General features: G+C 41.9%; 2 protein-coding genes across 7 annotated transcripts; both read left to right on the top strand.

Moving 5' to 3' along the window:
- Window positions 1-59,010: 59,010 nt before the first annotated feature.
- Window positions 59,011-61,615, top strand: klf17 (Kruppel like factor 17). Its single transcript, XM_070974474.1, has 3 exons — window positions 59,011-59,217; window positions 59,329-60,412; window positions 60,524-61,615. The coding sequence occupies exons 1-3, from the start codon at window positions 59,137-59,139 to the stop codon at window positions 60,697-60,699; spliced, it is 1,341 nt and encodes a 446-aa protein (XP_070830575.1). The 5' UTR covers window positions 59,011-59,136; the 3' UTR covers window positions 60,700-61,615.
- A 10,474-nt stretch (window positions 61,616-72,089) lies between these two features.
- slc6a9 (solute carrier family 6 member 9) lies at window positions 72,090-140,069 on the top strand. Of its 6 annotated transcripts, none has more exons than XM_070973583.1 (14): window positions 72,090-72,142; window positions 82,704-82,976; window positions 120,511-120,667; window positions 124,030-124,161; window positions 124,633-124,909; window positions 127,797-127,929; window positions 128,227-128,361; window positions 128,454-128,557; window positions 131,283-131,520; window positions 132,171-132,305; window positions 132,402-132,501; window positions 134,182-134,282; window positions 135,087-135,257; window positions 136,229-140,069. In XM_070973583.1, exons 2-14 carry the CDS (start codon window positions 82,947-82,949, stop codon window positions 136,475-136,477), a joined length of 1,962 nt encoding a protein of 653 aa, XP_070829684.1. In that variant the 5' UTR covers window positions 72,090-72,142; window positions 82,704-82,946; the 3' UTR covers window positions 136,478-140,069. The 6 variants fall into 6 exon arrangements, with proteins under 6 accessions (XP_070829684.1, XP_070829685.1, XP_070829683.1 ...); XM_070973584.1 differs by lacking the exon at window positions 72,090-72,142 and adding an exon at window positions 72,766-73,019; XM_070973582.1 differs by lacking the exon at window positions 72,090-72,142 and adding an exon at window positions 80,619-80,756.
- Window positions 140,070-144,179: the final 4,110 nt, after the last annotated feature.

The following is a 144,179-nucleotide window of genomic DNA, read 5'->3' as shown; positions in this document are numbered from 1 at the left end:
ACAGCCCCACAGGAAAGAAAGGCAGGGCATGGTGTTGTGAAACAATGCAAGGTAATCCAAGAAGTTTAGCAATAGATTTATGAGTCTGAAGGTTTATCAAATGCCCAAACAATTGTTATGAGCAGCAATTACTTTACATTTTGTCCCAACGATCATGTGATACCCCATTCATGTTTGACAGTATCTACCATGAAGTGCATTCTTGCAGGTGTTTGCACAACACCTGCAAGTTGAGCCAAGCTCAGCGTATTTGCAAAGTGACCCTTGGACTTATTTCAGGTATTCTTATGTCCAGCCAGCGTTTATGACAATTTAATTTTCTGCCTGAAACTGAACTGAAAAACAAACAAACACAGACAGTTAATTATTTCCAGGAATCTGTCGTATTAGAACTGCCCTCATACATTTCCTCTGTGTGTCTGCTGCTCCGTCTGTCGCCTCCTGTGACCTCCAGCAGAGACAGACCTGTTGGCTTTGATCACACACTTGTTCTTCTACAGTGTGTACCACACACACACACACGGACACACACACACACACACACACACACACACACACACACACACACACACACACACACACACACACACACAAGGGGCCTCCATAATGCTTGTCCTTCTTCAAGATAAGCTCCATCAGGTTGTGTTCGTAACAAAAGCCATGTGTGTGTGTGTGTGTGTGTGTGTGTGTGTGTGTGTGTGTGTGTGTGTGTGTCCGTGTGTGTGTGTGTGTGTGTGTGTGTGTGTAATTGGATCCTCTTATAGAGGATAGATGAGAGTGAAATGTTATGATCAAACCTGCTGATACTGAAAACCAAGAGGGGTTTGACATATGAGAGAGGGGAGAGAGAGAGAGAGGGAGAACCAGTGTGTGTGCATGCTTTGAGAGAGAGTCTATGAAATGAAGCAGATCTTATCAGAGGAGAGATTTAGAAGAATTTGCTTTTGTCTTTAAGGGAGACAACTTTCAGCATTCTGTTTAATTGTTGTTAAGCTAACACTCCATTAGCAGCCATATCACTGAACAGCCTTCTGTGCATTAATCATTGAAAAACAGTTACTTCTTAGCTGCTTCTACCTTCATCAGCATGACTTTGACTATGCTAACTGACAGAACCAAGTTACAGCACAGAGAGTTTCTTGGACTTGGATGGTTTTTATTTTTGGCAGAACAGAGAAAAAGCTAACAGGATAGCAGGGCTTGAATCACATTACAATGTTAAACTAAAAGAAGGGGCCAAAAAACAAACAAACAAAAAACACCAGGGCAAAAAAGACGTAGCTGAATTAAGCTAACCATGCTAACAAGGAGATCAAGTGAGTTTCATTGAACTGATTTTCTGTTTTGAGAGAACAGAACTTCAACCTGTCGTGACGCAGGCAAAGAAAACCAAGCAACAGAAATGATAGAAATGGATTGTTGAGGTTTTAAATAAACATGTTTTTAAAGCCATGGCAGAAATATAACAGCGGGCTGAAAAGTTGCTAATGGTGCTACAGCTTAGCAGCTAATGGTTGTCAGTTAGCAGAGCTAGCATGGTCATTGTTTAGCCTTCCAGTCACACATGGTTGGTGTGTATTGTAACAACTCATAGCAAAACATTAGCATGTGGTTGGCCACAACTGTTATTCGCTGTGTGTGGTTAGACTGAAACATTTGCAATAACTTTTGTGGTGATGGTTGAAAGACCTCAAGCTTTACACAATAAAACAGCATTCATGTTTGTAAAATCATCAATGTTACTCTCAGATCTGAGAGCCAGAAATCAGACTTTCCACCATGCAGTCTGAAACGTTCAAGCTGCTAGCAGGATATTCCTGATAGTGTGTGGAGAGGCTCAGTCAAGCATGCAGTGGTGTAGCATAGCTGAATTACATAAGACGGGCCTGAACTGAAGCCACGTATCGGCTCTGTCACATGAAAACCTGATGTTTTCAAATTTCAAACAGTCAGCCAGTGTGATTTCAAGATTATCAGTAGATTCATGTGCTTCTGGGTTGTGAAACTTGTTCACTGTTTCTGAGCTGTGCAAACCTTAGCTCAAGATGAAAACAGCGTTATGATTTAATTGAAGTTCATATAGGAGCAAAATAAGTTACACAGAACCCCAGAATCTGCTGAAGAGCATACGTAATCTGATCCGTCATCATATGTAAGAGTTCTTTCCTGGAGATTTAAACGAGCACCAACAGTGTGTCTGATTTGACTTTTCTTTCCAAGATATATGCATAACAACAGATGACAAATGAGATTATAGTGCAAAATAGGCTGCATGAAAATGTCAAAAACAAATCAAATTTTTCTTCTATATTATAAAAAACAAACAAACAAACATGACCCTGAACCCAAGAGATGAATGACATTGTTGAGACATTTGGGAACAGTAGACGGAAGTTCAGCTCTTGGTCAGTTGAGTTCATGAACTATTCAAATAACTTCTGATTTCCTCCCTGGATTATCTTGCACCATCTGTATATGATCTAATCTCTGTATTGTGCAATTCTACTGCCATTTTTTCCCTGCTATCTCATGTGTTGTTCTGAAATGTCAGTGTAACCATGGATGGACTCTAAGGCATTCTGTGTCCTCCATCTGAATGAGACCTGTGCGGGCCACAACAGTCAACTACCATCTTTATCATGCACTTAACAAAACAGACGTCCCCAACATTTCTTTGTGTTGGTATGCACAGTCTTGCACAACTTCAACACGGCAGTTGTGAAATAGAGACAGTAATTAAAAGGTCTGGTTTTACTACCCATTGACTCCCATTTATGAGGCCGATCTTATCAAACTGGCACAAATGCAGGTCAAACATCAGGATGTGTGCTCTCATGTTTTTATGGCACAGTGTTTTTATGACTGGTATGCCATTGTGTTGCTCTGGCTTTAAATATGCCCTCAGGTAACGCACAGTGAATTTTATCAAATGTTTAGATGTGTTTTGTGTAAAGGTTTTATTTTCTCAACTGTGTTTTGGTTGATTTTCTCATTCACCTTCCACATCAAGTGATGACAAGATAGACACCAAAATCACCTGCGCTTAGCAGGCAATTCACTGCAGTGCTCCATTCAAACACTTAAACATCCTGTGTTGACTGATATAAGGCGAAGACCACTTTTCCTTGTCTATGGCATCGGTTACTCCGTATTTTTCTTCATGTCCATAAACATTTGCTTCATTTGATTACCTCATTCCATTTCACTTTCAAACTCATCCACCATGCCAGCAGTGAAAACACTCAGTTAACAATTTGCCATTCAAAGCTGGGGACTGTTGCACAGATGGAAGTCACTTGCTCCCAAACAAGTCTTTCATCATGAATTAATCACTAGGTGCAGATAGCAATCTAAACCGGCTTGATAGAGGCAACTGCATGCAGCATTAGCATGATGTAATGTTTGGATACTTGACTACCTTCCATAGGCACTATGTGTGTGTACATATTTCTAACTATTGCACAACTGCACCTGAAAACAGGCCTATGTGCACCTGCAGCTGACGGGGGTATTCACGTTACCTTTGATTTGGAAATTGCTGTTTACTCTGTTAAATGACTTTAGCTGCTTTGATACTGCATCAATGACAGTAAAACACATTTGTAATGTGAATTATTCATAAGCACATTGGATGATGATTTGCAAAGGGAACAATGGGCTCCTCCTGCAAAGGAACGATTCCAGGCATTCCTGGTGTTAACCACCTGAGGGCAGTATATTTCAGTGTCAATTGGGTGAATGTGATCCCTGTCACTGTGCACTGGAGAAAGGCTAACAGGCAGGTCTGCAAGGAAGAGATTTACCAAAGGCAACACATGGACAGATGACAATAAAATAAACATCTGTAAATGTTTTCTGTGAGTGATGGTAGTGTCATTGCGGTCTGGGAGGTTGGGAATAGGGAGACCAATGACTTCAGAGGTATTGTGTAAGATTTTGAGCAGTTGGTGACAGTGACCATGGTGACGTAGAGCAGGAGAGGAGGAGGCGGAGGAGGATGCACCTGTGCAGGAGCAGCAGAAGGTGGGGTGTGACTGAGAGTGTCCTGAGTTTCTGGATGGCAGTGAGCCTCTGTTGGCAGCGTTTGTGGATGTCGGTAGTGTGGTGATCAGAGCTGAGTTTATTGCCAAGGGTGATTCCAAAGTACTTGAGGCTCTCCACCCTCTCAACTGGCCTGTGGGTGACTCTGGGTTTATTGCAGTTTTCTTCTCTCCATTTACATCCTCCTTTGTTTCCTTGTTTACTGTACTCTTTTTTAAATATCTCCTATACACACATTTGTGTATGTGTACACACACAATTACCAGGATGTACAGGTATGTTACTAATGTGTTTGCATGCGAGTGTGCCTGTGCACGTTCTCCTCTCTGTCCGGACACTTATCTGAGTCTTTGTTTGTATATGGCATGACATGTGATAACCTATCACAATCCTCCAAGAGAGACTGGTCAGATGTCTGAGTAAGTCTACAGTCTTGTCTGTGTGTCTGTGTGTGTGTGGGATAAACTGAGGTTAATTCATCACGTCTCCTCTCCCTTATCAGTCAATTATGTTTATGAGTTGTCTGTATGGACATAATGACTGTGTGGAACCAGTACACACACACACACACACACACACACACACACACACACACACACACACACACACGCACGCACACACACACACACACACACACACACACACACACACACACACACACACACACACACACACACACACATACATTCTGTGCAAAGCAGTACAACAGCCATGAAGGGAAGTTTATGAGGTATATGCTGTTTTATAGAAGCATATAAAGTTTTTAAGTTATCAACGAGTAATTTTATGTCAGTTGATTTGTCTTACTTTCGAAACATAGTGAACATAAAAGATGAAACCGAGGAACACAGAGGGAGGGAGGGCAAAAATTGACAGGACATGAATCACTGGGACACTTGAAAGCTTTGACTAAAACAACACATGACATGGAGATACACATCACAGTGTAAGACAAACAAATTAAGTGCTGAACTTATCATCAGTGTTTATGCTGTTTGATGTGGAGAGCTATGCCAAGCATACATGGACTGTATTTATTTCTCACTCAAGCTTAAGACTTGGAAAAAAAAAAAAAAAAAAGTGGAAAATTTAACGAGGAACCAAACTGGAGGAGACAGGATGGAGAGAATGAGGTCAAATGGGGAGGTTAAAATGAAAGGGGGGGGGGGGATCTACAACAGAATTCCAAATGTGGGGTTTCCTAGATATGTGATAGTGCTGCTGTGGTGCCACTGCTGCATAGCATCTAAATAGAAAATCTCCCAGAGCAAATGAGCGTCCCATCTGAGGCTTTTGAAGTTCCTCGGCAGCAAGACCTGATGCTTCCTCTTTGCATTACAGAGCCAGTTTGTGGTTGGTTTCTCAGGGGAGTTAACAATACGTGCCTTGATCCATGCGTGCCTATGTGTGTGTGTGCATGTGTGTGTGTTTATCAGAATCCTGTGAGCCTGACGACAGCCGGCGAATGCCACACGGTTCCAAGCTGGAAAGTTATTGCACATCTCCTCTTGCGTCCTTATTTCACAATTACACATAGACACTGTACACACACATATTGCACATATGCACTTGGACACATACACATAAGGTATATACAGACACAAACTTGATATGAAGATACACATAATGACTTTGATGCTAATTTGCTCTTGTGTGTGTAATGTGGCTTAACATCAGTGAAAAACCTGATAAACTGAACTGAGCACCACACTGATAGGATTTCATTTGCATTCTTGTTAAATTAAGTTGGTGATATCTACTATTTGGATTGCTCATTTTGCCTCAGACCTAACTGCGTGCGCTGTGCAGCATTCATGCCTAATTTTTAAGTGAATGAGGTAGTGGGTTGCAGATTTTGACTGAAATTATCTCTAAAAAAAAGTCACTTCTAGCAAATGTTGCTCAGACATGAATAAATAGTCCATCTGTGTCAGACAGTGGATTAAAACACATTTTGAGTATTTATGGCAGCTGGACAGTGTATGTGGCTTTGACTCAAAATAAACTACAGCAGCTGTGTTCACACTTCCAACGGAACATGTCAGTGGGGTCACTGATGTGTTTTTAAGAATTTTTGGATAACAATGGAGAGACAGAGGAATAATCAGGCTTGTCCTACACAGACAATACTTGTTAGTAGGATGATTTTTTTTGCTGGTTTTGGTCTTTTCTTGGCATTTGTTGCCACAATTGAGTAGGAAAATTCGAGAATATTAACTGCCAAGAAAAAACATTACAAGAAAAACAAAGTTATCAGTGCTTTTTTCAGCCTTGAGTGGTGCCTGCATGTGTTTATGGTTGCATACGGGCCAGCAAACCTTCACCAGTAAGACTAGGCAGCCTGTGGTGTAGACCGAGAGAAAAAACCAGAGCAAATAATCTGAAAAGGACTCGCCACCAACTTGCTGCTGCTCGTTCGGTTTATAGTTCTGAGTGCTATGATAGTAACAGCTGAAGCTGACTCAACTTTTCTATCAACTCAGATCCTCCTTTGTTTGGATTTTGGCAGCTGGACAACAAGAGGAGAACTGCTCCGAGAGGTTTTGAATAAATATCAATCTGAAATTATGACAGTGAGGTGGACAAAATGATGATCTAGAAAAATAAGGGGGACATGTCGCCTCCAGGGGAAATGATGGCCTGCTCTACAGCGTTCAGGTGACTTGCTGTCTTAAGAGTTTCATCAGGGACAGACACGTCGTTCATAATTAACCAAAATACAATGTGTATATGTCTAATTCTTGCCATATTGAGTAGGCACCATGTATTTGCATTAGTGTAAATACAGCTGTTTTGTGTACACTCTACACAAAAGCAGTAAAGCAGTATCAGTACAGAACTTAACATCAGTCTGACATGCATGTTCAATGCATGCTGACAATGTGCAGTCATCCACATGCAGCTCTGTGTCTGCTCAGAAACAGGACTTAATGTCCTTTGTTTGCTCTGCTCTCCACACTCTGCAGGTGTACCAGCAAACACTATCAAGCTGCCTGTAACTGGCTGGGAGCCCAAACTCATATCTACTTTATGATGTTATTATTTACCTGATAGCATTCAAACTTCATCCAACACCTGTTAGAAATGACACACCGTGTGTTTGGATTTTGGACCATAACAGTGCAGGAGATATTGTGTTATAAAAGGGTTTGGCAATTCAGCCAACATTTCTTTCGTGTACTGTACTGTATATACAAAGGATTATTAGTTCAAGTACCCATTAATAGGAGATGATGTTATCACTCTGGGTAAAAAGTTAATGCAGCACTTGGAGGCTTTAATATCAATAATGGAACATCTGGTGGAAAACAGAAATGATTGTGTAATAATGTCCAAAATTCCTCTTCTTTGTCATTATTCCTCTCACGTGGACTTGTCAATCACTGAAGATGATATAGCAGTTTTTATGTTAGTCACAGGTTTGCAGCTGTTGCTCATTTGGATGACTGGCAGTGATTCATTGTCCTGAATTGTCCTGAAGGGTCAGAGTTGATCCTCAGCTTGCATGCGATCAGGCTGCTATAAATACTATATGCAGTATATTTAATTTGATACACACACTCAGAAAACACACACACAAAACCTTTTCTTTTCCTGAACCTTGAAAACAGGCAGAATGACTTTAGTTTTAAATGAGAAACATGCCATCTATAGATGGTTACTCACAAAGACAAATATTGATCTAGTCTGACAGACCGGTGCATGCAAATGTGAAGTCACACAAAATGTTTCCAGTACTTCTGTGTGCAGGGTGGATTTCTATAAGGATGGGAAGACCTTGAAAAGTCCACCAACATAACACAACAACAAAACCTTCGTCAATAAGTAAAAAATCAAGTAAATTTTAGATTGCGTCCTGATCAATTATCAACTGCATAACATGGAAAAGACATAGTGTCACTGCTACTGTTAAAAAGAACAAAAAAAAAAGAATGAAGTATAAATGCAGATTTCCTTGACAATACACATGCATATACAACACACACAAGCACACACAGCTGTGTTACTGACTGATTTGATGCAACCAAACCACCCAGATAGCCACACCTTGGTATGATAAAACCTTGTGACTCATAAGAACTCCTATTCAGTGGAACTGAGTTTAGCAAAAGCCATGTGTCCAAATCTGATTTTATCGCTGCCAAAGCCAAATGAAATAAATGCAGACAAGTAAAAAGAGTAGAATGTGGGTCCGCCTTTTGTTCTCACCACAATATTTTGGAATAACATCCTTGTCAATCATTACCAGGTTTACCAGCCAACAGCTTTGAGCTAAATGGTAACATCCACATGCTAACATGCACACAATGACAATGCTAACATGCTGTTGTTTAGTACAGCTAAAGTTGATGGTAATGTCATTAATTACACTAAAGTCAAGAAATCATTAAAGTTTCAATTCATCCTCTGTGGCCCATGAATGCGTGTGCCAAATCACAGGGCTATTCATGAAATGCTTGCTTCACCACAAGTCCTAAAGTGTTAACCTTGTGGTGTCTCTGCAGGAAAAGTCCGGGGATTACCAAAGCGCATTCCCTGGAAAACATCAAACATGCTAATCCATCTAGTCGACGTTGACGTAGTTCGCTGAATAAGTCAGAGCTAACTACAAAACCACAAATGTCATCCGCAGTGTTGTGCTTGAGGAGAAGTCCGGGAATCACCACACCACACCTCCGTCATCTCAAGGCAATCAACCCAATAGTTCTCATGGTCTGTGTCTGTTGGTCAAAGTGTCCCCAACAACAAACCACGCCACCACCCAGTTTTACCCACAGCAGTGGGAAGTTAGGAAGACAGAGCAGCTCAGTTTCCATCGTTCAGTGCTAATGGTGCTACTGGGTAATAGCCTCAAGAGGGGTAGCATTTCCTCTACAGACGGAAGTACAGAGCCACAGCAGTTCCGGTAGCCCACTCAGGGATCCAGTCTCCTTCCCTCACTTTGGCTTGTCTCCATCAGTTAGCCCCAGATTATTAAGAAGGGCCAGTGGGGGCTTGTTAGTGGTCTAGCCTGGCCATTTCTGGTCTCAACCAGCATGTTCATACATTGTAGAAAAAAATGGGAAGAGGTCATGGGAACAAACAGATTTTTCTTTGTTTCAGTCTCAGGTAGATTATATCACAGTTTCTAGAAAGACTTGCTTGTTACTTGCTTCGATGTGTATTTTATTTTTGGGAGGTGTCAAAACTCATCTGAATGTTGCTTGACGCCAGGATTCAAAAATGTCTGGTGAGGCTGAGAGCAAAATGGTTGAGGACCTCTTGAGCCTGCTGGGGTTCACAGGCCACACAGAAAGTGGGGATTCCAAGGGGCTTTCCCTCCACTTCCTACCTCCACGGTTGAGGTGAACAGTGGAGACAGGACTGTGAGGGAAATATTTATCTCACTCTGAGTGACAGAGCAACTTATGGGTGATATGCAAGAGAACTCACAGACTGGAGGCCATATCTTTAACTTGATCAGATAGATAGAATAAATGATTTAGTTCCTGTGCAGTCTGCAGATTGTTGTATTATTTCCTTGATTTGTGCACAGGTTGCAGAGTCTCTGTGGACTTGCAGATATAGGAAAATAAGATACTCTGGATCAGAGGGGGTCAGGGGATTCACACCATGAAGCAAATAATCTGTGTGTTCTCAGCTACTTACAGTTTTTAAACTGTCTTTTGTGAATTACTCACAACGTCATACAGTTGTGAAAATGATAATGAAACTGACCTGAATGGATGAAGTGCAGTAAACAATATGATGAGTTTGTGACTGGAAGTCTCACCATGATTCTCAGTGAGATGATTTGAGCCATTGAAGCCCATCTGGCTTCACCTTCAGACACCGCAGACAGTAAGTGATAAGACGGAGACACAGAGGGGATATAACAATGACAATGTCAAAGTCATGCTGACATGAAGCTGAACAGATGAAGTATAAAATGATAAAGTTCCTGCTTACCTGGCAGCAATAGGGCAAACTGATTTAAGATTAAGATTTTAAGATTTTTCTGCTGGGTTCTTTGGAACTCAGGCATAAATAAACACACTGACATGCAACCACCTGACAACTGTCTTTGAATTTAGGAAATATAGACAGAGTTTAATTTAATGGATGTAATCAAATCTATTTGATTTTCAGGGACAGTCATGGATTGATTTCAGGTCAAAGGATGGACAAATTGCTCAGATTATTGCTCGATTAATATACTACACATGTGGATTGGGAGCAATAAAAAAATGAAAGTAGTTCTAATTTATGTTCATCCCTATCGGTGGTGACTGCTGTTTGACTTCTGCACAGGGAGTTCATTCAATAGAGATTTTAACTGAGGTGCATCTCTCATATTCCTGCTTCTTCCTCAGTAAGACAGTAACTCATATTGCCTAAATGGCGATACCCTACTGAGCTCACTGTTAAATTTGAGTGTGTGGTGTCAAATGTGAGATTGGGAATGGTTCATAAAAGTGGCTGTTTCTGCTTCCCCCCTAAAATTTGTGCTCTCAGTAATATTGGTACCAATGCAATATATACAATGCATATTGATTGATGTACATATTGATGTACATCATGGAAAATCAATTAAGAAACTGCATATGTATTGAATAACCAGCATTTTTGGATAATCCTGTAAAGGAAACACCATACAAATCAAATTAGATTTATATTGTAATATTGCCCAACCCTAACACAGGGCAACTTTGGCTTAAAAAGAAGACTCTCGTCATGGGCTCTCATCATGGCCATTTAAGAAACTACCTGCAACTTTTAAAGGGAATGAGAAGAGCTAAAAGGACTAACTGATGTCTGCACCAGCTCCACCTAAAGATAAGGCATTCCTACTTCATTGTACTAATAATGTATTCTTCCTGCTTTAGTGTTTGGTGGGGTGCACATAACTGGTATGCAGGTATGCATATGCCACAGAAATTATAACTGCGTCACGTCCAGTTGTTTCAAAACTTTGCATACCTGGCAGCAACTGAATTGGGTATGGGTTACAGAATGGGTAATGGTGTGAATGGGGTCACTTTGGATGGTCACTGTAAATACTTCCACTGTGAAGCTGTAATGCAAAACTTATAGACGCGAACCACCATAAAACTCAACAAAAGAATACAGCAGCAATTGTCATCAATACACTAGCTAATGTGGGGAGATGAGTGCACCAAAATGTGGTGCAAGATATGTTGTGTGCATCCACATCGAGCAGACAAAACAGGTCTGCTTGCATAGGTTCCAAGAATTTCAATCATCCATTATATGATGAACACATAGAGTAAGAAGCACACGAAAGAACAGTCAAACTCGAATAGTCAGAGCTTGATCTATCCTAAGCTTCAGTCTCTAGTATGGGACAAGCTTTCCAACACCGGCTCCTATATTTCCCATAATTTAACTGGTTAGCATTTCCAAGTCAGACCCCTCCTACCTCCACAATGCACACTTCTGTCAAACTCCGAACCTCCAGGCTGTAAAGTAGGTGTTCTGTTAAAGACTTTAAGTATCAAGCCAATGTCAATAGCATTAACAAGGTTATTTTTTAAAACTTTGGAAATCTGCCTCCAGAACCAAAGAAGACACTGTACAACTGTTTTGTACGACTGGCTTTCTCCTCTTTATGAGTATACTCACCTTCAAGTCTAAAATGGAGTGAAGTGCTCCTTTAACATGATCCAGGTCTTTGCAAACTCAGAGTCATATCACTCAGTTCCGCAGAGGCAATCATTTACAATTTCCATCTTCCTCCAAAGGCTGGCACTGGCCCTGATTCAACACACTGGATGTTCATTACATTACAAATATTGATTCATACAGGTTTGTGACATGCTGATTGCTTCTTATTTTTGTTATGGACCATATTGGAACAAAGTGTGTCACATTTTTCTTATAATTCATTGTTGTTTTCTTTCTTTTTTTTTTTTTTTCCAACCACATTATTATTTGGCCACATGCACGTCAATCTGTGCAGTCATTTTCTTCTGGAGTTAGATAAATGAAAGCTGATACCAGTGAAGTTATGATATAAGCGTCCCTGGCACGATGCCAGAAACTCTGTTTGCGTCAGTTGACAGTTTATCAGCTCCACTCTTGTGACAGCAGGTTTTAATTATGATTAATGGATGTCAATTAAGAGGAGGTTCGTTAAGATTTATTTCCCCTTGCTAGAGGAAAAACGTTCAAATATCACAGAATGATTCTCTTCTCTTGTCTCAAATCTGTGCTTTCTCTCCTGAGCTCATTAAATGCTCCTTTCCGTGTCAGAGTGACAGTCAATTTCCCCTCTGGGTGAATTCCTGAGAGGTGTTACCTAAGATGAAGCAATGCTGACTCACTTGAACTAAACACTGTCATTACCGTCATCCTAGGACATGATCAAGGAGCTTGGGTTGGACTGGGAATGCACTCACGTGTGTGCATATGTGTGTACTAATGTGCGAGTAATGTATGAGAGGTAGGAATTCCAATGGTCACAGCAGGGGATGGGTGTTGGCTGGATTCAAGCCAATCTGGTGATACCTGGATGAAGAGACACACAGGCGCGAGTCCCCATTTGTCCACATTCAGATTCTGCTTTGTAAAAACTGTGTTTCCAGGATGATGAGACTGACCATGATTCTTTGTGTTCAGAACAAGATGGTAATGATATATTATAATATCTATTTCTTCAAGATGTGTTAATGGATGTAGTTTGAACAGATATTCAAATCGGCTTTGACATTAATCCATGTACTAATACAATTTCAACTGATTCATATGAGAATTAGTGCTTGGAGGAGCAGGAATTTTAATTGAGCAGGACCATTTGAGAGAAAGAGGTAATTAAAGTGAAATAGCAGAGTAATTATAGCTTAGAGTAAAGGGTGTTCACTCACCTGGTACCTGCTTAAAGGCTCTTCTTTGGCATCCTTAGTGACGCTGAGTGTGAAAACTTGAATTCCTCAATGGGGAATTTAAAACTAAAACAAATTGAAGGAATCACCTTAAACTGAAAAATAATGAAGCTCTACCAGCATCTTTAACCTGGTAAGTTGCAGTTAAATCTTGGTAGAATGAGTGGATAAAGAGAAAAATGCAGCCTGGCCAGAGATGCACTTTGATGACAACAAAGACTTTGATTGAGCCATGAATCACTTCGTGGGAATAAACTTCCAATTCCAGAAAAGTAAAAAGTACATGAAACAGAATGCAATAAACAAACTGTGTTTACAGACAAAGTGTTCCCGGACCCATGTAGTAATATCCTTTATTCAGTCATGTGTTCACAAAGTGGTGAACCTCTCTCCATCCCTGCTTGTGAATGACTGAGCCTTTCCAGGACGCCCCTTTCATACCCAATCATGATACTATCACCTGTTACCAATCAACCTGTTTACCTGAGGAATGTTCCAAACAGGTGTTTTTGGAGCATTCCACATCTTTCCCATTCTTTAGTTGCTCCTGTCCCAACATGTTGCTGCATCAAATTCAGAATTGGCAAATACTTACAAAAATCATTGAAGCTGATGAGTCAAACATTAAATATATTGTCTTTGTACTGTTTTCAATTGAGTATAAGTAAAAAAAGGATTAAATTATCACATTCTGTTTTGTTTATGTTCCCATTTTTTTGGCATCAGGCTTATAAACACAAAACTGCTTTTTTGGAAACCCAAAGTATTCCACCTGATTTAATAATTGTTAATAAATGTGCTCAGGGTGGGACACGCTAGTTGTATAATTTAGCAGAAGAAGGAAACAGAGCCGGTGGCGGGCTAACACCTGGTTTGGTTCCTATCAGTGATGAGACCCTCACTGCATGACACCTACAGGGTTCTCCTTCCTATAATGTCTTTATGCGTTCAGTGTTTTTGTCTTTTCCTGTATTGTCTCGGTATGAGACAGGGAGAAAGAAAAGGTTAATTTTAAGAATATTAGCTTTTCATATGAAATATATGAAACAGGCCTCACTCAATGAGTGTTTCTTTTTTTTTTTTTTACTGGGTTTATTCCTGTGCACGTGCACAGTTTTGTCTTAGAGAGCAACACTTTTACTCATAGAATCTGGAGTTACAATGTGTAACTAATGTTCTCTTTTGTATAGACTTCGTCCTCTAAGAGCTACCACTGTAAATTGCAGAAGCACTGTGTTGTTGCGATTCCCTATGTCATTTTTTTTCTGACTGGCTCTGAACCTGACATTTTTTTCAATCCCTAATCATCTAACTAACCACCCTACTGTGACCTTAATGAAGTAGTGAGCACTCGTGAATCAGAGGTACATTGGGTGGCTGTTTTTGGACATTATTTCAGACTCTGTGGGGAAAAAGTGCAGCTACAGCTGCTAAGGGGACTACCCAGCTATTTTCCCAATATCTGCATAATTCCCATATTTGTATCTAACATAGACTGTTTCCAAGGCACATTTTTTTTGCCATTTTGGTGACTTTGCTGCTGCCCGTTTGACAATTGACATTTTTGTTCATGGTGCAAATAAACGCGTTGTGCCCTTTGTCAGCTTTCCTCAAGTAAATGGCAGCGACTAGGTATAGTACGCTCAAAGTGATAGCAAAAGTGACCAAAAGCAGGAAGGGTGAAGGCATTAATGTCATGCGGTGGGAGAGAAGAACATCAGTGACGTGTATGATCTTTCAGGTTTAGCCAAGAGCCACAAAAGGAAGGAAATTAAAACAACCACACCAAGGTCCAAGTTCAGATTTTACAGCAGCTCTGAGACACCTTTCTCCAAACTGTATTCATTTAGAAAATATGTCTGCTTCAATCCTTTGTCATAAGCAGCTGATTTGAATGTGTCATGATGACAAGTATTTGACATTTGAGGTAACAGTGATGTGAAGTCACAAATGAATTGACATATTTGACACTGACATAGTTTGCATGTCTTTTTATTCCTTCACTTTCTTTCTTTCTTTCTTTCTTTCTTTCTTTCTTTCTTTCTTTCTTTCTTTCTTTCTTTCTTTCTTTCTTTCCACTGGAAGTTAACTAAAAATCAAATGATATGAAAGGACAACACAAGCTTTGTCATCCTGAGAGCAGGATGGTCTGTCTGTCTGTCTGTCTGTCTGTCTGTCTGTCTGTCTGTCTGTCTGTCTGTCTGTCTGTCTGTCTGTCTGTTCACCACTTTGGTCTAGAGAGCTATACCACAACAACTATTGGACGGATGGCCACAACCTTTTGTACAAATATTCATGGTCTTCTTACTGACTCTTTTGATCCCCTGACTTTTCTTTTAGTGTAACCAGGTTAACATTTTAGATGCATTGCCATGAAAATGTATGTGTTTTCAGGACAATGTGTAATAACTTGATGATGGTAACACCTGACATTTCATTGAGTGCCAGCATTTGGCCAAATGTCTTCATCTGACAATTCACTCTTTGCTCTGATGTGTCAGAGGGCTGGCTCAACAGGGATTAAAACATTGGCCTGTTAGGTTTTCCACCAATTTCATCCAGAATATAAAAATATCTCAATAATATTGGGTTGGTGTTTTCTACAGAAATCCATGCTCCTTAATCATGTCAAAACCATGGGGGGATTCTGTTTTCTTGTCAGCACAAAGGTCAAAGAACTTGACCCAGAGTCTTGTGATTGGGCAGGGTCAGCATTTTGTCCCAATGTTTTGGCCTCTCACTAAACCCAAACTCCATGTTCGTGACAATACAGATAACTGAAGCAGTGATTTTCATCGGACTGTAAGCACTAACTCAACATGACCTGTAGGACACCTTGGCTGAACTTTGTTCTGTCATGCTGCAGCTTCCAGCAGGATTAACATCCATCTACACCTAGACACACACTCACACACAGGCATGAACTTTAAGGACACAGAAATGTCCTGTACATGCACATCCAAACACACACACACACACACACACACACACACACACACACACACACACACACACACAGACATATATACATATCTTTGTGTGTTAAGTGTGTGCACACGCACCCATACACTCACACAGAAGCTGGAAAAACACACAGATCCACTCAAATACTACTACACACAGAGTCGAACACTGCACACTCAAATGAATACACACACAGATGCATACATATAAAATTAAGATAAATATGGATGCACAAACCTGCATGTCCATACATTGTCAAAGCTTTGCTAAGTACACCACGCTTTGCTAAGTACACACAGAGAGGGCTCTGCCCTCTCATACTGAAGTGTATTGTTTCTCTTGTCTTCTGAGTTACTTTAAGTCTTCTTTACACACCTTGATCCCCACATGAGAGATTAGTGCCAGCCTTTGCTGTTGACTTTGTGCTGTCTTTCTTAGTAATGACATGTTGGCTTACACATCATGACTTGTAGCTTCTTTGTTATCAGTGGGTGTGTAAATACGTCAGGTCACAGTCCTCCTGTGTGTGTGTGTGTGTGTGTGTGTGTGTGTGTGTCTGTGTGTGAAGAAGAAGAAGAACTGTACTTTATTTATCACACATAGTTGCACACACTACATGCACACGCCATGCTTCCGTGAAATTTTTTTTTCCGCATTTGACCCATCCTCGGTCTGTTGATCCTCCGCGGCAGACCAGGAGCGGTGGGCTGCCAGCTGGCAGCCCGCCGGTGCCCGCGCCCGGGGATCCATCCCTTTTCGTCACCATTGGTCAGGTGATGTTTTTAGTGGGGGTTATTACGGAGGAAACCCCGGGTCAACACGGGGAGAACATGTAAACTCCACACAGAAAGGCCCCTTTTTCCTCGAGCAGAGGACACGCCACCAACGCCCAGAGCGGGATTCGAACCGGGGACCTTCTAGCTGTGAGGCGACAGTGTTACCACTTGTGCCACTGTGTGTGTGTGTGTGTGTGTGTGTGTGTGTGTGTGTGTGTGTGTGTGTGTGTTGGATATGATGCCTTGAATGCCTCACTCTCATCTCCCTGAGGTCAATTAACACACAGTTCACTAGCTTGACATTTTAGGAAATGTTAATTTTCTTTCTTCCTGCAAGTTAAACATACCACTCTGATATTTATAAGCTAAATATGAAACTACAGCCAACAGCTGGTTAGCTTAGTTTAGCTTAGCATGAAGGCTTGAGGTGGGGAAACAGAAAGTCAGTTAAATATCAAGTGTTCATTAGTGAGCTTTAGAGGTGTAGGAAGGTGAACTTTGTTATCCTTGCAAGGAGCCAAATCAGCTGTTTCCACAATCCCCATCTTTACGCTATGCTAAGTTAACTGGCTTGAATATAGCTCAACAAGAAAGCAAATACATACAGCATACTTCACAAAATGTAGTTAAAGCAGATTGACGTGAAAAATAGGAAAACTGGAAGAGATTTTTTTTAATGAATTTATAATTGACAGAAATATTCTGAACAATTGCTCTTGGTGAATGAAACTGAACATATTGTGATATTTATTTCAGGAACATACACTGCATGCATACATGCTTCGCCATTTAAGAATGTGAGTTGAATTTGCATTTCTTTTAAAGCAAAATGCAAATTATTGAATTTTCTGTAACAGAAATCTTGATTTACACTTGCTTTGAATTTTTATGCTTCACAAAAGGGAGTTCTTATCCCCCCGACGCCTGTTTTTTTTTTTTGTTTGTTTGTTGGCCGCTTTACAGAACACAAGGCATTATTCACCACAATAAACAAGTCCTGACAGACACACTGAGTGTGTGTGAGAATGTGTTCTGCTGGTGTGTGTGTGTGTGTGTGTGTGTGTGTGTGTGTGTGTGTGTGTGTGTGTTCCCTCTCCTGCAGTGTTATTTGCTGTTATCCAGGACTCCGGGGGTGTTTGATATCAACCCCTGCGGTGCCCTCTTTAGACCCTCTTTAGCTCCTGGTGGGGAGACCCAAAGGCTAGGGCAAGCCTGTGATTGTAGCCCCCTGCGGTGCTGGGAATGAGGGACCTGCCTCCCTCCAATTACACCCAGCCCAGCCCCATGAAACGCAGGGCTTTACGGCTCTTATCCAATATGAACCCCAGGCAATAGAGGGCAGGGAGAATAGTGCAGCAGCAGGTAGTAATAGAGCTTAAATGGCAACAGGCATTCCACAGTGTGAGGCCTCTCCCACTACAGGAGACAGGTAGGGCGACAGGTGAGGGATGGATGGTACAGCCTTTGAGAGAGTTCACACACAGGCATACCAAAGACGATCGCACCAAAACATGTCTATGCAAGCACTACCACACGCATACACCTCCTTGGACCAGTCGCTTTTTTTTTTTTTTTTTTGGAATGACTTCCAAATGTATTCTTGCAAATCATTAATTAATATATTTAAGAAAATCATACAAAGGCCTTTAAGTGCACATTTTAGAAAAATGAAAAAATGCATTATGAATTCCAGTATCTTGAATGGATAATAACTCACAATATAATTATTATTTTTTATCGCCATCTTTCAAAGCACTCAAAAGCCCAAAAGGAACTGAGATGCCTTGGTATGGCACCAACAGCCCAGGGCGGAGGCTTGGTCAGGCACTATAACTCCTGGTGTGAAACACAACTTGGCAGGTCGGGCAGACTGGTGCCATCACATACCAGTCAACTCCTTCCCATTGTTCCTGGAGAATTTTACAGTTAAACCTACCATCAGATAGTAAATTGAGCTGTAGGCCATCAATAAATAATGATGGTGATTTTATGGTGGGAATGACCCGAGGAAAGGGGTTGGTCATGTATTGTAGCCCCTGCTGTGAGGCCCACTGGGCAACCCCACGAGGCACAGTCATGGCAGCAGAACCCAGGGAAACTGTGACTCAGTTTTTTGCTGCTGTTCATGATCATATGAAATCAGCTCAATTTAAAGAAGCTGTTTTATTTCAGACAGGAAGAAAACTTGTTACAGACTTAAAAACCAAGAGGTAATGAATCATTCAATGAGCAAACTACACACTTTTCACCTTGTAACCTTCGAATGGTCAATTCCTGTTCATTAGATTACCTGTCAGAGAAATATGAAAACTTGACTAAACCATGATGTACACACACAGAGGTACACAGACTGGTAAAGTGGGTGTTTTTCCCATAACAATCTTGCATAGTGAACATTTAATAAGACAAAACAGTCCCCCAGGCACCATTAAAGGCTGCAAATATGCTGGAGGTTTTTTATTCTTTTTAAACATCCATGAGTCCATCCTTGTGAATGCACCTAAGGTAAACAGGAAAGAAGAAGATGGAAAAGACCAAGGGGAAAGGTGTTGGCCTGTTGCTTTCCCACTGTGTAACCCCATGTGGTAAACTTATCGTATCCCATCCCAGCTCTCTCTACAGTACGTCTGAGGCGTGGGTTTAATTAAACACATTGTTCACAGTTTGCTAGATATATTTAAAGGACATTCCTGTCCTAAATACCTGATGGTAACTTGAGCTGCGTGCCTTCCATGAATAACGATTTGATTTTATGGTAGGTGGGAACCCAGGGAGAGAGGCTGGCCAGGTATTGTAGCCCCTGCTGTGAAGCTCACTGGGCAGCCCCATGAGGCAAATGGTGACTGTCGCTTATAAATCAAAGCTGCGGTTCAGATTTCATGCATGAGTGACACACTGCCACTGGGATTTTTTTTTTTAATCTAAAATGCGAAAATGTGGAAAAAGATTTGCATTTACAGTGATTTATTCTAAAGCATCTATGAGCTGCCAATAAAATCAGGAAGAGCGGTTAGCAGTGATTACAACATACTATTTGGGGAAAAACAAATCTCATATCTTTTCAAATATTCTTTTTCTTAGTGAGCAGAGCAGAATAGTGCATTGAATAAAAATGTGCCGCCTTGTATTGGCCAGGAATTCAGATATGTTTTCTTGATCAATAAAACTAATTCAAAGAAACTTAAATACAATTTTAATGACTATACATGAGTCAAAATGAACAGCTTTAACACCAGCCTCTCTGTCCGGTGAGTCAACATTAATCTGACTCATGGACACTGTCCACACCCAGAGAGAGACAGTGGTAGCCTGCAGTTTGAACTCGTAGTACCACTGTGCGTGACAACACAGTGTCCCAGCTTAAACCAGCTCAAACTGCTCTTTCACTTGGAATAATTTGGTCACTCATCAGATTTCAGGTTGATGAATAATTAAAAGGATAAATGCAGGAGGCTTTAATATATTTATAGAGATGCAATAAAAATAGTTTTAAAAAGAAATAGGTTGTAACCAGTTTAACGGTCACATAAATACTTTCTAGAGCCTGCTGGATATCTGCACACACTTGAAGGTGCAGTTGCTGCCATTCCCTGTTGTACTATATTGTGACAACCCAGGTAGCAAAATACAGTGATTCAACGTTGAATTTTGGTGAAATTGGTTATTTTTGGTTGAAGTTGAAAAATCTATGTTTATTCAATATTTAATTAGAGCTACCATTTCAACATTTGAAAAAATGTTTTTGAATCAGCATTGTATAGATGCTGGGTTTTCAATGTTGAAATGTCAACATTAAATAGACATGGTTTCAATGTATGGCATGCTGTGGCTGTGCACCTGTGCCCCCGCCCACGAGACTTGCTCTCTCCTGAGACCAAACCAGTTCAAACCAGTCAAGGGTTGGCAGCTTTTAGCGGCTTTTATTATCTTCGAGTGACAAAAGAAGACAAACTGGTAAGTCCTAATGAGAACACAATGTATTTTCACCAGCATGTCAACTTTGTGAATTATTACCGTGAGGTTGTAGCTTATTAGCGTCGTTAGCATTAGCTAGCGCTAGCATTCTAGATAAGGCTAGCTAACGCTAGTGTGTCCGTGTGCAGAGGCTACGCTGAGGGTTCAGGGTTTCCCCCAGTGTATTATAAGCCTGGCGGGCCACCAGGCTTTACTTGCCCCCTGCCAGGCTAACGCTACGTTCCCACCAAATGCGATGAAAATTATTTAATCGCGCTCCAAATGAAATCGCGTCGTGCCAGACGCTCCAGTTTTGACGCTGGTACAAAAACCCCTTGCGGCATCATCGCGTCGCGCGACAAGCCCGCCCAACAACAACATTTCTTCCGCCATTTCATTCTCTCGTCGACCACGTCCGTACATCAGCACGTCAATGACGATCTCAACGCTGATAGGCTGTCGCGGCACGTCTTCACGCGAGTCCGCCGCAAAGTTCAATTATTTCAACTCGAGCGATGAAGCGATAACGCGATGGGGCGACGCGATGAGAGTGATTTTCGCGGCCAACGCGTCCATCGCGTCCATCGCGTCGCCCGGCAAAATGACGCTTCAAATCGCGTATGCTCCATGCAATTTGCCTTGCATGAAGCATATTTAAAACCTACAGATGAAGGCTGAAAAGTGCTGTAATGGTCCTTTAATTAATAACATTGTTGCAATGTAGAATCAGTGTAATTTCAATGCATTTATAAATTAATCAATATTGATTCTATGTTCAGATTAATTGACAATTCTACATTGTTTCAATGTTGAAAATGATGTAGTTGAATAAATATTGAATCAATGTTTAGACTGATTGAAAATTCAACATTATTTCAATGTTGATCATAACGAGCGCTTTCAATGTTACTTTCAATGTCTGACATCAATGTTGATTCAATTTTAAGCCATGACCATATCTCAATGTTGATTCAATGGATTTTTGCTTTCTGGGAATGAATACAGAAGAACGATCCATCATAGTAGAGCATTTTGCTTTATGTCCATCACTTGACATTCACAGAACAAAAACAGCTAATGTTTCCAAAGCTATGCAGACCTAAGCAAAGCTGTGACACATTCTGCATATTAAACATACTCTAAACCAGCTGATCCATTCAATGTTTGGCCGCTTCACTGCTGACAAATGCCACCATGTAAAGTGTGGCATCTAAGGGAAACTCGGAGGATTGTTTTTCTTTGGCAGCAGAGCCGCTGTTGTTTTTGGCCTGGGATCATCTGCCTGTGATCCTGCTTTTTTTTTTTTTTTTTCAAATGTCATCTGACCCCTGGCATCTGATCCACTGTTATGGAAGCACTTCCTCTCTACCAGGAATTCAGCGAAGCAATTAACAAAAACTCTCTCTGATGTCTTATCAGGGGCACAAACCTCTCAGTGTGTGTGTGTGTGTGTGTGTGTGTGTGTGTGTGTGTACAGAGTCAGATGTGGAAATAAAACAGAGGTATAAAAAAAGGTTACGGTGTGGCAGAAACACTAACAGTTACTTTGCCAGTCAAGGGGGACTGGCAGGTCTGTGTTTATGGAGCTATGGACCAATTGTGCTAATAAACCAAAATGTACTGAGACAACATCAGTTTGTTGATGGAAGAGATATAATTCTGGGATGTATAAACCCAACCTTATCTCAGAATATGTTAGGGTACATGGAAACTTTACAAAGCATATTTTTACCACGATCAAACATGACAAAAATAAGCTGAGCTATATTTACATATTTCTACATAGAGTCTAAAAACCATATGTTTTTGTTATTTTAATTTAAACTACTACTTTTATTTACTACTACTACATGTTTCCGTATGGGTTGAGGAAACCCTGCTTGATACACACAACAATACGATGCCTTCAGGCTAAACACAATTCTTCTTTCATATATCAGACAGACAAGGTTTGTAACTGATGGTATACACTCCAAACCAATCCTGTTTTTACTGCAAGCTGACCACATTTAAATATGAATAACCCTTGCAGTCATGGTGTATAAACTCCCTTGTAAACTGCCTATTTATGATTGGTGTTACATCACAGTGAAACAACCCTGGTTGTAAACCATAGATTCTCCTGTCATTTGAGGGGCTGAGGCTGAGTTGAACCACAGCACTGCCTGTTGTCTTTAATGGCCAGTATCAGGCTGCTTTCATTCAACCTGACACTCAAGACTACAGCATATTTTTAAAAAAGCATTTTCTCTTTACTCCTATTGATGTCAAGCCACGAAAAGTTGGACATGTCTCTGAGATTTCTGTCCCTATCCCACCACAGTGGAGGTGGAGAGAATTTACTATGATGTAACAGTTAAAATGTTGGCAAATACATACAGTATAGTGACAAATATAGTGATACATTATATAGTGACAGTAACAGTGATATAGTAACAGAAAATAGGAACACTGTGATTCATGATACCGCAGCATGTCATAGCCCTGTATAGGCCTGTCCATGTCCCCCCTCTTTCAACAACTCCACATCACTTCAACATGTTAAGGTTCCACCAAGAAAGATGAAGCTGGATTCCTATCAAACATTACTTTTTCTTCATTTAAACTCCTGCTGAGTCACTGGCATCATCATCAGTGTTGTGTTCGTGTCACAGAACACAACGTTACAGCAAGAAGGAGGTCTAGCTGGCTTTTTGAGATATCCTGCTACCAAACAAACAAACAAACAAACAAACAAACAAAACAAGACCAAAATTATAACCTCCTTGGCAGACAACGAAAAACACAGTTTTGGAAATGACATATATCTGTATGGACTTTATGTGAGCACACATTTGAAACTGAAGGGACAGGAAGCAATGAGTGTGGAATTGGACCTCTAGGCATAGAAAGAGTAAAGCTGTGAATTAGCATCCCACTGTTTTCGGTGGAGTCGACTTCCCTCTACTTACCAGGTTAGATGAGGTGTGGTGCGGGCTCCCTTGCTGAGCTCAGGTGTGTCCAGGATGGGTGGACGGCATCCCACGGAGCTTGTAGTCCAGCGTGTCTTTTCCCACCACCCTCACCCTCTGTGTCTCTCTTTCTCGCACTGGGTTTCTCGTGCTGAGTTAAAGAATTCCACAGATTGAACAAGGAGGTACACTACATGGAAACATACATCACGATCAGATTGACAACTATTGAACCTCGGCCCTTCACTTTCATAAGCAGATGCTAACCCATCATCACCACAGCCAAGGCCATAATAGAACAATATGAGTATATGCTCATTTTTGGGATGTTTTAGTAAAAAGAAAAAATGTATTGCTAGTATGAATTCCAGTATCTTGAATGGTTAATAACTCACAGTACAATTATTATGTTTTATCTCCAACTTTCACAACACTCAAAGCAACTGAGAACAGCCCAGGGCGGAGGCTTGGTCTGGCACACCTGGTGTGAAACACACCTTAGCAGGTGGGACAGACTGGTACCATCATGTACCTGTTTACTGGTCTATCTACTTCATTTTAATTTCTTTTAGCCAAAGAAATGTGATCTTCTTTTGTCTTGAGATCACCAAAATAGTAACGTCAGTTGAAGTAGAAATGTATTTCCAGTTCAGTTGGCACCATGGCAGCATGGCACGGCATCTGGAGTGCCAGGAGTGCTTTGCCTTGTTGCAAGTCAGGCCCTGATGCACAGGAATCCTCAGAGGCACAAAGTAAAGATATCCCACACTGAAGGATCCATGTTTGCTCTGACTCATATATCCTCTGATCAGATAGCTCTGCACAGGCACACACTCAAACTGTAGAGTAAACACTGTAAATTCTCAAAGAACAGTTTGTATTAAAGTGGCAGAGTCAGAATAATAGCAGGGGGCACGGCCAACATGTAGAGGACTGGCTGAACGACACTGAGGAGGGGTGGAAAGAGCCGGACTCTACTAGCTCACAAGGTGACTTGAGCATCCATCGTGTCATACACATCTGCAATGCAGATTCAATCCCGTAATTATTCCAATCACTTTTACTCTGCCAGTCCTGAATGTTGTTTGGTTACCATCAATGAAGCTCAAGGCACGAAAGAAAAAAATTGGTGCACCTGTCTAAAACAGATCTTTTCATGTCACTTTCGCGTGTGTGTGCGAGTGTGCACGCATGCACGTATGTAACCCACTCCTCTCCTGCTAGCTTGCTACATTCCTCACTCACATTTCTGTTTCAAGCCTTCGGCAACATTCCCAGTCTGCAAGAACTGTTTAGTTACGGTAACAGCCGTCTGAAATCTTTACATTTAATTTGAACTCTTCAAAACGTTATCGTAAAATAGGCCTGTGGCATGACAAACCCTGTTGCTCATCTAAGAAGAACGCATGTACCCTGAAGGTAAAGTTACTGAGAGGAACGGTCAGCACGTAAATTAGCAGCTAATGTTACTTGGAACTGTCCCCATCTCCCTGTATCTGATCGCAAAACACAATACATGCACTGTTATACTTATAAGGACATAAGTTATGCATTGCAGTGTGTCGTGTATGGGATCATGGAGTGTGCATTTGATGCATGTCGATTTATCTGAAAGGGAAAAATGCGCAAATTAAGGTCTGGTTGTCTCTGTGGTCATGAGACATACATGAGAACCTTCTTTCCATATCTCCTAGGATTTAAGTGGGCCATTCGAAATGTGAACATTTCAAAAGAAGCAAGAAGCATTATTCATCTTTTTTATGATGATGTGTCGGCACTGGCTGCACTGGGTTAATGTTAGAGAGAGATCATGGTCCATTTTAATAGAAAGAAAATCAGCAGTGATCTCCCTCTAACCTCAACCGAAGTGCTTCTAAAAGCACTTGCCTAAACCTGACCACAGTCTGAATGCGAACTTTGCATTCTGGTGTCCCAGTTCTGCACTTTGCGTGTCCACCATATTCATCGACCACCTCCCTGAGACTCCAGCGCTGTGCGTAAAATGTCATGTTCCATTCACTCAAACAAACATTAAAACGATTACCATCATTACCACATTAAAATGATTATGAATGCAAATCAGTTAGACACAAATGCAATCTCTAAGAGACAGGGTTAAGGGATACACATGACTGACACATGACTGACACAAACACACACACACATGCATGCATGCGCAAACAAAGCCTGTGTATACATGAGGGCCAAGTCACACAGATCCGTCATGAGTTCTTTACACATTCACTGTTGTGTGAAGACTGTTTATATGCAAATTGGTTTCTTCTGAATTCATGGTACGAGAGATGGTAGATCATGATAGACAATAATCCAGTGGTTTACAGTAACACAGAGGAAAACAGTGTGATGAACAAGCCAACAATGTGGTTCACCTATATGCTCAGCATCAAACAGAACAATTGATTGTGCGTTATACCTCCGTATGCGTCATGCATGTCGTACACCTCTCCACCCTGCAGAGTGAATGATGACTAATGGAAATGTTTGTGTATATTCGCTACCTATTGTTTCATCTATTCTGGGCTTCACAGAGCGAGTGCAGCCTGGCCTTTGAACCCCGCTGCAGGTGTAATGGCCATGTCTGAGCGTTTGTTTATGTCATCAGAGAGAGCGGCAAGGTGACACTGTGCTGTGACCTCGAGACCTGCTGTAAACTCTGCCAGCTTCCTCTTTCCAGTGAGAGTTTCAGGTCCGGCTTGACAGAGCGTGAACTCTTCATTGCTTAGCTTTTCCATGGAAGAGAGCATGCTGGAACACGCATGCACACATGCGCGCGCACACACACACACACACACACACACACACTGGATAAAGTCAGCATTTTTACTGTACCAAACTACATTCCACAACACCAGAGATCGTGTCTGAACTGACCATGTGAAACCAACATGCATTCCACACTTGTGTTATGAATTCATTTTCATTTGATATTAACATTAGATATTAACACTAAGGCAGAGGTAAGACCAGATGCTAAAAAAACATTAAAGCTTCTGCACTTTCCATGTGAACAGTTTTCATTCAAGTGAATAGGCACCATTTTTCTAGTTCAGTGTCCGCTTCTTACAATACTGTGCGTCCATGAAACAGCCCAACAACAATATCTGAGTCACATTTTGATTCATATGTTGCTAAGTCCTGATTGGTGCATGGAAGTAGGCGACATCATCATTTCATAACTGAGCCCCACCCACCTCAAAACTGGCCCCATTGCTCAGTAAGACGCTGATTACAGCAGTTTTCAGGTACTACAGCTTAGTTCAATATTGAGGTTCCAGTACTTGAAGTTGTCTTGACTGCTTTTTATGCTATTTTATACTACTTACTTTACAAAGATTTTACACACAAATCATAAGATCATTTCAGAAAATGATGAGGGTACTCATCAGCTTTTAGCTCATTGCTGCTTTAACATCAATTTTCATACTCCACTCATTTGATATGTAACACACTGAAAGACACCATTGTGCATGATGAATACTTTTCGACATATTTTATGTCTACGTTTTGCTTATGTTACAGCTGTGTGTGTTCCCTGTGCTCTTTGTCCCTTTTCTTCTCCTGTCCTCTCCAGCTCTGCCCAGGCGTGCTGACAGCTGAATGAGGTGCACCTGACCTGTGCAGCAGAGGCGCTTCTGGTGTGCAGACTGCCAGACTGCCTTGGGTTTTGTGTTGGGTTTTGACTTTGTGTCTTTTGTTAGCTTTTGATTTGGTTTCTTTGTTGTTAGTATGTCAATGAATGGCATAGATTTGATGGTTTTAAAGTTGTTTTTTTGTGGTTCAGCTGGGTCGGTGGTGGAGCGGAGTGTTTTTCGCTCCATGTTTTTATATTGTAGTCACTGCTGTCAGGGGAATCATATCATGATAATATAATTTAAACATTTTAAAAACCAAGTTGCATTTTCAAAATCGTTTTGGAAAATGTTTGCTTCCATGTGATGTAGAAAATTAGAGATTAGACTTGGATTTATGTGTGCTTTTTCCCTCTGGTCAAAAGACTGTTGTTCAGTCTACCGTTAGTACTGCACTTGAGTGTTGTGAAATTCCGCCTTTGAACTTTATGTCAGCTGATTCATTCCTCACTCACCAGTGTTTTAACCTTATCCATATCGCATCTCAAACTGCACTTGGAAAAACTGGTTTTGAATACTTCACTCCTCAATTAGATTAGAAGTTTTGCAGTTAAAATTTCTCATTTCTTTTGAAGAACATTATACACAAATATTTTGATCGCTGCTTGTTATTGTTTTTCTTATTGTTTTTCAGTGTTCTACGTATGTGAATTGTTGTAAAAGTGCATTGGTTTTCTTACGCATAGGTCTCTTTTGGAATCACAATGAGACTATGAAGTTCAAGGTAAAAAACAGTGGAGCCCAGTGTCTTGCTTTAAACATTATTTTGATTGTGCAATGGGTTTTTGCACACATTTACCATAATGTGATATATATATAACGGTCAGAAAATATCCTTATTAATGTTGTGATTGCTACTTCAGTACACAGCTCTGTTACCTTCCATATATTCACTCAGCAGTCCTTTGTTCAGATGACAGAAAAACATGTTAGAAAAAAAGAAAACAGGAATAATGTGTGTTGGCTCTGCCTTTGTTGCTTCTTTTCATTTCATTTTTTTAAATAGACAAATGTTGCTGCATTTACATCTGCTTGGCTGCATTTACATCTGCCTGCATCTGTCATTACCAATATGAACTGTCACTGTCAAGGTAAAATAATGAAACAGTCAATAATGATTTAACCTAATCACCATTACTCCAGCCCAGAGGTCATGCTTTGTCTGTGTGTGTGTGTGTGTGTGTGTGTGTGTGTGTGTGTGTGTGTGTGCGTACATGCCGATAATAATGCACACACAAACACTCACATATAATGACTCTATTATTCTGTCCTTCACATGATACTATTCATGTGTATCACCATGTGTTTTGTTAGCATGCAGTGGCCCCATTCATGATGGACTGTTTCCGTCCATCATGTTATTTGCCGGAGAGTGAAGCACTTGTACAAAAGGTACATGGGTACAAAACTCTCAGGAACACGAGTGTGAAATCTCAATGGATTTTGTTCAGATTGTTTTCATCCCGAGTGCGGCTGGATGTGAGAATGCAAAGCATACGTTTTGTTTGGAAAATTGCCCTGTGAAGGACAAGAGGACCAATTATCTAGGTGACAGATGTTTGGCTGTCTCGTAACAACAAGAGATTTTGTGTGAGAATCCTTGTGATTATTCTTGCATGGTGCTTTTTAACATATTGTTCAGGTACAAGCTGGAGGCTTTTTTAAACGAGAAGTACTGAACAGAACAGTGTGATAAGTTGTTAAACAGTTGCCCAAGACAAGCAAGTTGCACCTGGAAGGATTTCAACTTGTTAGATTGCAAATTTCAGAAATAGGTCCATTTGTGACATAAGAACTTAAATTAATTTAATTTAATTTAAATTAAATTAATTTAAATTAAATGTGTGTGTGTGTGTGTGTGTGTGTGTGTGTGTGTGTGTGTGTATATATATATATACATATATATATATATATTAGTGCTGTCAAAAATATTGCGTTATTAAGGCGTTAACGCAAATCAATTTTAACGGCTTCATTTTTTTATCGCGCGATTAACGTTCTTTGTGACCTAGTGAACTTGTAGTTTTTTATAAACTGTGGTCACTGCTAGTAATGTTACAAAAACTACACGATCCGGTTGTAAACCAGAAACAAAACAATAGACACGCCCCACGCGTGTTTTGGTCTCGCCTGCTCGCTAGCTGTGAAAGTGTAGGCGGATGTCAAGCGCGAAATGCCGAAATGGATGCGAACAACAGTCTGAATAGAAAGTTTAGTTTCAAAAAGTTGCCAGATGGATCGACTGACAAGACCAAAGTTTGGACAGAGGCATGTGGATACCGCAACTAAAAACAAGCTTATAGCCAAGTAAAGTTCATTCTTTCTGGAGAGAAATAAGAGGCTGCGTTGATGAGCCTCTGGTGAATAAACAGAAGAGCATCACAGTCTGACTGCTTGTATGTTCAGAGGAAACTTAAGAAAGTTTAAGCCATGGTTTAACTGCACTATAGCCTGAGTCCTAGTTTACAATGATGTGCACTTTGTAACTTTATCTTGTATCACCCTGTTTTGATCCCTTAGAAAGGGTTGTTGAAGGGGCTTTTTTGTAACCAAGCATTTATTTTTTTTGTCATCTGTTAATTGACAGTGTTAAATTGTGTGGTAGATTTGATTCATTCAAATGTGAATGACTGCTTAAAGTGAGAATGTTAGTTTGAATATAACACTACACGTTGTTTTCAATAAAAACATTTGTACAAAGCAAGCCTATCCACTTTTCCATGTTGATAACAGTATTAAAATGATAGTTAATGGGACATTTAGAATAGATAAAAATGTGTGATTAATTTGCGATTAATCACGAGTGAACTATGACATTTATGCGATTAATCGCAATTAAATTTTTTAATCGATTGACAGCACTAATTAACTAAATTAGGAGCCTTTTTAAATATTAACAAATGTACCAGCAAGGGAATGGCTATTTCTGATGATCCAACATGAAGCCGAGCCTGGTTCTTTCTTAAATTAAATAAAGGCCCTTATTTGATAACAGCACTATTTGAGTCATTTTGCTTTTTTTTATCCTAAAATTTCAATTACTTTGCAGTTCAAATTGCTTTCTCCCCCTATTTTTAAGTAAGGTTTTGTTGTTTAAAATTGCTTGAGACGAAAAGTGAAAAATACATTACATTCATTTATTTTCCCAGTTTTAGAGGAACACCTAGTTATTTTAGCCTCCATTTAAATTCATATCCTTTTCAAAACAGTCAATTTTTTTATGTGTTTATTTGCCAAAATGCTTGCAAGCCTTGTTTCCATCCCATCCCATCACATGTCGTGTTTTGGCTCTGAGCCATTCTGAAACAAACACCAACCTGAAACACTGCCAGGGCTTTCCCAAATCCTGCTTCTACATCCTGATCCAAAATATCTAATACTATAATATCTAACTCTAATACTAGCTCCCATCCAATATATTTTACTCCACTAAATACAGATAATACTCTTCGCCCCCAGCATGAACAAAATCCTGAAGCTTTTCACAGTTTTTTAGCCACATTTTATGGAGGTGTGGTCATCAGGCTTTATGTAGCTATCAGTGGTCAGTTTAAAAGTCTTAATTGGTTCGCTCAGGCAGATGACTCAGATTCTGCAGGTCTGTCGGGAATGCTATACTTCATGTGGGAGAATTTCAACAGAAGTGCTTTGTGTATTTGCTTATCACACATCCGGCAGTGTGTTTGCAGTGACTCAAAGCATATCTGGCTGCACATCCTCATGCATGTTAGCCAATAAATACGTGTTCAAGCACTTTTCTGTGATGACAATGTGAACACCAACAGGAGCTTATTTGATTGACAGTGACATTACAGTAATCACAAGCTGTTGAGTTCCCTAGAAAGGTTTGAACGATTGCATAGGACAGGTTTGTTGGTAAATGCTATGATAATGAGTCAGACAACCTTGCGAAGTCAGTCATTCTTCCAAATTATAATCTGTGATTTTCCAGAGCAGCACATGTTCAAAGTACAAACTGCATCGCTGTTTAAGACACCAACTCTGTGAGAAAATAAAAAAAAAAGAGAAAGAGTCTGCAGCCATCCTAGCAGCTCTGTGAGGCTGCACTTAGCCACAGTGATGCTTTCAACTAATGCTATGCTAATGTCAGCCTGCAAACATGCTCACATTCACTTACATGCACTTTAGTCATGAGGTTACAGTCAGCTTACAGTTCATCCAGTAGTTGTTGAGGCATTTCCCTTAAAACAATAAACCTCATGGTGGTGCTAGGATCAGTGGGATTCATCATCTGGGCAACATGAATGTACAAAACTACACCAGCAGCTTTTGAGATATTTCAGGGGATAAGTGAAAAGTTTGACGCACTGGTGGCGCTAGAAGAAAAGTCTTCAGTCATTGGAGCTGTTTTCTACGAGCTATGACAAACTACAAACTACATGCAGAGAATCAGGTCTGAAGCTGTTGCCCTTTCACATGTGGCAACATTTGTCCTTGTCAAACATATTCTCACTCAGAGTAGAGCGTGCAGGAGGAGGACTCATCCATAATGATGCCTGTCTTTGTGTTGATATTAGTGCTGTCAAAAATATCACGTTATTAACGCGTTAACGCAAATCAATTTTAATGGCGTCTTTTTTTTTAATCGCAAGATTAACGTTCTTTGTGACCTAGTGAACTTGTAGTTTTTTATAAGCTGTGGCCACTGCTAGTAACGCTAGAAAAACTACAGGATCTGATTGTACACCGGAAACAAAACAATAGGTACGTCCCACACACGTGTTTGGTCTTGCCTGCTCGCTATCTGTAAAAGTGTGGCTACCGGTTTGTGCGGATGTCAAGCGCGAAACGCCGAAATGGATGCGAACAAGATTCTGAATGGAAAGTTCAGTTTCAAAAAGTTGCCAGATGGATCGACTGACAAGACCAAAGTTATCTGTGTGTATTGTCGGTGTGAACTGAGTTATCACCGTAGTACATCCAGTCTGAAATACCACTTGATGGCCAAACACACGGCGAATGCGAATTCTCCACTGCCTCCTTGTCAAAACCAGGTGACAATGGATGGCTTTCGGCAGAGGCATATGGACACCACAACTAAGAACAAGCTTGCTGCAGCCATAGCCAAATAATATTCATTCTTTCTGGAGAGAAATAAGAGGCTGCGTTGATAAGCCTCTGGTGAATATATAGAAGAGTAGTATAGTCTGACTGCTTGTATGTTCAAAGGAAACTTAAGAAAGGAAAGTTTAAGCTATGGTTTAACTGCACTATAGACTGAGTCCTAGTGTACAATGATGTGCACTTTGTAACTTTATCTTGTATCACCCTGTTTTGATCCCCTAGAAAGGGTTGTTGAAGGGTCTTTTTTTGTAACCAAGTATTTATTTTTTTGTCATCTGTTTATTGACAGTGTTAAATTGTGTGAGATTTTGCTCCAAATGTGAATGACTGCTCAAAGTGAGAATGTTAGTTTGAATTATAAAACGGAAAGGTTAAATCCGGCAATCTGATTGGCTGTTAACTGTGATATAATGTGTGTATACCACAGCTACTATTCTAAAAAGCCTTATCATACCATATCACTCCGCTTCAGGGAAGCAACAATGTTTCCATGACAACAACCAACTGTTGTAGTACAACTTGTTAGATGTTGTAGGTTTTGATGTTTATTTTTTTAAGGCGTTAACAACATTCAAACATGTTCATGGTGTTTTGACAACATTAGCAAATAGACTAAATTAGTTGAATTCACATGTTTAAGGTTAACTTTCACCTCCAGATAGGGTTAACAATGGTAGAGTTGATTGAGCAGTGACTTTCCCCTGAAAAAAGGCAAGGAATAGAAGACATGCAGAGCTAACGTACGGAAAGGTGGGACTATTTTTTTCACATTTTATTAGATTATATGTATTTCTGTTTAATAAAAAACTACATGAAAATTATTGTGTATTCCTCTTTCATATTGCCATTATTGGTAACCGTTTTGTAAAAGCAATACATCACTCCAGTCCATGATATATGCTCATTATACCACACTAAGGGGGTTTTCGAAGAACGCCCCTTAGCTGTGGCATAATGAGTGTATATCACGGCCTGTTGTGATGTATTGCTTAAATATAACACTACACATTGTTGTTTTCAATAAAAACATTTGCACAAAGCAAGCCTATCCACTTTTCCATGTTGATAAGAGTATTAAAATGATAATTAATGGGACATTTAGAATAGATAAAAATGTGCGATTAATTTGCAATTAATCGCAAGTTAACTATGACATTCATGAGATCAATCGTGATTAAATATTTTAATCGATTGACAGAACTAGTTGATATCAATGCTACATGTCTTTGGACACAACATCACCAACACGGCTGCTTGCTCACTGTGAATTCTCTGGACAATGGCCAATGTCTGCTTCTGCTGTTTTGGACATTTGCGTTCACACATACTGTTCACCTGGGTAAAGTCAGGAAAAGTTCAGGGTTGCAATGTTACATGTGTATATTGGTAATCCATCAATAACTCCAAATGCCAGCCTGACATCTTAGGGCAGGGGTGGGCAAATTCATTCCACAAAGGGACGCGTGGCTGCAGGTTTTTTTTCCAACCAAGCAGCAGCACACCAGACTTGACCTTGATCATTTGATCAACTGATCTCAGTCTTCAGACAGCTCATTGGTCAAACTGTGTGCTCTTGGTTGGTTGGAACAAAAACCTGCAGCCACATGGCCCTTTGTGGAATGAATTTGCCCACCCCTGGCTTAGGGGATTATCAAAATCACTTGAGTTAATCATCTAAAGACCACAAATGTCATGACAATCCATGCCATAGTTGTTGTCTTTGACCATCCACAGAGCTGCACTGCTAGTGTGACTAAGAATGTTAGATGTGCTGTATCTTTAGCAGTCGTGTCTTGAGGGTTTGAGCTTTGAAATGGATGTTTCTGTATAGGAGTCCTCTGTGTAAACAGCAAGAACCACTAACTGAGCAGATCCATGCATGAAATGGGCTTGTGTGCGCATGTGAAAATGCATGCTTTCCATCACTTCAAGGAAGTGACCAGACCACTTTAGAGCTTTAGGATTCCTCCATTTCCGATTTGTTTGACATCCAAAAGCATTTTCTGTGATCCTGGAGCTAACCCTGAGAATACAGCATACCAGACCATGACACTGAGCGAGAGAGAGAGAGAGAGAGAGAGAGAGAGAGAGAGAGAGAGAGAGAGAGAGAGAGAGAGAGAGAGCTGTGTGCTGGAGAATAAGAGGGAGAGGAGGGAAAAATAAAAGGAAGTGCAGTACGAAAGACAGCAGGATCACAGTGGTGAAAGAGAAAAATGAAGAAGAGAGGGAGGAGGAGGAGATTAAGGAAGTGAGGGGTTACTCTGAAGGGCTTTGGTTACGTAGGTGGAGAATACAATGTGTCAAGAAAAAAGAGGATGGAGAGGTCACGCCATCCAAAGAGCTGTGTTTCACTGTCACAGAGTGACAGGTGAGAGGACCTGGGAGTTAAGAAGGGGTGTGACACAGATAAAGGATAACATGTCACTGAGGGGTTGTGCTCTAAAAAATGTCAGTACCTCAAAGAAACACTTCCTCAATAACAAAATGGAAAGTCGGCTTTCATCTTGCAAGATTTTTGCTTTTTCTACATCTATATATGGATAATATCTATCCATATATAGATATTTGGAGCGTGACATGCAGGCTAAACAAACAACATTTCTTAAACTCAGGATATTATAGTTGGTACATGTTTTCAGAGGGTTCATCTGATTAACCATGATTGGGTTTTTTATATCTCACACATTTGAATCAGCTTGTCAGTAGACTGGAGGTTAACCATTTTAACGCAGATCCTATGTTACCCTGCTTTTCCTTAACTCACTGATCTCAGTGCATTCTGAATTGAGGCATGACACCATCAATTCAACAAGTTCATGCTGCTCATCCGAGCAAGTACATGTAAATTTCATTGCATTGCTCAACAAAGAGTGGTCGAGCCTGTAGAACCCATTGAAGGATTAAAGTTTTAAATGAAAAGAGATTGACATTTAACAATGCAACAGACTGTTATTATTTGTTGTGTTCTTAGAATTAAGTATTTTTGCTCCAGCAGTAGTTTTACAAGAGTCCAAAATGAAAAAGAACATACAACAAGTAGTAGATGACACCTTGAATTTGAATGAGGAAATGAGGAGTGTAAAAGACAAGCTGAAGTATGTCCCCAGACTAAATGCTCGTGTCCTCAGGGCCTACAAGGTGTTGGCGGGGTAAAGGTCAAGGCTATCTTTCAGGCCTGGGTGAAACTCATGCAGTAAGCCTTACTCTGAAACTGTTCAGTGACTCACACAGAATCCCTGGTTGGCATTTTACTGCATTTTTGCTTTCTGTGAACTTTGATAGGGTGCATTATTCTTTCAACATACTCTTCTTATTGGAGTCACATTGTTAATGCAGTACATGTTGAACTACACAGCTCAACTCTTCTAGTTTCAGTATAACCAAAAACATTCTCAGAAGCTTTAAGCTGATGACAGAGCAGAGCATTTCAAGCAATTATGAAGGAACAATGAGTAATTGTTATACGTTATGAAGACATTCTTGATCTGGCTTGACTTGACGTACTTGTGTGAACTCAAAGTCAAGGGTGAAGTCACTTTGTAACTCTGTCATTTGAACAGTTCCAAAACTGATGGTTAACACTGAATACATGAAAGGGGAAACAGAGACAAAAGATACTGACGAGCATGGGATCCTCTGAGGTTAGCTACATCAGGATGAACAACCTGTAAGCATAGTAGGATTCCATCAGCCACCAAGCGCGCGCGAGCGCACACACACACACACACACACACACACACACACACACACACACACACACACACACACACACACACACACACACACACACACACACACACACACACATACACACACACACACACACACACACACACACACACACAAGCATAAACGTTGTTTTTCTCACGGTCCTGAAAACCAACTTTACCTGGTTATCCAGTCCTAACACTTGGCCTGCAGTTACTGTATTGCTATCTCATCTACTCACACACACACACACACACACACACACACACACACACACACACACACACACACACACACACACACACACACACACACACACACACACACACACACACACACACACACAATGTCTCTTGGAAATAAGCCAAAATCATCTCATCTTACGAGCTGACAAACTTACAAAACAACAGCAGTGAAAGGTAACAGGCTTCTGTTGCAGTTTGTGTGACTGTGTGTGTGTTTGTGTGTGTGTGTGCAGGTGTGTGTGTATGTTGCCTGTTCGTGATAGCCTGTCTGTTGGGGGGTATATGGTTTCCAGTGTGGACGAGCTCCCGTAGGAAACCAATGACTCCCATCTGTCTGGGGAAGGCCTGAGGCGTTACACCAGAGAAAGGTTCCAGCCACAACAGTTAGCTGTTAGGCCTCTGGGGAGGATTAATGATGTTGCACCAGCCCAAGGCACATATCACATCTGTGGTATCAGATGTAACTAATGTGTAATTTTCAGTCGTTACATTTACCTCATGTAAATTTACCTGTCTCTCTCAGTCTGGTTGTGGTGTCTCTGGTTGAACTCAACATCTCAGTTAGTAAGTCTTAAGTTTGAGACTTGTAGGGACTTTTCCTGTTTTTCATTCTTAGTCCAAAGTATAGTCGCTGTTGTAGCTTGAGCCTTTGATTGTTTCTTTTTCAAAACAGTATGAAGTCATTGTTATTTTTTATTTTTATTTTTATTTTTTTGAGGCAGCAGAACAACATGCAAACCCAGCATGGACATCTAAACACTGAATGGAGCTGCATAAAGTCAGGTATGTTAGAAAACAACTGCTGTAAGCTGAAACAGAGCACCGCTGCAGTTGTTTTTTTGACCACTCAACAAATGTAAGCACAGTAGTCACTCTGTTTTAACTCTGGTTTGTTCTCCTCCATAGGAAAAAAAACATCAAGCTCTTTAGCTGCTAAAAGCTCACCAGTTAGCCACTAAGTTGCTGCTGGTAGCACACAGTGGGTTTCTACACGCTACGTTTTTTTTTGTCTTAAACGATTGTGTCAGATTTAACCATCACAGTGCCAGAAACATCTTGCTGTGTCTTAGTTAGGTGACTGGCCAGACTACACACATGACCCCAATCGATCATGGCATGGTAGATGAAGCAGCTGTCAATCAAACTGATTTTTGTTTTGGTCATTTTATTTCCAGTTATTTATTCTACTAGGTGCAGTCTCAGCTACTCAGGCTGATGAAGAGCGTCCACTATTTCTCACCACATTTAGTCCTTTTTGACTCTTCCTCCCTCAAGGAAATATTAAACATGCAGGGGTACTGTTGCCACAGCTTGATGAACTTTTCTTCTCTTTGATGAGCACAGTGAGAGTGAACCAAAACATTAAAGCTTTTGTCTGTAAAACCAAAACAATGAGCTGAAAGATCCTAAAATGCTTCAAAGAGCTGAGAGACCTGCAGAGTTGAGTGATAATTCTTGGTGAATTTGTCACTATGAGTGGCACCTTTCAAATTGCATATAGTTCTTTTATCCAGTGTTAATATAAAAGTTGATCGCTTCTATTCTAGACAATGTGTGCAGCTCCACTGGTGTGGCTCTCCACTCTGCTCTTTGAAAAATAAGCGCCTTGTAGCCAGACAGGAAGTCAGACATGGTGTAAAGAATGTTGCCATACTTTCAAAATAAAACACCCTGTGGGGATCCGAAGTTTGCCCTCCTCTTTCCCTTTCGTGTCTTGTGTGTCACCTCTCCTGTCCTGTCTCCTGTCTGTCTCTTCCGTGTCTGTCGAGTGTGAGTGTCCCTGTAGGGCGTGGCTGACGGGCTGGGCTCTGCCTCCTTCTCCCCTGAGTGCAGCTGCACTCAATCATTCAATCAAGGCTGACCTGCCCCGCCCCCCACAGTATATAAGTTCCAGCTCTCCACTCAGTACTCATCAAATTGTCTGTTATGCCACATGGTATTGACTGATACTCCTGCAAATACACCTTAGTATATTTTTTGCTCCTTTTATCTCACCAGCTTGCCTGCCTTTGTTTTTGTATGTGCTTTGCTCTCACCTGTCTGTCTGTGAAAAGACTGGTTCTGCTCTCGGCCTACTCCTTGTCAAGCCTTCCCCCGAACATCACTGACTGACTATCAGTAGCTTCTGTCGTCAGTCACAAAGACTTTCCTCATTTCCTGTATGCATAAGTGTGGCATTTGGGTCCTGTAAACCGTGAAACCTAACACACGCTGTGTTTTTGGCTGCAATTTAAACAGCCAAAAAAAAAAGAAAGAAAGGAAGCCTACTTTCTCCTACACTTGACCCCATCCCTTACATGCTGCACACTCCACCGTATTGGCAGACAGGTACATTGATTTTTTGACAATTCTGAAAACCCAGATTTACTTTAAATTACAGTGATTTTATATTCTTGTCTTCTTTCTATGATTTCTTTGAGTGGCATCCATGTTATGGCTACTACTATTTGGTTATACTAGACATGAAGAAGAAGAAGAAAGAAGAAATCCTTTATTAGTCACAGTTTGACACACAACATGCAAAGTTAGGGAGGGGAAACTGCACACGCCATGCATATGTGAAATTAATTCTCCGCCTTTAACCCATCCTTGGTCCGTCCTTCCTCCACGGCAGACCAGGAGCGGTGGGCTGCCAGCTGACCGGCACCTGGGGACCAGTTCCTTGTTGTCACCATTGGTCAGGTGGTGAGCTTCTTGCATGTTTTCAGTGGGGGTATTTTTTTTATGGAGGATACCCCAGGTGAGCATGGGGATAACATGCAAGCTCCACACAGAAAGGCCCCCTTTTTTCCTCGAGCAGCAGGCACCGAAGGCATGGTGGAGAACACACCACCAGCGCCCACAGCGGGAATTGAACCAGGACCTCGCTGTGAGGCGACAATGTTACCACCTGTTCCACCGTGCCACAGATATGTGAATTATGCAATTATGACAGTTATAACAATATGACAATCAGTGCAACTCAGTTATACTTTTACAGTAAAGCCTATTCATCTACTTTCTCTACGTACTGCATGTTCGTGATAGAGCCTATCCCAGCATGCATTGAGTGGCAGGGAAACACGCTGGACTGGTCACCAGTCACAAGTTAACACATCAACAAACACTGTCACACTCACATTTACGCCTACAGGCATTTTAGAGTTGCGCAAACCTACAGGTCTGCAGAAGGAGGCTGAGAGAACTCATGCATGGAGAACCTGCAGGACCATCCCTCTGCGAGGCAACATTATAAACCAATGAGTCATTCTGCTGCCCTGACTGTAAAACTGTTTGTACTTTCCAAGACAACGGATCTGGATTTACTGTCAATTTCATGACTTTATTTTCTTTTTCATAACATTCGGAAACTTCCCCTTCAAACAGCCGTTACAGTCAGGCTCTGGTTTGCCAGTAATATGGTGGTAAACTAAACAAAAGCAGGTGAAAACAAAAATGAAACCAGGACCTGAAACATTTCATCGTGGCACCCACTCATCTATAATATGATATACACATGAACATACAGCGAGAACTTAATTCCCTTTCAGACATGCATCCTTCTACGTTAATCTGATGGGCTTTAACATGTTGGTCTTGTGGCTGAATAAGCACCCTTGTCACTCTCACATGGAAGTTACAACAGCAGTTTACTAGGGAGGACTTTCTGTATCACTTTTAATGTAGCACAAGTCTGAAGTGAATGTTGTCAGATTAACAAAAGACTGCAGCAGCAGCACAAGGTGCAGAGACAGAGATAAAATATCAACTTGGACCGTCAAAGCACAAAGAAAAGAAAATCAATATTTTGAATTTCATTCATGTCAATGAAATTCATGGGTGAATAAATGCATATCATGCTTTCCATAAAGCATGAGAGCTGCCAATTACACTCACTCAAACACTGTGTAAAGTGTCAATGAAAAGCATGCATTTGGGGCCTGTGTAGACAGTTGTACTGGTTAAAATAGAAGCGTATCTGTTTTGTCAGATGCATTAAAAAAAAGACTGAAAAATGTGGCTGAGGCGCTTCCTTGTGAACAAGCTGGTGGATTGTTTAGCTATGTGAAGTTAAAAAGCTTAGTGTGAATCCACCCAACAAGCATACATGCATGTAACTGGTGCTCTCCCTGCATCCTGACAATGTCCAAAAGTCATTATTCTACACTTAAAATAACAAGTGTCGATGGGGCCTAAGATGTGATGAAGCCTTGATTGACTAAGACTGGATTGGATGCTGCCTAAGACAATGGGACATGAGTGCATTATGTAGGCTGCACAAAATAAAAAGCAGTCATTACAACGGACCCGTGTTGTTTCTTTCCATGATCATGATTTTGATGGGTACGCTGTTTTTCCGGTATGCTATGTTAGTCAGTCGATTCCAGAAACATATGGGCAGATTTCACAGACAGATGAATTCACACAACAACGTTTTCTCCTTCTTTTTTAGATGTTCATCATTGACAGAAGAGACGGGATAGACAATGCAGGAAACTGCTGTCGTTTTTATAAAGTTTAGATAGATCGAGTTCATTTTAAAGAGTACAGCATTTCAGCAGTGAAGGGACAAAGGGATGGGCTTATCCAAATGACTGTCCTGTGAAACATGCTCAGCTCAATGCTCAGCATGCCAAGGTGAATCACCTTTAATAGCAGAGCTTCTTGTCTTTTGTCTATCGTCCAGTTTCCTCTGACACCTAGCTGCACCACCCGAGAGATGGACCAGCGTATTGTCTTCGGTGTAGCTGCTACACATTCTACACTGTGCTGTCATAACTGACACCAGCAAATTGTGTTTTATTGATTCAAGTGTTGCAACATATTTCCATTGTGTGTGTGTGTGTGTGTGTGTGTGTGTGTGTGTGTGTGTGTGTGTCTGTGCGTGCCAGCCTGCCACGGCACAGCAAGCTTAATATGATTACCCAGTGGTTATAAACACTGTCATCTGCCCTGCTCCAGCAGCACTAATGGCGTAATTGACTGTTGGATTTTCTCTTCATGTGGTTGCAGCAAGTGATGCTATCACCAAACCACAGGCGCCATTTCTGGATCCAACCAATAGAATGAAAGAAAATGCATTGAAAAAAACCTCTACAACAACTGCCAATCTGCTCTCTGGCTAAATGTGTGGTCTGTTAATGGAGCAACTGTGACGTACTGCAGTGTACTGGACATCATGACCATGAGTCACTTTTCATGAGAATCTGCAACATTCTTTAGTTCAAGCTTCCTGGATGTCTGAGTTTCGCATGATTGTACATTGAATATGTTTGGGGTTAGGAATGTTGGTCAGACAAATTTACAACATTTGAAGATATTTCACAGACAAACCAATTAATTGAGAAAATAACACAACAATAATAAAAAACTGTAATAATAGTTGCAAGCCTGCTTGATGCAAAGAAAACAGGTTTATTTTGGTTCCTCCAATAACATCTTTTATTTGAACCTAGAATTTCAGTTACTTTCAGCAGCTCTTGCAGTCATATGACTGTGGAGTTCATTTCCAGTTCAGTTTTAAAAACATAAAGTTTTGAATTTGTATAAATAAAATGAATCAGATGAAACTTGTTGACATTAAAACTTTTTTATTTGCTGTTCAGTAATACAGCTAAATCCAGCCTTCAGCAGTAAATCATTGGTCAGTTAACTGATCCATTCTGGGTGATGCAAAGTGAATGGCCCTGTTTCAAGAGAAGTATGAGAAAATGAAAACGTCATGCAAACATTTTTCAGAGGCAGGTCTGCCCTGAAGCTAGACACTCTCATTGGTTGTTTTAGACCTCAATAGGCGGAGCCTAAAAATAACTGATGCTTTGTCCGAAATCACCCCCTATCAGTGTACCATACACACTGTTTGCCATTCTATTTGACTAAATGTGTTATCTTATTTTATATGAATTTGATGCATAAATGATGCATAACTCTTGTATTAGTTCTGTAATCAGTCTTACTTTAGCTTCAGTGTCATGCTGTTACTGGTGCATGTTCATTTTGTTGTGGATGTTGTTACAGTAGATGATGGGGTTGCATCAAGACGCATTTACAACAAATCACATAAGGCCTTAAAGGATTCAAGCGCCCCAACAGACCGGTTATATAACATTGTTTCATCCAGGACATCACATGCAAATACCCCTATGAACACACAACAATGCCCCATCTTTAGGCATGGACAACATGCCAAACTGTCAATCAAATCGTAGTAATTTTAAACAATTAGACCAGTCACAGCAGATGCTATATTGCGTAATTACACACCATTTCCATTGAAGTGACAGGTACATTTTCAAAACAGCTCAAGTATGAAACACCATTTAATGGGGCGTAATATCTTGGCAACGCAAACATTTGGCAAAGCCCCGTTCAAACAAAACACATTGCACTCTATCCTGACTGTGAGAATCATATGTAGAATTGTGCACAGTCCATTTTAGACATAGCATCTTGAGCTTTACTGATTGTAAAATTCCCTTATCAAAAACACACTTTATCTAAAGAAGAAGAGATTAATCTGCAGTTTTCTAATAATCACTGTCACATATTGAACAATGACACCACTGACGGCAGTCATTTCACTAACTAGGCACAATTATTTATCATTTAAATTTGTCTATAAATAGTAGCTGCCAATGTCCAACAAGGGTGCTTCTTCAAAAATGTTCAGATTCTTTGGATGCCGTGTGCATTTATTAAAGGAATATGTTAAATACATTTTTTCTAAATATCCCACTTTATTTCAGTTTGGGCCAGGGGTGGCCTAAAGGTTAGACAAGAAGACTTGGGATCAAAAGGTGATCAGTTTGTTTCCTGCACCAAAAAGCAGTGCTTCAGCTGAGCAGCAGCAGCGTCAGTCCTCTGGCTGTGTCTTTTCATGGTGCGTTCAGGCTCATAACTGAGTGTGGGTCACCTGTGTGCTGGCAGGGATCAGAGCCCAGCTTCTAAAGAACAGCATTGTGTGCACCTTTGCTCATATTAATGAAGTCTTTATACATTTTAATACATGTATAAATTATTTTCCTCCAGTTAATGAGCTCTCATGCTAAAATAAATACTACAGAAGAATCTATTAAGTATGGAAGAAAATGAAAGTCCTATGGACGTCAGAGAAAGTAACGCTCATAACCGATTGCACAAAATGAATTGACTCACATGAAGTTACTCATTACCCCAACCACCAATATGACTCATCTGAATATTACCCCAGCCCTTGTTACGCTGGGATACATGACACACACAGGTCAGACAAAGTGCATTATTGAAAGCATTAAAAAAAAAAAAAAAACAACAACGGTGGCAGCCCTAACAAAAATTATCTGAGAGGATGAGAAGATAGCAACCCCTCAGCCTCTCTGATGTTTAAATGCAAAACTGCAGACCAAAGGCTGTGGAAAAATGATAACATGTTTGTGCTACTTGTCATTTCTGTTTCTTCCGAAAAGGATAAGAACAGAAGAATTATTGACTTCACAACATAAATGTAGCAGAGAAACATTTTTACGAGTGGTAAGCCAACTCAGACTCAACTGGTAATCTGTGGTGGACAGTCTGGACAGAGGAGGGGGGCTAGGTGAGATAGCGCCTTTACGCTAACGGAAATGCAAGAGGCCAGAGTCTGATAAGAGCTGTGAAGAACTGTCCAGCCCACTGCATGTACTCTATGGATGAGGTGATAACACAGATCAACATGCGTGATTCTTAGAAAACATGAGTGTCATATGCTGATGAGCACAAGTCTTCTCCCTACAGAATCTGCATGAATTGTGGAATTGTGTGGATACGTATTGCTGAATGCTTCTGTTGAATTTGATGTTCTGCTGATCAGGCGTATTTACAGATATAGTCTTCAGGAGAAAAGAAGAGTTGAAGGTTGTAATCAGTGACAGATAAAAGCAGGAAGTGAGCAAAGGAATGAGATCTCCATGTAGAGAAAACATACATCTACTTCCAAAGCAAAACGTAAAAGAAAACAAAAGGAAGAAGAGCAAAATGAATAAAATTAATTTGCCCAGATCTGTCTATCTGGACTTGATGACTTGGGCATGTCAGCCATCAGTCCACATCTTTCTTTCTCAGTTGGTAAAGGAAAACAATTTGTGCTGTGGGTCCTTCGATGTAATTACGTCCATTTACATAGACCTATGTCCACAGCATAAACTATAGTTTGAGTACATATGATGCACATACAAATACAAGGCAAAACATCCAGCCCTCTGTCCTCACAATAATATGCACCTTATTACTTATAACTTGTTATTATGTACAGTTATTATAGATTTTTATTATACACAACTCATTTATGACAGCAAATGCATCTTGAAGGCTATGTAATGACAAACATTATGTTTTCTATATACAAAATGAGGAAATGTTGTTAATTAAGTTGCTGGCAAGTGGCAAAAATGTTGATAATGAAGGTATCGGCTAAGTGTTCACGGAGCAACTAAAGCCTGAAACTTAATATGATTATGTAAAGGCAAACTTAGTTAAGGTTAGGGAAAGATCATGGTCTGGTTTGTTACAGAAAGAGTCCACAGTAAACTGAAGCATGGGACCAGATGCGTTTGTTAACATTTCGCTGGAACCACGATAACATCATTTGTCTATGCTTTCTAAAGCTGTCATGTCTCAGGCAGTAAATAATGAAGTCCAGTAAATGATGTGACAACACTGGCAGAGGTTTACTAGTTTGAGCTGACTTGGTTGCCGTCCACCATCATTGTTGTCGTCAATGCCGCATTGTATTGTGGGATATTTGGGTCATCGCAGTGTCCATTGTTTGCATACTGAAATATTCACTCAAATTCTATTTATTTCATGAGTCAGAACTTTAACCTGCTGTAGTCATTTGTCAAAGCTAATTTTGTCTCCAAGTGCCTCAAACAATCCATCAGGTGAACAGTTTGGCAGAGTGAGAGATCGGGAGGCCTGACTGAAACCACTGAATGATCCAGAAACTGGAAACACCTAATCAGCGTTAATTTAGTACAAATCATTTGACATGTTCAAAAGAAGCCATGGTAGCTCTGAAAGAGGCAAAAATGTGCCAGTAAATAAGTGTGTGAGTGTGTGCAGCCATGTGATAGCGCTGTGCATGTCACCTCTTGGGCAAGTTTGTTTTCAGTGCTCTGCTTGTTGAAACAGACTATTAAAGGCTGGAGACAGACTTGGTCAAACAACAGTTATCTGAAGTGGACCCCATTAGCCCTCTAAATGTGACAGGAGAGCGGGGTGAGCAGTCAGCGAGCACATATGATGACAAATTAGGGGTGAGAAAACTTGTCAACCTGAATTGAAAAGCCAAAAGATGAATGCATGTCAGCTAAGCCCTGTGCAAAACATCCAAAGACCACCTCAGAGAGGTTTACAGAGCACAGAGGAATTAGCCTGCCTGTGTTATAGTCTGTGGGAAATTACATCATTAGCTACAAATAATGACAAATTAGGACTAAAATGCTAGCTTTTCTGAGAAAGACAAACAGACGATGAGTCCACAAAGTAAATCTCCCTTTCATTGTCAGTAGAGCAGCTACATGCTTTTCTCTTGATGACAGAGCAAATACAAGTCTTAGTCATCTACTTCCTTAAGACAGATCAGGGCATACCTAGAGGGACAATGTAGCATTGAATAGAAATGAGACCTTTTTACCTTTTAGAGTCCAATCAGCGGTATTTGTCTCCTAAACCAGCATTCCCACAAGTACAGTGTAGATGTGAGGCAAACAGTGAACCTCCATGGTTAAAACTGCATCAGTGTGTTTCAAATAATGTATACCTGAGGGCAACACCATGAAGGCCTTTGAGGAGAGATTGTCTAAACTGTTCACCTTTTTTTGGCCATCTGTACGATACTACAAAGACTCACAAAGACCCACAGGTAGACCAGAGCCCAAGGGCCCAAGACCCGGCCTGGGACCTGTGCGGGTTCAGATCCTTTTTTTACACTGTCACTCTGGTCCTGGTCAGGTTGCATTCTCGTACCGCCGGTCTGTTGAACATTATGTGTGATACCCCAGTGGATCTGGCTTTTGCACTGAAGCTGTTCTGGAGGCTGGTGGTGACCTAAGACATTTTACTTCATTTTTTTCCTCTCTCACACATACAATATATTATGAAAACAACCACCATGTGAACACTATTCACCACAGGTGCCGTCCAAAAAAGGAAATCTTTAAGATAAATGTTGGTTCAATAGAATATTTCTCCTATAGTGATCCTATTGAAATGGTGGATACCGTAGATTACAAAACCACACTCTTTAATTAAGATCAAACTTGTCAACCTGACCTCACCTCCAAATAAGTAAGTAATGATAATTACTATGGTTATGGATGTGAATGTGTGTAAGTTCTATCGTGAATCTGTGTGTTATTCCTGATAACATTTGTGCACATTTGTGTGCATTTGTGTGTGTGTCATTTACAATATGATGTGTGGATATCCTGGGTTGAAGTGTGTGCGTGTGTGTGATTGTGTGTGTCTAGCTGGATCGCTGCTGATGAGAAGCTAACACTGGCTCTCACTCTCTTTGAAGGAGGCCCTGGGGCTGTTCAGGCTCTAAATCTCATAATGGCTTAAATAGCAGGCCCATATCTTCGTGACAGCTATTTCAAAGGTTTAATGTACTGTACACAGCACAACACAGACAATGGAGAATAGATTATAAACACCTCACTGCAGGAAAAAAAGTGATTGGCAGTTTGAATGATGTACCATATAAAGTGTTTTCATAAGGACGGGCTGTACAGCACAGCTCAGTGCAGTAGTTAAAGGTGGGCTAACTTGTTATCAAGTTGTTTGCAGTATGATATGACAGCTCATTAAATGAATGTTAAATACTTACAGGGTGATGTTAGGGCATGGATTTCACTGAAGGGTCATATCCTAAGGATCATCATCAGATAAGAGTAGCAAAAACAATATTTCCTGCGTGATTGATTAAATCAATGTCGAAATCAGCAAAACAAGGTTGGTTCCCACTTCAATATTGTCAGCCACTAGGCTTGGCTGGCTGGAAAACAACCAAAAAATGATAATTGGAAGATTACTTAGATCAGTATTCAAGAATCTCAAGACCAACGATTTGCATTGAATGATTTTTAATTTGCATCACCCACACATAGATGTCAAACAAATGTTTATTTGTGTGTGTGTGTGTGTGTGTGTGTGTGTGTGTGTGTGTGTGTGTGTGTGTGTGTGTGCAGATGTTCCTTTGTGGCATATCAGCGCCCACATGAGATCAGATGAAGCAAACATAATGTCAGTTTCTACATTCGATCTTAAGATATTCACATGCTTTCACTGCCATTACCACACACACCAAAGAGAAGGAATCTGGATTCTCTGGAATAAGCGTGAAATCGCAAACTGTGCTCTGATGCCAGCAGACTCTTAGTAACACCAAACCAGTGTATGAAGTCTCCCAATATGTGCCCATGGCCAAGTCTGAACCTGTTCACACACCTGAAGGCTCAAAGGAATGCCATTTAGCCAACGCCACAAATATGCCAGTGCTGCTGGGATTTTATTTATCACCTCCAATAAAAACAACGTTAACTGCGAAATGAAGCACTGATTTAAATTTATGGCTAAATGTGCAAAGCAAATGATGCAGGAGAGGACTTTTTGTTCCTGGAACCTAAAGAACTCTCCATGGCTGAGTTCAGAAGATTCCCTCTCTCTCAACTCCCAAACACACTCCTCACCCCCCCCTCCTCTAATGAAGAGGCTGTGGTCCCAGTCACTCATTCTGCTCTGCTCCCCTTTGTCTCTGCTGGGTGCAGGGGGTTGGGGGGTGGGGTGAGTTGAAGGGTGTAATTGGCCGAGCCTGCTCAGGTGAAAGCAGACCTCTTGTCTGGGGACACAAAACCATCTCTCTGTGTGTGTCTGCGGCATCGCAAGGTCAAAAGGACATGCCGTTTTCGGATACACACACAAACGTGCACACACCTACCACTCCACTCCACACACACACACACACACACACACACACACACACACACACACACACACACACACACACACACACACACACACACACACACACACACACACAGAGCACTCTTCACTCATCCTCAGCCCCCAACAATCACTGCAGCTACCTGGGAAAGGTAATTATTTGCTCTTCTGTCTGTCTTCTAGCTTTCAGGGTACTCAGCTGCCAGGTCTGAGAAGAAACAGAGACAGAAAAAAGTTTGGACCTCACTGTCAATTCCAGATTGGATAAGATATCGTCTCTCTTTGGGGAGCTTTAAATGTCTTTTGGATCGTGAAAAGCTTGAATAAAACACAAATAAAAGGTCTGTTAATGGGTTCAAATGGTGACTTTCACAGCTTTGCATCATGAAACCAACTCCACATGCTTTGCCCATCAGCACACGTTGTTCAGCAGGATGTACATGTGCACACATTGTAAGGTGTTCACTGTCAAACAGAACATGATGTAAAAGGCAATGCCAGCTGACGGAGGTGCAGTTTGGCCTGTTCAAACATGATCTGCTGGCAGAGCTGCTCAGAGGGCAGAAATAATCCCAGAAGCATGGTTGATTTTAAACTGATGTGAATGACAAAGAAGAGAATTTGGCCAGTTAATAAAACATGGCACATTTTGTTTTTATTGACAGATGATTATTCAGTTACAACTCACGCTGACAGCTCGGGCTCCAGAGATTCCTCTATCACTCGGTCTCACTTTGATCCACTTTGATGCAGACTGAAATGCCTCAACCATTGGATGGATAGCAGTGAACTTTTGTACAAACATTCATGGTGCCAAGAGGATCAAGCTTAACGATGTTGGTGATTCCCTGACATTTCCTCTTGCACCTGAATGAGGTTGACATTTTTTGAGCTTTTTGAAGTGAAATGTCGTGTCAAACATTGGATGTATTCCTGCACAAGTAATGACATTCAGCTTCAGCTGCACCTTGTGTTTACTGCTAATTAGCAAATGTTAACATACTAATCCCAAACTAAGATTGTGAAAATGCCTTATACTTGCTTACTTGTTTACTTGCAAAAAGCCAGCATGTTAGATTTACTCTGCACGTTATCATGCTAATGTTAGCAATTAGCTCAAAGACCTAATGTGCCTAAACACATTCTCACAGAGTCACTAGCATGGGCCTAAATTTAAGAAATACTATTTACATCAGAGATCTCCAAACTTTCACAAGCTATTCTTATGCTTTGAAGGAAATCAGCAGTACATGTACATCTTTGCCCCATCTTCTCTTCAGTATTACTGCTTGTGTTTGCTGAAGAGTTCTTGTTACAAGAGGAGGTTGTGAGGGGATGGGGGGCCCTTTTCACAGGGCTGCAGAGTAACATTGCTGAGGCAGAATGTGTTTTTTATGGTTATGTTCACTCAAGTATTCCAGGTCTATGTGGTAACAATTTATTTTGACATTCCAGTTTTCATACTGAACAATCAGGTGAGTAAACACTGGCAATCACATTTTCCCTTTTAAACCACAATGTAATCCAAACCCTAAATCAAAGTCTCATGGGGCATAAATAAAAACACACTTTAATCAATTGTCGAAGCAACAAACAAAAGTCATTCTCACTGACAACTTTTGTTGACTATCTAACTTCAGGCTCTTTGGTTTCAATGAAAAGGTTGTTGTAATTTAACTTTAGTCATCACAGTCGTAGTCACAGTCCAGTTGAGGCACCTGTAGAGATAAAGATATAAGGATATCAACAAACACAGTTGTTGACCTAAAATCTCCATCCACCCTAAGCTTATAAACACAAATACTGGAATCAATCAGACTCATGCTAGATTGCAAGATAACAGGTTCTAGAAAACTGGTGATGTGTTTTGTTTAGTTCCATGTCTGCAAGTTTCAAAAGGAAATCCAGCACATTAGTATAACCATCTTAGTTTTGTGTGTTAGCGTGCTCACGTTTGCTAATGAGGCTGAATGGAATGTCATTACATTTGAAGGTATTTGGTCATGAAACAAAATACTGCACAAATTGGAATTTTGACCTGCTGAAAAGCTGGAGGATCACCCAAATGATTGCAGTTTATCGTGAGGGGAATTTGAATGTCTGTACCTGTAAATTAAAGACAATCCATCCAGTAGTTGTGAAGACATTTCACTTCAAGCCTCATATGTCAACCTCATGGTGGCACTAGATGATCAGAAAGTCAGAGGATCACCAAAGTCATTAGGACTCATCCTCTGGGGACCATGGGTGTCTGAACCAAAATTCACGGTGATCCATACTGTAAGTGTTCAGTCAGGACCAATGTGGATGGCCAAACGACTGACAGACAGACTGACATTGCCAACCCTACAGCCAACCAGTAGCGGCTTTTTAAAAAGACACAGAATTACTCATGTCTCATCAACCCTACAGCAGATAGCAGCAATAACCCACTAGAGTAGCATATTTCAGTGGCAAAAGTCATAATTTATGGTCTGCATGGGTGGCCCTGCCTGAAATTGAATTTGTAAGCCTACCGTGAGACACCATATTGACACAGACTACACAGTGTGTTATACACAATACATCACCCCTTGGCCTCTCACTCACCCACATTGTGCACCAGCTTTCTTTAGCTTCTCCATGGCCTGTGACAGAAGGCAAATAAATGAGGTATTTCAGAAGGCACTACGTCATCTGACACCATCAAAGATATTTGAATTTATCTTGATTGCTACGGTTCCAACTTTCTTAAAGCTAGAACAGGTTGGACTATTGTCACTGACATCATGTCTGACATTGAAATGGTTCATTGATTTGGTTTCGAGTACATCATCACGTTCCACATGGTTTGGTCTGAGGATGAAACCTGTGCACAAATAGTGCAGCAACAAGAAAGGCATGTGTAATTTGATGCACACACATGCAGACATGAACACCATTATCTGCTGAATAATAACCAAAAATACCGAGCATCATATGTTTTCCTTATGCCTCTTGCAAAGGCTCAACAATGGGTGTGATTTTGTCCCTTTGTCATGCGTTGATCTAGAGTATCATGGCTGGTTAGAAAGTTACGCTGCTCAGCCACTGAAAGATGAGCTAAGTGGAACAGCCAAGATGGAAGATGAGCTATCGTTTATTGCCCAAGAGCACAAGGATTACTTCTAAACAGATCATACAGACATTATGCCACAACAGCAACCCTATACCTACTCCCTGTTTTAGCACACAGTGTTTCTTCCAATTACGTCTTTAATGACACCCCTATTGTCACCCATTTTCTTTAAAAAGCAACCCACTTGTAGTGATATAAGCAGGCTATTTGTGGCACAAAGTTGGCCGACTGACAGTGGTATCAGGTCCCAGAGTTTAGGAGTTTGCTTGTGTTTCCTGACCTTTATGAAATAGAAGAGACTGAAAGTTCATGACTGACCTCAGTCACAACAGTTACCACAATAGAAAATGGGTTGGCGACCCACCAGTTGAGAAACACTGCTTTAAAGGGACAGTTCACTCAAATATTTACTTTGCAGACATAAAGGTTGTATCAATCTTCTCATCTAACTCTCTGCAAAAGAATGAAGAAGGATATTTCCAAAAATGTCAGTATTCCTTTGAAAATTCAACACCAACATGCAGTGTTTTTTCAGAGACATAATCCAGAGGCCTCCGCTTTAATAGGTAGAGAGCTACTTCCACATTCACTTTGTCATTGTAAATAAAAGTTACATCATCGTGTCCTGGGGCCAGAAAAGGGCTCACTGCAAAGCAAAAGGAGTCGTGTAGGATTCAAGGGGAAAGTGCCTCACAGTTTTTTTTAGAAAAGCTGATGTTCCAGAAATACCTGGTTGCAACTGGTTCAAGCAGGAATATAAAGGAATGGTTTCACTTGCTTTCTTTTTGGTGTTTACAACCTCCTGATATGTTGATTGTTGTCATTTGTCAGAGCTAACAAGCTATCTCTAATTTTTTCTGTAATCACACAATTTAAACGTCAGTATAACTGATCACACAGCAAAGGTGTTGTCATTTTTAATACGTCTTGCCCTCTCCTCACCAGATGTTGGCTGTGAGGCACAGATGTTTGCCAGCTGAAAAGAGGGCAAAGACAAAGAGATTTTAAGTTACTTCATGGTGATATGGTTCAAGTTTTCCACTGTACTCTGTGTTTTCAGGATGTGGACGCAAAAGATTTTCACATGAAAACTGCTTTTATAACTGACATGGTCAGTCTGACATCTGCCAAGATGGAAGATATTACCAGTCTCAGACAAAACACGTGCATGAGTAAAAACATGAAGGAAACTGCCCCAAATCAAGAGATGTTACAAAAAGCTAAACACAGGACTGCCATGCTCATCACACCACTGGCTTTGGTCTTGTTTCTTGAATGTTAAGCTGTGCTTGGATCGCTTTCAGCTGCATCTGAGTTCAGCTGAGTCCTGCTCTTAAATACAAAATTCCCCAGAGAGTCTTTCTTCAGAACCAGTTCTGTGCTTTCACTTTTGTGCCACTGCAATTGGGCGCCCAGATGTGTGGAAACTGCAAACATGGTGGACTGTTTACAGTAAAGCAACGTCTATAATCCAGTATACATGATGCCTTACTCAATATATTCCCAAATTGCAGATTTTTTTACAAACATCATACAGGTCTGTGATTCTGTGGTCTGTGATGGACATGAATGAACTGCCATGGAAAACACACACACACACACACACACACACACACACACACACACACACACACACACACACACACACACACACACACACACACACACATACAAAAGAAGTCCCAACAGGTGAAACAGGTAAATAGTCCTGGAGGTAACCAGTGGAACCAGCAGACTCTCAGCTCTTGCTACAGGCTAATACTGAGAAATAAAGAGCTGAAACCGAGACAGAAAGAAGCGCGACTTTCTAGTGCACCTGAATAATGAGCTGGATCAAGCAGAATAACAGATCATATCAGATCCTCTACTCTTCAGCCTAATACACAACAGAGTTTTGATGACCTGTGTCATCTGCCAAAAGCTTGATGTTCATAAAAGATTAGATTTTCTTTTCTCCACAAATTCCAGATCAAATGCTAAGTATTAGCAAAAACCAGCAGGTGAGTATGTTTTAGCAAGTCACATGATAAAAGCTATTCAGTCATCAGGGTCTGCAGTAGTTTGCTGGCAGCTCAACTGCATTCATATTTGCAAAGTGATTTCAATAAGTGAATTACTTTTTTTTTTTGCCATTTTTTGTGTCCTATGACCAGTGAACAATTTGGGGCCAGAAAAGAGTGATTTTTATTTTTTTATTTTTTTTATTTTACGATTTCTTCTCTACTGTAATTGAATTCCCTTTGACCAGCCCTGCCCCCCCCCCCCTTTCTTTTTTCTTTCATCTTGACCACTGTGAAAGCATGGCCAGGCAATGCAATCATCAGGAAACCACCACCACCACCACACTTGATCTTTGTGTCGTACATGTGCACGAGGGCGGTGCTCAGTGCTCACACAGCGACAGCGTCATCACAGACAAACCTCACAAATCTCAGCCTGAGGTAGAAGCAAATACATGACACTGACTAGCTTCAGGGAAGCTTCATTGTCAGGTCTCCTGAAAAAATATTTGGCTATAGTTCTTAGTGTTTTGAATCTGAATATGTACACCTTAAGTTGAATATATTGCTCTATGCCCTCAGAAAATGAAAAAAAGTAATGATTGCAGTAAAACAATCTTTTAATCCACAGTGACAAACCTTCAGACTAACCAGGGACTAAGTTTTAGGAAGAAAATGATGCAGTGATTTGTGAGAGTGGATAGTCATGACTCTCTCGCTCTTTGTGTCTCTTTACTCAGTGGGTCATCATTACCGTTCCGGCTCTTAATTACTTCTGGTCCTGATCACACACACAGGATACATTTATCAGCCAACATGCTGCTAAGGACTGCAAAGTATGTGGCACCCTGATCTCATTAGGCTAACAGCTAGCTGCGAATGGCTTCATTAGTGTTGAACGCTACTAAGCCATTTAGCCACTGTGGGATTTACCGACTGGAAAAGGTTAAACCATTTAGCACCACTGGTAGCTAAACACTTCAGTGGGGCAATATCTTTTATTTGATATAATGAGTGACTTAAGTAGTGTATCATGTTAAATTAGCCTCATGATATATTTTATCTTATATCATGAAATGTACACGATGTATCAGTATGATTTGTCATTTTATCTACAGCGTATGAGGTGCAGTATTTTGTGCATGTTGAATAAATCTAATCTGTTTTGCCCACTGGAAAGCTTGCAGTCAAGCCTAGAAATCCTACAGCCATACATCCCATCTAAGCCAGCCCAGCACAGTTCAGTCCAGTCACACATTAAGAGTCTTCCACCCTTGCAGTCAGACTGTTTGAGCCAACAGGCGTCAAGCTCTGGCCTCAGGAAGAGCAGAATTACTGATTACAGGGCCTCAGGCTGATGTTGTTGCTTTTCTTTTTTCCCATGATTCTTCTCATCGGTTTGCGTTTGTTCTTATTTCCTCTGCTCCCCACCTCCTTTTCATATCTTTCTGGAAGGTAACTAGCCCGTCTCCACGCTGTAGTTTTACTTTCTTTTTTTTTCTCTAATCACTTTGTTGCTGTTTCATGCCATGCAAGGCAGCATATTTATCTAAGATAACAGTTGGGTTTCCCCTTACTTTGTGGGTGATGGAGGATAATTGCTGTGTTGTGTGTTTGTTTGTCTCTGTGTCCCCATGTTGATGTAGATTGCTCCTGGCTGTTCTGAGCACAGCTACCACTTGGACAGGAACACAAAAACAATGTGTATGTATGGACATGTGTGCCTGGAAATGAGAGAATGACAGTGATTGTGCAGTACATTTGCCTGCAGCAGTCCTGCTCATATTTGCATATAAGAAACTAGCTTCCCATCAACTTAGTTCAGAATATGTAAAGTTTCTGATATGCTGCGACATGATTACTGTGAAAATGTAAAGCAGGACCTGTGAGACGCTAAACAATAAGTGACTGGCTCCCAACCTTTTTGTCTGACTTCCCCACAGGCCTGTCAGATCAGCTCAAGAACCTTCATCATCACCACCCATCATGTTTCAAATATGTTCCTTTCCTCTCCACTCCAACCACGTATCTATTACTTTCAGCTAATTATTTAAAGTGTGTGAAGGAGCTTCACTCCCTCTACTTAGGATCCACTTCAGTTGATTAATCCATTTGCTTCATGCAGTCTGTGTTCATTTTAGTGTTTGTGTCATTGTTTTCATGTTTGCTTTGATCTCTAATAATTATTCTCCCTGAGGTCCTGGGTGAGAATGGTACGCTCATGAAGGCACGCACATGAATGCTTCCTACTCCACCAGGTGTGGGCAATATGGACTGTACCAAGTGGGACTTTTTGATGGGGGAGGGGGCAATGAGGTTTTTTTTTTGTATTTAGTTTCCTACTGGCATTGGTAGAATGGGCTCTAGGCTGAAAACTATGTTGTTGTTGAGTTAGTGTACATCATAAGGCCTCAGTGGAAAGACTGGTGTTATTGACATTCTTATTAACTTTAGCTGCATTTTTACACTATTGTTTTACCCTATTGTTCAATTGATTTGGGCCTTTGTCTGTCACTGCTGGTCTCCATTGTGTCAGCGAGTTTCTGTTGCTCTTGTATTGCTGGTATACCTTTCATGCATGCTAACAATTAACATTAGTAAAAAGCAAGAGATCTGAATCAAGTTCCTGGACTGTTATGAATGTTTATGGCTCTCCACACATCCTGATCCAGAGGGTTTAGATCTTTACCCTGACAATCCATTTATGCATTGCTTTTGCTAAGTACTTTCATGCAACGGAGTTGTTTGGGGTGTTACGGCTGACTCAATATTTGGATGTTTTTTCCAATGAAACCTTCATTTCTCTATATTTTTTAAAGTAGTTGAAATAGTCAATCTTTCCATATAGCTAACCCCTGGCAATTGCTGAGGTAATGTGCATTTTGTCGACCATAAAGATGGAGTACTTAATTTCAAGAGTGTTGTGTCAAAGAAATGGAGAAAATGCAGCAAGCTAGCTGGGCCATCAGGAGCAATTTAGGGTTAAGCGTCTTGCCCAAGGACAGTTCAAAATGTGAACAGAAGGAGGTGCATTGAACCACAACACAATGCAAAAGTATCTCTCTCCTTCCACGACAAAAAGAATACCTGACTTAAAAGGCATTAAACATTCGCTGAATGTAGCAGAAAACTGAAAGATATGTTTTGCAAAGTGATAAAGTTACCAGGCAGGAAAATGGAGCAGGGCTCCAGTCAACAAAAAACACAGAATATTCTGAGTAAAACGTGGTTACTTTTAAACTTAGAAACACCAACAGTTGAGCAAGATAAACCACTTTTTTATCTTGGGAAACATTTCAGTGTATCCAGGATGAGATGCCTGGGCTCTCTGTCTGCTTAACTGTAATCTTAAGTAATTGTGTTTAGAAAACACTTGAGCTGGAAGACTTCCTCCCTTTCAGAAAAGAGAGTCACAAAAGCAGAAACCTGAGCCCAGGGCAATTCTTTATCTGCATCTGTCTCTACTCTTAGCTAGTTGTTTTTTACATGACCTGGGTTTGATGATGCCTTTGATGGAACAAGATAGAGGATAGCATTTTTCAGAGGGGAGATCATAGCGTTTATTGGTGATATTATTTCACTATGTAGAAACATGCTTATTATTGCACAATAAAAGGGCAAATAAGCCCAAGTAAATACCTCAAGGTAAAACCACTTAGTCGGCCAATAGAGCACGAGTTGGCCAAATACAACATTTCCTAAATAAATGTTATAGAAAAATGCGAAAAGTAAACAAGGAAAAGCACATGCACAGCTCCAAGTCTGTATCCTCCACTGAGCATTGAAAAGGTGACTGCAGAGTGAAAGTAGAGGAAGCAAGTGTCAAGTTTTTCCTCAGGAAACCCAGTCCATTTCCAGTTGGCTGGAGAACAGAACCGGAATTCGCTTTGCGTAAGCCCAGCAGGTTAAAAATAACGGAGTATAAATACAGAGAGCTGCAGGATGCTGCCTTTTACAACACCTGCAGCAGCAGAGAGAGACGGATACATTTGCATTAGTTTAGTTGGCTTTGTTGAAGTTTTCAGGATTTAAAAATCAAAGCAAAGTTGTCCAATCACTGTAGGACCTGCTGCAACAAAGGTCTGTCCCTAAATCAGCCAACTTTTTTTCTTTCCTTGTCTTCATTAAACATTTGATGAAGGTCATACAAAGCAGAAATGACCATAAAGCACTGTTATTTCACCAAATAGGGAACTATTTCATGTTATATGAGAACAAGTAAATATTCCCAAGTAATTAAAATGTGTCTGTCTAGCTTTGCTTTTTGTTGCAGTTGATAGCTTTGTGTGGAGTGGTGGCAGACGTAATAGATGGTTATGTATTGTGTATGTGTGTGTGCATTTGGTTCTTTTTTATTATTATTATTAGCAGCATAGACGTTTCTAGGATTTTAAAGTTACAACAGCATGTTTTAGTGAAGAAATTTTAACAGGATCACTTTTAATCCAACAATTTCATACTTGATATTTACTCCTGTCATACTTTGGAACTCTTGACATTCATGTTGGGGATTTGCAGAAAGTTAACAGAATCAATAAAATATGAAACATTAAAATAATTTTTAAAACTGCAGGCACCTTTATTTTAGGTGTTTGGTCCATATGGACGAAGAGTTTGTGTGTGGACCTCATAAATAACTATGAAATCTGGGATTAGGGAGTTACTATGATGTACTGTATTTGTACATTTCTAAAGTTATGAGGTAGAATGTGTTTGTCTCAAACTTCAGACTGATCCCATAAAACTAAACTAACTCAAAGCTTCATTTGTAAGTTTGTTCTCTGTCAGCTCTCCACTGTCAGCACCATCCACCTGCACATTACCATAGCAATGACTCTGGAACTTAGATGCCTGCAGGGGGGAGATCATTAAGAAACATGTTGTCCTTTGTTGACACCGAGATAAACACGTTTCGATGAGCCGACGCTTCACACGTTTGTGTTTGTGTTAAACATGCGGCGATCAAGCCGGGACAAATTAACGAGGAGTGAGTGTTTGTGCGTGTGTGTTAAAGAGGCTGAGACAAAACTGTTACAACATTCAGATACTTCGCTGGGTTCAGGGGCAGCACTTGGAGACAGCTTAGCCCCAAAATTCTTCTCAAATGTATTATTTCTGTTATGTTTTAAGAAATATTTGCACTTTAACATCACATGGTCAGGAAACTTGAAGGACCTTTTACGCACTGGAAAGGTGACTTTCCTGCGTTCGGTGACATTTGCCAGGTTTAGTGTCGCCCCCTGTACCTGCCTCAAAGGAAGTGTTTGCCTTCCCATGAGACAGAAATGAGATGGATTACTGAATTATAGGTGAATTGACACCTTATTGACAGCCTTATTCACATCTCACCCCTCACTCAAGAGTGGAAATACAGTGGGAAAATGGCCGATTTTATGCATAACTCTCTGATAAAGCTGGGGAAGTAGAAAGTTTAGTTTCATCTGCGATTTGGAAGAATCTGGCTCTCACTGTCAGCTGCGATCGGCTCCAGCCCCCCGAGACCCCCCAGTGATCGGCTATAGATGATGCATGAATGGAAACTATGCACTTCAGTGAGTTACCTGCCTGACGCACCTGTACGCCAATTTTTGTTTGTTTGCGCCAGTGGCTGTCGTGGGGGAGGTGTGCATGTGTTTGTGTGTGTTGGGGGAGTATAAGCCACACCTCTTTGTATTGGTGGGATAAAAGGAGCTAAAAGAGGCTCAGTCAGCACTGTTGACAGCCGCATTCGCATTCCGAGTCCTGAGACGCACCTCAGTTGCCAGGCGCTCTATGGACAGAGGAGACAGACTCTATTCGCGTTTATAGTTTTAAACTCTTGTTTCTTCGTCTATCCGGTCAGCATGGCTGTGGCTGAAGCAGTGATGCCTGCCGTGACATCGTTTCCAAGTGTCCAAGGGATGGAAGGAAAACAGTTCGACAATGTAAGTGGATGATTTCAAGTTTGGGATGTGTATGATTTTTGCATATGTACGTCTAACTGTTGGCTCACTTTGTCTTCTTCTGACATTGTTCACATTTGCTCTCCCGTGCAGCTGCGCAAGGTGGACGAGTGTGGACGGAGCAGCGCAGACAACCCGCTCATCGAAGTGGAGTTCAGCATCGTGCAGTCGCCTGCTTTAACTCCTAAGGACGACGACGAGCTGGGGAATTTTTTGGACCTCGAGTTCATCCTGTCGAACACTATCGGCTCCGACGTTGGAAGCACCAACAGCACAGGGGACATTTCTCCGCAGCAGATCGCATACTCCCTGCCCGAGTCTCCGGAGAGCTGCAGCGGCAGTTCGGTGCCGGACAGCAGCGACCACAATCCCTCCCACCTGGCCGCACAGAGCTACCACGGCACCGTTAGCTTCACAGGCCCAGTCCGCAGTCTCATGGCGGAGCTTCTCACTCCAGAGATGAATTACCCCGGGAACAGTTCAACGGATAGCACAGGCAAGGCGAGAGACGGGCGGGAGTACACCGAACTGCAAGCGTTGCCTCCCGCTCACCACCAAGTGGCTACGTCTCCTCCACCGCTTGGATACAAAATTAAAGCCGAGCCTGTGGGTCAGCCTTGTATGATGGCTGCTGGTGGTGGGGACTTTATGGGACAGATGTATGAGAGACAGCCGATGCGCTCCGTGCACCCAGCAACTTTTACGCACCATCAGGCTGCAGTTGCAGGTGCGTTGCCAGGTTTCGGTGCGCACTCCATGCAGCATCCTGCACCCCAGGGACGCACAGACTGTCATTTGACGCAGATAAACTCCATGAGTTCCCATCATCCGAATCAACACCATCTCCAGAACCAGTACATGAACGCGCCCTACCAGCCGCAGTACGCACAGCCGAGTTTGTCCCATTTTCAAGGGCAGTACAGCATGCACAGAGAGCCCGTCCGCGTTCATCAGCAGCACCATCCGGCTGCTATGCAGGGGCTCATGCTCACCCCTCCATCGTCGCCATCGTTGCTGGAGTTTTACGCGCACGATGACGTGGGGAGCATGAAACAGAAGCGAGGCCGCAGGTCATGGGCCAGAAAACGCGCCGCGACGCACAGCTGTGAGTTCCCTGGCTGTGGGAAAACCTACACCAAGAGCTCCCACCTCAAAGCCCATTTGAGAACACACACAGGTGAGCACAGAAGCCCAATTCTTTTTAATTCAGTTTTAATTCTCATTTCATAATTTTGTGCCGTTCACGTATAAAGCTTGTCATCTAAAGAAAGTTCCTTCTGCCTCTCAGGTGAAAAGCCGTACCACTGTAACTGGGAAGGCTGCGGGTGGAAGTTCGCCAGGTCAGATGAGCTGACCCGTCACTTCAGAAAGCACACCGGACACCGACCTTTTCAGTGCCACCTGTGCGAGCGTGCATTTTCCCGTTCAGATCACCTAGCGCTCCACATGAAGAGGCACATGTAGGCCAGATTGTATTTATGGACACTTGTGAATCCAAATCCATCATGAGATCATGCCTGGAGCATCCCAGAATATGCACGAGATGATCCCTCACTATTGGAGATGCATCCCTGCAAAGACATAAGTATGTTTGTGGTGCCTTGATAGAGCATTTAAAGCAACCTTGCCATCATTCATGGCATTTGATCCCCTGAGGTATCACAAATCTATTCCCATAGGAACTTGTGTTTTTCAAAAGTGCCTTTTCATCAGGAAAAAAGGTAACTGCTGGTGGTTTCTGTACATATCTGTGGATATATGAATAACTTTGGCTAAATTATAGTAGCTTGTATTTAAGACATTTCTTCACTCTGTCTTTGAAATAAGTTATTGAGTGTTAGCGAGTGCCTTAACAAGACTTTGCATTTGCTTCCCAAAGGGGAAAACACACTGTGGGCAGGACCCCAGATTATGTATATATGTAAATTGTACTTTTGTAATGTTTACACCTTATATCTTTGATACTACTCAAATCAGGTCAGGGTTTTTATTGACAATTTTTCATTGGATTTTCTCATGGTTGTTGTTGGTCTACACAACAGATATTATAGCTTAGTTAAGCATTCAGGCTTTTTCTTTGTTCTGTGAAGGTTTGCTTGAGCAATGTTAACAAATTCAGGTACCAAAATGGATTTTCAGACCCATTTTCAGGATCAAAAACATCAAGTGTCACTTCACATCAGTCAAATGTTATTTACAGCTCAGTGTTTTCTAGGGATACAACACACAATGTGTTTGTTCTTAAGGATGAAGAAATCCCCTGCAACCAATGGTTGAACTGCTGTACTTGAACCAGAATTGCCACTCAGATGTATCATTTTTTTTAAGAATGCAATTGTTTTTATGTGCTTAAGGGCTCAGAAAATAAAAGTACTTTTACAAATACACTATGTCATTGAGTTTATGCAGCTCTGATGGTATTATTTTATTATCATTATTTTGATTTGTTTTTGTTCATTCTCGACGATGCTCAAGGCTTAATTTTCCAACCTAAGTGTGATGGAAGTGTAATTGTCAGCTTGAACACATTTGTGCCACAGACAGGGACGCTAACATCAGTGCTCATCCATCTAACTTTAGCTTTTGCATCCCGATTCCAAGTTGAAGACCATGATTGCTACTTATAAGTATGGCAAACTACTGATGTTCATTATGTAAAGCTTGTGTTTAATGTTTTAATGACCTGCTCCTCCGCCTCTCTGCAAGTACATCAAGAGGATACAGAGCTGCAGCAGATACACCAATGCACAACATCTTTTGCTCAGTCCTGGAACTTGCTAAAAGCCTTCTAAGTGTTTTAAATTAGCATCCACTAAAAACACTACAATACTTACATCAGATAGCTATACTGTGTCTGCCACTAAACAATAAAATAAATACATTGAAATCCTAAATGCCACACATTCAACATTTCTAAGAGAATGCAGTGATTATCAGTCTAAGGTGAGAAGATATATCTTTGCTCCAGATGTAGGTGTAGCTCAAGGGTCTAAGGTGATGTGACATAAAATGACCAATAATATTCACTGCCATAAAGACAATAAGGGTCAGTATTAGGGATGTTATGACACATGTTTAGTTGCTGCTCAAACTGGATCATTGCTTACGAAAGACTGCCCTCTAGTGTTCATTCATTTAGTAACATCAGGCTCAGGCTTTTTACTCCCTTGCATGTTCCATGATGCGCTTTTAAGGTGTATGTGGTGTTGTAAATGCAGCGGCTGACACAGCAATAGACTGAAAGCTGTTTCATTAATAAATGATCAAAATTAGTTGTTATATTCTGGTCTTGGTATGCAGTAGAGACCACCCAATCTCTCTGCACCCAAGAATTGCAGGCTTGCGCTGAAACTCTGCTGACCAAGGACATTTTATGTATAAAGGATTCAGAGCGAGCAGCACCAAAATAAAAAAAAGAGAGTAACATAAGAAATAATGAGAAAAAGTGTATCATTTACAAATATTTACACACAAGTTTCTGCTTCAAGCTATCTGATACCAAAACTACACAAACACAGCCTGAAGCTCTCAACGGCACAACAAGCAAGATAGAAACATGACTCCACAAATTAAAGCTCTGCATCTCTCCGTGGAAACTGGGTTGAAAGTGAAGGCTGTTTGCGAGCTGCCATCTGGACCTTCCATACTGTATATATCCGTTTGCCAGAGCTATTATACATGGGCAATCATACCTAGGATTACGCCTCTGCAGGTAACGCCAACTGCAGCAGCACGCGAGTCTAGACAGAAGTAATCAGATTATAACAGCTGCAAAATAAGACAAAGTTATAACAGAACTAATTATTTTTTCTTTTTTCCTTGTTTTGCTTTCCTTTTTTTTTCCTCGTTCATGGCAAAATATACAAATGTTTTAAGAGTACTGGACATATGAATAGCATCATATGTAAAATGTTACATTTTAAACTAAATGAATCAAATTGATATGATAAGATGGTGTGTTAGAAGCTGAAACAGCCATTATAAACTGCTGTCATTTGAGTTTGCTCATTCTGACGCTCTTTCCAAAAGCAATGAAGCGCAGTCAACGCCGTCCTGCCTGCTTCATGCAGAAAACCAAAGGGTGGAGCTCTGTGCCTGTTTCTTTGTCATGTCTTAGTTTCACCACTAGATGTCCTCGTTGTCTTAGTTTAGCCTTCAGTGTCTGTTAATGATCTCCTCTGGCACCTCTTGGTGTTGTCTTTCATTGTCTAATAATAAAACCAAGCTGTGTTCTGTAGCCCAGTGTGAAGTCACGGCAGAGAACAGCAAATCTACGTGCCAGGCCTCTGCAAATAAGATGGATTTTCTAACAACAATCTTGAATAAAATGTGGTCAGATTGGTCTGACGTGGGGATTTTTGCTGCTATTATCAGAAGTCTTACCCACAGTCACCACCGTCTGAACTATAAACATCGGAAAAAGAGTTACAGGTAAATCAACCAACATTTCACAAATGGAGCAATCAATCAATCGAAGCAGTGTAATAACAAAAAACTACACTGACAATTTCAGACTAATAGAAGTCGCTAGGAGTAAAACAGCCACATAAAATGACAAACTGCTGCTTTTCTGTGTGTTGAATTTCTTTTCCGATCACCTTTATAACAACACACGTTTGCTTTTACTCTGTAAAGTCTGCATAACCTTAAACAAACAGCAAAGTGATGTAAGCCTTTTTCACTGCAGACGCTGACCAATAGCAGCAAGAGCACAGGTGTTACTAATCACATTAACGATGGCTGTGTTCCATTCAGGTGTCCCGGTAAGCCATGACAGTGAGCCAGCAGCTGAAGCGCTTAAATGGAATTCAGCCGTCATCCACGTCATTATTTACACCTGTGCTTTTCTCCCCTCGACGCCTCCAAATGTCTCCTGTGAAGAGGGACTGTAATGAGCCTGCTGCTTGTTGAAAAGCAGTGAAACTGATCACTCAGCAGTCAGGTTGTGTGTAATGTATAAATCAAAAGACATGCTTTGGAATCATGTGTGTCAGGAGCTTGTATGGTTGCAACCCATCAGTCACACGTCACGCAGGTGCCGCTGTTAGCCACACAGAGACAGTATAACACTAGACTGCACCTGAGAGCTGGGTTTCATTTACAGTTGGAGTGTCATAGATTAGCACTAAACTGTATCTTGTCGAGCAGGAGAAGAAACACTCAGAGGAAATCAAACTCCACAAGAGACAAGAAAAAAGTTCAAGTTTTAAGTAAACCCACTGAATATAACAATAAAGTAGAAGATTGCCTGTTTGAATGCATAACAGACTGTAATTAAACTGACAGTCTTGGGACCATCAGGTGTGATTTCCTTTGAGTCCAAAAGTATAAAATGGCAAGAAAAAGGAAAAGGACAAAGGAAGTAACAATAGTAATGAGTCAGCGTCTTCACATATGATCAGTCATAGCTGTGCTCTGCTCTGACATGCCAGAATGTCCTCTATGAAATAAAACAAACACAAATCCACATATTATATGTCAAAATGTCAAAAGTTTCTTTCCCCTGTTTGGGCTGAAAGAAGATCTTTCTGACCCTAATCTTAGCATTATGTCATTTTAACCAAAAGGATGATGGATGTATCATCTTGACTGTGGTTCTGTAGTTTGGTCAACTGTGACCAGAAAAAGATTTGCAGGCTTCCACTTGTGCAGAACAAAGCAGCACGTCAAGCTCCTCACTGTTCATCCAGGGAGAGAGGAGACGGCTTACACAGCGCTGTGTCCTGGCTAAAAGCTGGAGACAGCGAGTTTTACATAGTTTTCTTTTGTTACATTTGCATTATGGCCAAACCTAAAAGCTTACATGAAGATTATACCAGCGGACAGGTAACACGGTCACGTGGCCATTCCCGCACCTATGCAGATAACGACTTTGTACATAGCTACCAATTCACCGCCTTGTTCCCTAAAAAGTCAACTTGCAAAGCGTCTTTAAAAAACCAACTAAAAATGTATTCTTTCTAGATAAGTAAAAGAATAGTTGATTAGTGTTCATGTATGTTGATGTTGAGAATAGCAGCTACCCTTGCAGCAACTAACGAGGATCCATCTATCCATCCATTATCTATACCGCCTATCCCTTTCGGGGTTGCGGGGCTGGAGCCTATCCCAGCTGTCGGCGGGCGAGAGGCGGGGTACACCCTGAACTGGTCACCAGTCGATTGCAGGGCAACACACAAGACAAACAAACATTCACACTCACACCCAAGGGCAATTTTAGAGTCACCAGTTAACCTAATAAGCATGTTTTTGGTCTGTGGGAGGAAGCCGGAGAGAGCCCACGCATGCACGGGAAGAACATGCAAACTTCACACAGAAAGGCCCCGTCCAGGGATCAAACCGGCAACCTTCTTGCTGTGAGGCACACGCACTACCTGCTGCGCCACCGTGCTGCCCCAACGCGGATCCAGTTAAACAAATAAGTTCTGAACCTATGCGGAAGACTTACAGGAGTTGTAGTTTGCTGAAGGAACTAAAAGGTAGCGGAGCCAAAGCTAATCCTGAAGTGGTCTAAATTAGGCCCCAAATTTAAATCCATTTTTCATGCAGTGAAATAAATGAAAACAAATGACTTTTAATTGGGGTTTTGAAAAATCAAACTGGCTGGCACACGTTCGCCTCATCTGTTGCTGGAAAAATTGACAGTCTTTGGAGACTCGCCAAATTAAATTTCAAACTGAGTGTACTGGAGCCTTCAGTCCTTATCTATTATTCTGTACACAAGGATTAGACTTATCTTCTAAGCAACGTGCAGAGAATAGTAATTAGCAAAAGCACTTATTTATCTGTTTTGGTTTTAAATATCGGTCATATAAAAGAACAATGCAATTGCTCCTAAAAGTGGATTTTCACTGCTGCGTGAAGAAGTAGATGCAGCACTAGTGAGAAGAAGTAAACTGCTGTTACTAAATAAAATATAAAGCAGTGGCAGAATAAGTGATGACACACACTTGTGATCAGACAGTCTGACCACAAGACTGGACTTCTGCTGAGACATCCACTCACACGACAGTGTCATCACTTATTGGGTGACTGCCAGCAAGTTCTGTCCTCCACTCATTGTTCCATCACATTCCTCCAACTGCATCCTCAATGCTGAACCACACCGATCGCCTTTGTGTTGTCAGCAATGTGCTTTCAGAGATAGACGGGGGTTTTCGGTAGTGCTTCATCCGTTTGTACGGATGAAAAGTGACAAACAGTTTTGTAAAGAATGAAAAAGAGGGTTTGAGTGAGAAGATCAAACCTGCCTCCTCAGCTCCACACAGCTGCCCAGTCACACTGTGATATGACAAAGGATATCTTCATTTTAGGCCTTTTTAGGCTGATTATTTTACATGGACCATCAATGAACCCACAAAGATACCGCTCTCTGCCTTGGGACAATCTTCAGAGAAAGCAAAGGGTTTCTACACTGAACGTCCTCTTTCAGCTCTTTCCCTTTTCAGCCAGTAAGTTAAAGAATCTATACCACTGACAATCAATGCTTGTACTATAGTCTGAATGAACACTGAACACTAGTATAGCAGCTGTAAAGTTTGTGTTTGACCAGTGAGAAAAACTTAGCACTGTTAACTCCACCCTGATAGTTCCCTAACCATCACAAAGTACTAGCCCAAAAGCACAAACCTTGCTGGGATCAGGAATTGTGGCTGAGGAGCTCAATTTAGACTCTGGTTCCTCCCATCAAAATGCAGGTTCCTGAAAATGCTACTTATGTGCAACAGGACTTTAAATCTTTACATGTGAATGTGGTCGCCCCTCTGTATGTTTATTGTATTATTACCCTCCCTTTCCCCAATGCATGCTGGGATAAGCTCCAGCTCTCTGTGACCCTGAACAGGATTTGCAGTGAAGAGGAAGCTTGGATTGAGGGGAAGAATGCAAACAGCAAATCCTGTTGCCCCTGACTAAGTATGTCTTGATATTGTATGAGCTGGATGACTGACAATCTCATAGTTACAGTTATTGTTGAACACATAGTGACTGTGGCTTTATGGCAAGGGCTCAACACTGAATTATTATTATTGATGGACTGAGTAATAAACAGTGAAATATTAAAAGAAGAAGAAGATTCGTATGTGTGAGTCAGCCTAAGAAAAACCACGTCATGAACATTTTATTCATTAACTCATTGATGAGCCATTCTGTAACATCACTCTGTTTCTAGTCCACTTTTAGTGGGAATGGGACGTGTGTGCATATGTGTGTTGTCAAGGAGGCGAAGCTGTGAGTGCCTCTCTAGCCTTGTTTACCTAACCCAAGGCATTCTGGGTTTTGTCAACTGTCACAAGGTCAGAAGTCAAACTCCACTCTCAGTGTTTGTGGGCAGAAACTGGCCAATAATCAAAAAGTCTTAATAAAACTATAGTGGACTGAAAGTGACGGCATGGCCCTAATTATAACATCAGCGGACTGAAGAAAAACAAGGTCAAATATATGGATCACACGTAAAAATCAGACGTGTTGAGAGGGCTTTCTTTCAGACACTCAACTATTATCTTCTTCAGGTCAGAGGAAGGCCCTGGGAATGACTCGTAGACGTTATCACAGCCGATAGAAGAGGTGACCTTAAGAACCAGATCCTTTGTGACATACTTGTGAAACATAGTCCGGTGATAATGATCAAACATGGCTAGAACACAGGGCTGGTGTTCTAGTTGTCAGCAGGAAAAACCTCAAATTCAGGGTGTGGGTGATTAGGAGAAGAGACTGGTCAAGACAGACTGGTTTTGTAGATTATCTAAATTATTGGATTGATTCATCTTGGATAAACCTGTTCTCTGTTGTCAGGAGGAGCTCAAACGTCTTTGTATTTATGGGCACGCTCAGCGACGCTACAATGCTGGAATGACACCACTTGGCACTTAAAATGGAGGGGATTGTCAAAATTACAGAGGAGCTCAGATTTCAACAAACTGTAGAGCTTCTGCCAGCATTAAAATCGCTCCAACAATATTGAGTTTTGGAGTCTGACGTCTGTAAGACTGAATGTCTTGTAAATCCATCAGTCACTCACCAGTATGTCATTCCAAAAAGTAACTTACAATAGATGTTAGTTCAACAGTAAAAAAAAAAAAAAAAAAAAGACTTGGATGAAAAACATTAGACTAAAAATATCTTATAGAGTTTATCTGTAAAATAAACCACCATTTTTTACTAGTTTTCTAGAAGAAAGCTCTAACAACAGCATGTTGAGTTTAATGGCTATATATCTTAAAGGTGTACTAATCAATATTTTATTCTAACAATGGATGAAATTACTATATGTGACTATGATCTCACAGATCACTATCACTATCACTAACTGCACTTCCCCCTCAGCTCTACAGAGCATTTTAGCATCTTTCGGCCTCCAGGTCAAGGTCGTTTCATAACTTTTTATTATTGGAAAAGCATGACAACAAACGTTATCTTTATGATCTCTCACTAAATCTCACCTAAGTTATTTTTTTTGTTTGAATCTAATCAAACCTGTCACATCACATCATTTTTCAAGCGGGTGTCTTGCAATGGTTTGGAAAGTACAGACAAATGTTTTCATCCCGCAGATAAAAAAAAAGAAAAGCTTCCACGTGTTGTTCTAAAGGTGGCTTGCCTGCAAAGAAGAGGAAGAGGAAGTGAACATTGGACTTACATTTGCATCACTAAAGATGGCCAGAAACACAACTCCAAATGAATAACAATGTCGCACTCTTTCTGCTCTATGTGTAAAGAGCAACTGTTTGCTAAAACGTTCTCTAACTTCTCATGATAATAATATGTAAGTGCTGTGTTTACAGCTTGGCTTGATGCCCCAAAGTGAAAAAAAAAATCTCAATGTATGCAGCTTTAAATTGCTAAATAATTTCACAGACTGATTTCAGTATGTACTGTACATGAGAGCTGTCAGCGTTCCTGCTGTAAAATCAGCTAATGATCTACACATAGACATATCCTGTTATTCTTTGTAATTGTGCCGTAAATACTGTTAAAGGTGACAGCGTTAACGACAGCGCCTGACAGCTGATTTAGTTTTGTCACCGTCTCTTTCAGACAGAAAGAATCTGTAGTTGACCTGAGTTTCTCAGACACTTCCATGAGGTAGACAGCTAATGCAGGCATAACAGAGGAACAATGTGAGCCACTGCCAGTACAAACAGTAATGAACTGCTCGTTGACTACTTCAATTTGGCGGGCAAAGACATTGTCAAAAGGCGGCGTGTTCCAGGACTCTGCTGTCATGTGCGACTGTCAAAAACTGAGGTGCACACATTATGTCATCCAACCGGTCTGATCTTTTTAAGGCGGCAAATCAGACACACAGACTGCAACACCCAGCTCATCTCACGCCAGGTCCGACTGTAGAGATGCTTTGTGTGCTTTGACTGCAGTGGTTGACTGTATTCCTGATGAAATATTGCTTCAAAGTGCTTAGTTGTTGCAAAATTGAATGTTCATTTTCCTCTGATCTCCGTTCACTTTGGGTGATGCTCAGGCTTTGGCTCTGACGTGGCTCGTTTTTGTTACGCAATAGCATTTTTTATCAGTCAGTTACACATATTTGAAGGTGGTCTCATTCCCACAGCCCCTTGGCATCTCATGCAGACACGCAGGGCACCCTTTAGAGTGTGCATTAGACGCTCCAGGCTTTGACTCTGGAAAGTTATGAATGCACTGATGTTAATTCTGATGTGGCCTTACCTCAAAATTCTAAATTTTACGCAGCGGTGGATTTGTGCTCTGGATTCTTTTTTCATAGTCAGCGTTATTTCTGACTCAGCTGCAATACAGGCTGCAGACGGCACCTGTCTGACCTTGCTGACCTTAAGGGAACATGTTACTTTTGAGAAAGACAGACTCTATTCTCCTCTTGAAATGGTTGACTGACAGAGGTCCCGTCGCTTCCCGAGCTGTCAGCCTGGGGTCACCTGCTTGGGACACATTTTGGAAAATTCCCCTGAAAATCCTCCTGCACACATTAACGTAGAGGTGCACTCCAGAGGCCTGATTACTGCAGGTATTGGATTCAATGGACTCTGCCCTTCTTGCTGCCACTCTGGACTCTGCACCTGAACCCCTTCAATGAACAGAAAACATGACATCTGCAACCAGAGATTTAAGGGCTGCTCTCAGACCAGTGCCAGCTTTGGGCTTGCCAGATCTGCCTTTTCATCTGTAAGTGCAAGAGACAAACAGCTTCATCTTGAGCATCTTAGTTTAGAAACATGCTTCTCATTTCCGCCTGGTGGCTTTCTATTCTTCTAAGCTTGTAACACAGGGGATGGCAGTCTGCTGGCGAGCTGTTACATTACATACATAATGTAATTGAGAATATGGTGGGACCACAGATTTTGGTTTTGGGATATCATCTAGCAAACCTATGCAACGCTTTGCTCACACACACACACACACACACACACACACACACACACACACACACACACACACACACACATATATAATATATGGGCTGCACGGTGGAACAGCAGGTAGTGCACGTGCCTCCCAGCAAGAAGGTCGCAGGTTCGATTCCCGGGTCGGGCCTTTCTGTGTGAAGTTTGCATGTTCTTCCCATGCATGCGTGGGTTCTCTCCGGGCACTCCGGCTTCCTCCCACAGAGGCCCCCCGTGACCCCGAAAGGGGTCGGGATGGATGGGATGGGGAATGGTTATATATATATATATATATATATATCCAATGCAAGTCATTTTCCTTGTCTTTTCAACTGTATATTGTAAAAAGTGCTGCAAATACAGGTGATGCTGGTTCTGTTAGTAATTGATAAATATCCTCGAGGTAAAGCATTTGCATACAGTGCTACTAAACAAGTCTCTCCTCTATGTATTAGCCTAAGTTGCACATAGTCTGAATTGCTGTTCCCCTCCTCAAGACAATCTTATGCTAAATGTGCAATACAGACACAGTTGACCAATGTGGTTAACTAGAACTCATGTCTATGTTTTTCCTCTGCTTGATGATTTACATAACTTCTGACTTCTCTTGCAAACTGTTATCTTCCTTATCTGTGAAAACACCACCTGCTCTGTTTTCTGATATTCAATTGTGCAACAGCTACCTTCCCGGGTATGCGCTTCTATGGTGCAGGGTAACACAAATGTGTATGTCCATGTAAGCATTGCTGCACACTGATGATAACCATGAAACAAATGACATGATAATGAAACTATGGTAGGGCTGAGGGACCGGCAGGATGACATTTTCAAAAACCACAGAGAGTTTAAAGGAAGTTGTAAGAGTAGAATCGTCACCTTCTTTTGCTGCAGGAAATGAGCATGACGTTGTGCAAGAAGGTGATTTGGAGCACCTTTACATGTCCTATGCCTTTACCTCCACATGCGCTTGCCTTTTTTCCCCCTGCTTTTAAGCTGTAGTACTTTCACATTGTGGCCTGTATGTTTAAAATATGTGCTGGGAAAACTTGCTGCGTGTTCTTAGCAAGAATGCTTAAATGATTTGTCTTATTTGTTAAATAAGATCTGTTCAGCAAATTCTCAGTAGAAATCTTCTTTTTTCTGCTCATGCTTAAGGAGACAGCAGGAGCAGCAGCGCTTTCTAATGGATAGACCCTGGATTTCTGGGCGTGATGACAACATTTCTCTTGTTTGTAACACTTTTTTATTTGGAGGCTGTCAAAGTCACAAGCAGTGTTTGTGTCATACTGGATTGCCTACTAAGTTCCAATCTAAATGCCAGAACTTTCTACTTGCATTTTTCAATTAGATTTCGTGGACGACCACAGCATTATAGACTACCAAATTTCTGACCGCCACCCCTCAGCTCCCTCCACTCACCCCAGCCTCTGGCCATCCCCGCGCTTGCATGCGTGTCTCCTCCTCCTCCTCCTCCTCCTCCTCCTCCTCCACGCTCCCACCAGCCCTCCAACCTGATCGGTGCAAAAAACAAGGTAAAGCCCGCATCTGCATGCCAAAACGTCCGGAGTGCCATTATCCATTCCTCGGCTGCATCTCTCATTCGTCACCTCATTCTCTATGAGCTAACATGTGGACGCCCCGAAGCCTCCATCTATCAGCAGTGGCATACTGTAGCCGAGGCTACCACACCTGTCTGGAGCATCGCATTGACTCATTACCTCTGCCTTAACTGGGCTGTTACAGAATTGAATTCGCATGATCATCATCGCCCGATGCAGTCTCAGATGATTGTCCTGCTTGCAAACTGCCTGCAAACACACACCTCAAAGCCAAAATCACAGGGGTTTCTGTGAGGAAACGTTGCGGCATGCTGTTATAACAAAAGACTGAGCAACACATGCATTCATTCCTGCGCTGAACATGTGCTTTACAGGGACTCTCACAATGCATTGTGTCGTGAAGAATCGGGTTAGAAGCGCCACACTGCCGGTAACACTTCTGTAATATCATTCTAGTTTAATTACTCATAATATTCCTGCGTGTGCGGCACTCAAGTTAGGTTTCAGTCACCTCATCGTGGCTTTTATTTAAAAATGTAGAATTAATCAGGATTGATGCTTAATTGCTTTTACAAATGATGAAATCGTCATCATAGGGGTAAATCCAGCGCAGAGAGCTGGAGACACGCAGAGCGGCTCCACAGCGCGCACACGGACCCTCGGCAGACCCTCACCCGCTTCCGACCCCCCGCCTGGGGAGGAGTTGAGAAAGGAGGGGCTTAAGGAAGAGTTGTTGGCCCGGCTGTGACCGAGGACCAAGGTGATGCAACTCCAAATAAGTCAATATTGGCGGAAGGCAACCATATATGTACAGCACAGTCCAGCCAGAAGGCGAGCGCTCATTTCCACGGTAAGAGACACCTTCTCTCAGGAGCCACAGGGACTTCGTTCTGTTTCTATTTGATTGTTTCTCGTTTCTAACGCAATAATAAGCGGGGGGGTCAGTAGACCCGGGTCGGCTATTTGGTTATATCCTCGTTAAGGAGCAACTTAATGCTTCATGGTGAGCCAGTTAAGTGTCATCTAGCAACAAGAAAGAAAAAGAAAGCATTCAACACGTGTCCATGAAGGGACACTGATGAAGGCGCTTCCAGGCAGAGATATTCATATTGTGATGCAGAGTTATAAAGCCGTTAATCCCAGCGGAGAGAAACACGTGGCACTGGTTGTGGCCTCCCCCTTATTGTGGCTCCGTGTGTGTGTGTGTGTGTGTGTGTGTGTGTGTGTGTGTGTGTGTGTGTGTGTGTGTGTGTGTGTGTATTGTTTAAAAACTGTCTCTCATGTTTGGAGTTTCAGCACCGTTTACTAAAAGACAGCACAGCACAAACCCTCTTTTATAGTATTCATAACATGTATATATGTACTTGTTATGGGGACTGGCTGTTTTGTGTAATCTGACATAATACATGTTGATGTTACAGGATAACTGACTAAAGTTTATTGACAGACAATATTTCAATACTTTTATTGATATAGTGTTGCCAGATCAATACTGGATTTTGATTCTGACATTTGAAAGTTTAATAAAGTCTGATAAAGATAAATCAGCCAACAATCGTTTTTGATTTAAACACAAACATGATGAACTAGAGAGATGAATCCCACTTTTTAGATCCCCATACTGATTCTAATAACTATGGGCATAGAGCCACTTCGGGGGGGCTCATGGATGACTGTGGGAAAAATAGGGACTGAAACAGAGTTGCATGCATATGATTGATGCAGGGAAACTACACAAACAAGAGCTTGTCGATGTTATCATTCTGATCTCTATTGAACTTTATCGTTTGCTTCCTCTATAATTGTTAATGATTGATAAAAATTGTGGGGTGGGGAACAGCTTTTTACGTGACAGAAAAAGGCATACGGAGTAACTGATGCAGTGTTTTTTTGATTTAAAATTGTTAGACTTCATAGTATAAATGTAATTTGAGGACCCCCAAAAGAAGGCTATCAAACAAGTCAAACATACATTTGATTACCTCAATAAATAATACTGTTAGTTGAATATATTAAAATGGAGTGTAAAAGGAAATATATCACGTAACATGACATGAATTTGTAACTGTACTGTGCTGTCTGTGGCTATGTGCTTGTAAATGTACTGCGTCTCAATACTTTGTACTGAACAATTTTTAGAGCCGAGAGAATTACTGGATTATTTAATATTTTTACTTTACTCAGATGTGAATCTTTACCAGCTTTCTGTGTTGTATCATTCTAAAGTATGAGTATGTTTGCGTTTGTAACTGTTGGTAAGACTAAACAAGGGACCCTGTGATTGGCATTTTTCACTATTAACAGTAATTGGCTGACTAATCAATAATGAAAATAGTAGTTGTTCTATACTTTCTATAATGTTTCTGTGGTGTTGCTCGACTGAATGGTAAAAGTAGGGTATGTCAACACAAGTTACACAGGCATGAATGGCTGTAACCCCACCCTCCCACCATATACTTGTCCACGCACACACACTCAGGACTGCCTTTCCTTCATCCAGCCTCAGGGTTTTCTGTTTGCTTTCCTTATGTGAGCCTCTGTAGGCGGCACAATTTTGCGCATGTTTGAATAACAGGGACTCCTTTAGCCTAACCCCAACATAGTCTTCATATGTGTGGCTCAAAAGCACAGTGAATGTGTCATCTGAACGACATTACATGCTAATAATAACACAGGCTATGGTGCGTCTGTAAAAGTATGTGGCACTCATCAAAAGTACTAAAATTTCATTCTTTCATGAAATGAAGTATCAACATTTGTTGCCAGATGGTAATATTTAACATTCTTACAATGGTTGTGTATCAAAATACAGCCAAGATTGCATTGTGCTCACGGGCAGATGACACACCACCAATTGAATGCTTTGACAAAAAAAATTGTTCCAGACATTTAGAAGTGTCACCGCTGATTGTCAGATGTGATCACATGCATTTAGGAATGTTTCTCTTCATTTTGCGGTTAAGCAGCTCAGATCAACAGCAGATATTCTGAGGTTGGGTTCTGCAGCAGACACGTGAGGAACAGATCCGTCACCAGTTCTCCCCACTGTACTTCCCACCAGCGCAGCTCATCCTGCAGCACAGTATGAGAACAGGTCACGTACAACACCTACTGACAACACAAGAAACTCAGCCGTGGGAGTCGCTGACAAAAGCAATGGCAAGAAAATCTGCAGTGGCTAAGGCTGTGATGAAGATCTGTTTTAATGCCTTTTGTTTTTTTAGAACATTTGAACTATGGCTGAAATTATTACTCACAGAATTTGAGTAACCAGCAGTGAGGCGAGGACATCAGCTGTCAGCTTATTGATTAATAGGAAGTTCCCCTGCAGAGTCAGTGGATGGCAGGTGAAGACATAGAGGGAACCTTTAACAGTGGTGAAGTGGTAGAATGCCACATTTCCACTTTAGGGCAATGTCATCAGATCATAATTCAAGGTACTGAATGTTCTGTCGGGGGATTCAGAGGTTGCCAGCTCAGCACCGTCATCGTCTCCCTTATCCTGCATCTTCATGGTCCAGAGAGCATGTCTTGACTGTTTGGTTGGAAGCTTAAGCATTCAAATTTGGTCAAGGTTAGGGGAATATAGTGCTTATGGTGGTAAAGCCAAAGGTAGATTAAACCTACTCTAAACAATATTCTCATACAAAACAATGGATCTCATCACTACATGCAAAGTGAAAGGTGGCGCCTGTAGCAACAAACTAACAAAGGATTATCAGTGGAAGCTGTGGTTGCCTTCAGCTTTATGGAGCCTTTAAGTGCTTTTCAGCACATTGTTTTGTTTTTTACATCCACAACCTTATTGTTTCGGTTAATGCTGAACCTGGATTCCAACAGCAAAAGGCAGCTTTTTTCAGCGAAAAAGCTCTGATAAAATAACTGTACACTAACTACCCGGCACCACACTGCAGAAGGACAAAGTTAGCAACTAGCTCAAGTGTAGGTGCAGACCGAAACAAAGCTAAAAGGACATTGCATTCATCAGGTGAACAGAAACAGAAGTTTAAATGAAAGCTAATGTTGATCTGTGGCAGCTGAATGTGTTAATGGACGACTGATTCAACATAAGGTTATCATATTATGAGGTTATCATATTATGAGGTTATCATATTATGATAACCTTATGTAGAATCAGTCGTCCATATGTCTTTGTAGTCTTTGCAGCTTGTTATGATGATGGCCATGTTTGTTTAAAGAGACAATTTTATGTAAGACAGTAAAATTCTAATTAATGAGGAATATGTTACATTTGCACTGTAGCATATTTGTAATATATATGATGATAGAGCTTTCCCATGCCCTCATCAGACAGTTTTCACTCTGAGATATGTTGCTGCTATTTTTGTGAAGCATGAGTCCAGACATGTCTGGAATGGTGGAATGTCCTTATACTGTATGACTTGAGCCAAAGAGGAGAATGCAAGGATAAGGAGAGATGCACTGAAAGGGCTGCAGAAAAAGAAGATGATGGAAGAAGTGATACTGTATGCAAATGTGTAGTAATACAGCACAGTGACAGCTGCTTTCATCACACATGCCCAAAGTTCAACAGAGCAATGGTGCTGCTATATTGTGCACAAAAGCTCTCTATATAACCCCACTGTGATGAGAGGAGGAGATAGGGGAACTATCGGAAAGAACAGCATGGTGTTATATGCTGCCACCACTAGGGGGCTCTATAGCATAGTCAGCCGTGGCTGTTTGGTGTTGTTCAGGAGTGCGGCGGTTCAGTATCAGCAGCTGAGGCATGTTTCAGGCATGAAGATGTGTTTTGTACACATAGCCTGAATGGAAGTGCAGCCTGGTCTGACTTACAGCAGAAATAATCTACACAGTCATCAGTCAGGCAACCCTGCGTCTGTTGTACTTTTGGGAATCAGTACAGTCTTAAATAAACAATTTAAGTTCAAGTCTGACAAAAATGATAAAGTTGAAGTTGTTTTCCGCTTATTACCATAAGCAATAAACTATGTCATCACTAAATGTAATGCAACATTTGGATATAATGACCATTTTACACAGTAATTGTTAAGTAATTCAAAGCTGTCCAGAAAGGCAGATATTTCTTGATCACCTTAGATGTCATCAGTATGAGTTTAAAATTTCCTAAAAGTTCATTCGTTCGTTCGTTCGTTCGTTCGTTCGTTCGTTCGTTCGTTCGTTCATTCATTCATTCATTCATTCATTCATTCATTCAACCTTTATTTTAATTCAGAAATACAGTTACAATCTAGCCAAGTACAACATAGGCAAAAGATCTTATAAACACAAACAGGAAGCAAAGTTCAAAATGGCAATAAAAAGTAAAAATCATAAAAAAGCCAAATCAGTAAAATAATGAAACCTTAGAAATGAATAAAGTGCTTAAAATTTAAAGCAAACGAAACAGCTTAGACAAGAGCAGGGAAATAAGATGAGAGTTAATATGAGATTTGAAAAGTGAGAATAAAAAGCTGTGGAGCTGCAGCTGTTCTGCATGTTGATTCAATTAATAACAAGAGAAGATACACAATACATATGTCTAATATTGGACCAGCCTTGGCTTGAACACAAAAAGTGCCACTGGGCTAGAAGTCGTTCTTGGTTTGTAATGCTCTTCAGAGGATGTTTGAGTATGTGTTCACTCATTTAAATCTTGTGAGGCGTGGCAAGACAACCTGTATGGATGTTTGTGCGACTGAGTTTGACCCCTGCTCGAGTATGTGTGTCCTGTGTGTGCCAGTGTTGAAGCAGGTCATTGATAATCATCAGAAAGTTCCTTTGGTCTTCCTGCTCTATTTACACCATCAGTGCACTATTTAGCACACTCATCTTAACCCAGATGTCCTGACATTTCTTAGAAGAGTCCACAGTGCTAGTTTATTTTTGCTTTTTAGTGTTTTTAGTGTGGATTTACTGCTATAGATGATGTGTTTCTGCAGCACTCTCCTCTCCGACACAGCAGTCAATATCATTTAAATGCCACTATTAAAAAAATCCTTATTTGTGCACTTCATATTAAAATCCCATATCTTCTCATTCCCAATGCCATTGCCTTATTGTAAGAATTCTTATTTTTTCAGCAGTCCAAAGTGATGCATATAGCTCGCTGGCTCTATTTACCACATGCTGAACAAAGGTCTTAGCATAGTTAGTGCTGCTTTGACTACTGTCACAATTTCTAAGTCATATTTACCTTTCTGTGCACAGTGTAAGAAAGAGGCTGTCTATCATGACAAAACAGAGCTTGTGGAGTCCCAATCATACCGCTGCATATTGACATTATTGATAATAGACACAGCTGCTTTGCAAGCCCAACAATATGATGCATTTTAAATACGGCCAGCAATAATGGGTGCTATTTTGTGTTGAACCCACTGTGTTGTACACCGTATCAGACAGGGGGCCGAGGGACCCCGCACTGCCACAGTGTAGATGTAGAATGCAAATTTAGAACAGCTTGTATGATTGTGTGAGTGCAGTAGGTGGTATTGCATCTAATTCAGGTGTCCCTCGTGTGAGTCTTCACCTCAGTTCATTCTCAACTTCAAAGATGGGTTAGCAGATAAGAAGTAAGCTATCTTTCAGCAGTGTGCCTCGTGACTCGCGGTTGTTTGGCTCAAAAGGTCATTCTGTCACCAGAAAAAGGGGCCCAAACAAAGAATACTCATGGTGGTTAATGTGTAACTATGTAGCATCCTCCCATTTCTTTTTACCAGCAGCAGGCTAATATTGCTATAGTTCTAATGCACAATCAAGGTCAGTAGGGCTGACCTTAAAATGCTTAAATTCAAGCTTTTTTTTTTTTTTTGCTCTGAGAGGTCTTTGTGATGGGGTGAACTTTTTTTGTTGCTGAAGCTTGAGAATGAAGCATTGTTTCAGTGGGACATGGTAAAATACCTTGAGGGGGGTCCTGAGTGACACTTGCCCCCTTTGCAACATTAGTAACTATTTCTTTTGCCTCTAAGTAAGTCATCTGTCACTTATTGAAGTGATTTAATTCTGTTGGGTGGAAGAGCTCACAATTTCAGTCTCTCCTGGAAGATGTTCATAGTGTTGCACTTGGTTGTGACAGAAAAGTTGTCATAATAATGCAAAATTGCTGACCCTGGCTGTTTTCTGAACCACTATTCAGCCATCCGTCAAGCAGTTCTGATAAAGCATGCTGGCACCTTCAGAGTCTAGAACTACACTCGTTCTGTGAGGCTGTACTTACGCACGGTGGTGCTTTGAGCTAAATGCTAAAATCAGGATGCTAACAAGCTCACAATGACTGTCAACATGCAGATGTTAACAGTTGTAATGTTGACTGTGTTCATCATCTTAGTTTGGTGTGTTTGTGTGTACAGCGGATGGGACTGTCAGTCACTTTGCAGGTGTTTTGTCGACCAAAGTAATGGACAAACGATTAACTAAATGATTGACCTGATGAAAGCCAAAGTTTTCACAATTCATTCTGAGAGGATCTTGAGTGTATGCACGCACAAAAACAGAAATGTCAGCCCGCTGATGGCTCTAGAGGAGCACTGGGTCATCAACATCTTTAGAATTCATTGTCAGGGAGTCATAAATATATTAACCTGATTCTGTACAAAATCTGTAGTGTGTGTATATTTCCATCATCCACCACCATCCAACCATTCATTTGTTTGTACATTTACTTATGTTTTATTGATTCAGAAACCTGTCCTTATCCATAATGCCTCATTTGCCTTCATTATCGACTCACACATGCATATTAGCATGAACCCAGTAGCTTTTTCTGTCCTCAGGTCTCAGGTTACCTCAGGTAAAAAATGAATGTTGAAAATGAAAGCTGTGTGAGCGCAGCCTATTCTAACCCCCTTCTTGTCATCCTGGGCTGATTGGTGTGAGGTCAGGATGGCCATCTGTAGTTTCTCTCTGTATGAGGGAAATGCTTTTTTAGAAGAACAGCACCATTATGCACGTCTGAATAATCCACAACCAAAACCCGTTTCACCTCCTGAGCCCGTGCTGTTAAGCACTCTGCTGTGTTAGCAATGCCTCTCATTTTGCATTTGGCCCATAGCTAAGTTTGTTAATGATTTAGGATAAAACCCCAAAGTGTGTCATTCCAAATAAGAGGAAACAGAGAAAATAAACAAGTCCTCACATTTAAGAAGCTGGAAGCACAAACTATTTGACACATTTGGCTGGTGCAACCACCAGAACAATGAATTGATCATCAATTATGTATTAGCGAGCCACATGGCCTGATATCCACAAGACACCTCAAATGCTGAGATCAATTTATACAAGCCGATTCTTCATTTCATCTCACCATTAATCAGACTTTTATATCTATCGAGGAAGTACCTTGACGCTTTCCAAAACCTGTGGCCGCCTGCAGACATGTCAGGAAGTGTGTTGCCACTCCTCCGGGAATGGCCCAATAGGCTTTGCTCAAGCCTTGGGTACATAAATTAGTGGAGTCAACCAGCGGGATGGGGAGCACTTTGACTTGATCACAGACCTCAGTCTTCATACCAGTCAGTTTCTCACTGCTGGGCTGCTTCCCTGGTCTCATATAGAAGTTGGTGTTTCCCTTTATTTTGTCCTGTCTTCAGATTTCACACTGTGGATGGTAAGGTTCAGTTTTTAACCTAGTTTCATTTCTTGTCATCTTTTCATCAATGTGCAGCGTGCTGTGTATGATGGATGTCTCAGGGCACGTTGTGAGTCCCTGTAGGCTCTTGTACATGTAAGAGTGTGTTCATGTGTGTGTTTGTATGTTTGTAACACTGAATGGTTGCTATTTCTGGCCACTTTTTCTCTCCTTTTTGCTGGGATGCTTTTAGTTCAATGTCCAGGGTTTCTATTCAGTGAGTCAGTGACAGTCAGATGAAGGGAGACCTGCGGCAGAGTTACAGTGTTTGACTCGCACTCCAGGCTCCACATAACAGCTTATAGGATTTACTGCAAGATGGAAAATGTGCTGATGGAAACCTCTGTGTCATCTGAAACTTTCTTAATATATTTGTGAAGTTAACTGAACAACCGAAGAAGAATTGAAGTGTATCAATGCCAAAGAAGTTATGTGATTGGAAGATTGAAAAAATGTTGTTATTAAACCTGAAACAATGAATCGGTTAATCAGTTGATTAAGTTAAATTCTTTAACCGTTTAAGTATTTTTTTTTTCGCCAAAATAACACATTGTTTGGTTCCAGTTTCCCCAATGTGAGGATGTGCTGCTCCTCTCTGATTTATATCACTGTAAAACTGAATGGCTGTGCGTTTTGGATGGTTGGTTGAACAAGCAATACCAAGATGTCTAAGTAGACTGCTGATAAGGTGAGCAGTTTGCTGAGATCCGGTCTGCCTTATGACGTGTCAAAAAATATTGCATGATTTTTGCCAATAGCCATGGACAGATTTACTGTACACATCCCCACAACAAGTTGGTGTTTTCCACATGTCCCTGAAGTACTTTGGCATGTTTTTCCAACCCTGTGCACCATGTATGGCCAAAGAGAGAAAGGGGAGGTGCAACAAAATTGGAGTTCCATGTAAATTAGGTGGGACAAGGATGGATTATCAACTGGGCAAAGTGGCCAACTCCCCCAGAAAGCTCTAGTCTTACTGTGTGATAGCTGGTTTGTGCCAGTTTAATTCAAAATGCGTATAGACAGGAAGACCTTCATTGCTTCATTTTCATGTTTAGATGTTACAAATTCCTGCTACAATAATCTATGTAATCAAATAACCACACAACCAAAACTTGTTTCACCTGCTGAGCCTGCAGAACATGTATAGTTGCAGATATAAAACAAACAGAACAATTGAAGATGAAAGCAAAGCATGCATCAAAGAAGTGACTTCTTAAACATCTATAGCCAGATGTCTTTGCTTCCAAGTTATTCAGAATCACTTTAAATGTGTCCATCTTGACCAGCTCCTGAAGATTCAGGTCATTTTGGAACCAAGCGGACGGGGCTGTGTAATTAAAAGCCCCTTTTCCCAGTTTAGTATGGACCAGTTAGTAGTAATAAGTCCTTGGACAATAACTTGTCGAACTTGTGATGAAGTCTACAGGTGGACAAGGCAGATCATCCAACCTGAGCATAACGAACAACGATGAGTGAATGCTTCTCCTCAATCCTGAAAAACTTCCTTCTGAATCCCGGCTGTTTTTGAGTATTCTCTTCGAGTTCGGCGTTCGTACAGTCACTAGGCAGTCTAAACGTTCCCCCAACAGTTAATCTCTTTACACAAAAGGGCACTTTGTTATGGCAGCTGCTTTGCTACAAAATGCAAATCTGTTACTACATGTTCTCTAAATTCTTTCCCTGCATCCTTTCGAACGGCCTCCTTAGAAGTTTGATTTCCTCTTCTTAGTTTATTGAACGCTCAGAGCGCAAACATTTTGTATTTTTAGTTTTTACCTCACAGCAGGTCATACACAAAGACCAGGGGTTTGTTTTGAACGTGGCCAAGGGGACAAGTAACTAAAAAGTGTTGCCTTGCTTCCCCCTTCCCCACTCCCCTCCACCCCTCCACCCCTCTCCGCCTGTCACATGTTCTTTTCACAGCATTGAAAAGTTTCTGGATTAGGGCAGAATTAGCACAAAGCAGCGACGCCACTCCAGCTACGCTCGCAAGCGGCACAGAAGAGGCACGAGGGGGACCGAGACACTCGAGCGAACGCCACCTCAGAAAACTTCAAACTCTGATAGCGAGAGGCGGACGAGTCCATCCCAGAGAGAGAGAGAGAGAGAGAGGCAGCAGAGAGGCAGCAGAGAGGCAGGGGATCTTTGCCGACAAGGTCCTGAAGGATGGAAGAGAAGCAGTTTGCCGGGATCCTGGTAAGTTTGACTTTTGTTCAGTGAACGCACACTTTTAAAAAGTGTTTTTAAAAAACACAGTTATGCAACTTTGTAAACACATGGAGGCAGCCACGTCTCTGAGTCCAGTGGTGGGATGCAGCTGCTGGACCACCAGTTTAGTCACTCTCTGTTTCCCCTTCTTTTATTTCCAATTTCCTGTGTTTTTCTTTTATCAGTACATTTTCAGAAAGGCTCAAAGGTTGTGCTGACATATTTTTCTGGTTTTTAAGAATACCTTCTTAGCCTGGGCACACTTTTTCATCTTTCCCCACATTACCCAACACCTTCATCTCGTTTGTCTTTGAAACAACGCGTTTGCACTGACTGATAAGCCTCCTTCTTCCTCCTGAGCGAGCGTTGTGTTGGTGGTGGAGTGCGGCAGGCGGGGCTGTCATCACCTGCTGTTCACCATGGCAATGCTGAGCACACATCGTCAACTAAACACTGTCCAAAGAGTCCCCAAACTGTGCCTTTACTTGGACCTCCATCCCTCAACTCTGCTCTCACAGCACCCAATCTGATCTTTGTGTCTTTAGCAAACAGGAAACATGTTCCCAGTGTTCTTTGGCTGCTGAGAGGAGATGAGGCCAAAGAGGTAAATGTGTCAGAGTCGGGCCTGAGCTGCTGGCGAAGCTTTAAATAGAGGTTTGGCGTCATTGGCAGTCAGGTCACTTCTCTCCCTCCCTTCAGCCCAAGTTCTTCAGTCCGTCTTGAGACAGCGATAAACACAAACTCAGAACTCTCAGCTGACATTCTCGCTCATTTGAAGCCTCGCTTTCCTCCCCGATGGTATTTTTTTCTTCTGCCAGGTCCTTTTGAGATGCATATCCACATTAAAATGCACACACGCTGTCTGAACTTGGGGGGGGGGGTGTTATCGGCCTCGCCCGCTCCTCTCGAACTCTCTCTCACAACATTTGAAGGCAGTTGGAGGATGGAGATTTGAGTCTCATTCTCAGCACTTTTGTGTGTGGGTTTGTCTCAGCTTTGTGACGGATTGCCAGTCAATCTTTTGCATAGTTAGACGCTTGCAAAAAAGTTCACATATGGCTGCCTGGGATTCAAATGTAATTAAATGATAGTCACAAGGAGGATTTGAATTGTTTCCCAATGGAAGTGGTTTTGTTTTGGATATGTGTCTGTTGATTATTAGATCCAAGTGGTCAACAATGAGTGAACATGCCATCTGAGTGTTTTACATCTGACAGCAGCCTCTCAAACACAAAGTGCAAAGGAAGGAAGCACAGCTTGAATTTCTATATCACCAAAAAGCTTCAGTGAGCTTAGAAAAGTTCAAACCTTTAGTTTAAAGTTTAAAAGGTGCCATCAGTCGGTTTTAGCGTGGATGTTATTGACTGAAAAGCTGGAAAGCTATATGAAAAAGGTGGAATGCATCTCATACCACACAGCATGGTGAGCTGTGCCTTTGGCATCCTTCTGCTTTATTATTACTGTAAGATGCTAATAACCACATATCAGACCCACTTCCTTGGCCAGAGCCTCCTCTCATCACTAATATTAATGATTGCTGAACTGACGTGCAGAAGAAGACGTGTGACCTAATCTTAATTAGAAAAAAAAAAGCCCTGTAGTAATTAAGAACTTTAAATTAGGCTCAGATGCAGGCACCACTGTACTTCCCAAACAATCTGAGCGTGAAGCTGTGCTCCTTTCTGAGCTCTTGCTTTCCGACCACTCACCAGTCATTCATTTATGAAACGTCCTATTTATCAAGGTAAACATGGCCCAGAGCCTCGGCTACATCGTACAACAGCTCCAGCAGTGACAGCAGTCAACCGCTCACACACACACTTATACACAACTCGCCCCTCGTGATTGGTCGCTTCTCATGGCTGGGACCGTTGTCTTCAGCGGCAGTAGACAGTGATGTCAGTCGTGGGTTAGAGACATCAACAAAGAGTGAAAGAAAGTGTGTGTGTGTGTGTGTGTGTGTGTGTGTGTGTGTGTGTGTGTGTGACAGAGAGAGAGAGTTATGGACAGAATCTTACTCTCCCATCGCCAACTGTCACCTCACTGTTTACACCGTTCCTCCTCCTTCTTGAGCTCGCCCATCTTTTCACATTCATAACAAGAGATGATCAAGTTATAAAAATCCTTTATTCCTCTATCATTTCCTGTTTCATCCACATCATCTTTACCTTTGCTTGAAGAGTGCAAAGTACCCTTCCCTGGTGTGTTTTCTCAGCATTTCTTAAGTCCATGCCCTTTCTTTAGTCTGTTTGATTTACTTCTGCTGGTCCAGATGGTTGGTGGATGGACCCGTCACCATAAATCTTGTGACACACAAGGCGCTCGCTTCCTGCTACCGCTTGGCTCGGCTGGTAGCCTTCTGCCGGACTCGTTCTGTCCAAACTTAATTCCCCTCCTCGTTCACAGCGTTCAAAGGGAGCCCCCCTCTCCTCAGTCTTCCTGCACTGTCTTTGACTGCCCTGGAAGCCAGCGCTTCCACTGAGCGGATGAGCAGATGGTGCCCTGGCACTAGCTTTAACTGGACGGATAGCTGTCTCTTTGTTTTTGCTCCTTAGTTACTTCGTTTCAACTCGTCATTTAAGTGTCTGCTGTTTGGGTGTGCATGCACATGGGTGTGAGAGGAGGAGGAGGAGGAGTTGGGCTGAGGTTTTTGCTCATTTGCCTACTTATTGTCTACTTACTTTGTCTGGCTGTGCAGACCACCGCTGCCTCTCCATCACCATGAAGGCCAAATGGAGGACGAGGTCGCTGGAGACTGGCCTCTGATCAAAGATAAACATTGGCAAATCTTTTAATGTTACTTTTCTGGACTGATTAGGAATTCTAATTGCACCATAAGCCATAAACTACAGGGATGTCCTGATCAGCTTTTTCTGGTCCACATTCTGAAGCAAGTCTTCTCCCTAAAGGATTGAATATGTACGTATGAATGAAATAACAGCTGACACACCTTTTTAATAAGCTTCTTGACACCAATATGGAGGTCTGTGTTCAGAGAGTTTGCAAGAGAAAATGTGTCACTCACAATGTGTTGGAATTGTTGGAATTGCAGGTGTGGCGATCAATTTACAGTCAGGTTCAACCGACTTGTTAACCCTCTAAACCCCATAACCCAATAGTGAGTTTGATAGCCATGTTTTCTTTAAAATATCAACAAAATGTAAGCATTTATCAAAGCTGGAAACTGCTAAATCAAAACGTTCCAATGAATGACGCTTTATTCAAATCTCATCTTAAAATAGTGATATTTCTTCAAAATCACTTAAATTTCTCCATTAAAATTTTGCCCAAATGAAAGCATTCGTGTGAACCAGATCCTGTAAAAAGCATTAAATACTGAATGACCACGCTGACCCCTACAGCCACTTGACAACAATTCAGTGAAAAGTTGACTGCACTGCAGAGCAGAGAGGACAGGAGGTTGGAAAAAAATGGCCATATTTCAATACGTTTAACATGTGGAGCCCCCATTTTTTCCAATATTGGCAACACAGTGGTTAAAAATGTTACAGGATCAAAAAAAAAAAAAAAAAAAAAAAAGCTACTTGGGATTCAAAGGGTTAATACTAATTAAAAGTTTTTAAGGTACGTGAGAAGAAGAATTAATGATAGTGTTTGGAACAGTGTAACAATATATCAACAGTCACATTGTTATAACAAAGGAATGTGCTTTTGTAAGGCCGTAATTACCCTACGGTTCTGTGTACCTCACGGTTCTGTGGGGAGCCATTGTGTGTGTGTGGCTGCGAGAGAGAATGAGCGTGTCACTCACTGTGTGTGTCTGCGTATGTGTGCGTCATTTCCCAGGGGTTGTGTGGCTAATGTGTGCTGTAGGCTGTGAAGTGGAAACCAAATGGAAAGAAATAGTGGCACCTAGAGCCACAACCTCCCCGAGGTCAGGACACACACACACACACACACACACACACACACACACACACACACACACAAGTAGGAAGCATTCTTCTGACCTTTGTTCATTTTTATATTAAATTCTAAAATAATACACAATCTGTTTAGTAACTCAGGGCTCAGACTTTAGCTCAGAGGGTGTGACAAAACTGAGCAGCCCAAACTGTGGCCCACAGGCCAGTTCTGGATTCACTTGGGATGTGTTGAGGCTTTTTTTTTTTTTTTTTTTTTTTGAAAAGTTGGTTCACTAACTGGTTTGTTTGTAGTCACGGTCCATGTGCAGGACTGTGAATATTGCCAAATATTTGTTATTGCTTATGGCCTCTGGAGCTGTGTGTGGTCGGTAAAGTGTTACCTATGTGCTCCACATAACCAGAGTGCACTTCTTCCTGGTGAAAGTAGACAGCGCCTCTCCCGCTCTCTCTGTCCTTATATAAGAAACATATTGAGTTGCCAATCAGCCAGTTTAGTTAACAGCAGTGCTCAGCAACCGTGTTGACAGCCTCTGGGGTGAGGAGCCAACAAACAGATGTGAACCAAGAGAGAGCGAGAGAGAAAGAGCCGCGAGGGCAGGTGGGGGGAGAAGAGTCAGACATGATTTCTGTTTTTTGATTTCACCCCCTGACTGACCAGCTGAATGAGAGAAAAAAAAATCACAAGCCCAACGTCAGCTTAACGGCAGCCACTGTGGCGAACGTACAATTGAGGGACAAGGGCCACAAATGCCAAACACGTCCACTGCTGGGCACTCTTTAAAAGGTAACCCACCACCAACCAAGCCCCTGTATACGCGCACACACACACACACACACACACACACACACACACACACACACACACACACACACACTCAGAGCAAAGAAAAAAGGGGCTCCATTGTGTTTCGGACCTTTAGATTTCATTTGGAAAAACCACTCAGGCAGAAAATTTCGTTTTTCTGATTTTCTTCCTCTCCCCGTCTTTTTCTGGTTTAATGGGTCTCCCTCCCTCCGACTCCACAAAAAAATACAAGCAAGTTAGAAAAAGGGGACTTCACACTCTTCCTCTCTCGTCCTCTGAAGTCAGTGAAATTATGGACAGGGCTCGACATTGTGTCCACACAACGGGGCTCTTAAATCTCCCCCGGTTTCTTTTAGTATTATGATCATTTTCAACGGCTTCCAATTGAACTCTTTTCAAAGGCCCTTTCAGAACCATATTTAGGTAATTTGTTGCGCTTGAACCCAACCTGCTCCCTGGCTCTGTGTGTGTATGTGAGTGTTGAATGGCAGCTATAAGCCTGGGACGAGGGGGGGTCTGCTTTTCTCAGGGCCGGACAGCCCTCTCCTGCTTGGCCACACACCTCCCCTGTGTTATTTATCACTTTTCCTCCTCTTGCTGTTTCTTCCCCTCTTTAGTCCCTTTCAGGCATGCAATCTGTAGCATCGCCGCGTTGAACTGTCTGATTAAATAATGGCTTTTAGGCTTTGAAAACATGATGGAAGAGTTCCGCGTTGACTGCCCAGTCAAACATGACCGGGCCGGCACAGATGCAGGTGGAAAATAATGTCATCAAGGAAGAAGAAGAGCCGTCACACAGGCTGCCTCAGTGATGAAATAGGAAGCTTTTTGATGCTGACTGCTGATCCTCACAGCTTGATTACCAGACATCCACAGGGCTGGGGGGAGGCTCTCCCCACAAGTAGTTTTGGTAACATGCATTTTATCATTTATTTGAGACAGCATAAAATTCTGCTGTTGCACTTTTTACAGTCCTACAGCGCCCAAGCCAGTACAGCTAGGCTTTAAAAAGACTGCATATTTTAAGTTTTCTCTCTCATTCCTTATCCCTGTTTTGCTCATATGTTATTGATTTTCATCAATAGCATTTGCCATTTCATGGATTTTCCTCATATCAGCACTTGGCATTAATATAAATTGAAAGATTAGTGGCTGGTAATCCGAGTTCTTTCTTATTGCCGTTACACTTCAAGGGAAATCATGAAAATACCACTTTAAAGCTGCATTAATTGTTTTGTTGTTGTTTTTTCCACATGCAGCAGAAGTAACTGTAAAACCACACTGACATAGTTATTGTCGTGAGCGCGTTAGCTAACAATTCCCTGTATCCATCCACAGAGTAACATTAGCATTCATTTGGAGTCATATTTCGTATTATTGGAGTCCAAGCTCATTAGCTGCTAAATGCTCTGCAGCGGTTGCAGATTGTTGTGAAATCAAACAAAGTTGAGGGCTGTAAGACTAAAATAATGAGCTGAAAGATGCTAAAACGCTCCATAGAGCAAGCAGAATTGGGTGATAATTCTCTCAAAGCCCTTTCACGTTACACATAGTCATTTGTTGTTAGTGCAGTTTTAAAAATGTGCTTGGCAAAAGAAGGCGTGAGATGAACTTTTCATCATGAAACATGAAAATCAAGCTTGCATTGGACACTGATTACACTACTGGTGGCACATACATACATTTATGTTAGCAACAAATTATTATTTTCACTACTGATCTAATCTTCAAGTTACCTTCTCCATCAATTGATTCTTTTTTTTTTGTCAAAAATGGTCAAAAATGTGCATCACAGTTCCCCAAAGGCCAACTTTACTGATTTAAATGGCTTGTTTTGAAATATATCAAAGATATTCAGTTCCTTATCTCCTAGAGCAGCAAACACACACGTGAGATGCTGAAATCTTTTGGAATGAACTATTAAATTTGTTGTTAAGAAATTTTGTTTTGTTACAGTTTCTGAGTGGACACATTAACTTTTCTTTGTAATTTCACTTTCAGTCTCAGTCAGACTGACAGACTCAATGATGTGTGAGCTGCTGCATGCAGGTACACAGGCAGAAAAGCTAATTTAGCTTATTTAGGCTTTTGACGTCGCTATCTTTGCCTACGACTTGAAGAGGTACAAGATGTACAAGAAGCTTTGGCATCTTGGATGGCATTTCATCGCTTTAATGAATAAAGAAGACATATTTCATATCTCTTTCTCCCTCTGCCTTTCTCTCTTCCTCTCTTGTCACATTTCAAGCGCAACAGTGACTTCTGCCACGTGAGGCCAACTTCAGTCACATGTTCCTCACTTTCATCCCCAGCAATGGTCCCATATGTTTGTCAAAATGTGTATGTTGTGTGCTTTTTCCGGCCTGATTTGTTCCCATGCCTTCCCTCCAATGAGCCCTGCTCTCCCCGGGGGTCCGAGCCGAAGCCTCACGCTATTTATACAGACCGAACAGCTGGGGCCCTCCCAGCCAAAGCAGTGAGGGATGGGCAGAGAAATTATCATGGAAACTTCAGGTTAAACCAAGCGTTGGAAATATCTCTCTGTTCCCTCATTTTTGCTCTCTCGTCTTCCTCGCCGTCATTTGTCTTTCTCCCTTGGGTGTCCAGAGTGGCCAGGTCAGGTCGTGTTCAGCTCAGGTCAGCTGGACCCCCAGACAAACACGACTCATTTGGATCTCTTATTTATCCCTCTGTTATTTTCTCTTTTTTTATTCACTCTGCAACTGATGTCGTGCCCCCCCCCCGAAACACACTTTCTTCCCCTGCTTCCAATTAAAGAGCTGGCTGTTTTGGACTGAGGAAGAAGAAAGGTTGATTTTCCCTCCAACCGTGCCTCAACACATTTTGTCCTTTTGTTGCGCTGGACAAAGCCGACCTGCTGTTGCAAAACTGAGCTTTTTGTGTTTCTTCCACTCGGCGGCCCCTGCGGTGCTTGTCCTATATTGTGAATCTCAACCCTGTGAAGTTCTCTCCTCACTGCTCTTCCCGTCACTTATTTCATCCTGTCTTCACTTCGCTCTTATCACATCTTCTCTCGACTATCCTGCCGTCCGCTCTCAGCTTTTCCTCATGTGAGATGCTCAGGAGGGAAGAGAGAGTCAGGCCTGTCGATACCTCCTTCCGTTCAAGGCCCCTCTCACAGTCAGACATCCCATCACAGGCATGCTGAGCTAACGAGAGGTGAAGAGATATTAACCTAATTGCCGTAAGGGACAGATATATAGATCGAGGAGGATGTAATAAGCCCAGACGTGACTGCTGGCCCTCTGTGAGATTAGCCTTTCAGTGTAAAAGCAGGTTTATCCATGGATATTAAAGAAGTTGTGTGTGAGGCCGTCACATTAATATGCCGTTATTTACTCAATTAAAGCTCAAATCACCAAGAGCACACAGTTTATTTAGTTTAAGTTATTTAAAGCTCCTTATAGTGTCAAACATCCACGCACCTATGAGAGCATGAATGACAATGTATGGCCCAGTCGGCTCTGTCGTGTGCACTGAAGAGGACAATATGGAGCTTATCAGTGCGTTTCCATGACCACAGCGGTAAACAAACATGGCGTCTGTCAAAGTGTTTTCAATTCCTGTCTGAGTGAAGAGGCGACGAAGTGCCATAAATGTGCCAATGAATGAAGCTGTATCGCTCAGACTGTGAGCACTCTCAGAAGAACATAGTAACACCAAAGCCGTCCTTGTCCAAGTCCCTGGTCTTCAGTTCGTGTGGGTTGTCCAGCTCTTCCCTGGGTAGAAACAGCTTGCTATCCACTATGAAGGAAGTGCTGAACCAGAAGTAGAATAAAACATCTTCATCTTCCAACATGATCTTCACATGAGATGAACAGACTGAGACACCTCATGTGGGCATTAAGAGTTTTCAGGTGACACACTCCTTAAGCGCCATTGTTGACATACTTGCGTGGGCCACGTTTGTGCCTTCAGTTTGTTTGTATTTGTCTTTTGAATGGCAAACTGTATTATTATTCCCTGAAGCAACAACTAATACAACTAATATCTGAAGGCTAGATTTTTTTCATTGCTAAATCCATTAAAATTAACCATAATGCTCAACTGCTCTCCAATGCTTTATTTCCCAAAGGTTCGTGTCCATCTTCCACCGTCAGGGTGAAGGCACTGTGTGTGACTCTCAAAGTTAGAAACAGTAAAAACAGCATTAGATTATGGCGCTGCAGTCAGAGAACCAGTAAGCCTTAAAGGTGTCTATTTTTCTTGGAAAAGCAGCTGCAGCAGAGAGGACCAATGTCCGTTCAGGTTTGACTATTCTATTATGAAGTCTGCTTCGGACTGTTTTCCACCCTTTCAGTTCAGCCAGTGACCATCAACTAGGATGTTTTGAGGTGAAACTGTGTTTGCTTGACCGCGGCTTTGGAGTTTGCTCTCTTTGTTTTGTGCGTCTTTTCTTGTGTATGTCCATGGGTTGATGGTTGTATGTGTGTGTGTTCTTCAAAGTGAACCATAAGTTGTGCAAGCTACCTGTTTGTTTGACTCTTGTATTGCACTCTGAACTGGTTTGGATAAACCTAGCTTGAAAAATTGTTAATATTTGCTAAATGATGGTGTGTTTTATTGTTTCATTGGACAAGAATAATTAAAAAAAATCTATATTTATTCAACAAAGAAAGTTCAGACTGTGGAAGGAAACACACAGGAAATGAACACAAGGCAACTCTGTGTATAGTTTTGTAACTTTTCACTGAATATTAATTGTGTTTCATTGGCATTTTGGATCACAAAACTTTCTCAGCCCATAAAAGAAAAGCATGGGAGAGGCACATCTTTCACGAGTATGCAGTGATATTTGAATTTTTTTTGTCGACACAGATAAGAGTGCTTTGAAAAAGGAGAGAAAATCATGAGAGAGGAGATGAAATGAAAAGAATTCAAAGGAAAGGAGATTATTTTCTTCTTCAGACTTATGTCTGAGTGGTGCATCTGTCTGTCACCTCCTTCGTACTTTCCTTTGCCACCATGCCGCCCCAACCTGCCGTCATTTCCATTATGTTTGAGGAGTCGTTCCTTCTTGAAACCTCTTTGTCCTTCACGTTCTGAAACCCACCTGAATGATTCCCATAGCTCCACCATATACACTCTGTGAAATTTAAACCCTGGACTTGAAACTGTGTTCCCTGAGTCGTCTTTTCTTATTGGAGTGAAGGTCACCTGAGGCCAAGTGTGGCCAAGAGGAAAAAATACACCTGTTTAATTTGTTCCTATTCCATTTGAGATTTGAGAATTATTACTTTCACTGACTGCTTTCCCACAGTGTAACACTGTGTTAAGTTCCTGCTGCTTTACACTGAAACCTGCACATCAGCTGCATGCTTTTATTGTGAAGCAGCTACAGGAAATGCAATGTGTTTGCAGGACTAATGTTGTGTGGTGCTACTGTTCAGTAACAGTTGTCATACACATCAAGATGTAATAAGAATAGTTATTTTAAACCGTCTTCCAGTCTAAGCAGTCAAACACATGACAGGATGAGGACAGGTTGACTGTTAGGATACATTTGTGTTCAGTCATAATTACCTTTGCTTAAATTGCATTGCCACCTCCTCTGTCTCCATCATCCAGCCTGCCTCCTAATTACAGCGTGGTGCGTTGAAATCATGCCGCAAGCACATTTCATTACCTGCTTGATTTAAAAGTCTAGTTAAAACCCAGGCTGCATTAATCTTCAAATCAGTGAGGATGCTGGTTTGTCAGAACTGGAGCTTAAAACGGGAGCGAGAAAGAAAGATTCATATGTTTTTTTCATTTATTCCTCTCCCTTTGAATGTCTTGAAAAGTGGCCATCTGTTGTTTGAGTTTAGGATCGATGTGTGTGCTTGGCCCTAGGTTCAGCCATAATAGATGCTGGCATGTGCTTGGAAGTTGACAGGAAAGCCTTGAGGAAAGAGAAGATCTGTTCTGACCTTATCAGTGTATCTGCTGTGTGCCCTTCTGGTTGTTCGTCTTTTTGCTCTTGTCTGCTGAGTTTGGCTTGTGCTTGTTTACATGTGAAAGCTACTGGAACCAAGAGCTTCTGATTACACCTTTTCCAAGTCTTATTTGGGTGGGATGATTAGTCAGTCAACAGAAAATTAAGGAAATAATTAATTAGTAAAGGTTTTTTTGATAATCAATCATTTAAGACATTTTTTAAGTTCCAGTTTTGGTCCAAAATGTGAGTGTTTGCTTGTTTTTGTGGTCTTCCACAATAACAAACTGAATATTCTTTTGGTTTTTCTGGACTTTTGGTCAGATCATTACTTTTATCTCTTTTATTAGACCAAACAATGTGTCTGTTAATTGAGAAAATAATTGCCAGCGTAATTGGTCATGCAAATGATCATTAGTTGCATCCATAGTTGACTGCAACACTTCCTGTAACTTGCTGAAACTGTAATTTTTCGTATGTACAACTGAATGCAGACTGTACACATCCTTAAGATAACTGAAGTACTCCACAGTACTTCCTCTTTTAGGAAAAGCGCAGTTGTACTACAATAACAAAACCGTCATATTCTGATCCTCTCTGAAGAGGATTACTCGAAAAACATTATAGTTTGGCTTGCGAAGAGAAGCCAAAACAGGTATGATAGAATAGGTATGATCTTTCTGAATCCATGAGCAGTTAGTCTAGTTAGCTGTAGACCCAAACTGAACAAACCCACTCCCAGAGACATAAATACATTATTTAGTTTAGTACCCCTGCACTCAATAAGCAACCCCATGCGCGTAATAAATACATGCTTGTATGCAGTGGGTGGACGTGGAGGTGCACCGAGGAGTGAGCTGAGAGAGCAGTTCAGAGTCTCAGTGTCAGTGGCATCAACAGGATTCAGTGGCTGAAAATGTGAAAATCCTCTTTCCCACAGGCCGTTTTGCTGTTGCAGCGAGCACGCACATAAAGAAACAAGTGAGGATTTTAACAAGTCATTGTTGGTATCAGCAGCAGCATCTGTGCTTCTCTAATTAGAGTTAAATGACCTAACATAACAGGGCAATTACTTTACAAAACGAGTCCTCCCCTCTCTCCACCAACGGCCAACTGCAGCCACAACAAGCATTTAGTTTAGAATCTGTTTGTCCCCACCAAGTTTTCAGTGAAAGCCCCCACATTTAATACCTACATGGTTAAAGTGTAGTTAAGTGTGTGTGTGTGTGTGTGTGTGTGTGTGTGTGTCTGGGGGGTGCACTTGTTAAGCTTTTCATTAGATTTGACCTAATCTGACGCCAACAGACCCTCCAGAGGCAGAGCTGGTAAGAAGTGACTGGATCCCTGTGGAGGAGCTAATGATCTACCATAGTTAAGTTCTTAAATGTACACACACACAGACACACATACAGACAGCCCAATCTGACCAATCACAGTTATTGTCGCTGTCATAGCCCATCCTGATCTCTCACCAGATCACACTGCTTCTCAGTGACCTCAAACCTAGTTTGGCATTTCTGTACTGACTTACTTGTCAGCTGGCAACACAGTATATCTGGAATAAGCCATTAGCAGCTGATATTGGCCTAGACTACGCACACGTATAAGCTGAGTCTATCTAAAAACCTAAAATCTAGGTAAACAAACTTCTACCAAAATAACATCATCAAATAAAGTGTTTTGCACTGCTGTAAAGAAATACAAGAGTAATGGAGAAAGTGCAGGAGTAACTCTGACACAATAACTTGTTTGTTATAAATGTGTCAACATGTCAGACTATTTGTTGGGAGCGCTTGTTTTCATTGCCCTCAGTACTTCCCCTCAGCACAGTGAATAGGGCGGGTATATGGTAATGATCCCTTTATTGGATCCCCTGTGAGATTCTAATCCTCTGAATTGATAGACAAATGAATAGCTTCCTGTCTGCGATGCTCGTCTCGTGCTAAACATAACTGGAGGGCCTCCACTCAAGCGGCAGCAGTCATTGTCCCCGGCTATCAAACACCCATTAGGCAGGGCGCCAGTTGCTGGTCAACTTTTGACATTACTCACACCGCATCCAGTCAGGGGATCAACTCTGAGTGACACGTTGAAAGACGGCTCGTCTCGTTCCGCTGAGACGTTTTTGTTGATCTCTCAATCGCGCCCCTATTGTGGATCCACTTTTACCTTTTTCTCTCAGACAGTCACTTCCTGGCTTTCTCCTCACTCTTTTTGTTGTGGGCAGCCATTAGCCATATGGTGGCAAACAGGCAACAACAATGTGTGCAGCAAAACAGAGGCTCAGGAGGGAAGCGCTTGAATTTGAAAGGGTGTAGCTCTGTGAACACGTCGCGGACGAGGCGGAGGAGGAGGGCTTTGGCTCGGCCGGTCCCTCGGTGTGACACGGCAGAGGCGGGTGTGTGTGTGTGTGTGTGTGTGGGGGGGGCATTGGCAATGTCGGGGTGTAGAGACGGACGAGGATTTGGAAGAGTCAAGTGCCACTGAAAGGGAAGTTGTTGGTGGTCTGCAGAGTTGCAGCAGCTGCCTCTGAAAACAAACGGAAGAAATAAGAGAGACAGAGAGAAAGAAGGGGGGACAGGGGAGTCCGGTGGAAGGCGTGCGGGCTCCTCACTTGTGGGCTCCTCACTTTTTTTGTCTCCTCGCTTTAATCTGTTAGGAGAAAGAGTGAGGGAGAGAGAGAGAGCTTGGCTGTAGCCCATGGGTGCTCCAGACCTCCCCCCACTTTACTCCGGCCAGCTTAACTAGAAGTTCAACACCCCCCTGTCCCCTCCACCACTGCCGGTCCTCCTCTCTCCCGCTTACTTGCTCTGTATTCAGCCTAGGTGCTACAGCGACAACGAGCCATTCATTGTGGAGGTAGAGGGAAAAGACTGTGGATCTCTCCTGTGTCTTTTTTGGGGGGGAGGGTGGGAGGTAGGGGAGTTGGGAAAGTGGGGGGAGGAGAAGGAGGGAGGGTACATATTCCTGAAATGGTGAAATACAGATAGAGAAAGTAAAAGAGTGAGAGGAGAAAGAGAGGGAGGGGTGAGTAAAAAAGTAAGAGCGCAAAGGAGGGAGGGATGGATGGAGGGGAGTCAGAGCTGGAATCACAGAAGGAAGGAGGGGGGGAGAGAGAGAGGAGAGAGAGAGAGGAGAGAGAGTGGGCTACCATGCCGAATGAGCAAGAGAGGCGGAGAGGAAGCAGAGCTCCATCAGATGAAATGAGGTGAAAGTAATTCAGGCATTAATCAAGCCAGGGCAAAAGGGAGGGTATACTGTGTTTTCTCCCCCCTCTTTCGCTGCGGAACTGAAAGGCAAGGTGTGAATGAAGGAGACTACAGTGGCCGGCAGAGAAGCACCACTGGGTCACAGCGTCAAATCATGTCCGATTCGAACACCATTGCCGCTTCCACCGCAGACCAGGTCAGTTCAAGCTGTCATCTTGTTTTTCTGTTTTTGTTTTTGTTTTTTTTGTTTTTTTTCCACTCGTATCAGAAGTGAGCGTGCTGTTGTTTCTTCTTTATTAGTTGTGCCTCACACCAGCTTAAGCTGCTGGAAACACCTCATTAGAAGACTTCTAGGAATAAGAAAACTGAACTTAACCCAGGTTCCGGTCAGATGTATGTTACCTTTAGATCCTAATTCGGAAGTAGTTACAGGAAGTTTCTAAGAGCGGCTGAGTGAGTGTGTGTTTCTTGGACTATCAAAGCAACGATTGTTTTGCCCGGAGCTGCCTGGACAACGGTACAGGGTCCTGAAAGAATTGAATTCATCAAGACGAGCTATTGTCTACGCCGCCTTATTTTTCGGTGATCATTCAGGGGGTCTGTGACGACTCAATACCCCCCGCACCACGTGAGGAGGGGGATGTAGCTCTTTAAAAACCAGACCACGTGTGGCGGCCCTGAAAAGTTTTTATAAGTAATTGCAGTGGGAAGTCCGGGCAGCGCTGTGAGAGACGGGGTTGGTAAGGAAGTGGGCTGGTCCGCCGTGTGTGTGAAAGAGAGTGACAGAGTAGAAAAGCAGAAGTGTCCAGAAAAGGACGATATTTATGCCCCCCCCCCCCCCCCCAGCCGCCCCCCTCCTGCCCTCCTCCCCAACAAGCCGCTTCAATCGCACACTTTGGCACATCCATCCTTCGCTCGGCTTTCTCTTTTTAACTGTCAACTGGCTTTAAAGCACTTAGAATCAATTAAATCCTCTGATCTGTTTAAGATAAGATATACAGGCATTTCCATTATGGCAGGTAAAGACAAAAGGTGTGTGCGTGTGTGTGTGTGTGTGTGTGTGTGTGTGTGTGTGTGTGTGTGTGTGTGTGTGTGTGTGTGTGCATATGTCTGCATCTGACCTTGCTGCCGGCTTATGTTGTTAGCCAAGTCCTTGTCTCCTGTTTCCGATTGCTACTGTCAAGGCTGAGTCAGCCTGCTGTAGTTCTGTAGGCAAATGCACACGCGCACGCACACACACACACACACACACACACACAAGCACAGGTGCATAGGTTTTAGGTACACACACAATGCACACGCCAACACAACAGCTGCTGAAACTGCTCACACACAAAATTCGGGGATGGATTGTGGGTGGAAGGTTGAAGATATTTAGAGCTGCATAGTGTGTGTGTGTGTGTGTGTGTGTGTGTGTGTGTGTGTGTGTGTGTGTGTGTGTGTGTGTGTGTGTGTGTGTGTGTGAGTGTGAGTGAGAAAAAATTCCCCAAAGCAGCATTCACAACTGACAGCTCTACAGAAGTCCACATGCTAATCCGCTGATTCTGGTCCATTTAGATTTGTGAACACACACACTCCATATTTCTCCCAAAGCTTTGACTGACAGGACTGTGTAGACACGGCATAATTATAAGCAGTGGCTGCACGTGCATGTGGGTGCAAATTTTGGTTCATAATTACTGGCTATGATCAAAGAAATCTCCTGAAAAGAAAATCTTTCAGCGACAGACTGATGTCTTGCTTTTGTGATCAGGAGTTTTTGGGGAGCTGAACATGTTCACAGCTGCAGGAATTTGTGGGTGTTCAAACCAGCAGTTTTTAAGATAACGGTTGTTGTTCTCTGCACCTTCTCTCATCAGTCTTTTTGGAGGTGTAGAGATTGTCATAAATGAAACAAAATTCCACAGCTAAACCTCATCCTCCTTTGTTACATTTCCTCTCAAAAACTGTTTATTGTACTTTCAAGTTACCATTTGTGTACTTTTCCATTCAAAACTTATAGAACGGGAAAAAGGAAAACCGGTGAGTTCAGTGACATCCGCACATTAGAAACACATTAAGCTCTGCCTCCGGAAAAAGCAGAATACATTCAAGACTTCAACAGAGATCCAGTTTTGTCATCAAGTAATTAGCTGACGTAGGAAATTAATGGAAAGAGTATACTACGAATAATTATACCTTGTTAATCCTTATTGAAGTGTATTATTTTAAAATAGACACTTCAGTATATTTTATTCTGATAGGAACAAAGCCTTTCGTCCAACTCCCTCACAAGAGCGCGTGTTCTTTGACAGTAGTCACGAACAGTATACCATATGTGGAAGTCTTAAAGGTAGAGTTAGACCATCATTTTTTGCCAATTCTTATTTTGCAATAACATATTGTCTTTAATTGTTGCTGCATTGAGCCTTGATTGTCAAAAATCAGGCTGACGGGCGCTTCTCAGCACTCGGTGCAGACTGAGCACTTGCGAGCTCTGTCTCCTCATGCAAACATGCCTGCCATTAACAGACAAACCAGGGGAATAAATGAGCGGCCCCTCCCTAAATGGTACATCCCTGTCTTCACCTGCCGTATGGACAGTGTGGTCAGGTTCTGCAGCAGTCCACATGAAGACGGACGGTGGTGCTACCGATAAAACCCTGACTAAAACAGAAAGGTGGTCAGTGTAAGTGTTGCCAAAATGATAATTGCTAAGCTTATGTTAGGTGACATTTTAAATTCTGAATGTTTCTAGTCTTCATTTAATCACCAGCTGAGGAGGCATTACAGTCACACTTGAAAAAATGTAGACCATAAAATTCACTGCAGCTCTTTAATTGCATAATTTCTGTTCATTTTTTTCTGGAATAGGAATGTGTTTTGGTTGACTTCTGGTAATTGAACGCCCCAATGATAATAATATTAATAATAATAATAATAGTAATAATAGCCGTAATAGATTTTAAACTTAAAAACTGTGAAACATGTAGCTGTCCCATCGCCTCTGGCTGCCGTTAGTACCCCACCTCCCACTCCATCACTCCATCTGTACATTTTCCTGATCTCCGTCACGATCTACAAATTCCTCTCCAATCGCTAAAATCGCCCAATATCCAGTCTCAAAAGTAAAACGTTTCCTGACTTCAAAAAAATTAAAAGAAAAAGGCCCAATCAAAGCCCAGTTCCTTCATTTCCTCTGTCATTACATGGGTCACATCCTTCCTCGCAGCGGTAGACCGACCTCACCGACCTGGGACAATAGTCTGAGGTTGTGTGTGTGTGATTTCAAGGCACGCTTGACTAATAATTGGAGTAATAAGGAGTTCAGATGGATCTGGTAATTGCTGAGCGAGTGCTGGTGATTGGCTTTGACATCCTTTTACTGAAAGAAAGGAGTAGATCGGATACCATTTGCACATCCAGACAACAGTCATTGCTTTGACTTCACAAAGGAAATGATTCAGTTTTTCATTACTTTATTGTTCACATATTTGAGTGTTGCAAGTTGTATCCGTACACATTCACATGCAACATCCATACAACATGAAGCCGTGAGGCTGGAGAGTGAGCGGCTTTTTCTTACTTTAGGATCTTCGCTGGTCACCAGGAGTCTGAAAACGTCCTAACTTGCAGAAATCGAATGGTTTAACAGACTGACCTAAATTATTGCTTTGTATATATATAAGCAGATTTTCTGGATCACAGGGTGTCTTGCCAAAGAGCTAATGAGGCTTGTTATGCAACGTACAAATTCTTATTCTGCAATGGCATTCATCCAGAGGGCTCTTGTACAACACCTACCTTTTCTGTTTATGCCTCTTATAAGAATGTACGTAGACATATTTAGCCTGTCTGCCCTGCAGGCTGTCACAGTTTCAGCATCGGTTTAGCAGTCATGCTAGGTTCTACTAAAATAACTACTGTCAGTCCAAACATAATGAACAGAGCATGTGTTGGTTTTTTTTTTTTTTTTTTTTTTTTGCAGGAATATTAAAAGAAACACGTTATCAGGAAAGTGTTATGAAGCTTATTGGAATGGAACGGACTGTGAAACATCCATTAATGTCATATACTGTATAATGTTATGGTAGCTGCTAATATACAGTTTAGCACATTACATCTATTGTAGGAAGCCAGCAGGGGCCCACACATACACACACACACACACACACGCACACACACACAAACTCAGCCCATCTGGGGGCAGGTGTTGCAGTTTATGGAGCGGAAGTGCAAAGTAGCTGTGTTTACTCACTGCACTGTGGCTTAGCAAGCAGGGGAACAGACACATGTGGAAAAGAGAAACAGAAATAGATAAAGTGGAGTCTTTGTGTGTTAGTGTGTGTTCGTGTATGTGTGTGCCCCTTGTCCATCTCCCTGTGGTGGCTCCAACCTTTGGTGTCCCTCTGACTTCACTAAATTAAGCTTCCGGGCTCACAGCTGCCTTGCAGAAGCACACAGTCATACGACGCACAGCAAACTGACTACACATGCACGGTTGGGTGGACGGATAGTTGTAAGCTTGACTGATAAGTTGAGAGAATTAGTGACGGATAATGGCTGGCTGGAGAGGTGGATAGGTGGCCGCTGATGGGAGGACTGGAGGGAAATGTTACTGACCTCCTGCGTGCGTAAATGGACGTGCATATGGGAGTCACATTCATTGAAGGGGGAAAAAACTGAAGGAGCTATTTGTAGCATTTGTAAAGATAGTGTTTTTTCTTGTGTCCTTAATGTTCCTCAACATGGGAACACATCAGCCTCCTGGTTAGTTTAATGCATGTTTATGGTTTTATCGTTGACTTTTTTGTTAAAGATATAAGCTATTTCATAATTCAGCTCCTTATCTTATGTACTAACTATTCAACTATGAGTGTTTTATGTCTGTCCTAGCCTTTGAAGTACCAGTTGGCCTTGTGGGGTCATCTCGCTCAGAATGTGCTTCTCACCATGAGGGCGCTATAAATGACAGCAGTGAAGGAAGGAATGAGAAGACAGACTTTCCCCAGAGGTTAAAGGCATCACAGGTCTGACTGCAATGGCAGGCACCTATCGAATCTCATCTATCCGAACAATGTCAATTTTTTTTTGATAACTTCTTATCCTTCATGTCTTGCTTGAAAGAAGGAATGTCAGGCCTAATAGTGTCAACACAGTAGTGATAAAACAACAAAATATGGCTCATTCATACATGAGTTGAGCCCTTTGTTCCATTTCAAAACAAAGAGGAGAAGCAGCTCGACCTGTGGGGCTATCAAGAGTCACTGGTTTAACAGCATGCTCGGTGAGCTCTTCATTTTTTAGATAGATAGCAGTCCCAGTATTCAAGTACATATATGTGTGCGTGTGTGTGTACAAATTTGCTTCAGGGGGCGTTATAATCAATATAAGATTCATAAATAGCATCTTGATGCTAAGTTTATATAGTCATGACTGACTGGAATTGGTGGTTAGTGTCCTGCTAAATAAAGTTGTGTCGCATCCCAACATGAACTCTACATACATGGGAACAGGCAATAAGGGGTTGTGAGTAAAATGCTTATATGGGTAAGTGACTCAGTGGTTAGTAGCCAGCTAGAGTTACTCTCCTCAGGCGACAACCCAAATGAAGAATGTTGGGGTCATGGCTACGGTGAACTGTCCAAAGCCTTCAGTAGCATAGGGCAAGATTTTCCAACCTGAAGCCTTCGGCCATTAGGCTTGAAACTGACATGGACAGAGGTTGTATTCCAATGTGAGTTCCTGTTTGAGCGGGCCTGTATGGTCCTGACTTCAGGCCCAAAGGAAAGAAAACACTAATAAGACAGACACAGACAGACAGACAGAAAGAAAGAAAGAAAGCAAAAGCTATGATAGATGTTTACTTCAGAGTCAACCAATTTGAGTTGCCAAAAAGAAATCAGGGTCATATTTGTCTCCCTGCAAGGCATCTGCACAAAGACAATCATGATGCTGGTGCGGTTACCATTTATTCAACTTCCTGGAACTCTCCATCACAAACCTGAACTAACTGGACCATTGTGGTGAGTTCAGATCTGCCTTCCTCTGTGAAATGGCAGCAAGCCACCTCAAATTCAGGCTATTGAGGTGCTAAAGCGCCATTCTGGCACGGTGGGATTTTAGTATGGAAGGTCATTGTCAGCCCACCTACAGTATTCATATATGAAATGAACAGACTGTGGTGTGCCACAGTCAGTTGTGAACATGCTGCACCGCTGCTGTGTCTTCCAGACTTACATGGATCGTCCTTCAAGGCAGTTTCACACACACATATTATAGATACAGCAGTAAAAACTGTGCCCAGAGTGAGGTTGGTGAATATGCAAATGACAACGATGCACAGAAGAAATGTCTTAACTGTCATTGCCCCCTTTGGAATTCTACAAATAGTTTCGATATAGACTTACTGACCTACTCTGCGTTGTTAAAATGTACGTGTTCATTAGTTTGAGTTTAGATATTCCCATTTTGTTGGGCCTGTTTTTTAGAAGATCATGTAGCAGGCTGCTCCTTTTCCAAGTCAGGCACATTCACTGACTCTCACTTTCATCTATATTGTGTACGTGCTGTTGTATTGCCTTTGCTGTTAGCCTGCAGCTGATTAACAGTCATACTGAGAAGATCCTGCCTTACAGGTGCTCTTGAGTGAGATGATGTCTGTACATGATTGGAGCTTGTTGAATAGGTCAAGATTTATTCAGAATTTGTTGCCAGTGTTTATGTGTCCGTATTGCAGGTCACATTTTTTGCCACTGCATCTGTGAAGTAACACACGTCTATCTGCAGTCTGAACTTGTCAGTCATCATTAACAATTTTGGTTTTATTTTTGGGGGGTTGGCTGAAATTTTGCCACCTGTCAGTGCTGTTTTTTCCTGGCTTTGATTGTGGTGTAATGTTTATAGGAGCATTGTAAGCTGGTTACTCATCTCCCTGCATATATGATTCTAACATTATCCTCGTCTGCATCAGTTTAGGTGTGTTTCTTCTTGCCTTCTTATTGCCATCAATGGAAAAAGAGTGGGACCAGTGATAAAATGCATCCTTCCATATTTACTGACTTACAGATGTGTGGTTTAACTGGAGGTGTACATAGAACAGACAGTGATCAGAAACTTGGATGATATGTTTATATACCACAGTACCCAGTTTCTGCAGGCTTCTCAAAATTGGGATATGAGCTGAACCAGGTTTTTTGAAATCAGGATATGAAACATTACCAATACCCTGATAATAACCACAATACTAGTGTGCATGTAAACACACTGATAGGCTCTATTTTTTTCCTGTCCTTGAAGACCAGTCAGTGACATCTTTCACCTGTAGCAACTTATCTTCTCCCACAGACCAACGTACTGTAAGCTGTTCTCTTGAGGAACAGTGTGCTTGTGTACTTGTTCGTTGATAAGACTTCAATTTATGGTGGGTCCCTGGCTGCAAAACATGGAAAAAACATAACAGAGGTCAAGAATTTCCCTCTGCCGTTGTGAAATTGTCATCTTACCTCACTGATTACTATCTCATAATCCTTGTGTACATTCAAGCTTTGGGGTGATGTTACTGCACTTGGAAATAACTACAACAAGGTGACCTTTGATTTGTTTTTGCACACCAAGCATTGCAAGGTACGATTAGCATTGGACAATGAGTGTTGACTAAAAACCAGAATACCGTCATGTCACCACACACGCATGAGATTGTTGTTAAGCACCGATTGTATTAGTCCGAAAATTAACATTAAATCTACCATGTGTGTTGTTACAGAGCTGATCCCAAACCACTTAGCACTCCATTTTCTCCATGAGTTAAATGTGATGCAATACTGCTCTAACCAGCACACATTTACGGTGCAGTGGTGTGACTTTTCCAAAGAAGGGGAAGTTTAAGCAAAAGTGTGAAACGGGGTGAGGAGAAAGGGCTGATGAGGCTCTATCATCAGCTTTGTCATGGATTTGTAGGAAGCAAAAACCAGCAGAGAAAAGAGCTGATGATGAGGCTCGTTGAGGCAGCATGCTCACCGTGCTAGCAGGCAAAAACGAGGGGGGAAATAGAGTGATAATGCTTGCCGAGGCTGTGTTTGTGTGTGTGTGTGTAACTGTGCGTGTGTGTGTGTTTGCACCCTGTTGTTGAAGCAGTGCACTTGCAGCGCGAGGATTGAGGGCAACTCCACAGAGTTGATGCTCGTTAATGCTGCCTCAAGTGAAGAGGGCTAAAACAATGAGGAAAAACAAGGACAAACAAGAGAGGTGAGTCTGATGGAAGAAAGAAAGAAGGGTAAAGCAGCATACAGTAAAGGTGTGTCAAAGGCCATATACAGAGCCTGACAAGTCATCATGAAAAAAAAATGTCATCGTGATTCATTAATTGCTTTCGAATGAATCATTTGAATGTAGCATCATTCATCACCTTCATACAAACTTGCTTGGTATACTTAAACTTAAATGACCTATATGATCAATTGATTGTCTATGCAGCTGCTGGCAAACTAATCGATTAGCGGACCAAACCTTTCAGCTCCGCAATCAACAAATCAAGCCATAAAACGAAGTTCAATTTCAGCTCCACTGCTGATATTGTGGAAATATGGCAGCTTGAATCCAGTATTCACACATCATTCGCTCACACTACAGGCCTTATTGGATGCTTCTGAGCATGCAGAAGGATAGTTGCACCTGTGTGTGTGTGTGTGTGTGTGTGTGTGTGTGTGTGTGTGTGTGTGTGTGTGTGTGTGTGTGTGTGTGTGTGTCTCGATGTTTGTGTGGGGGTGAGAGGCATGCAGGTGAACAGCTTGCGAGGGCCAACAGTTCCGCAGGCCAGTCTCGCGCATCACTTGACAGCCATACCCGATGAAGGCCTACGCACAAATGAACTTGTTAAGCAAATGAGTGAACAAGCGAGCGAGAGTGGAGGGCTGATGGGGGGGTGGGGGGGTGGAAGGAGGGCTCATACGGCTGCAGCAGCTCCAGCCAGACCTGCCTTGCCTGTCTGCATACATCATCCATCACTGCTACTCGTCCCTCTGTCTCCAGCTCTGTTCTTTTCCCCCCTCTCTGTCACTGTGTCTCTCTCTCAAAGAGCTCTCGGTATCCGTCTCTATTTCAGCCCTTCTCTGCACATCTCTCTCATTCACTCGCACTCATGTAATCCCATTGTTTTATTAGAGAACAGCCTATTTCTGAATTGGATTGGGAGATTATCTTCACGATGCTTTGACAGGGTGCTGTCATCCTACGCGCTCCAACAATGGACAGTAAAAAAAAAGACTGTCGAAACAGATTGGTCCACAGTTTAGAGCTGAAGCGGTTTCCACAGCTAGAATAATAGATTCATGGTATTTACATGGATCTTGCATGTAGCTACATACACAGACAGGACTGAAAATCCAGCGATAATTGTGAAAGTTATGATCATCATTCCTGAAATAACACAGATCATCGCACCTGCATTCAGGTGCATAAGCAGGCTTAATCTCTCCCACATAAGCATGTGCACACCCACATGCAGGTGTAGAAACTCACAGTTACACACCCATATCTTTGTCAGTGCAAGAAAGTTTCAACCCTTGCTGATTTCTGACATCAACTGCCCACCCCCTCCCAAGTGCCCTGACAACACCCAACCTTCCTGACCCTTCTTAGCCCCACCCCCCTCCTTTCTGTCTCACACACAACACGGCCACCTCCTCCTCCTCTTCCTCCTCCTCCTCCCTCCAGGCTAGGCATTTTAGGATTCCAGCCTGGCGTGTTTTAAACTATAAGTATCACAGAGATAGAGAAGTTGCTCACTCATCAGGCTATCTGAAGGGTTGATGCTGCTCTTCCATCAAGTTCCTCAGCATGGAGAAGTATGTGAAGGTAAGGAGCTGGATGACACAGTGGAGGTTATTACAGGTGGAGGTAGTATGCCGGACCACCAGCATAGAGAATGGAGGTAGACCTTGAATCTTTATGAGCAGTTATTAGTATTTATTTATATAGAAAAATATAACAATGATAATATAGAGATTATTTACAATATCATGTATGTTCCAACTAAATTTTGTTTTGCATTTGAAGTACAAACTGGCTTCTCAGTTTTTACCTGAACACTCTGCAGCTATGTTGTCAAAACTATGTGGTTCTCCTGATTTCACTAACAGCTAACTGTATTACCAACCCATGGACCAATAACCAAGCGGCTGTCTAATTTATTGCCTGTTTTAGCCTTTAACTAACATGCAGACTGACTGACCTGTCGTTTCAATGTCAGAGTTGTCATCAGAGTTGTCTTTCTTAGTTGAACCTGTCCAAATGCACTGCCTCAAGCCTACACGAGATGTTTGGCATTGATCAAGTTGACACACAGAAATTGAATGGGACCTCAGTCAGGCAGCACAACAAGAGAGTTTCGTTGTTTTTTTGCGTACTGAATAAAACTATCAAGTAAGAGAGTTGGCCAACAGGATAATGCAGAGTGACAGAGAGAGAGATGTTATCTTGGATATGGACAATGTTTGGGAGGTTTGGATGCATCTTAGATCTCCAGAACAGTGCTTGGGTAATTAAATCTCAACTCATTGGTGCATTTACATCTGTTGCTAGAGTTGTTCACTTGTGTAGAGACCCTCAGGTGCAGAAGAGGGCTGAGGTGGCTAATTTGGCTTTTTGCCCTGGGAACAAATTTCAAAACATTGTCCCATATGTTTGAAATGAGCTAAAGGGTTCAGCATGCATCAAATGAAGCACTTTGTACAAAGGGTCGTCAGGATGCTGACAGACACTTTTGGGCAGCCTCTCCTTAAATTCATGGTGTTGCACTGGCTTGTACAAAATAATGGAGGTAGCTGAAGTTCAGTTCCTGCAGCCTCCTCGCCTTGCCAGTTGCTACTTGAAATGGGAGCACAGTTGCATAAAAAAGCATAACCAATTCCGACTTTTAAAACATTTTGGATGAAGGGATTTAAGATGATGTTTGTCAGTCCAACAAGCGTTTTGTTTTTAAGCGTAATCAGATTACTGCAAAGCACTGGCTTTTTACTGACATGCACGCATGGACAAACAGCTGTGAAGTACACAGTATACTTTTCTGTGTACTTCATGTATACCTGGAACTTTAAAAGCTGCATCCACTAAAGAACAGGTCACGGCCAAATCATCCCAAATATTACTAGAATGCCTCTCAAGAATTTACAGCTTAGCACAGCTTGACATGACGTGTAAGTGTGGAGAAGATGAATGAGGTTAGTTAATTTGTTCTTATGCTGCAGCATAGAGACATCACATGTAGTAAAAGTACCATGACATGTCGATAATTGCAGACGAGCTTTGTTGGTCTCGAGACTCAGAACATCCCACAGTGTTTTTTCCTTCACACTCTGCTGCTGACTGTGGTTTACATCCTCGTATACTGCGCTCACTGTTTATGTTCTCGGTTGTATCTTGTGGTTTCGTAATTTCAAAGTGTGCACGCAACCAATAGGAATGTACAGGAGCGCGTAGATAAAAGCTAGTATATCAGCACTGAAATATGCATTTTAGTGTGAAATGCTGAGTGACTTTCTCAGAGCATGAAGTGATGTAACCTCAAAGTGACCCCTAGCTTCTGGGTGACCATCTATCCCATCCTTCATCTGACAGGGCTCAACTTTTTCTACTCCTCCTCCTCCTGATCTCTCCTCCTACTGACACCCCATCCATTGGTTTCAATTAATCAACCGTGGAGGGGGATTTATTCAGTCCCTGCCCAATGGGATCCTTTGGTATGTGGCCCCAATGGTAGCAGGTTGAGAAGCCACAGTCTACACTGTCTTTAGGCCCATTACTCTCACCTCACAGCCCACTCATAAAGAGAGCTTTGAGCAGCCTGTTTTTTGGGGGATCCGGTGGGCTTTTTGTCCCATAATAGCCGAGTGGATTCAGTCACTGCAGACAGACGTGTTTACTAAACTCTGCCTAGGTGGAGTGAGGGAGATTACTTGTGCCACTTTGAATAACTGAGGCCTGATTAGTGTTTTGGGAAAGTCTGCGAAATGATGACTTTTTTTTTTTTGCTAGATTTACAGGAAAGATCACTTCTAATATTACGCTAATTGTTTTATTGGACTGTCTCAGGGGTGGCTCGTGTGAAAGAGCCACTTAAAGAGTTTCAGTTTCTGATTGCATACATTTGCATGTTTTGTGATTTGAATATAAAAGCAGATTGAGCAAAATTGAAAGGGAGGCATGGCGCTACACGAATCACTGGGTGATCACTGGTAAATGGGCAGCATTCATGTGGAGCAGGCAGTTGAATAAAACATGGTGTCCAGCCCAATTTGCACTGTTGGATAGAGTTGTTTTTGACATCTGGTATTAAAGAGAACTCCTGTCAGAAGGAGACACAGATTCTGTCAATACACTCTTTCTTTGTGTCTTGTAGTCAGAGATTCTGCTCTCTCTGCTCTGTCAGAAGTGTTATGGAAAGCACTCACCAATGGAGAATACTGGACGGCTTTAACTCTCAGAATGCAGCCATTTTTTTTGCTTTGCTACTGCTTCATTAGGACATGTTTGAGACTCTCATTACTTTGTTTGATGTGAGAGAAGTACATGCGTCTAACTGTGTAGCTGCAGTGCAATGAGATCAGATTGCTAGAGCTGCTTTTTGGAACGCAAATGAGTCCCTGACTGCATTAAAGGCCAACTTGTAGTATAACAATCAAACTTGTTTATTACAGCAGAGGTACCCAGTGTTGCACCACTGGAGGACTTGATTTGTCCAAAAATGTGTGTTCAAACTCTAAAAAACCCAGACATGGACCACCTGCAACCAAACAGGACCTGTTTATTATTTGAAAGCTGGGATGCAGAACCGAAAAATGTCAGACCCTAAGCAGCCAGGAGACACAGATCTGATCAGCACCAATTTCACAACTCATGCTATTAACAAGTTCATGTTGATTTACAAGTCTTATCTAATGAACTGTTAATAGCCTTCTCCCCTGTGCCTGCCATATCCCCTTTGTCAAGAAAATTGGTAAAGTACAGTACATCAAAGTTTTCTGTTATTCCTCTCTTGCTGATTGGAACAACATGGCTAATCCACTTGTTATTTCATCATAAAAGTCCACATGCTGTCACAGTGATGGATTACAAACATGATTCATGTAGAATCAGCGTTGTAGTTTTATTGCATCTGACATAATAAAGGTAATTTTGACTGTTTGCCTTGTGAATAGTAATAATGATAATAGTAGAGTGAAGTGTGACTATGATCAATGCTTGATCACAGCCTGGTTTCTCAGCTCCACTTTGGTATTACACATAAAAAGACCTGGGACCTGATCCAGACCCGGCTGACTGTATAAAACGTGGATGGGTTTCGAGTTGGGTCCCAGGTCTGAGGGTTTGGGTTGACCCGTGATGACCTCTAGTCACCACATCTCTCACCCTGAGGCCTGTGAATTTTCCTCTTTTAAGCACAAGATGCACGTTGTTAAAGATAAGATCATCAACTTTCTCTGTCATCCAGCTGCATCACTTCAACACCACATATTGTGACTGCAAACCAATTTCCTTGCAAGAGCCAATAAATATACTTTGAACTTCAATGTTTGACAGTTCATAATGCCAAAAGCAATATTTTCTTATCCATGGTCCGCCTTGTGACCACAGCTCATTAATGCCTGTTTGAAATGCAATAAATTAATGTCAGAAGGTCGCACATTACACAAGTTTGCTTGAGGATACACACAAAAAAGCAGCTACCTGGGTGTTTTTAATCAGCAAGTCAAATACAGCAGCATGTGAACATTGTGGATGTTTTTCAGCTTCTGCTTTAGCTATTATAGGACTTTACCTGACAGTGATGTAGAGGTATAGTTTAGCAATAATGAGTGGAATCATCATTAATGACCTTATCCTAAAATATCTGTGGCTGTTACTAATAATAATCCAGGGTTTGTGCGAGGGGACCAATGCAGCAATGACCCCTTTAAAACATAAAATGCCCGTTCTGTCAGTCCTTGAAATTATAATGTTGTAGCTCAGCAGCTAAAGATGAGACTGAGCTGTCAGCAGGATCAATTAGTTGATATGATATCTTGCAGTTTAATTGTCAAACCTGACTTACCACCAGCTTGTTAGTTTTTCCACAAATGGAAAACTGTACTCAACACTGAATGTAATTCCGCTTTTGAATGTAGTGGTTATGTATAGTATAAAATCTGATGTTTATGTTTCTGAACCCTTCCAAGCAAAACCACCAGCAACCACTTTTGTATTCCTCTAACCTTTATTTCAGAATCTTTCAGACACATTTCCCCTGACAATTGAACCACCCACCCAAAAAGCAAGTGTAATGACATATTTTTTTTCTAGAAGCAATTCAAACATCGATGGAGACTTGTACATGTGCACAGAGAGACAGCTTGCCCTGAGAGTGGGGGGAGTCGTGAGCTGTCAGTAAAATGGCATCGCTCTGTAGGAGGTGTCGCTAAATAAGGTTCTGTCATGCAGGAAAAGGCACACGCAGTCAGCAGTTGCATGATATTAACAAATCACATTTTGTTGGTGAGAATATGAGGCCTTTGCAGAGCTCTGCTCTCTTCTCATCCCCTCTGGTTGAAACTATATGACCCGTTGTGACGCACCTTTTTAAAAGCCATGAATATGACTTAATGAAGTGTGTAGGAGATGCAAATTACACAGGAAAGTGCTATTAGGTCATACAATTAGTCTTCAGACGTCTACTCCCTTTGTGATACTGTCCAAACCATCTTTGTGTTTTTTAAAGTTCAAAAATCATCATCAAAGGAGAGGAAAGGAAGGGAGAGTAACCTCAAGTGTGCGTATTGCCATAAGCTGAAAGGAAGTTTGGAGTTCTTGCTACACTTCAGTGGACAGTGTCTCTTACAGGCACAGCTGCAGCTGTCAGGAGACGTCAGTTCGAAAGGTTCGTGCTGCTGTCTGTCAAATTGATCCTGTGTGTGTGTGTGTGTGTGTGTGTGTGTGTGTGTGTGTGTGTGTGTGTGTGTGTGTGTGTGTGTGTGTGTGTGAGAGAGAGAGAGAGAGAGAGAGAGAGAGAGAGAGAGAGAGAGAGGGTGTGCAAGTGCAAACTCTGTGCAGTCTGTCTACGGAGCTGAAGTGCTCTCTTTGGACTGTGAGAGGAGGGAGGATGAGAGGCAGCAGCGTGGAGAGGAAGCACAGGAGGGGAAAGTGCATCTGGGATAAAACTGAATCACTGTGGCTGTGGGAGCAGAACCAATAACTTATATTTTATTCATAAAATCTTACATTTATGGCAATTTTACAAAATAATGAGGTTGTGATACTTGACACAGACGCTCGTCTTGAGTTGAGCAGTATTAGGTTTCGCGGTGCTGCTGTCCAAGTGCTGTTGTGTGTGCTGGATCAAGATGTTTGATACATGGTCGCTGATGCCTTAATCCTTTCTCCCTTTCGTTCAGCAATGCTGTTTCACCGTCATCCTTTCCGTCTCCACACAGTTATGCCAGGTGCAGCTTCAGTCCTGTAGTCGGTCAGCAGCTCCGTCAGAGCAGTTAGACTGTGAGAGCACAGCTTAAGGGAAACTCAACAGTGACTTTTCAAGGGTTATGCATTCAACCTCCCCACCTACAAACGGAAGAGCCTTTATTCCTCTTAAATTATACCTGCAGGCCTTTGTAGAGTGCTACGATTCTGGGTAAATCCCACTGATCCTGCCTCATGTCACTTCCAGTCTGAGCCTGCACAACACAGATCAGCGTTTCTTTTCGCATTCCCACTTTAGGCACTGAGCTGGCAGTCTTTTCAAGCTCAGCTTAGCAGAGAGAACATTCAGGGACTCTATTTTGTCAGCGGCTGTTTGACAGAATATTGGTCTCAAATAGGCTTGAATCATTTGGCGATCAGGTCCTATATGGCCCATTGAAGGGGTGATTGACCACTGGTTTTTCCTATGCTGATATTGAGGCAATGGTAATAAATCAGAACTAAGATGGATACAATCTCTGTCCATCTGTGCATTTAGAAGAAGAGTGACAAGTCAATTTTAAATCCTCATTGACAAATCAGCTTCTCTATTCTTTTCCATGGATCTGACACCCCGCATCACCGATCTCCACATGCCTGCACAGATTTTCATCTGCGTTCCAAAAGAGTGAGGCTGATGCTGTGATATTGTCATACTGAGCACAGCTGCACAGACGGCTGTGTAATATCCACAGGCTCACCTGGGTAAAACCCATAACGTTGTCTGTCTGTGACACTTGACTGAGGTGTACACTCCGGTATTTCACTGGAGTGCTACAAGAGCAATACCTTTCCCCCCACCTCACCCCCTCCTACACCCCCCATGGTGAGCGAATCACCTGCTGGCGACCTCAGGTAATCACCATTTGAAGATATGAAAATAGAAACAATCAGTCAACCCTGCTCTCAAACCTGTGAGATTATGATTACAGAGTAGTGAAAACTTGCCCCCAGAACTGCTTCTGACGAGGATGTACAGTTTGTGCTAAATATACAGTAGCAGCAGGCTCAGATTATCATGGCATTCGTGTTCATCAGAAATCAGGACCAAAGCTGAACTGAGACTGCCTGAGAAAAAGTGTGCCCGAGTAGACATTATTTTCAGATGGAGAACAGCAGTCAGCTAACCGCCGTTCCTTTCATACTTTCATTTCTCAGCAGTCAAACAGCGAAATGATGAGCGCTTCCACCTGTCAAATTGTGCAGACACAAATTTCCCATTTGAATTCTGATTTTCCTCTTAAACACCGTTCTTTGACATGGAATGACAGCATCACATAAGTGTTCTATACCTAACATTGCTCTCTCTTGGCCCGGGTCGGCCCTCTTTAGCCGCACTGTGCCATGATGATGCGTTTCCAACACAGCCTCGCAGCAGGGGATGGCCGCATTGCTGTCCACTACAACAAACCTGCAACAGACTCCTTCCCTTAGCTGTGTGTTCTGCAGCTAAACTCTGTCTGTGTTGGAGACTAAAGCTCTGCTTTAAAAGCCTCTCTGTGTTCAGCTCTCTGCACTTTTGCTGCTTCTGCCTGAATCTCAGCGGTTTGGACATTAGTTTCACTCGTGTGTTCCTGTTTGTATTTTCAGATATCAGCCTTATTTTACTGTTAACTGATCGATTTCACGGTTCAGTTAAGTTACTACTAATGATAACCGAACCTTTCCTGCTGGTCTAATTAAGCAGATATGGACCTGTTCTGCCCTCTCTGGTAGGTGCATCATTTTGAAATATTGCAGGAAGGAATAGCACAAACAGAGACATCCACAGAAACCTGAAAAAGGCTGCAGATCTTGTAGCAGCAGAATTTGTGCACACAACCTGCTCTAAAATTTTAAATATTTATTATGATATATTTGGACAAGTGTTTGGAAACCTTAATCTTCAGACTGGAGTTTTTGTTGCAAAAAATTTGCATAATCAATGTTTGACTATCAATGAAAGCCCGAGGCACAGTTTTCTGATAATCAGAACATTAGTCTGACCCCGTTTTCGTGTTTGCTATCTTGTCTTTGTTTGAGAGGGCGTAGCTTGCCCTGAAGTATCAGCAGTGAACAGCTGTGGTGACAAAAGCAGTACCGGTTGAGCAAAGACTTGGGGATTTACCTGCAATTTATGAGCAACAATTATTTGCGTGACACCATTAAGATTTGTAGTTCTCGTAAATTGCTTTGAGAAATTGTACCAGATCGGTGATTCACCCACAGACCTGTCACAAAAATGAACATGTCTTGCTCCAACTGTGTGTAACAGGCTGCTTCCTCTGTTGATTTTATTATAATCCTGGAGCAGCAAAAGCGAAGTCAGCGCTGTGACTCCAAAGGGACCTTGGAAAGAGAGCAAAGTTGCAAACTAAATAGAAGAAGTGATGGGGGGGGCATGTGTGGTCTTATATAAAGCCCAGATGGTCCCAGAGAAGCACGTGACAGAGGAATGGAGGGATGTGGAGAGAGGAGTGTCTGTCTGTCTGTCTGTCTGTCTGTCTGTCTGTCTGTCTGTCTGTCTGTCTGTCTGTCTGTCTGTCTGTCTGACTAACTGACCAGGGGGCTCCTGGGAGCTGACACCACAGGCTACAACACCTGGGTGGAGAGAGGCAGACATCAGGGTCAGTCAAGGGAGAGAGGGATGTCATGAAAAACACAAAGCTCAACTTTTGCCCAGAGGGTTCAGTCAATATGGTGTTTGATACCGCTCTGATTTCTACCGGATCGTGTTGGTCTTCAGCGGATTCACGATCTAACCCTAAACCCTCTGCATCACCTTTTAAATATCATCAGTCTGTGATGATTTCTGTGTGTTAGTTCTATTGAAGTCCTGTGAATTTGCTTTACAGTATTCCCACGTTTCCCTCAGGCTGTTTGTCCACTAACCTCGTTTCCCATTAAACCAGTCTACAGCCTACGGAGAATACTCCACCTGTACCTGATCAACACGCAACAAGATCTTTTCAAGTCACAAGAAATGTGACGTGACAGCTGAGGCTGCTCTTGGTGGAGAAATAATAAGCCATGTGCAGGTTTGTTTTTTTAGAGTGTTTTACTTGGATGGTGGATTTTTATGCCTTCGTGCAGGTGACAGCCATGGCCAGAGGCGCTATGTTGTCAGGTAGTTTGTCCGTACGTACAATCTCAGGAACGCCTTGAGGGAATTTCTGCAAATTTGGTACAAACATCCGCTTGGCCTCAAGAATGAATTGTTTAGAATTTGGTGGTTCAAGGTCAAAGGTCACTGTGACTACACGTGACACAATTTTGGCCATAACTCATGAATTCAAATGCTAATTGAATGACAACATTCAGCACCTCTCTGTGGCATCATAACGTTCTGCAAAAGCGCTTTTCTGACCGTTGTTCAACACCAGAAGTCAGGAACAGAAGGGCAGATTGTCACCTTATTTCACATTTGCCCAGAAACTGAGCTGGTGACACTGATCTTGAATGTCCACCTTGTAACCGTGCTGATTGTTTAGATATTCTGAAGGTGTGTGTGAAGCATCCGTGTTTCACAATTAGCAGTTTCTGTATGGCAACATCTGTATGGTAGAGGCATTCAGCTGCAAAGTGGTAATTCTAGTTAGGTTTGGCACTTAATAGCCATCTATTTCTTGAGATATGTATGTGAAGAAGAAGAAGACTTTATTACTTTAATACTTTATTAATCACTCAACACATCACAACATGCATATGCCATGCCTTGGTGCCATGCCATGCTTCTGTGAAATTGCTTCCTCCGCATTTAACCCATCCTGGTCAGTCCTTCCTCCGTGGCAGACCAGGAGCGGTGGGCTACCAGCCGACAGCGGCGCCCGGGGTCAGGTGGTGATCTTCTTGCATGTTTTTAGTGGGGGTTTCTTATGGAGGATATCCCAAGTGAACACGGGGAGAACATGCAAACTCCACACCGAACGGCCAGCAGACACCGAAGGCATGGTGGAGGCACGCCCCCGACGCCCACAGCACCCCAGGCAGGAATCGAACCCGGGACCTTCTAGCTGTGAGGTGACAGTGTTACCAATTTTATTATGTAAAATGCTGAAATTGGCTGCTGCACCTTGAAAGCATGCCCGTGAACATTTCATGGTGACTGACTTCATGTGTGACTGCACAGGCATTCATTAATTAAAACAATGGAACATGAGCATCGGAGTATAGACCACCTTCTCAGAGCCCCCTATAGATTCCCTGTCCATACTTTAATGTCAATGACAGCAGTAAGGACACGGTCAGATGCAGTCGAGTCAGCAGAAGCTGTAATTAATGGCCTATTATGATGTCTTGTGTGCATTTATTTTTACATGCTAAATATATCAACTGAATTAGGTACAGTGCAAGAACAGAGTGCCTGCTTTTCACTGCAAAAGAACGTCCTCTGCACATGTCCTCTACTTCTTTTGAATTCACTCCCATTGCTGCTGAATTTACACTGAAATGTAGTTGACATTGACTCAACATCAGGTTGAGTTTTAGAGCGTGTACACCAAAGGCTCAGGAGTCATTGTTATTCCCAGTGTTTTCTCTCCTATCTGTTCGGCTCCTGTTGGTCTTGGGTGATCCAAATCACATGTGGACATCTCCAAGTATGTCAGGTCACACCTGACTTCAGAGCCATCGGCCTCAATGCATTGTTGTTTTTAACCAACAGTAAGTGAACAACTCACAAAAGTGCATGATTTTTTAAGGGGGTCTGGGGATTTTCTCTACAGGCAATGAAGAACAGCTTGTGTTTGTCACTGTTTACGGTATTTGTAAAATTTAACATGTTGACCATCAATAAAATGTTGTCTTCTTACATAAATTTGAAACTGTGACTTCAAACAGCTGTTAAATGCTGGCGGAGTAGCTGAGAGGCTGGTACAGCGATGTCACAGCAAACAGACACAGTGTTTGTTACAAGGAAAGAAACAGCTTAACTTGTATTGACCGCAGAATTAATAAGATGCAACAAATGATTAAGAATTTTCCGTATTTTTCCGTATTCCGGATTTTTTAAGGGAGTCTGGGGGTATTGTGTTTCTAGTTCAGTGGTGAAGTCAGACAGTGTGTTCACAAATGTCTGCTACATGTAAGAGAGCACAAACATGTAAATTATATATTTACATTTCAGTGAACTAAACTGAAATGAGACCATGTGTTTCGTGTGTACCTACACAGAGGACGTCAGTTGAGGAGGCGGTCCTTCAGTGTGACCCAGGACACATTCACGTACACACTGCAAAAGAATGTGACCATATGCGGCCCAGACCACCTCAATGTGGTCTGAGTGACTGGATCTCGATGCGTCCTCAGTGTGCCTTTGGTGCACTTAGAGCTGTCCACTTGTGACTGGATCACCCAAGATGCACGTTAGCCTTTGTCAGGTTGTAGACCTCAGTCAAGCTGTCGACCTGTGTGTTCATGCATATGTGTGTGTCTTCTTCAGGCACACACCTGGTTACTGATAGGAAAGTCAGATGTACAAGTTGTACGGCCGGGTGCAACAAGAGCACACACAGCTGCACACTGTCTCTGTTTCTCTGACGCTCTTTTTCCTTCCAAAGTCAACTCCAGACGGAGATGTCGTAATGTGAGACCCGCTGCGATGGCGGGCTCTCCGCTGGGGGGTTTGCGCTCACGCACCGCTGTGACCACGGCTTCACTCTGAGCATCTCTTCACCAACAACACATGTGTTTGCTGATCTTCCTGTCTGTCCCACCTGCAGTCCCCACTCCTGCACAAAGAAAGGTCAAGGATGCTGGAGAAATGCTCTTTGTTTTGCCCTCCTGACATGCAAGCACAGCCGGACTCAAAGACAAACTCCGGAGCTTTGGGGAAAATATGGCAGCTGTTTGTTTTCTGTGGTTGTTGCAGTTTTGCTGTCCGAGTTTTTCTCTCTCTCATTAGTCACGCTTGGCGCTGCCTCAAAGTTGAACTACGGCACCGTGGGGGCAAAATGTGGAGGTTGTTTTTTTGTTGTTGTGATTGTTTCTGTTGACGTTTTTCGCTGATGAACAAGATCATGCACTCAGTACATGTCAGAAACAGTGCGTTCACCTGGGACATGTTGTGCTTAGTGTGTGTGTGTTTGTCTCAGCAACATGCTTTCCCCAGGACTTACTGTCCTGTAGCAGTTTTGAAGAATTACTGCAAATCATAGATGTCACTTTATTGCTTTTATATAACGCTACTGCAACAATAAAGCTGTCAACTCCAAACCACATTATGGGCAGGAGAACTTTAATGCTTAACATAGCTGGCAAATCATGACAGCATGTGTTTAAGTTGTCTACAGGCATGTACTGTATTACCTAATGACAGACAAACAAGATTCACATTTTTAATCCAAAGAAAGGCTTTCTTATTAAAATATGAGACTATTCATTCAATGAGCCTTTGATAATCAGGCTCTGCTATATAAACATAGTACAGGAATGAATGAGTGAATGAGGTATTATTTACTGTGCCGTGCATTCAACACCATTAATTCATATAAGCCAGAATGCTGTATCTGCATCTTTGAACTTGAGAAAGTCCAAAATAGGAAACCAGCTTTTAGAATTTAATCTGTTTACCTTCATTTTCTACAATAAAATTCATAAATCACTGTCAAAAACATTTATTTTATAAAGAATGCTAGTAAATATGAGTTAAACAGTCCATCAACTGGCTCCAAATAACACTGAAAGTGAGCTGTAGGTCTATGTGTATTTTGGAAGGAGTAACCTGCCCAGTAATTAAAGTTAATAAGTATGTATGTACAATGTAAGGTGATTTATTCTCAGAGTTTGACAAGGAGAAGGATGAGGCATCTCAACAGCATTTATTTGACAGAAATCCAAAAGTATATAAGTACAACAATCAGTGTAGCATGGCACGTGTCTGCAGTATCAAGTACGTCTACATACAGCAGCAACAGACACGTGTACCCACAGAGCGCGATGCAGCACGAGGCTTTCCTGCAACAAAACCAGCTCAGCTTGAAGTTGGTATTGAGCCATGCTTGAGGTGCGGTTTGAAGCAAATCCTGTTTTGTATTGGCCCTCAAAGCATCCCGTGACAAAGTGATTAGCGCACACATAACTTTATAGCTGTTTAAGAGTTTCCTAGCTGTTGTTGTTGTAGGGACCTTTACATGAAGTTGATCCACTGGGTCTTCATTAGTGTGAGGAGATGAAGACTTCTGTGTTGGTTCTGGCAGCCAGCAGCAGAGGAATTGGCGTGCTTTGCTCGCAATGTTGCCTTCCACATCTTCGTCTTACGGCATGGCAAAGAAAATAGCAGTTGCTGGATGTAACTCCGGTTCTATGACTACCTGCTTAACCTTCTACCTGCATGTTATAGCTGTCACAGAAAAACACATTTTTAATATGCAAAAACATTTGTCACAGTAATGATGGTACTGCAAAATTCATCGCAGAACATAACGATGCAGATGAAAACTGTCAACTGTCAATTACCACACAAATTATTTATGTAGATTTGCAGCATAACCACCTACAACCCTGAGTGCAAAACTCCTAAGACTCAAACTCAAACTACATCTGTGTAAAGTAACCTTCATCATTACACTATTTCAGTTTGTTAATGTCTGAGCCAGGAGCAGCAAGTCGAGTCATCTATCTTTAGTATTCATCACAAGAGTGTACAAACGATCAGAATTAGCGGCACTTATTTGCTAAAGCAAGCACGAGTGTCTTCATGTGCGGCCACAAAAACACAGACAGACACAGCTGAGGTTACGCAGGAGGTCAGGAGAGAGGGACCATCTGATGCCAGCAGATGGAGTGATGGATGGAGGGAGGGAGGGAGGAGAGGAGAAGCCTGAAATCAGGACAAGACCAAATGCTTATAAGGCTGTTCTTAAGGCGCTGATTTCACTTTACATCCTGTCTGCTCCAGTGCGCCCACCTTATGCTAGACTTTGGGCTAGAGGAGATTTTCAAGAAAATATTCAGCAACTGTGAGTGCAAGCATGGTTCATGAATAATTCACCTCCACATGCACCCCAAAGATGTTTATTATTTACCATCATTGCACGATACTGATGAAAATGATAATTAAAATGCACTCAACATCAGAATCTGATTAGGCCAAATGGAGCAAGGCCTATCAGGATGTTCCTCTCTGTAAAATATGTGTGTCTAAACTTGATGGACCTGCTGCAGCAGCACCATTCTAGAAACACATGTTGCCTTCCTGTCACCTGAATCCACCTCCATGTCTCTCCTGTCTTTGTTATAGAACGGAGCAGTTCCAGGCGAGCCAGTGAAGAAGGATGAAAACTCCCGGAGAGGGAACTGGGGCAACCAGATTGAGTTTGTCCTCACCAGCGTGGGCTATGCTGTGGGTCTGGGCAACGTCTGGAGGTTTCCCTACCTCTGCTACAGAAATGGAGGAGGTATGGATTTCAGTGCAGAACCGAGCTCATTTAGATTGCTTTGTTAATGGTTGACTTCATGAAGGTTTGAGTCCTTCAGGTATGTGAAAAAAACACTGTAAATGAAGGGAAGATGAGCTGGAATGGATTCTAAACACTGTACAGAAGAAACTTGGTAAACAGGTAAACAACAGGTAAACAGTTTTTGCAGTCACATGACGTTAAATTCATATGGAGGGCTCGAAGTGAGAACTGTGATGGATGAGAAGAAGGAAAGTTCTTACTGTCCCAGTTTAGATAAAATTATGAGAGAAAGGTACACAGAAAATCACAGCATATGTTGGGTGTGACCCTTATGTCATGAAGAGGAGCCATTTTTCAACTGAACTGAGAGTTTTTCTGCTATTGAGGCAGTAGATATAACCAACTACCTGCTCACTCAGACGTCGGTCTGCTCGAGAAACCAAATGAAAGCAGACAAAAGTATGGAGACATATAACTTTTCTGTTAGCGGTTGGGTCCACAACCTCAGTACCAAGGTGCTCCTGGATGACCGTTGTTTGGTTTTTGCTTGGGTGAGAAGCTTTCATTGTCCTGCAGATTAACCAAACAGCAAACTTCGCTGTGCTGAATGTTGACGTTTACGTCACAGTTATTTGCCAGGTTAGCCATTTGCAAAGGTCCGGTGAAACACCACTAAAGAGGTGGATCGTCTCTCAACAGGACAGGATACGTTCAGCTGTCTTATGTGAAAGCGTTAATGCTGACTTAACGTGCTAGTTGTGCTGATTTCCACCGTCATCCCACTCATGTATTTTTCACCCTTATGAGCAACAGCATTTGGTATGAAATAAAAGCTCCTCCTGGTTTCTTGGTTTGATCGATCTGAGCAACTGTAAACAATTCAAAACATAACCATTTTGACTGCATGTTATAACGTTTCCTAAGAAGAAAATCACTTCTGGCCCTCCATCTGCAGTTTGTGCCACAACAAAAGAGCGACGTGACGTCATTTGCAAAAAACCTATTGAGAGATTAATTCATCCATTGGGCCTTTGGGATCCAAGCTTTCATGCGGAGCACTTTCTTCATGTTATTTTTTTTTAAATATATATACATATTTGCCTTGAACAAGAAGTTGTCAGAGGGGATGATTAAGTTGAGTCCTGAATGAATTACACCGTGTCTTCACCAGATGTGAAGTTAAAGTACATTAGTCCAGCAGCATTTAAAACAGAAGAAAATAGGCCTGGAAACCTGTAGACTATCTGTAAGTAAGGAATTTAAAGGTCTGTGAAGAAATGTTTTTGACGTAACTGCTGTGGCTAATGTGTTTAGGTTCACTGGTGCATATGGTTGACTCTCAGCAGCGCTCACAAAACCAAGCATGTAAAAGCAAGCCTGAAGAAAGTATCTCCTGTGTTGTATGTATCATATACATTTAAAGATAGTGATTTGAGGGATATTGTGCATTTATATAATATCAGACCTTCCCGGTTTACATTATTAAACAGGCCAGATGTGTCAGCCATATTAGCCTCACCTCTTAACATTTGATCATGTTCAATCTGATTGAAGCTTCAGTTTTAATCAGTGCAGATGTCTTCACCGCCCGCATTACAGCTCACTCTTGATGTGTGCAACTTCTGTCCGAAACATCTTTGTAAGCATCTAGTCTAGTTTTGCGTAACTAGATTATTGTGTATTGAGGTGTGAATACTGATAAAATGTGTGTGAGTGCATAGAACGCATCCAGCTGCTGCTTGCTGTTTCCGCTGACGTGCTGCTTTCGCTCTGCAGGCGCTCTATAAGAACATGATGAGAGCAAACAGTATTCAAGCTCTGCCGCTGTCAGTTTGTTTTCGAGGCCCCTAATATCTAGTGAAATTGATCATGAAAACAGTGGATGAAACAACTTAAAATGTGTTTGATGGTGCTTAAGAATCTGCTGAAAAAATACCAAAGTATAAAGAAATGTGGTTAGTTTGGTCAAGGTCCCGTAACTCAGAGCCTCAGGCCTTTCCTTGGCGTCCATCCCACTTCAGTTCATATGTTTGTGCTGCAAATATTTGTATTAGTGTTATACATGTAGAGGACCTGCACTCCCACACCAGAACTCAGTATATTTAGGCAAACAGTAGAGCACACACAGCTGCATATAATGCGTAGTGGACAGAGGAGCCGAGCTTCACCAGCAACGCACACAGAACGATATGGTTTTGGTATTGTACGGTATCAGCTGGTTGCACTGACCTAGTTCGCATACAGACTCTCATAAGAACACACAAACACACACAGACGTTCCCTCTAGATGACTGTCTGGTTCCTGGTCCAGTCTGAACCACCAGAGAGTTACTGCATCAGTGAACAGACTCAGCTGCACATTCAGTGACCTCTCTGCTCACTCAGGGGAGGTTACAATGACAGATGAGGTTTATGGTATCTTTTCTTTTTTTTATATATTTTTCTTCTGATCACATGACGTGTATTTAATTTAGAACAGTGTATATGGCATTTCCTTCAGTGCTGCATCATACGCCAGTACAATGTGTATATGTTTTTCAGATTTCTAATTACACCATTTTATTTAATGATAACATGGTGTAACATTGTTTAAATAACATGCCAGCTTTTCTTTGTCAGTTGATGCGCTGGTGAAGTTGGTACATTTGTTTCGCTAAAAAAAAATTCAAGCACTACAAGTCATGTGAGAATGTTCAGTTAGGTCATTGGTCAGCTGTCACTGGGCTGGGAGCAAGAACATAGTATTACATTGTATAAGTCCAGGTCCAGCCTTGGTTCATTATCTGGTTAGTTGCTAACAACTGTTAAATTGAGAAGAAGAACACCTGGCTACAGGAGCTGTTAAGCTCAAAGTTGGAGTTCACCTAGTAGTTGGATGGGACTGAGGTTGGATTATGTTCCCAGCACAAACTAACTGCTCCACAGCTCATTTGGAACCAGACAGAGATCACCTCATCTTGGTCTGGTTGTTTGGTCAACAACAAGGTTTGATTGACAACCTTCACACCAGCTTAAACAAAGCACACCAACAAAGCAAACGCAACATGTTTTAACCAAACGGAAAGTTGTGAAACCCTTCGTGTCTGACTTGTCAGACAACAGTATAGGATGTAACTGACATCGTATATGCTTCCAAGGTTTCCCTGTTTACGTCTGGACAAAGCACAAAATGTCCTCATATCATCAGTAAAAAAGCACCACAATTACATAAATGAGCCTTCTTAGAATCCGGTTTTCTTTCCTTCAGACACTTTGGTGTGACTCACTATGTGTTCTCATGCTGTTCATAAACAACCTGGAGATGTAGAACACAGACCAAGACGGGGACTGAATGCCTGTCCTGTTGTCTTTCCCCCCAGGTGCCTTCATGTTACCATACTTCATCATGCTGGTGTTCTGTGGCATCCCCCTCTTCTTCCTTGAGCTGTCCTTCGGTCAGTTCGCCAGCCAGGGGTGTCTGGGAGTATGGAAGATCAGCCCTATGTTCAAAGGTTAGTGTCAATGTGTTTGTGTAAACTGCACGCAAGTGCAACCATATGTGTGTTTGTATAAAGTGTGCACAATTACGCCAGTGATTTTCTATCAGTCATCTCAAGATAGAGAAGTATCTCCACTGGAAAACATCATAACATCTGTTCCATCAACGGGCTTTGAGGTCACCTTGGTCGAAGAAAAGTGATAGAGTTGTTGTTGTTGCACAGGTGAAATCATTAGAAATGACTCAGCAGCTTGTTGCCATGTTAGCGGTGTTGACAACAGAACGGTGAGGACTGACCCAACTACACAATGCTTGTGTGTTAGCAAATTTATTAAGTTTACAGTTTATCAACCATATAAAGGTAAAATAAGTAGGTTAGTACTTCTATTGTAAGGATGCAGCCTCATGCTGACCTGACATGTACAACACTGTTACTTGTTTTGCGTTCAAGTCCTAATGTTCTCCTGTCCTCTTCCTCCTTCAGGTGTAGGCTACGGCATGATGGTGGTGTCCACCTACATTGGGATCTATTACAACGTGGTCATTTGCATTGCCTTCTACTACTTTTTCATGTCTATGACCAACCTGCTGCCATGGACTTACTGTAACAACCCCTGGAACACACCGGACTGCAGCGGCGTGGTGAGCAGCAGTAACCCGCTCAACGCCAGCCTGGCTAACGCTACTTCAAGCCTGGTAGCAGGGGTGTCTGAGGTGGTCAACCGCACTAAGAGGACCAGCCCCAGTGAGGAGTACTGGAAGTAAGTCTCTGAAGTACCTCAAGGACATTTAAGTAGTTAATGACGTGAGAACAAGTGATCATTCAGCAATTCTTTTCAGTATTGATCACCAAACCCAACAAGCAGCAGGAAAATTATCAGAAGAGGGACCTCATGTAGTTTTCGTTAAGCAAGGATCTGTTTGATAGTACTCTCTGTTATGTAAGTTTTGCCAAGTTACGCTCTCAGTTTTCTAGGCCTATCGTACTACATCATACTACAGGTCAAAATTGACTTGTACCTATAAGATAAGCTTGCACCAAACATGCCTCATGCCTCAAGCGTTCAAATATTTGGACTAGATTTGACTGGACGTGCAGCAGCTTCTGAGCAGTGTGGGCCAACGTCATCAGCAGTGACGTGCATATTTCCCATATTACCATTGTTCAGTGTTTGGCACAACTCACAGGCTCCATTTTAATGGTGAAGCCAAAAAGCAAATCAGCGCTGAGTGCTAAGTCATGTGTGTAAGGTCAATGAGGGTGTATTCAAGTGCGACTGCTATACATGGTCGTATACAGTAGGTGCAGCTGCACTGTGTGAAATATGGTGAAGTGAAATATAAATGTTTTGATCGGTCACCCTCTCAGTTATATTACACATCTGGATGAGGGAAGAGAGACGACTTTCATTTCTCAGGTTGTCACACCTAAACCAGAAGAGTGCAGAGCTACCGTATAACCAACCGATTTAATGTGTCAGAAGCACCGAGGTGTCTTTTCGTCACACTTGACTTAATCAGGGTCTCTACAGTGGATCATCTTGTACAATGGCTCGGCATTTCACATATACATCCATCCTGCTGCTTTCAGCCGCCTCTAAGAATTGAATCAACTACAGACGAAGGCTTTCAGCAGCAGATATTGTTCTGAATTAACCCTTAATCTTATCTCAGAACAAACAGCTTTGCCTTTTGTATTTGTGTTGAACTTGTATTTCGTATCGAAATGTGGACTGCTCGAATGTTTAATCCAGTTTCTCAACTCCGGTTGTTGGGCCTCCCTGCATGTTTAAGATGTTTCCCTCCTCCACCACACCTGATTCAAACGATCAACTCGTCATCAAGCTCTGCAGTGGCCTGATAACGAGCCACTCATTTGAATCAGGTGTGTTGGAGCAGGAAACATCTTAAACATGCAGGGAGGCCTGACGACCGGAGTTAAGAAACTGGTTTAATCAACTAATTGTTCAGTATCATTTCTTAGTTGCTGCACTTTTTCATCAAGGATCTGGTTTGCTCACTGATAGAATCATGTATAAACAATGACAGGTTGAATACAGTCCTGCTCATTGGATATCTACTCTCGATATCAGAGAGCCAGCCTTCACCAAAATTCTGTGACTTTCCCTCATGATGTCATATCTTACTGCACGTGTCCCTTTACCTTTGTGCCTTATGTGATGCTCAGGGCGTGAAAACACCAAAGGTGTGCGACAAGTACAGTTCCTTTTAAAGTCAGGACCTACTCCATGCATTGCACGGCACTTATGACACAGCACTGTTTTTTTTTATCACTTTACTATCAAGCACAAGTGTTATATTTCTAGTAAGGAACACACCACATTTCAGCTTTTTTCATCACCTTATTGTTCTTTGGTAAAATCCACGACAGATTGAATGAGTGGCATTCAGAAGGGTGTGTGTTTGGCTAATCCTGGCTAGCAGTTTTTTCTCTTTACATTCGCAGGCTTGAAATGTTTTAGTCCATTATGAATTTATGCACAATCTGGTGTTCATCACACATCATCTTTATTAATGTTGCCCCAGGACCATCACTGCAACTGACTACTTTTTTATGATGTTGCAGCTTTTGACTCGAACTGAGACTGAAAAAATACACACACGGGAGAATTGAACCTTCTAACACGTAATCTATTTTAACCCAAACCATGATCTTGTCCTTGATAAAGTCAACTAGGTCCAGAAATAAGTCAACAACATAGAAATAAGTTCCACATGGGACACAAACTGCGGTCTCCCAGGTGAAGGTCCTGTGTTTGAGCCATTCATCTACCACACACCTGCTCCGCATGTGGACTCTATCACTGGCTGGTCAGTTGCAATGATGGTCCTGCAGCAACATTAATTATGATCTAGGAACAACAGCAACATGGCAATATCAGATAAACCGTGCATTTATACCACTGAGACCATCACACTTCAGATGCTCATGTAACAATCCTGAGCAAATCCTTTTAAAATCTCTACATCTATGACAATTAGCCACATTGTTGGAACAAGTATTCATCCCCCTTTCTTTCTTTATACTGACAATACTCTTAATATTACTGAGACAGATGAGAAGATGCGTAGGTTGTTTAATTTACACGAAGATATTAATAATTATCATCAGTGTTGCGTGCATATAGGTCCAGTCATTTAGTATAATTTCCATTTGAAATAAAACCCTTGTATGGGATTTCAGTGCAAACATTATTTGGGAAATCTAGTGCATCACTCTTGATGCATATTGTCTGCCTCTGGGTCCCATTTCTAGAGTGTTCAGATGCCACATTTTCATCGCTTCTGCCTTTAATTGCTTCTGAGTAATAGAGCATTACAAGACTCAAAAAAGCAAGTAGCAATAATACAAAGTAATAATACTACAAAGAAGAAATTTGCTCTGTGGAGGGCTTTTGGCACGGCTATCAGGAACACTTGCTTTGAATGAAGACAAATATCAGTTTAAAGTGAGATGATTTTCAAGTGCTGACAAATTCTGTTTAGAGGCCCTGCAGGAAGGAGTGTTGTTTACTTAGCTGACACTGATGTTGATTTTCCATTGTTTGCCATGAGAATTAGAAATTTATTTCTCTTGTTAGAGAAAAGCAAACCTAAAGTCTGTCACTCTCTGTCTGTCTTTCTCAGACATTATGTGTTGAACATCTCTGATGATATTGGCAACTTTGGAGAGGTCCGTCTCCCTATCTTGGGTTGCCTGGCTGTGTCCTGGGTTGTCGTCTTCCTCTGCCTCATCAGGGGTGTTAAATCCTCTGGAAAGGTCAGCCTCACACACACACACACACACACACACACACACACACACACACACACACACACACACACACACACACACACACACACACACACATAGACACCAATGCTTGCACACATGCTAACACAGACATATTCAAAGTGCGTCTGTTTATATTACATTTCTCATACATTTTCCACACTGTACACTCTCCTGTCACTCTGGCAGGTTTTGAAACACAACTTGTTCCAACCGATTTCACCACATGGTCTGATTATCTCTGTGTGTGTGTGTGTGTGTGTGTGTGTGTGTGTGTGTGTCCAGGTGGTGTACTTCACAGCCACGTTCCCCTACGTCGTTCTGACCATCCTGTTCATCCGTGGCATCACCTTGGATGGAGCCATCAACGGCATTAAGTATTACCTGACTCCACAGTGGCAGAAAGTCCTTGATGCAAAGGTATTCGCTCACATAAACAGGCAGATGGAAATCCAAATGTATTTGCTGTTTCTTTGCACTGCTTCTGACTATACATGGGTTTGTTTTTGTAGGTGTGGGGAGACGCAGCGTCGCAGATCTTCTACTCCCTGGGCTGTGCTTGGGGGGGGCTTATTACCATGGCCTCCTATAACAAGTTCCACAACAACTGTTTCAGGTAGGTATTCCAGACTATGGACAAAAAAAGCAAAGCAAAGTTGGGAAACACACTTTTGAGAGTGAGAATACTGATGTCACTCTCATGCCTGTGCGGTAAATATGCAGCTGGAGGCAGGAGACAATCAGTGTGGCATAAAGACAGCAAGGCAGGGTCTGTCCAAAGGTGACAAAATCTGCCTACCAGCACCTCTGAAGCACCCGTGAAGATGTCAAGTGTTAAAGCAACTGGTTTTGATGGAGCGTTTGAGCTGAGGAATTTCTTGTCTTCTGTGACTTCCTGGATTCCTATTGTCAATGTGAGTTTTCCAGCCAACCAGAGGCCAACTTCAGGAAGTTACTGCTCCAAACTGAGAAATAGTCCGACCCCCATAAAAACAAGCATGCCAGTTTTGCACCTTGATTTTTATGTATTAAACACATGAAAAGCAGCATGGCAGTTAGTGAGCTTCAGAAGTGTTTTAATGCTGAACACCTCTTATTTACCTTTGGACCCAAGCTAGCCACTTCCCCCTGCTCCATGTATTTGTGCTGATTTAAGATAACAGGCTCAATAAGTATTTCCCCTCAAAATGTGAAGTATTCCTTTAGGAGATCAGCTGGTGGTAAAAGTCCTGCAAAGCCAAATGAATATTTAACATGTTTACTGAACAGGTTGGCTTTCCACAAAGACCATGGGGACCATTCTTTGCAAAGCATTAATGAGGCTATAGTTAGACTATAATCCTTAAAACTGAAGTCCCAGGATTAAGATGACATACAATTGCAATGCACCAGCCTGCCTCTGCCTGTGTGAATATGACCGTGCTCACTGTGCATCAGGCTATGCTGCTGCAGTGTTACAGCAACACAGACCACCACCTTATTATTTGCACTAATCAGAGGCCAGGCAGAGGGAGTGAGAGGATGAGGAGGTGTAAAAGAAGAGGAAAGATGAAGTAGAAAGAGGAAAAGGGGAATGGAGAGAATAAACCACATGCGAGTGAAGGCATCAGTACGGGGGAACAGACAACCAGCAGGAGGGAGAGTAGAAGCTGTCTCAAGTTGTGCAGGGTGTATGGCACCCCCTCTCTAATGAGTCAAGGCTAGAGAGTGATGGAGAAAGTGAGAGGCGAAGGGTGAAATAGTCAGGATCCAACTTCAAGGTTACAGGTCTAAAAAGAGAAGGGGGAGAAGGTGAGATAAGGTGGTATGGGAGGAGGAACAGATAATGTTTTTCAGGCTTGTGTTAAGAGGCTAGTTGCACTTGGTTGTGCTTGTATGCCAGGGGAGCGAGTGGGAAGCTGAGGAGAAGGTTAAGATGGAGGAAAGGGGACAGAGGAGGAGATAAGGAGGGAGGGAAAGATGTCATTTACTCCCCTGAGCTTGTCCACACATGCTGACAGAGTGAGGGCGTCGGGGGTTGGAGGGGGCGAGGAGAAAGGCTGAAGATATAATTTGCTCCTCTGCCAGGAGCTTGAGGTTGTGCTATCTGAGCACACAGCTGTACGGCGGCCTAATCAGCTTGTGTTCTGCTGCTCTGTCCCTGTGGAGTCAGTCTCTGCACTCCTGTAACACCATCAATTGGTGCACATGCAGAAGTGCAGCGAGTGCAGGACTGAGCAGGGGCCTGACTGCTGGTTTGTGAGGGGCTGCGGAAGGGACCGGCATCAAAGCCTTCAAAGACATCCTCTGCGATGACTCGAACAGGAAGTGTGAGGAAACAAAGCGGCGTGTAAACACACAGTTCCCCTGTTGAGTCTGAGTCAGAGTGAAGATGAAGCAGGTGCTTCTCAGAACAAATACAGCAAACGCCAAGGGAAGAAAAGGACCACAGCACATCGCTTTGCTGCCTTTAATGGAGCAAACAGACTAACGTGTCAACACTGCTGTGTCTTCATCTGAGAGCAAATCATCTCGACTCAGCTCAGGTGTGATCTCAGGGCTAGACATCCCAAACGGACTGTGAGCTCTCTCTGATATGACTTCAATCTAAATATTAATCCAAACACAAACAGTGGTCCTGGACCAGCAAACCCATTCTTTAAATTTATGTTTCTATTTTCTGACATTTTGAGTAATCATCATAGACTGCACATAGGCTTTATTTTATTTGTCATTTTTGTGTCATTGAGATGAAAATCATAGCAATTCTGCTGTACTTTAGCGGCCACGGATAGTTTAAGAAACATTTTTCATGGATTCGCACGGCGCTGTTTGATTGAGTCACGTTTGGTCATCGTTCCCTTGAGACGTGAAAACAAGTAATAAAGTTGTCATTTGCTATGCACTCATGTCTGAGTTCATGCACCACATCAAAGACAGCTCATCAGGAGGTGTGGGCAGAAGAGCGTTTAGTAGAAGAGTATCAGTACTGGTATTAATATCAGCGATTCTGGCCTGGATCAGCACCAAATTTTGTGCTGTCACCCACCCACTATTTATTTGATGATGCAGGAGGGGGGATGGAGGGAGTTGTCACCACTGGGGGAAGAAATGGGGAACATTTTCTTTTTACTTGATTTTTGCATAAATTACAGAACATGATCATCTTCTAATTTAAGCGAGGAGTTTTAAACTAACACTCTGAAGAGCACAGATCCTTCATCACATCCTTTCATTGATAATTATAGCTGAAAGTTTTCTCTGTGCGCAGGGACAGTGGAATTGGCAGCAAAGCCGGATGCGCTGGTTTCAGTTTTATCCTGTTTAAATTATTATTTTTTCACTCTGTTTCCTCCATACAGGGACAGCATCATCATCAGTATAACCAACTGTGCGACCAGCGTGTATGCCGGCTTTGTCATTTTCTCCATCCTGGGCTTCATGGCACACAACCTGAACGTCCCCGTGTCAGAGGTGGCTGACCACGGCCCGGGCCTGGCCTTTGTGGCCTACCCAGAAGCCCTCACTCTGCTCCCCATCTCACCACTCTGGTCGCTGCTCTTCTTCTTTATGCTCATCCTCCTGGGACTGGGCACTCAGGTGAGGCTGCACATTGGCTCTGCATACACCCAAATCTATAATCAGGTCTGACGATGCCAACGCTTCAATGTGAATTATTTGTTTGATATTATGAAATAGGCTCATGTGGGCCATTCAGATTCTGATCTGGGAGCAGTCTGACCTCTTTGTTAAAGTCGTATCAAAATATGTCGATAGTTGAGTTTACATGCCACAATGTCAGATAACAGATGTCTATCTTAAAAATGGTGCACAGATGTTATCTTTAGTCTGAAGTTGTATCTGCGGCACATGCTGTTCACGGCTCCATGCTGATGCAGTAAATGGACAGAGTGAACTCAGTAGAATAAAAAGAATTGACAGGAACTGCATATATCTGCAAATATCTCAACAGCTATTGGAAGGGATGCCATGAAATTTGGTACAGACATTCATAGTGTTCAGATTATGAATCCTGCTGACTTAAGCAATTCCCTGACTTTCCTGTAGCGCCAACATAAGATTGAAATTGTGGTGTTGAGGGAAATGTTGAGGAAAACTGTTAGATGAACTGCCATGAACATCCTGCCCACTGATAAATATACTGTTCTCATCACGTAAGAAGGAATGTGAGCAACAGTTGTCCAATCTAACCTCCCATTTAACCGATTCCATGAACCTTTTGCCTGCAGTTCTGTCTGCTGGAGACTCTGGTGACAGCTATTGTCGATGAGATCGGAACAGACTGGATCATCAGGAACAAGACCGTGGTCACCCTGTCGGTGGCTGCAGCTGGATTCTTACTGGGCGTGCCGCTCACGACACGGGCAAGTCCCAGACACATGCAGATCATGTGTTTGAATGCAACTTGTTTTCTCTCTTGGAGATGTGGTTTTGTCTCATTGTCTGTTTTCTGTGTGCAGGCAGGAATCTATTGGTTGCTACTGATGGACAACTATGCTGCTAGTTTCTCTTTGGTCATTATCTCCTGCATAATGTGCATCTGCGTCATGTATGTTTATGGTAAGGAGGGAAACAGACTGAACATCCTGCATTGTGTTCTTTAACAGTATGTTGCTCTCATGTGATTTTATGACAAAAGCCTCGCATTTCAAAGAGAAAAACATACTCTCAGACAGATTAACATTATCATAAAAACATAGTCGCAATGGGGTTTGTAATTTTGTGTTATTTCTGGTTTGTTGGTGTACTTTTCTCTGGAGATGATTGGCCTTATGCAGACATAATGATTCCATAAAGAGGTAGTTTCAGCACAGGCGTAGTAGTGTGAAAGGAAAAGAAACATTTCCTGTCACGAGAAAATCCACAGTAAAGTCAGTGTGTCTGAGTCAAACAAGAGTCGGAAAAAAAAAGATGGAGACAGGAGAGGTTCACTGACAGTGAGTACTCAAAATTCACAATTATTGCAAACTCACCCAAATTTAACAATCACAAAAAGAAAACTTCATTGTACTAGAGGCAGAGATACTGATCTTTCTCCACCAATGGCAGGCTGACTGTGCCAACTCACACTTCTGCCTCAGGGCATGTTATCAGTATGTGCTGCAAGACTGGAAAAACCTTTTCTCCTCTTGCTTTTCCTTTCCTTTTTGCACATGCTGCACATCAGTACACCCTCAGTGGCAGATTATGAGGAAACACGACACAGTGCAGACACATGTGCAGGACAGACATGGAAACACATATAACTATAGCCTGAGATAACAGCAGTTCCATTGTCTAGCGGTACAGGCACATCATGACAGAGCCACAGTCTGATATCAGCACTGAGATGAACAAAAATGAAACTAAGATCAGGGTGGTGCACAGTGGAATTTATTGTGAGGCTTCCTAAAGTAACACTGAGACTGCGTTCCCCATGAGGACTGTAGTGAGACTCTTCAGGTACTTTCCGCATCCATCCACAGAGATGTTCTAAAGAGTAACCTGTTATGCAGCAGGACGCCACAGACTGAAGGCTGATCTGCTGACAGCCTTCAACCTCTGTCACTGAACAAAGAGTCATTTTACACCGGGTACATTTTCAGTTCATCAGCATTGTGAAGCAGAAGCCTGCAGTTAGATACAGTCACATGAACATGAGCTCATGGTAAAATAAAGAGGCGGTGGAGATAAGTGCGCTGATACTATCTTGAAAATATCACACAACTTACAGTTATTTAAAGTCAGCTCCCTTTTTTCAGTTTCCACGAGTCCGTCCATTAAATTGCATTTCATTATGCATTAGAAGTGCTAACTGTGACGTTCTTTTGATTTATATTGTTGTGGTTTGAAAGCAGTCTGAGCGGTGGTGTGTTTCCCTGGCCATTAAAGTCGTATTGCAGCCTCCTCTACCTGAGTGCTGCTGATAAATCAATCTCTAAATTAAAATGGATTTGTTTCTTGGTAACTGAGGGTTCCCCCCTGTAACACCATCTCATATGGGACATTTAGTGTTCCACAAATCCATCTGTCAAATTAAATGATTAGAAAAGAAATCTAGCCAAACTGGAGCCCCTCAGCTGCAGCCTGGGCCACCGGCTTTAGCAGAAACAGGCGAGAAAGGATAAAAGAAACCAGACACATTCAGTTAGAGCAGTCAGGTATTAGCAGTCCAAAGGTTCACCTTAAGGTAAAGGTTCATGTGTGTGTTGTATGTTATATATGTCATTATCATGGACTACTTTCTTTTTTTATTCGCAGGTCACACTAACTACTTTAAAGATGTTGAGATGATGCTGGGCTTCCCTCCTCCTCTCTTCTTCAAAGTCTGCTGGAGATTCATCTCCCCTGTCATCATCTCTGTACGTGAGCACACACACACTCACACACACCCAGAAGCTATTCTGCGACCACAGTCACGGAGACTGAATCAAAATTTGTTGCAGTCCCATAAATCGCGTCTCCTGAAACATTTAACGCGTTTGGAGATTTGATTGTTGTTGAAAGCGAACGGCACATTGATTTAGCAACCTGAAGGATGCTGAGTTTAAGGTTCCAAACTTTGCTGTGTTGCTGACACATTGTTCGGGACCTGACCTACATTTGAGCTGCCATCAGAACTAATCTGTTTGGCTACTGTTGGCTTTGTTTCCAACATAAACCTCTAAAAGCAAATCTTTCTGACTGGGAAACAGACACATGCAGCTGCTATCAATGGTATTTCCCAAGCAGGCAGCAGTATTAGTCCACTAAGCTGCTGGGCCAACCAAGAAATTCATTGTTGTGGATTACTGGTCAGATTTCAGGCACTTTTGTTCTCGCTTTCATTTCACTACACAGATTAATGCCCTGCTCTCCAGGCCCTCTGCTGGAACTGTGACTACACTCACTGCTGTTGGGAATATGCTCCTTGTAAATAAAAACACGTGTGCTGTGCTGCAGTCCACAGTGATCTCACCTGTGCTGAGTTAATGCGCATTTCAAACCGAACTGTAACGAGGATGGGGAATGCTGATTTAGCACTAATTATTGTGGTATATACTTATATGTTTTATCTGTTTTTGTGAAATTGATAGGCTTTGCATTAGCTTTGGTCCTGAGGGCATTTTTTCCTGCTCTAAATGATAAAACTCATACTCATCCCTGTCTCTCCTCTGTCCATGCAGTTCATCCTGATCTTCACGGTGATCCAGTACAAGCCCATCACCTACAACGACTACGTGTATCCCGGCTGGTCTCTGGCTATCGGCTTCTCCATGGCTCTGTCCTCAGTGGTCTGCATACCCCTCTATGCCCTCTACAAGATCTCGAGGTCCCCAGGAGCCACCTTCAGAGAGGTACAGCACCCCCTACAGCTGTTTGTCCTCAAAGAGTGAGCCTCTATGGCATTTCTGCTGTGAAATATGAAAGGATTTTTTCTTTATACCATGGCTACTTCTCAACAAACTGCCAACATCAGTCATTCATTTACTAATTTATACATTATGTGATAATATCTATACTCCCTGTATTGAAAAATTCCTGTTGCTAGCATTACTTGGCAACTTGTCGTTTCATTTAACACCAATCAGCTGAGAGTAGAAAAGGATTTCATGTTTGTGTCTAGCCAGAAACCTGCTTAAAATTCCAGAATTTATTATTAAGTTGAAAAAACTACATTTTTTTTAAGAAAATCCCAAAATAATAACTGAAGTGCAACTGCTTGAAATAATTCTAAAAAATGTGTTTCAAGTCAAAAAGTTCTGTTTCAAGCCCTGCAGGCAGTTGGATTGTCAGTTTGTATGTAAGTGCTGAACGTGGTTGAACTAACAGTTAAGAAGTAACAGCTGAAAGCAGCTGAAGTGTCATTCAAAGAGTAAGAGAGTGAAGTGGTTGAAACGTCAGCTGTAGTCGAAGCGCCAGTGTCACTTGAAGTGTGAACAGGTGAAGAACTGTCCGTTGAGGAGCAGAAGTCAGGCTGGTAGCACTTGAACTGTCAGTGGAGTGTAAGAAATGAAAGCATCTGAAGTGTCATTTAAAAAGCAGGAAATGAAAGCAGTGGAAGCGTCAGCTCAACTGAAAAACAACTGAAATTTAAGCTGAAGTGTCCCAGTCCCAGCTGATGTACGTGCACTGTAAATCACTGACTGAGATGAAAGCAGTTAAACTGACAGTGGAAGTTGAAGCTGTTGAGCTCATGTCAAAGTGTGCACACTTTGTAGCCACATTTACATCATGAATGAGTAAACTGGCATAGTTTTAATATTTCATATGTATCTTTGGCTGTGTGCGCTGAATACGCTGAATAATGCGTCCCTCTTTCTGTCAGCGGTTGAAGCATGCTTGCCAATCACATCCAAAGTGGGGCCCCGCCCTGCAGGAGCACCGGACAGGCCGCTACGCCCCCATGGCCTCCGAAGACACTGTGGAGGCTCGTCCCCTCAAGGAGAAGGAGGAGCTGAAGGAAGAGCTGAAGGAGGAGGAGAAGGAGAAGGAAAGGAAGGATGAGATCAGCCTCACCATCCAGGGAAGCAACGGCTCCACCAACACACACAACAACCCCAACCCCAGCGCATAGACGGCACCCAGCTCTGTCAGCGCTACCGGGCGGGTCCCCCCCCCTGCTCACCGCAGTCTCCTCCTCCTCTTCCTCCCTTCTCCTCCCTTCTCCTCCATCCTCACCCCGCTTTCCCGCAGTCCTCTGTGGGGGAGATCCCATTCACTGGAGACCTTTACATATTGTAAGGGCTTATTATATCTGTCCTAACCTCTTCTATCTATCTGTGTGTCGTCTCTAGATAAACGAAGAAAAAAAAAACGAAAGGAAGAAAAAATTGGGTCATCATCCAAAAGATTTGTGCGTGTGTTTGTGTGCGTGTGTGTGTGTGTGTGTGTGTGGGCAGGTTGTTAATTTGTTACACATAATTTAATAATGCAGTTTGTTTTTCCTTTCCTTTTTTTTTGTAAAACGTGTATATGTCATCTTCATATGCCGTTAGAGGTACAGTAGATTGTGAAGCTGCATGTGTTTGTTTTGTGCATGCAGCAACATAGAGACACACACTGTTCTCCTTTATTCTGTTAGCTGGGTCTGTTCGGGGTTGGTGACTTTCTAGCAGCAGTGATATGACAGCCGGAGACTTGTTGTGATGTGATACACAGTGGTGCTGTAACAAAGAGGAGCAGGGTGAACTGTGCCTGGACTGGCCATTTACAGTGCGATGATGCGGAAAAATGCAAATAGGCTCAATTCTGCGGCCAGAAAAACAGGCGAATATACTCATTCACACTCATACACTCACAATATTGTACATTTTACAGCACACAGTGACCTCAACCATAGTTGATCTCAGCTTAAGACTAAGCCTGTTGTTTTTTATGCTGCTTCTTCTTAAAAAAAAAAAAAATCCTCTACAGAGCACAAATATTTAACAAACATCGGAGTTGGCAACTGACACTTAGGGCTGATTTTCTGTGGAAAATTTCCTCCATTTATAACCTTTTCCACTAAAGCTGCTTAAACTCGGCAGAGAAATATCAGTGAACTGTACTGTACTCTCTGCCTCCGCATTCACACACACACACACACACACACACACACACACACACACACACACACACACACACGCACACACACAACATTGTTTCCAGTTTTTTGACAGAAGAGATCCCAGTGCCCAGTTCTCAGGGTCCGAGCGAAGTGAAACGTTGTGGTTTATCGTTCCTTGCCTGTGGAAATCTTGACTACGGTGGCCTGTTAAGATTATAGGGACCGAAACCACCTCACTTTCCCCGCAGTCGAAAAACACCCACACATACACACACAACAGGTGGATGCAACTCTGTATATTGAAGTGCCATCTCTTCTTAAGTCTTCCAGGCATTCTTTTTGAGTGAAACACATCTCGGTATGTGGTCTATTAAGGAGGATCCGGGCTAGAGGAGGTAGCTAGTGAAAGGATCAGAGGTGTGTCATAGTCTGTGTCTCCCTTGGGTCGTAGCAATCTGCCCCATTAAGGCATGTTACCAAAAACATTACCCGAGTTACCCGAGTCCTGCACATGTTTTTGGTAACATATATACTGTGTATCTCAGAGAGACTGGTGCGCTGTCTCCTCCAGTCAGTGGAACCTTTAATGTATTTACAGGCATTTATTTTAAAGCTCTGAGCCAAGCTGTGCTGTGATTGACGGAGAGAGAGAGAGAGAGAGAGAGAGAGAGAGAGAGAGAGAGAGAGAGAGAGAGAGAGAGAGACAAAGCGGAGAGATGCAGCTTGTTTCCAGAAGAAGACAGAATAAAAAATCCATTGAAATGAGTTACGTAGTTTTAAATGTAGCTGTATAGTATCGTTCTCTCAGTAGAATTCTCCTTTTTACCTTTCATCATTGTAAAGTAACTTAGTAAATAATAATGAGGACAACATGTGTTTATTTTGTACAAAGAATAAAAACTACAGAGTCATAATTAACCACGTCTACCATTCCTCATCTGTGAAGTGATTTGTTGCTGTTTGGCTGGAGGGTGTGATAGGACAGAGGGGGGTCTTTTTAACATGCAGGTTTGGGTTTCCCAAAAGTGATTGGAAAGCATCCACGATGTCTTTGTCGTGGTGTGATGGCGGAGGTTAATGACAGTCTAAATGCAGAACAAATACGTGGAAATAGTTGTTGTTTCGTCATCCAGACAGCCGTGTGACGATCACATCTTCTTTTGCCCTTTCGACCTAAGATTCTTTTCCGGACGCCTGCTCAGGTGGTAGTGAGATGCGTTTAGCTTCATGGGCAGGGAGGATTTTTGGGATTGCTTCAGGTTTGGCTGTTGTGTTTCTTCTCGTCGTAGTTTCGGTTTCTCGTTGTTTGTGAGCTGTCAAATCATCAATGAAGTCGATTTGGAGAACTAGAGGGCTATGATAGCAGAGAATGGTGATCTATTCTTGCAAGGAGTTAAAAATATCCAGGCTTTCGGCACAATTTCAGACTTAATCTCTCCACTCTTGCCTCTTGCCACTATTCCCCATAATCATGTCTTTAGAAGAGGGTAGTGATTTTGACATGACGGTGCAGTTGCTCCTTTAGTCCACAAGATGGGGTGATGCTGACGCTCAGGGTAGTAAAGGCACAACAGGGGTGCAACTGTGAACAGAGGGCCCAGCAGATGAGGCTTCCTGGGGCTGAACATGTTCAGAGTAGAGTAACAAAGAGAGAGATCAACCCTAAGCGCAGAAGTTCAAATATAGTGAAAGTAATCAGGACAGCGAGTAATGCATTCTGAATCAAGCACACATTTCTACCCAGGTTTTTTACAGGAAGGTTCTCAGATCGTAGAACTGTACATGGTATCAGCATCAGCAGAGTCTTGTAGCAGTGGTTGGTAGTTAGCGGTCCGTTTTGACTCTTTTTGGTTTACTCCTATTCACATCACACATGCCGTATTTTGTGGTAGCGTTTATTTTTAATGAAATTACTGCAAAACCAGGTGCTCTATGAAACAATACATTCTCACCATCTACTAAATATATATTGCATCGCTTCCTCTGAGTAGAAATACCAATCTAAGGATCATGACGCTTTCTAAATGAGGTTTTATTTGCTGAAAAGGGTGAATATGAACTTATTATTCTCAGTGTATTTTGGGACGGCTTGTAGCTCAGACTGTTTGTGATTGCCTGTCTCATGTGTTCATGCTGTAGTAGGTGAAGCTTAGCCACCATGTTACCGTGCTATATATCCCAGCCCTCACCATCTCTGCTGGCCCCACAATTCTTCCTCCCTTTGTACAGTAATGTAAAAAAAATATATAATCGGACAGTGTGTATGTGTGTGTTTATCTTTGCTTTTATTTTGGGGGGGGGGTAAGTGTGTTTTTGCGGGTCTAGGGAAAGTGGGTATTATTTCATTTTGTTTTTGATTTGTCATTTCTCTTGTAGCGTATTGTAGACGATGTCAGGTGTACTGTGTACTCTGTGTGTAGTGGATTAGCTCTTACTGCTGAGCCTGCATGTAGAGCAGGCGTAGTGTCAGTATTGATGTCAATGTACCTCTAACCTATCAGAACTAGCCAAGTCCTATTCTGCTAATAATATAGTTTATCTTTTAAGAAAAAAAAAAACATTTTGTACTAAAAGAGAAGGAAAACTACATATTTTATCTTCAGAATTTACTCATTGTTTATTCATGTTCAGTGACATGTTTGTTTTACAAGTCGTATTCCTAGAAAAATTAAGAAGAAGCCAGTTAATGTTAAAAGCATTTCCAAACAAAAAGCTTTGGAGTGAAACTTGAACTACAAAAGAATTGTCAGTTTGTGGTGTGGATGGCAGCTGCAGCTACATGACGATGCCTTTTTCAAACCGTATCGCATGAACTTAAAGCTATATTTTACACGCTGCAGTGCCAACAGTCGTACATCGCTGTTTACCTTTAATATTCTGTGGCCCTTAACCCAAGCAGTTTGGCTTTTTCTGTCTAGTTGTTACAAAATGTTCAAAAATGAGCAAAATCAAAACACCAAAATTACTTTTCAACCAAGACTGAATTAGCATCAGGACCCATTAATCCACATTTTCATTCTTGTGCAGCCCTGATGCATAGTATCCAAACATATACTGTTTTAGATGAGCATTTTAGGCATTTATGTGATAAATATGTATCAGTCAAGGGTCCAGTTACCGTTATATTTTGATTTTTTTCTCTTGTTAGTAAAGCAAACCTTCAATTTTCTGGCTACCAAAAGAGTGAGACCCATTTGGTCCTCTGGAAGGCTGAAAGACACACAATTGATAATAGTTAGTAACTGACCCATGTCCTCAACTACTTATTAAGTGTTGCCTATTATCATCTTCCACTGAGGTGGCTCTGCAGAAAGTCACTGATGCAGACAAACATGAAGGTTTGGACCATTTTTATACGCAATTTAACAGCACAACTGTTCTACTGAACTAAACACAAAACTGTGATTTTACCTGGTTTCTGTGGTTCTCTGTAAGTTACAGAACATTACCTCTTGAATTTCCTACTACTGCTCATATAAACTTAATCTCATGTGTCAGCACTTTAAAGAATTTTTTTTTTATAAGCCACATGAAAAAATCTACAATCAGAATAATAATTCACACTTTCATTTCAATAAAAAATACAAAAACAAAAAAAAAAAAACAAATACAGTGGACAAACGGTGTGTTGTTGCTATGCCAATGTAAACTGTTTCATGGGAGGAGTGGAGAGGAAAAGCACAAGTGAGAAAAGAGAACACAGTTCTTCTGGTATTCTCGATCATATCTATCTGTCTATCTATCTAACCATGTCTGTTCTTCTTGTTCTTCAACCTTTAGGGCCAAAATCCATTGAAATGTCTTAGTCCTGTCAGCTGTATATCGTAAACTGTTGAATTACAAAATGGTAAATAAAATCTATTTTAAAGATCAGCGCAGTGTTCTTTTGTTTCGTGGTGGTTGTTCGTAGTCATATGCCTTCATACCACTCCACTCTACACTACCATATTTGATAAATATTGGGTGTTTTTCATCTACTTCAGATGGATGCTTTCTTTTCTGGTTCTGTCATCCCTCGTGTTCTGAGGATTGTCTCATAAAAAGGCACACAGATAGTTAAAGAATGAGAATTTAAGTTGTATTTTAAGTCCTCGTACTACATACTATAGCATGGGAAAATCCATATGAAAAAAGAAATAATGAAACCGTATGGACAAATATAAAGTATTGAATCTACATGACCATCATTGTCCCATAATCTCTATTATTTACCAGTGTTTCCAGACCCTTTGTGGCCCTTTCAAGTGACACTACATAATTCATAGGAAATAAAATGCACCCTTGCTCTATTCAGCCTAACTTGGTCTGGTATGTCTGATATGTTCACTAAAAGTTAGCAAACTTTGTACATAAATATTATGTCGCTGATGTCAGTGAGTCTGTTTTCTGACTGTGTAATTCCCCTCTACCTACTGTATGCTATAGTTACATCATATTTTAGCCGAAAGTAAAACAAGAAGTAAACACAGCGCACTTCCCTGCCAGACATGTTTGTTATTTCTTGCTTGTGGTCCTGTTCAACCCACCGTCAGTCAGGTCATCTAATGAGAATATCTGTTAAGCATCTGACAACGGAGAATCTTGTGAAATGAAGAGAAATCGTGGCATTAACCAGCAATTTCCACTTGTGGCCTCACCGTACATGGTTCAGCAGCAGTTGCATTGTCTCGCTTTCAAGTGACGCACTGTCTGAAAAGAAAATATTCAAGGCAAGTCCTGTCTGAGCATATGAAGAAGCCTTTGATATTGCCTGTGTTTTTCATCTGAAAGTCTTCATCAGGATCAAGACATGACACAAATGTGTCTGCAGACATCACTCAGGAGATCAATGAGAAGGCGCCGTGCAACACACCCAATACAGACCGCCTGTATGTGTGCTCACAATACAGAGAATACGAATCAAAGCATAGCTGCTCAGACAGACTGACAAATTAAAATTCAAAATTATTTTACATGAACATCGCAATGAATAAATGTTGACAGGCCTTCTGAAACACAGCTTCTATATAATACTGCTTTTACAATAAAATCAGTGGATTCATGAAGCGACGTCTACACCTGTGACACCTCATCAAGCAACTTTATGCCAAACAAATAGAAGTATTCTGTATGTTTGTCAGCATGGGAATTTTACTAGATAGATAGATTGACAGATACAGGTATGGCTGCACCATAGCAAGGTATCAAGGCAATGCTGGCAAAAAGAGAATTTCAAGCTTCAAATGACAAACAAGAAACAAAATATATAAATACATATAGAAAATGTCCACTAGATTTATGTGTTTTATCCCTTTTGTTTGAAATGTAGTATCTCGCTCTGTATTACCAGCGGACAGAGCAGGATATTGTAATTGTTATCAAGCTGTGTGTGCATGTGTAGGTGAGGACTGCATAAACATATTCAAATATTTCAATTAGAATTACAATTGGGATCATTGGATATAAATAGAATTAAACAATAAAATAGGTGATACAAAAGCATATAATGGGAGAAATGTAATATCAGTATAATCTATTATAGAGCAAAAAACTTAAGGTAGTTGCGGGAAGGAGGGTAGTGCAAAGGTCATGGTGTGGTATTGTGCATAGGAGGACTAACATAATAGGATAGTTCTATGTAAAAGTCACAGATACAGTGCAATGTATAGGACAGCGTGCAATCGAGCACAAGTTTAACATGTAGAGCTGAGGTTTATGAGAAGAGTCCTTTTGTTAGAGACTTGTAAATATACCAGACTACATTCAACATCACTAAGTTTAAAGTTTTGGCCTCTAGAAGGTGCGACATTTATTGCAACCCACCACTCAACATTGTTAGTTAAGTCTGGTGAATCTGTTGAACTTTTTTTTCACAATAAGGAAAACTACCATCCACAGGAGCAGCAGCTGTGGCTTCGTTCAGAGGCCTTACCTTTGGGCTGACTTGCTCTCATCAATGTGCAGAGCAGGTGGTGCTTGATTAAAGGTCCAGGTGTAGTGGGTGTCAATAGTTTTCATCTTCTGTGAATCATGAATATTCACTGCAGATTTCATAAAAAATGTCTTTCATTAGTTTTTTCAAATACCCCACAGATCAAAGTGATGGTCAAGGAAGAATTTCAACCTGGCAGTATACAAAAGGGCACCATGCAGTATCAAAAGAAAGCAGAAGAGGGCAGCATGGGTGTGGATATAAGGACAAGCAGACTCTTTTCCCGGCACAGCTGCAGCCAAGCCTTTTTATCACTGGGTCATAACATCCATCATGGGCGTCACCAGGTTACAGGATTTAGAAAGATGATAACACAGCTGTATGTCAATGGCTTGTTAAGTGGCAGAACAACGTACAACACATTTCTTACTGTCAGTGTTGGCTTACTGTTTTTCCAGTTGGATAAGTCTGCTATCAGCAATCTCATCAGCTACAGCAGTCCCAGCTGTGGAAGATGGGAAACAACACAGAGAATCAGCCCTTAAAATAGATTAAGAGTTTAATTATAAGTATTGATCCAAACAGTGACAGACAGAGGACAGTTGTTGAGTCCTAACTGTTGATTATAATCCTTGAATGCAGTCCATATTGTCCTCAGAGCAACGGTAGAGTGGAGAGGTACAGCTTGTGTGTCAGGGGTGGCTGAAGGACATTTCCTACACTGGAGTGGCCTTTTTTTTCTTTTTTTTTGACAGAAACTATTTTCCTGCCTATGGCACCACTGTTGCACTGTGTTTGAAAGGTGACTCCACTTCTGGG

The sequence above is a fragment of the Chaetodon trifascialis genome, chromosome 11, assembly GCF_039877785.1.
Source record: "Chaetodon trifascialis isolate fChaTrf1 chromosome 11, fChaTrf1.hap1, whole genome shotgun sequence".
NCBI lineage: Eukaryota > Metazoa > Chordata > Actinopteri > Chaetodontiformes > Chaetodontidae > Chaetodon > Chaetodon trifascialis.
Note: the sequence above shows the minus strand (reverse complement) of the source record. Positions and strands in the feature narration are given on the sequence as shown.

Bases quoted from the DNA above. Each gene is read 5' to 3' on its own strand.
- slc6a9 (XM_070973580.1), top strand. From the start codon at position 96,979: ATGTCCGATTCGAACACCATTGCCGCTTCCACCGCAGACCAG. The intron at 97,021-120,510 runs GTCAGTTCAAGC...TCTTTGTTATAG, and splicing joins CCGCTTCCACCGCAGACCAG to AACGGAGCAGTTCCAGGCGA. The intron at 124,910-127,796 runs GTAAGTCTCTGA...TGTCTTTCTCAG, and splicing joins CCCAGTGAGGAGTACTGGAA to ACATTATGTGTTGAACATCT.
- klf17 (XM_070974474.1), top strand. From the start codon at position 59,137: ATGGCTGTGGCTGAAGCAGTGATGCCTGCCGTGACATCGTTTCCAAGT. The intron at 59,218-59,328 runs GTAAGTGGATGA...TCTCCCGTGCAG, and splicing joins AAGGAAAACAGTTCGACAAT to CTGCGCAAGGTGGACGAGTG. The intron at 60,413-60,523 runs GTGAGCACAGAA...TCTGCCTCTCAG, and splicing joins CCATTTGAGAACACACACAG to GTGAAAAGCCGTACCACTGT.